General features: G+C 44.6%; 4 protein-coding genes across 13 annotated transcripts in view; 2 read left to right on the top strand and 2 right to left on the bottom strand.

Annotated features, from left to right (window-relative positions):
* LOC142768371 (uncharacterized) overlaps positions 1–11,065 on the top strand; it is a 12,208-nt gene extending 1,143 nt beyond the window's left edge. The window contains exons 2-5 of the mRNA XM_075870341.1: positions 5,378–5,652; positions 7,754–7,855; positions 9,311–9,412; positions 10,761–11,065. Coding sequence (XP_075726456.1) covers positions 5,378–5,652; positions 7,754–7,855; positions 9,311–9,412; positions 10,761–11,065 — 784 coding nt within the window. The remainder of the gene's footprint in view (positions 1–5,377; positions 5,653–7,753; positions 7,856–9,310; positions 9,413–10,760) is intronic.
* Positions 11,066–13,456: 2,391 nt separating this feature from the next.
* Positions 13,457–18,992, bottom strand: LOC142768744 (uncharacterized). The gene is made up of 3 exons (XM_075870745.1): positions 18,438–18,992; positions 16,908–17,115; positions 13,457–14,428 (listed from the first exon to the last, which is right to left on the bottom strand). Exons 1-3 carry the CDS (start codon positions 18,894–18,896, stop codon positions 14,028–14,030), a joined length of 1,068 nt encoding a protein of 355 aa, XP_075726860.1. The 5' UTR covers positions 18,897–18,992; the 3' UTR covers positions 13,457–14,027.
* Positions 18,993–33,359: 14,367 nt separating this feature from the next.
* Positions 33,360–95,222, top strand: LOC119164561 (17-beta-hydroxysteroid dehydrogenase 13). The gene is made up of 6 exons (XM_037416782.2): positions 33,360–33,763; positions 79,779–80,021; positions 84,744–84,850; positions 86,269–86,409; positions 89,313–89,438; positions 94,811–95,222. Exons 1-6 carry the CDS (start codon positions 33,536–33,538, stop codon positions 94,917–94,919), a joined length of 954 nt encoding a protein of 317 aa, XP_037272679.1. The 5' UTR covers positions 33,360–33,535; the 3' UTR covers positions 94,920–95,222.
* A 34,291-nt stretch (positions 95,223–129,513) lies between these two features.
* LOC119165484 (solute carrier family 26 member 6-like) overlaps positions 129,514–134,893 on the bottom strand; it is a 152,769-nt gene continuing 147,389 nt past the window's right edge. For all 10 annotated transcript variants that reach the window (XM_075872585.1, XM_075872591.1, XM_037417654.2 and 7 more), the window contains one exon: positions 129,514–129,751. In XM_075872585.1, coding sequence (XP_075728700.1) covers positions 129,600–129,751 — 152 coding nt within the window. In that variant the 3' untranslated portion in view covers positions 129,514–129,599. The remainder of the gene's footprint in view (positions 129,752–134,893) is intronic.

Genomic DNA, 134,893 nt, shown 5'->3' with positions numbered 1-134,893 from the left:
GTATCGGCGCACAAAATCAATTCACGATCTTAGGGCAGAGAGGAAGATGCAAAAGAAGATTCGGCGTCACATGGATAGACTAGTGTCAGAGCGATGGACAACGTTTTGCCAGTCACTAAACACGTGCAAGCCACACTCACACATTTGGAAAACGGTGCAAGGTCTGCGTCACCCTACGGAACAGCGTTTTCCATTCAAAGCGCTCACGCTCTTTCAAGAACGGCAAGACATAGATGTCGCAGAAGATTTCTTTGCGCAGATCGCCAACCAAGCCACTCGTTCAAATTCTCCAGTGAGAGGTGACGTCCCCCGTTCCCGTGACTACCACATGAACCTCCCTTTTACAATGGAGGAGCTCGAGGTGGCACTAGCTCTCTGCAGGCGTTCAACTTCTCCGCGTCCAGATGGCATTCCGTACCGAGCATTGTGCAACCTTGGGGAAGGTGCAAGAAGAGAACGGTTGAGCCTTTGCAACATCTCGTGGCAGGTTGGCAATGTTCCTGACGACTGGCAAGTAAGCCGCTTGGTACCCATCTTGAAGCAGGGCAAATCCCCACTCGATCTCACCTCATATACCACCCAATAGCACTGGCCAGCTTCGTAGGAAAGATATCGGAAAGTATGAAACTAGACCGCCTGGAGTGGTATCTTGAATACTACAAAACTTATCCGAATTTCATGGCTGGTTTCCAACGCGACCACTCTTCCATTGACAATGTCGTTGATCTATAGTTTCGTACGTTCAGCACGAAAGATCCCGTACGCTACTATCTACAGCTTTGTTTCTAGATGTAAAAGGCGCTTATGATAATGTACTACATGAAGCCATTTCGGGTGCTCTTACGGTGGCTGGCCTTGGTGGTCGAGCGTTTCGGTGGATTTCGAGTTAACTGGCTGCAAGATCATTCTTTGTGTTAACAAAAGATGGCCCTCCTAAGCGACGCTAAACTTTCACATGTGTTCCTCAAGGCGAAGTTCTTAGCCCGACGCTATTCAATCTAGCGCTAATTGGCCTTGCTGAATACTTGCCAAGTACCATTAGGATCTCAATAGACGCAGACGACATCTGTGTCTGGAATTCAGCAGTCACACGTCCTCAGACACGTTCTCGGCTTCAAAGAACAGCAACTATGATTGCCAACTACTTGTTAGAACAAGGTTTCAGCATATCACCAGAACAATGCGCGCTGGTGGGCTTCAATCGCAAAACAATAACCCCTAACGTCATCACAATCTGCGGGTGACTCATTTCTTACGCCAGGACTCACTGGTTTCTGTGCATCATTATTGATACGGAACTCTGTTGGAGTCCGCATGTGACGTATGTGAAGAAGCGCTTGACCGCTATTTCGCAATCGTTCAAGTTCTTGGTAGGAAAGACGTGGGAGATGTCATTAGGCGCAATGATGGAGCTTTACAGAGCCCTATGACTCCGTTTTCTGAGATATAGCTTGCCCCTGCTGAGCAATACCTGCAAGACCAATGTTCGTGTTCTATAGGCAATACTAGCCGAAGCACTGAGAGTGTGCCTTGGTCTGACCAGATTTATGTCAACAGAGGCAACAATAGCAATTGCTGGTGATTATTCGATACAAACTCACACTGCTGTAGCAGTCCTGAGAACGCATATCAGAAACTTTGCACGTATTCCCTGTCATCACTTTGCACTCTTGCCTTCAGAGAGGCGCCATGCATCGTTCGCTAAAATGACAGTGAAGTACGACGAGAAACTTCCGTCGGGCTTCACTCCTGCATCTCAACTATCGATACTCCGTTGGTGTCTTATTTGACCCAGAGTGCATCTTAGTGTACCAGAGATCCACAGGAAGTCTGAGCTTTCATCGCCCGCACTGAGACAACTGTCTCTTTTTTTGCAAGAGAAATATTCAGACAGTGTACTTATATATACCGATGGCTCCAGGAACCGCCACTGTTCGTCACGTGCAGTAGTTGTGCCAGCAAGTGGTGTTACCATCAGCTTTAGGAGTGACCTCTCCACGGCATCTACAGCAGCAGAAGTAGCTGCTTCACGCGCTGCCCTTTGTGTGGTCAATCTGTAACTTCAGCAACAATGGTCGACTTTCGGCGACTCAAGGGCTGCCCTACAGTTTATGCTCTCAGCACTATGTGACGGGCCATACTAACAGCTTGTTTTTGAAATTTGTTGCCCTCTCCACACTTCAAACGAGAAAGGGCATCATGTGATGTTTCAGTGGCGGCTGTTATGACCGTCGTCAGTAGGCGCCATGCTGTCGCTGAGAAGCGTAGCCGGGCAGAGTTTCCACGCCTGGAACCCCAGTTTTCTCGGAACCAGCGTCCAGAGCTGACGGGAGAGCGGCGCTCTTTTACTTTTAATCCTCAAACAAGTAGCCGACTGGCCGGCTGCCTATGCCCGCCAGGTATTGTCCCTGCTAGGGGGAGGATTAGACGTCGTGTCAACACGACGCCGTAAGCCGTTCCAGAGAGCACAACAAAGACAGCATTTTTTTTGGAAGAAACCGCGGCCGCCGCCACAAATTGCCCTGCTAATTGAGCGGACAAATCGGCGAACCGTTTGATGTCTACTGTCAGGAGCTTGGGACCCCTCGACCAGCGGCACACACACGACAAAGAAGAGCCCCTCTGGCGCCACCTTGTAGTGCAGTGATCACGACTCAATATTGGATGTTCACGTGGGCCGTGTATGCTCGTACCCCTCGCCTGTTGTGTGTGTGCGATTGGTGTTCCACTCAAGAAGGAGGAGCCCGACAGGGCTTATAACGATGCCGCAGAGTGCGGGACGTTGCTCTGAACTGTGTAACGGTTCAACCACCACGCTCGTCGTTTGTGAAAACTCTCAACCTTTCTATGCTCTAAATATTTGTAAATAGTGCCATAAACCTGTTTGTTTTTTCGTATCCCCATCTTGTAAGCGTTCGTTTCCTCAACACGAAGCTACACCACGCTACCACAAGAGACCGGGTAGACCCCGGTCCGCAACAACGGGTCCTCAGCGGTGGGATCCCCAACAACTGGTTGGCAGTGGTGGAATGCGACTCAGTACCGGGATCCACAACAACTGGTTGGCAGCAGTCGGATGCGAAGCTACAAGGGACAACAACAGTCGGCCCACGGCAAGCAGCTGGCTCGAGACATGGATCACGTATGGGTGAGTGCTTGGATTTTCCTTTGAGTGAACCAGGTTCTAAAAGAGGGTTAAATTTTAGAACTGGAAGTTAACTTTGCCGAAAGACTCAGTTTCGCCGTTTCGGGAAGTTTTTTGGAAGTAGCGAGCACTCAGTACGATCATGGACTTACGGGAGCTGCAGAAGCCGAACTTGTTGCTGTTGTGTGAGAAATTGGGGATCGATACAAAGGGTTTGGCACGAAAACCCATAATCATACAAGCAAATATTAATTTGGGGGCTGATGATGAGGAACTAAGCGAAGAATGGGACCTCATCATTGAAAGAAAGTTAAGAGCAGCTCAGATGGAAGGAAAGAGTTAAGACGAAAGAGAAGACCTCAAGATAAAGTTTTTCGAACAAGATTATGAGTTGAGTATAAGGTTGGGACCCCAGCAAAAAGTACTTCTCGAAAATGAGGCAGAGTTCAATATGTCTAGGTACATGCAGCCATATGAAGTATCATGGGATATGGGCCTGTATCTTAGACTGTTTGAACGAAAGTGTAGGCAACTGTCGTGTAGCGAGACACGGGGTCTCAGAAGCTACTGACGGTTCTGCCCTGCGAGCCAGTGGATGTTGTTGCGCGACTCAGTGAACAGCACGCGAACAACTACGAAGTTGGTAAAGCAGAGCTAATCAGGAGAATCGGAACTTCTGTTAGCAAAAAGAAAGAAAGACTCAGACGGGAGTTTGAAAGCGAAGTGCGTCACAAAGCGCCGGAAGTTAAGGTGCGTCATGAAGCGCTTGAAACAGAGATCGCGCCAGTAAAAGGCCTGCGTATTCTAGAATCCATCAAGGTAGAGTATGCTGAGAACGAGGCCTTGGTGGGTCTGGAGGTAGGGACGATGTCGAGAGACGCTTCTTGCGTGGATGAGGAAGGTGCCAGCAGCCCTAATGGGCCTAGTAAGAGGCTGGAAACCTTCTTCGTGCCTCAAGAGGACGTTTTGACATCGTCAAATGTAGGCATGGTTAGCGCAGTGGCTGATGAGAGCAAGAACGCCACGCTTCAGCAGTGCAGCGATAATACCGAGCTGGTTTGCAAACATAGCAGAAAAAGGAAGAAGCGGAGGCCTTCGGCACTGCGTGAGCCTAGGGCAGGTCCCACTCCTTCCCAACAAAGACGACAGGCTTGGCCGTTTCCGTTTCAGGAAACGTCAATGGTGGCGTTCAGAGAGGTAGAAGCGGTGAGCCAGGTGTAGAGGGGGAAAACGAGGCGCGTTACCCCAAAGAAAAGCGCGGTTGCATTCGACGACTTCGGAAAAGCAGCCTCGCCCGATGGCTTTTGTGTAAACTCTCGACCTTTCTATGCTGTAAATATTTGTAAATAGTGCCATAAACCTGTTTGTTTTTTCGTATCCCCATCTGGAACTATAGGCCTATTTCTATTCTGTCCATCTTTTCTAAGGGTTTAGAGAAGGTGATCTCAGCTAGAATCAATGACTTTTTTTAAAAAATAACATTCTGTCTGTCAGCACGGATTCCGCCCAGGCAGATCGACAGAGACGGCATTGTTATGTCAAAAGAGCTAATAATTGATAACATTGATGCAGGAAAACTAACTTTAGGTATATCTATAGACTATAGCAAGGAATCCGATCGCTTAAATCATAAAATTTTAATAAGAAAGCTTGACAGCTACGGTATTCGGGGCGTGGCAAACTTGTTGTATAAGAGGATTTTAGTCTGTCCGGCGCACCGCTATACGGAAAAAAGTTTGCGGATACCGGTTTACCGGGTCTGAACTGCGCATGCGCGTGCCTTACGGGTGTTTACCGGACACGCTCAAACGCCCAAACGCCCGAGATGCTTCCAAGGTTGCCATTACCGGCTTCCCTTTCCTTTGAGCCGAGTCAAGTCAAGCGTAACAGAAACGTAAAAGAACAAGATGGCTACTTCGAGGCCTGCTACCAGGATGGCGCCGCGTACACGCTACTCGCATGCAGATGATAAAATTATACTCGAAGAAGTTTTTGTACTAAACCCGTACGAAAATGCTTCTCGGTGGCACACGATCACCGAGAGAGTATCAATGCTGCTGCGGCGAACACTTAATTCGCGAAGTGTTAAAGAGCGCGTTGACCTTCTCCTGGCCCACTTCATACGGAATGACGCGAAAAACAGAAAAAAGTAAGTAGACCGCATATTTCACGTTATCTTCAAGCCACCACGTTGTGGCCAAACTTTGTAAACGTGATTGTTTACTTGACTAGATCGGGAACAGAAGAATACGCGGCAATCGACGTACTTCTGCAGCACGTGGCTGACCTCGCCGCCGAACATTCGTATCGGCCACCACGGTCGGCTGTTCGGAAGCACCGTGCGAAAAAGACTCCAGCTTCCGCATCAGAGACCGCGTCAGAGTCTGCGTCGGGGTCCACTGCTAAGCGGGTCAGACCTACCGCGCAGGCCAGTTGGGACGACCGCCACATCGCCGCGCTGGAGTGCTATGCTGCTGAATCAGCAGCGGAGACAAGCAGTCAATCTGGTAAGAACCTCGCTACAATCCCCCCACCCTTTTTTTTCTTTTTCTTGTTTCATAAGGCGTGGAGAAGGAAGCTCTGAAACATTGGCACTCATCTGCATCGTTCAATCAAATTAACTTGCGCAATTCTAGGCCAAATATACTCTGTATTGGTTGACCCATATGATACATTTATGTTAACATTATTATTCACACCTAAATCTGTCAATGTGTGACTTTCTGAAAGTTTTCATTTCCAGTTGATATGCACGACACAATTGCTATTTTCACCTGATAAAGTTTTTGGAGTGAATTCCACGATGACACTGTTATTGCGGTCGCTACGAATGCTCCTCAATTATCTGATAATCCGTCTTCCTAACTACCTCAAAGGGAACAACAACCTAATGTTATGGCACCTATTTTTTAGTACAATGAAAAGCTTAATAGTCAGAGTGTCTAATCACAGAATAGTAACAAGTAAAATGCTGTGAAACATTTGTAATAATTTGTTTTTATCTCCAGTGAATTTGCGGTTGGAGATGCACGTGACAACACATGCCTCAAACAGTGAGCGCAATAGTGGTTCGTGTCCGAGCAAGGCAGTACACTGTGCATGTGCACACTCTATGCGTTTACACAGCAGCTTAACAAGGTGCACTGGTTGCTCAAAAGGCAGCACCGCTTCTCACCATGCAACTCCTTTTACTTAGTAAATAAAACACAGAATAGAGCAGGCTTTGTTATACGTGCTGTAATTTTGATGATGGCATGCATGACAGCATGGGAATATGCAACTGCATACAGCAGCAATAGACTCAGGAATGTAGCTGCGAGGGGCTTCTTCTGGGCTGTAGGACATACCTGTTTTTGGTTGCTTTAAAAAAAATATTCAAAATATAAATCCTACTTACAATGCGAAAAGGCTGCTGTAATCTGTCACTATTTTCATGTTTGTTTTTTATTTCTGCTTGGATGTAGTCACATTTCTACTGGTTGTCGGTCCCATCAAGTAACTGCATTCACAAATTTGCAAATGATGTGCTGCAACAATGCTTTCTAGCGTTTAGGATCACTCGTGTTGTTCAGCCTGATTGAAAGCAAATATGCACCTATTTCAGGGTGAAATGTTAGAAAACTTGTGTAACTAACCTCACTAAAGAGGCACTGGTTTTTGATTTCATGTGTTTTAATATTTTCCATCTGTACAAGGTGACACAGTGACCCCAGCGGCTTCACTGCTGCGTAGCATGTATGCAGGGGAGAATGAAGGTACTGCAAATGATGTGGACGATCCAGACACCCGCTGCCATTTTGACTGGCCCTTATCAGCTGAGGCACAATGTATGTAAAAATATTCGAGTTTCAACATAATTCACTATAACAAATAATTGGTGAGGCACTTAAATACATTTTTGCCAGCATACTCTTGAAAACCTGTAAACGCCGTTGTTAGGTAAAACTGCCTTCACTTATTTTGCACAGCAGTGTTCCTGAGAATATCGACAGCGTGATCATCTGCCACATCTTCTGCATTGTTCTTATCATCTATATAGCTTACCGCATAACACTGTTTTGTATTCACTGTTGTTGATTGAGCATATGCAGCCATACCATCTCATAGCACTGAATGGATATTTTTAATGAATAAATGTCCTCGCTCTCTGTTGTGATAACTTCCCCAGACACCAGTGGCAACCACTAGAATGGTGAATATTTTTTCCTACGTTGTTTAATTAATACTTCAGCAATCCTACTGGTGCAAATGTTTTGTTCCTTCGTGTCACCCTGCTTAATGCAATGAGCCACTAAAGGTTTACTTGAAATTATGTCATTACTTTGAAGAATCACAGGTGCCCATAATGGGGTCAATTTTTCTAGCTCCCAACATGAGCGCAGCCAGCTGGCATGGCTGATGAGCGGACCCACATGCCAGCAACAACTGTTGATGGGCCCTCAACAGAAGTTCGTGGCAGCCGTACACCATCACCAGGTATATTATTATTGTTGTTTTCTTGTAATGTTTTTAATAGCAATTATTAGTGGGTTTTCATGTGCCACGTAAAATTTACCGTTTTTTTGGTTGTGAGCACAGCTGATAGCATGATGGGGTCAATTTTTTTAGAGCCTGAGCTAACACCTGGCACGGCCAATGAGGCAAGCCACACGCCAGCAACAAGTGTGGATGGGCCTTCCCAAGCCACTCATAACCGCACACCATTGCGAGGTACATCATTTTGTTAAATTTATATCCCTGTTTGTTATGTTTTCAATAGCTACAATTTGTGGGATTTCGCTTGCAAAACCCACAACATGAGTATGAGGTGTGTTGTAATGTATGTACTCGGCATTATTCTTTACGACTTTCAGTTCTTTTATGTGAACCTCAGTTAAGTACACGAACGCCATTGCATTTCGCACACACTGAAATGAAGCCACAGCGGCCGAGAATTCAACCTACAACCTTGGATTAGGCAGTTCAACAACTAAGCTTGTTTTATGTTTTGTTTGTTCTCTTATAAAGAAAACAGACAGTATTTGCAATGAGCATGCCACTGCTGCCAGTATGATTATCGGCATTTAATGATTCATAATACAATTCATGAAACATGACTGCCTGTTGACATATGGATACTTTTTGTCAGCTTGTGCAGAAATTATATTCGATGTGCCATAATGTGAGGCCATACAGAGACACAAATATTCGATGCCATTTGGACATATTTTACAGGAATCTTTTAGACACTTTCATTATTATCAGATGTCCAGTGATGGAAGTGCATTTTTACTTTTTGGAGCATACTTTGGTGCAGCCATACTTGTTTTCGGAGCAGAAAAAAATGGTAGTTCAGAGCAGCTATCGGTGTTTTAGAAGATATTAAATTTGCCATACATTACTACGAGTTCGGAGCATTGTCGAATAAGCTCGAAAGTATTATTTCTGATTAAACATATTTAACAGACAACAGTCCTTATAAATTAAATGTATCATAAAATAGCAGATTGTCCAAAATATGCTGTGCAATAAGCTGCAATTTAAAATACTACCATGTGTGGCAGATATGATATCGAACTGGAAAAGCTGAGCACCGCATTTTAGAAGTAACCACAGTCCCATATAACTGTTGCCGAATAAGCAGTAGATAATCGGCATCAGATAAAAGCAGTCCTGCTCATTTTCAAATTTCACCATAGGAGCCTGCATGTCTAGCTGAGAAAAAAAAACCTAGGAGCTGTATGCTTCATATGTCAATTCTTGTCGCACATGTGAGATCAGAGCCAATAATGCTGCACACTAGTAACACACTGGGATGGTAGTAGGCAGATTCTTTTTAGTTTCTTTAAGACTTGTGTGTCGGTCAAACAGTAAAAGTTCAGCATTCTCATACTCAGTGTCATCTCAGAGCAGGTTTGAAGCAATTAGTAACAAAGAATACACTTCGGAGCAGCATTTCTCTTTTGGAGCAGTTTGGAGCAATTGAAGCAGCACTTCCAACACTACGTGTCATCAAGCAAGCTGTGGTTTATGCAATGAGCAATACTGGACTCCCCAAACATAGGCTGGTTTAGTGGTTACAATTAAAATTCATCTGACAAATCAATTTCAGTTAGTGTCTGAAGTACACATTTTCAGCGGCAGTAGACATAAAGCAATAAACATGACAATCTTGTGCATTTTCAGAGCTTTCAACAAATGTGCCACAGCCACTGCCTAGAGGCAGTGCACGAGCACAACTGGCTGCATCAACAGCACAGACCCCTCGGCGACGCACACCACTAAGAGGTACATAACAAAGTTTTTGCTCTATCCAAATGAACCTAGAACTTAAAGGGCTTATTTGCCATGATTGCACCCAGTAAAGAATTCATTTCATCACAGCAAAGTAATATGTGCAATTGTGCAATCACAGCACCAACTTTGACTTTACTACAGTGTGGTTTTGAGCTCAAGTACAAATATGGATGCAACAGTCAGTCTTTGAAGTCCAGAGTAATATTTCATATCTTATGGGCATATTATTCAGCAGCATAAAGCGGCCTTAGCTTATTAAGTAGATCATGTATAACTTATTCACTATAGAAGTCGCAAGGCTGTCCAGAGAGTTAATGTTTGGTGCACTTTCTGTCGCATAGCTTGTTGCTGAGACATAAAGCCTTGCCACTTTCTAAGGGATTGTAGAGCTGGTTAAAGTTACGGAATTTCAATCTGCCACTGCCAGCATAGCAGAACACAAAAACGTATTGAACTGATTTCAGAAATATAATGAGAATTTCAGTAATAAAGCTCGTTCAGCTGAAATGTTTGCTATTCAGGTATGTTCAAACGAAACATTTTTGCACAAAACAGATAATCAACAAATGGGGTTTCCTAAAAGCATAGGTAATTCTTAGATGTTTGTAAAAATATTGTTTCTAAATCCGAGCGTTTACTGTATATGGTACTGAGACCCCAGCAAGAGTGCTCGTCTTCTTCAGCTGATGCTAGATTGTTGATGCTAGTCAGGGGGCTACTTGGTTTGCAAGCACTGTAACGAAAAAACAGTGCAACAAAACAGGGACACACTGGGCGCACAGATGAGCGCTGACTCACACCCGATCTTTATTTTTTATTTGCTGCAGTGCATAAATATATATACCATACACATGAAAATAAAAAGCTGTTCAACAACTCTTGCTTTCGTCCGCTCATAGTGAACACTTATTCACACAAACAATACAAATCTAGAAATTCCATTTTTTTCTTTAATGACACCATGCTAACACAAGCACCTTCCTTTTTTTTTCAATGTGTGTAGCTTCGATGATTAATGTAGTCACTTTGTCTGACAAGCAGCTAAGCACCGTCGTATCTTTCAAGTGAGGAATGCTCCACAATCTCAGCAATGCAACCAGGGTGTATGCAGAATTTTATTTCAGTATGTGTCTGTTGGGGGGCGGGGGTGAGTCTCCACCTAAATCTGAAGGGCTGACCAGGCAGGCAAAGTTTTTGCCAAATGAGGGTTGTATCAATTGATTTCAGGAGCCAATCTTTCTGTTTGCTTGAAAATTACAGTGGCAAAAATAATATTCAGTATCCCTTTAGATACTTCAGTATGTCAAGTCCAATGTTTCTTTTTTACATATTTTTGCAGCAGGGAGAAGCCAAAATGAGGCAACGCTGGCGTTTTTGGAGGCCAGGTATAATCAAGACTTGGAAATGCGCCTCCTCAGCTACCACATTGACAAAAGAAAGCTGGACCTCAAAATTCGCCAGCACGAAGACAAGATGAAGCTGCTACACCAGCAACATGCCGACGACGTCAGATTAAGGGAAGCTGAAGTGGAAATGAGAAGGATGGAAATGATGGCAGTGCTTGAAGAGAGGCGGGCTAACACAGCTTACCAAGCATCTCAACTTCAGTTGATCAAGGAACTCATTGAGGGAAAAAAAGAATAAACTATAATATCAATAGTTTGATTTCTAAAAACGAGTCAGTATGCATTTTTTTAAAGTTGCTATGTATTGAAGAAGTCCCTCCAACGACACTTCAAAAACATGCAACCAATAGAAGTCACTGTCAGGGACAGAAAGTGGTTACGACTACCTTATGTTAATATGATATGTGTGGTTTACCGTCCGAAAACCACCACAAGATTATGAGAGACGCTGTAGTGGAATGCTCTAAAAATTTCGATTACCTGCTGTTCTTTAAAGTGCACCCATATCTCGACACGGGCCTACAGCATTTTCCTCTCCATCGAAAGTGCAGCCCCCGCAGCCAGGATTCGATCCGCGACCTGCGGGGCAGCAGCCGAGTATCTTAGCCACTAGACCACCACGGCAGGGCACGACTACTTTATGTTTATTGTGCGTAATGTCTCCTATCTTTCTCTGAGCTCCAGAAATATAATACATTGTGCACTATAATTCATGAATTGTTGGTGCTGCTGTGTGTAATGGTATGTGTTCAAGCTATTTCATGTTGTCACAGGAATCGTCATTAGTAAAGTTGCAACGTGGGCCTCTGAAACTCTCTCTTTGGTAGCCATACAAACTAAAACAAACACAATAGCTCTAGGTCTGTTCAATTTACCTGCACCACTTGAAATTGGTTCACGGCTGTGCATGCAAAGTTCAGAAATTGTGCAGTGCGAGTTCAGCAGTGCTGGCACAGCGCAACACCGGAAACGACTGACGAGGTGCCGACAAGTTGCAGGCTTTATTTCTGCTTGCTGAATTCACATCGTTCAGCTAACACGGAACGATGGCGACCTGCACATGAGGACGTGCCTACACGATCCCTACAGGATGACTTCTAAAACATAACATTCTATTAATGAAAATAAAATGTTATACTTTTTGAACTGACACATAGAAAAAAAAGCCTCTCTGTAAGCTGGCTGTGCAATCTAACTTTATTGTGATAGTTAAAAAATGCACATATCTTGAAATGGTTGTACACGTTGGGAAGTATTTCACATATAAAAGGTTCTAAAAAAAAGGAGACTAAGTGTGAACCTTGAAAAGAGTGGAATTCAAAAGAACTGTTTTACTGACATCATCCCACACACACCCTCTATCCATGCGGCCAGTTTGGGCTTAACACCGATTACACCAGTTGTGAGTGCAGTGCCATAAGTGAACACATGCAACTGTGCTCTGAAAAAAAAAGTGTAATGTAAAAACTGTACTGAGGCTCAACATCAAGTTTCTTGTGAAACTTCCAAAATCTTCTATGAAAACATGTCGAATAGTAAGTGAGGATTATAGAGATGAAACGTTTCATGCATGTGTTTGAATGGTGCAAGTGGCTTTCAGGGGAAAGTAAGTGTGGAAGATGATGAACATTCTGTGGGCCTAAGGTCAGCGATTACAGATCCAAACATTTCCAATGTTTCCGGGTGATCTGTGGTGACCGGAGATTAAGTGTTTATGCAGTAGTTGCTACAAGAAAAGCTGTTCAATGCATTTTAAAGGAGCAGTGCCACCCAATGTCAAACTTGAGATGCGGCGTTCATTCGATTCTATTCCTATTTTGAGCGCAAAGAGCGTCCGAAGGCTCAATAGCGCAATCAAGGCCACGAGACATCGACAGTATTTTGTAGTGTTCAGCAAGCTCGTAGGCCATGCCTCAGACACTGAGCAACTTCGAGCGAGCAGCGATGACATCATGCCTGGCAACGGCTTCACGCGCTTTGTTTTGCTCTGTCCACAGCGCGTTCGTGTGAGTTCTGCGTTTTTGTGATGATGCTTCGGGTGATTTATCATGGAGCTGTGAGCGTCAACTTGGTAATTTCAAGCTACGATCTTTGCGAGGTAATAATCACGCAGCGTTCGTATGTCTTACCAGCCAGAGTAGCCCAAACATGCGTTGCCAGCTGCCTCATCACTGCTCAGTCCAGCGTTGTATGCAGAATTACAGCTCAGAAGAGGACAGAACTGAGAATGATTTGCCATGCCACGATTCCATATTCCTCAATTTTTCTATCGTTGCTAGTGAATGTTGATGATGGAGGTGAGAACAATGAGGGTTTCGTTGTAGTAAAATAAAAAAAATTATAGCTGATCTGACCTAGTAGAACAAAGAAATGTTTATTTTCAATATTTAAAAAAATGCCCGCTGCTTCCTATTTTTTCCCAGCAGCGACACGACATGTTTTTCACCCATGTATAGCGAGGCCATAGTCAAAAGCACACTGAAACAACACCTGAAATCCCCTTAGTGAACGAACCAAACAGTTGCATTAACTCATTAACACCAGCAGCTGTCCGTCATCAAAAGTATCCGACAACGCTGAGATAGAGGCAGGGTATCGTGGAGCGGCGCCTTTTGCAGCTTCAGCTTCGGATTGTCTGGAGCTCAAAAGCAAACCAGTTGCAAAAGCAGGGCTAGAGTGTACTATCAGGGCAGTCTCATTACCACCGCTATCGAGCAATGGCGGCGCCCATGCTTGCTGAACAGCCGCGGTCCTTGTGGTGCCAACATGTGTTTTAGACTTCGTTGACGCATTTTCAGGTTCTGAATATGCATCGAAATGTTAAAGATTGGGTTTACTGATTAGCAATAAGTATCTGAGCCTCGAATTGCATCGTAAAATTTCGTTGAAGCGGTACGATCAAAGAAAAAGTGGTTGTAGTGGCGACAATATTTATGCCTTGACTCCTATGGACTGCTGACGGGGAATAGTGAATTTTTCGTTGAAGCGACGTTCGTTCTAGCGGAGTTTGACTGTACAAGATATTGTCATGATAATAGAATGAAAGTCAATTAAGTTCCAGTTATCAACAAGCCAGTTAAAATAGAGCCGAACGTCTTGGTTCTCTTCTACTAGCTGCAAAAAACAAAACTCGGCTACGCACAAATAGCAAACTGCCTTTCACAACACACAAGGATCCATTGTATGCTCATGCCAGTATGCTATGCTGGCATCTCAAATGGCACAAGGTATTCTCTGAGGGTGGGCGGAGTAACATCAAAATATGTAGACACTTGGCTGCCATACATGCAAGTACGGCAGTTTAAGAACAATGTTGGAACTTTGTACGTCCGACCCACCCTCTGCCGAGTCATCTTCTGGCTTTTATAAAAATCAACGAAGGCAAAGTCTGCAACGACTCTGCCGAAGCCCCACTCAATGGCCTGCCGCACTGAGCTCATGCGCTTATTGAAGTTAACCTCATGGGGACGCAAAGAAGCACCTCCAGAAGGCTTGTAGAGCAGTGGCCGAAGTGGGTAGGCGGGGTCTCCATATATTACATATGTGCGGCCTTGAGTAACTGTCTCCAAGTTGCGGTAGAGGGCAGTCTCCTTTAGGATACCTGCAGAAAAAAAAATCTGCTTAACAATACTGAACATTATATGGGATAATCAGTCATGGTATCCTGCTACAGAAACAGTAGGCTTGAGCTTGCAGAGAAGAATGAGTGGTTCAACAGTGTTATTAAACTAGTCCCACCAAATTTAGTGAAGTAAAGAGAACTTGCTGAACTGCCAGTTTCAGATTTACTCCCCTAGCTGTGGAGCTATCTTTGGACTGTACCAGCTGCTTGACCGCAAACTTGTGCTCCATCATGGCAATGTGTCCAGTTAACGCTTACAGACACAGGACATTGAAGAGCATGGCAAGGTGAAAAAGAAAAAACTGTGACCATGAGACAAAGAGGGAAGCAGCATATATCCTGCTGTGTTCTCAAGATATGACTGAATATGTGAAATTGAAAAGGGTAGAGGGCTGTTGACCTCTAAGTGATTTTTCATGGCGGTTTGACGTTACTGGAAGACAGCAACTAGTCACTTGCTAGCAGCAGATCCGTATTTTTAAAAAAATAAATGTATATAAGGAGAGGTTGATGCCAATGCGTGGCGCCGGCTACTCCTCTTGCACAAAAGTCGACATCGCACATTTAGTAGCAAACACAAGGCTATACAGATAGCCTTGTGCTAAGGCTATACATATAGCCATAGCACAACTTACACGATGAGTGCACATTTTTCAACACTGAGTGTCCACACCACACAGAAATGTGTCTACACTACATAGAAATGTGTCCGCACCACATTGAGTTTGTAAAAACACAAGTAATCACGCCAATTTAGGTGTTCACACAAAAAGTGAAAGTTCAGCAAGGTTTTTCCAAAAATATCGTAGTAAAACACAAAAATACTGTTTGGAGCATATCGCGGTTAGCAGTGAAGTAAATTTATTTTTTTTAGTACTTTTGAACTATTTCTGATTCCTCCAGAAAGTAAATGACTGCACGCGCTGCAGTGGCTTGAAGCTTTCCTTTTGGCCATCATTTGCTTGTAATGCACATTAGCAACAATAAGACAGAAATCTTCCCGTGACCTTGACAATGATTTGGGCAATTTAGTGTCACTCAGAACGTAAAGTTCAGTAACTGCGTTGACTAGTTGGCATGATGTTCATTGCAGTGAGGCACGCTAATGCTCTGTGATAGAAACTTTCAAATCAAAAAAACTATTTTGGATGTGTTCGCTTACTCAAGTGTGTGGAGAGCATTAAATACACTGCATACTGATGAAAGCAAAAATGTCTCAAAACATGTTAGTACACTTTTATGCCGCATCCCTAGAAATCAAAAAATGTCACTTGCAGGACATCCAAAATTGTGTAACTGCTCCTTTAAGACACCTTGTCAAATGTCAAGGGCAAGAAGTGGTTGGAGCAGAATAAGCCAATAAAAGATGGAAAATTTTGACAGCTTTAAGCCTAGTGAGGAAATTACATTTCTAGTTGAACGTTTGTCTTTGCAAGGTTGGTAATAACTAGGGGCGTGCATAGTGAAATGTAGAATTGAACAAATACACATTGGATAGTGATGATACCTAATTCATGCCTAATTGAATAGAGTACTATTCAAATAGCAGTTGAACAGAAAGGCACTTATTTCGAAGACAATTGTAGAGTGCCACAACACATAATTCCAAGCAAATATCCACACTTTGATGAATTAACATCGTCATAATATTTGACCACTAAAATATACTATTACGTGAACTGAGTGTTTACACAAAGCAGTATACAGCCTTTGAAGTATTTTTTTATTTGTATGATGAACATAGAAGTTACATAAATATTAAAGGAGGTACTTTGCCACCAGCTCTTGAATAACATTCCTTATGATGAATCTTATGGTAATGAATTGAGGTTACACTTTCTTCAGCAACGCTGGAGTTCAAAGCAAAAATTTGTTATTGCGGTGATGACGGAAGTCTTTGTAGTCCCGTAAAAGTGTGAAATTAATGTATCTTCCCAATTCAATCATTTAAATAAGAGTTTTGGTCTTTTGCTCTTCTAAAGATTTGTTGCTTTGACATTTTGCCATTGGTTATGTGCAATTATTGTAGTTTGAATAAACTCCAAATATTCATTCAATTAAAACACCAAATCAAACAAAACACTGTTTAGTTCTTCATTTAGAATTTTTAAATAGTCAAACACCCTTATAATAAAAAATAGGAGCAGACACAAATGGACAAACGGGTACATATGTGCCTTCTGAAGTAAAGGTGTCTGTTGGAGCTGGTACATCATAATTTCATGATGAATTGACTTGCCAAAACAGAAGGGTTAAGCATCAAGTGGGTACAATTATATGAAGTAGCATGCTTTTGAAATTAGCCTACATGAATTTTCTATCATAGAGGTGCATGCTACCTTGCCAGGACATGCCAATGTGTTTGAAGCGAAATGTTTCATTAACAACATAGCATTCCGTAGGGCATTTCAGTTAGTCTGGTACCTTTGCAGGAGAAACTAGAGGAAAGTTCACATACCAGCGTCATGACGACGGCCTGGAAATGGGCCATCCAACTGACAGGTTATGCCGTTTGCGCACATCAATGCCTGAAACTTCAAAGCATGATAGCGTTTGTGCCCAGAAAAACAGTCTTCTTGTCTAGCTGACGGTCGACAAATTCGTCTAGCTGTTCCATCAATAAATCCCCAGCAATTCTTCAATGGAGCACCTTTCCTGTGCACAGCCTGAAAAAAGAAATGGCAGCTGCAGAAAGCAACACATAGCACGAAGTTCCAAGACCAAAAATAGCACGACTTTCCAAGATCTAAATAAGTATAAGCTAAACTTTTCGCAGTAAACGAAGCTGCTCAAGGTGTAGTAGCTCTACCTGACAGGACGTGTGTTTGGCACTAACTCGATGTTTAGCATCACTGCAACAGGAATTCAGATCTCTCTCCCACAGAAGAAACATTCAATTACACATACATGAATTTCGCTTTTCACATTTTGAATGATAAGTGGTTCATGTGAATCTGTCATAATTATTCATTGATAATATTTACTAACACCTTTTATGCTGGTAGTTGGCATCAGGTACTGCGTCTGTTGAAGTAATGGAGTAAACTGCATGCAAAAGTAGGTTGCTGACACAGAACAGCCATTTATATAGAGCACTGGTGCTAACCTTGGAAGGCAGGCTGCTCATCAACACAACACTGATATTTTTTTTAGTTTGAATGGAACTCGTTTTTCTGTGAACACTGATTAAAAAAAGCTGCAAATAAAATTTGAAATTGTCTCGTTGGGCAGGAAAGTCTGAGAAATATGTCAAATGGCATTCGTACAGCAAGAAAGAAAACTGATCTATAAGGCATTGTTACAGTACAGTTGTTGTGACACTGACTACATCATAAGGTTTTTCTTGGGGCAGTAATGATAATGAGGAGGCAAAATAATGAAGGAGTAGGTGTCTGGTTCACAGAAATAACTGCTTTACAGTGTTGGGAATAAAGGGGATGTCTCCTGTGCTTTTTTTTTTGAAGCACGCTAGAAAATATTAATGGAATATCGACAACAAATTCACGTGTTAAATTGATGCGGCAAATTATTACTTAGAAGATGATGTTGCTACGACATTGGTGGGGTTGAGGGGCGATTTAATGTGCCTGGTGTGCTATGAATATAGAAAGCCAGAGCCTTATTTTCCCTTCATAATGATGAATTAGATTTGATTGATTTAACGTCCCAAAACCACCATATGATTATGAGAGACGCCGTAGTGGAGGGCTCCGGAAATTTCGACCACCTGGGGTTCTTTAACGTGCACCCAAATCTGAGCACACGGGCCTACAACATTTCCGCCTCCATCGGAAATGCAGCCGCCGCAGCCGGGATTCGATCCCGTGACCTGCGTGCGGGTCAGCAGCTTAGTACCTTAGCCACTAGACCACCACGGCGGGGCACGAATTACATTTAATGACCTCTACCGAAACACAGAGATGTCGTGCAGCGAAGCATAAACATAGCGCTAAAGGCAGTCATGCAGTGCAACAGCACGCCTTCTTACCTGAGAAAACAGCTGCAGTGATTGCAGATTGAGCCACTTGTGCACTGTAAGGTCCGCAAGGAGGTGCGCGAAGTAGTAATCTATGTGGGCTAACACTTTAGACACCACACTTGATATTACCGAGCTGTGGCGCCTAAAGAAGAGCTCCAGCTCACAGAGACGATTGGGGTAGGCTAGACGCCGCAACGTCATGCACAGCGCCTCACGACCAGACACTCGAACCCGTTGAGCGCTCACGACCTCTTCGGGAATCAGCAAGGCTTCCATCAAATCTTCCAGGTCTCCTTTTTGGAACCTGAACGAGCGGTAGAATGTAGTAAAGTCCATTCCGTCCAAATCAAGAAGTCCGTTTATCTGGAGGTCACGGCGCGGTGCATTTCGGAGCGAATACATATTTTCGATTTCGTTCCATCGCAAAGTTCGCAGGAGCAGTCGGTCGTGAAATACGCTGTACGGCATCGTTGATGCAGACACGACAACAGCAAATCACCGACACTTCAACGGGATCAATGGATCGCTGCGACCGATGCCACAAAGGAGCACACGAAAAGTAGGCATGAGTCGCATGACGCTTGTGTCAGCAACTCATGATGCCGATTCTGATGCCGATCACCGTGATGCTGATGTTTTCTTCATAGTTAGGTTTAAATCGTTGCGCAATTGAAGAAAACAAACATCAAGTCCCGTTTTGTAACGAAAAAGTTTATTGGCATTGTCCAATGTTTTTTTTTTATTTTCAAACTTAGTCAGTAATTGTGAAGACTTTCTACTTTGCGCATACGCACATGCGGCGGCCACAGCCGCGAAGGCGTCGGGGGCATTTTTTGGACGTATTTTGGGCGGCACGGGCTAAAAGTGCAAAAGGCTCGTTTCAACGCTATCCGGCTTTACGCCCTCCGGCAACCCGGTATACGCAAAAACGTACCGGAGTGCCGGACAGACTAAAATCCTCATATCTCTCCGGGCGGACTCAGTGCGTTGCTATTGAAAACTTCTGCTCTTCATATCGCGAAATTAAATCGGGAGTACCGCAGGGTAGCGTATTGGGACCGACCTTATTTAATGTCTATGTAAATGACATTGCTGAAATTGTTAGTGACGCATTCATTGTGCTGTACGCTGACGATACAAATTTGTTTGTCTCTGGCCATGAACTTGAGGATCTGTCGCAAAAATCTCGCAATATTCTTTCTAATCTCTCGGCGTGGTCTCGTAATAATGCTCTAACAATTAACAGCTCAAAATCGAAAGCCATGTTGTTCAGGGGAAAGGCAGCCAGTCTTGTTCCAATCAAAAATTATTCTTAGACGGTGCTCCCATTGAAATTTTGAAGAAATACAAAGTGTTAGGCGTTGCGTTTTCAGAACACATGAATTGGACCGATCACGTTGAACTAATATCAAGATCGTTGTCATCTGCCGCTAGTGTGCTGTCTCGCTGTCGGCATTTGTTTCCTGAGAAGGTGAAGTTGCAAATATATTACGCCTTGTTTGAATCGCATCTTCACTATTGTGCGCTTGTATGGGCCACCACCACGAAAGCTAATATTCGTACACTTCTTCAACTTCAAAAACGCGCGCTTCGACAAATAGCCAATGTACCCTATTTTCATCCTAGCGCTCAACTTTTTCAAAAACATAATATAGTACGTGCAACAAATCTTTAGGAATACCTGCTTTTATATTCATTTTGTTTCGACTCCAACAATATCAAATCCTTCCTAAAACATACGTCACGACTCGAATACAAAAAAGTGGCTCGCGTACTCGTAGCCAAGACAGGTGGTTAGTACCATTCAGACGCACAAATTATCTTATGCAGTCACTACGACATAGCCTGCCTTCGTTGGTAAATAAATTGCAAAGGGAAACATTTAATCCGATTACTTTGACTCGCAAACAAGTTAGACAATACTTTTGTAAATCGGAATGAACATATAAAGGACATCGTATTTTCGCATTTCTGTTATGTTATCTACTTCGCGCTCAGTGCTTCAATATACAAAGTATCATCATATTGTGCATCATAGTCAAATTTATAGCAGTGATTTTCTTAGTGTTGAGAATACTATTGTTTCTTAAGTATCACAATGTACTGTCACATCTCTTCTCACATATGTATTACATTTCTATGTTATTTTTAAGTACCATGTGTTCGTGGGTTGTCACTAGTGTTATTCAACATGTTGCAAGTTCCTAGTTTCAATTAAAATGGTGTATTATATTTGGACATATGCTAAACATCTGTATTAATGTTGGGTTTAGTGTTACTGCTGCCATATGAGGGCCTTCAGGCACATTCAAGCTGTACTATGCAGCTTTTCGCCTGAATGACCCCCAACAATTTCGTTGGAAAATAAAAGCATTTCTGATTCTTCTGATTTCTGGGTGAAAGTCGAAATCGCAGAGTGGCTAAATACCGTGTAGGCAAGACCACAAAAGAAAAATGGCGCAGGTTTCACCTCTGCTTCTGGCATCCCTTTCAAAGTCCTGAGGGGAACAGGCCGAAGTGGAAAATGAGGTGTCACGGCAGTGCACTGCTTAGAGTTAGTGCATTTTGTAGCCTCTGGCGTGTTCGAAAAACGCCGGGACCATGACCCTATCGTGTGCGATTCAGGCGAATCAAGTGTAGAAAAGGAGGCACGGTCAGTTTGAGTAATTGTTGCACGTGCGTACTAAATATGGTTATTTTGTGCAACATTGGAGATTCATATTTGAGTCGTTTTTTTTTGTATAGGTTACAAGATTTGATGTAAAGCTTACCGAAGGAAACCCGCTGAACTAGAAGTGCTTGAATCATTAGTACGAAAATTCGTTATTTTTCAACTGTTTCATAGATTTAGTGCAATGTCGTATGCCTTCACTATCATGTTGATGTGACGTGAATGAGCATTTCAGGAAGATGTTCACCTAGACCCAATGGTTACGGGAACTGATGTAAGTTTGGCGCGACACTGTGGAGCTGTCGTTGCGCGCAATGAGAATTGAGAACCATTGGTGCATGGTTTTAGCATAAAACCTATGCAATTGTTGTGAGGTGCTTTTGATGAGTATTGCACCTAGAACTAGTTGTGTTGTACACGGAGTGTTGAAACGTAACGTAAGGATAAATAATTAGACCAACTGTGAAGGCTTTAGCGTTTGGTTAGTAGGGCCGTGCATTTTGCAGCGCTGTAGGAATTGGATTAGTTGAAAACGATCCGAAGAACTCAGTGTTTTTTTTTAATCAAAGACGTTAGCAAAGGCTGGTAACTTTCACCGAACAAACCTTCTAGAAGGCAGTGCTTGTTACTTTTTTGTTGTTGCCTTCTTTGAAGAAGGATTGATCGAGTGACCATGAGAAGATCATCAAGCTTTCCCTAACCGTTGAGGTAGACCATTAGGTCACAGCTTAGGTTAAGCTTTCGAGAGGCTGGTGAGCTTATTGTCTCAATAGTATACGGTTATGGGTACACGTAAACAAAAACGGACGTTAGGACAATCTTAGCGCTCGCTGAATCCGGAACCGAACCGATGCTCTCAGTGGGACAGAACCAATGAAAGCAGTCAGCGATGAAAAGAGGGAGACAGCCATTCTATGTCAGGACGACAGTGGCAACGAGTATGATGCGTTCAACTTGAGTCAGAATTTGGGCTCTGGTGAGATAACGTACTGCGCTTCAGGAAATGAATGCGCTTGCTTTGTGTAGGCCATTCATCAGTTGCAGTGTTATCTCAGAGGTGCTAAATTTAAAGTAGGGACAGACCATTTTCCCCTTATTTGGCTGCAAACCGTGACATAAAAGAACAGTCGCCTTGTGAGGCAGAGCTTGATTCTTCGAAAATATAATTTTGGCATTAGGTAAAGGGCAAATTGAATGGAAACGTTGATGAGCTCAGCCGCTCTTTCTAAGCCATCCTGGGGTGCTCTTTATGTATCAAAATTGATATTTTAGTTTTTTTTTTGTCGTGCACCTTATTATGAGAAGGTTTAAGGTAGCACGTTTGGTTTCTCAGCACAAGTGAGTCCTGATAGTTTTGAGTGTGAGCTTTTTGTTAAAGCTAGTAAAGAAAATTGGTTTGCCATCCCTATTTTGGCTTGGTTTGCTCGAAGGGGGCCGAGTGCTTGCTTCTGCATGAGGTCGAGTTTCAGAAACAGTGTCGAAGATTCGAAAATTACCCAGACCAGGCCACAAGCGGGGGCCAGAGCCTGGCATTCACCTACGGACCCTTTCGTCGTCACTGCGAGCAGCAGCAGTGACTGCTGCCCTCCGTGACCTATCTGGCGAGGAGGAAGCTGTTATGACCGTCGTCAGTAGGCGCCATGCTGTCGCTGAGAAGCGTAGCCGGGCAGCGTTCCCACGCCTGGAACCCCAGTTCTCTCGGAACTAGCGTCCAGAGCTGACGGGGGAGCGGCGCTCTTTTAATCCTCAAACAAGTAGCCGACTGGCCGGCTGCCTATGCCCGCCAGGTATTGTCCCTGCTAGCAGGAGGATGAGACGTCGTGTCACCACAATGCAGTAAGCCGTTCCAGAGAGGACAACAAAGACAGCATCTTCCTTGGAAGAAACCGCGGCCGCCGCCACAAATTGCCCTGCTAATTGAGCGGACAAATCGGCGGACCGTTTGATGTCTGCTGTCAGGAGCTTGGGACCCCTCGACCAGCGGCACACACACGACGAAGAAGAGCCCCTCTGGCGCCACCTTGTACTGCAGTGATCACGACTCAATATTGGATGTTCACGTGGGCCGTGTATACTCGTACCCCTCGCCTGTTGTGTGTGTGCGATTGGTGTTCCACTCAAGAAGGAGGAGCCCGACAGGGCTTATAACGACGCCGCAGAGTGCGGGACGTTGCTGTGAACTGTGTAATGGTTCAACCACCACGTTCGTGGTTTGTGAAAACTCTCAACCTTTCTATGCTGTAAATATTTGTAAATAGTGCCATAAACCTGTTTGTTTTTTTTCGTATCCCTATCTTGTAAGCGTTCGTTTCCCCAACCGGAAGCTACACCACGCTACCACAAGAGGCCGGGTAGACCCCGGTCTGCAGGAACGGGTCCTCAGCGGTGGGATCCGCAACAACTGGTTGGCAGTGGTGGGATACGACTCATTACCGGGATCCGCAACACGGCCAAGTCACTGCGGCGTCATAGGGAACGAACATGCCGATACTGCCGCGCGTGCAGCTCTTGAAGAAACACGAGAAAAAGCCATACCACTTTCGCGAACCGATGCTGCCAGTAATCTTCGACGACTTGCGCGTGAAATCACGTTTTCACTATGTTGCCCACCAACCAACGAGACAAATCGTCAACACCACCTGTCCTCTTTGATGGCTCTCCGCATGCCCACTGGGCTCGACCGAAGAGAAGCCACCCTTCTTCATTGCTTATGGCTAGGAGTGGCATTTACAAAATCTTATTCATTTGTTATAGGAATGGCCAACAACGCTCTCTGCGATGCCTGTCGTCGCGAAGACAGGCTACACCACATCCTGTGCGACTGTCCGTTGTATGACATCCAGAGACAGTCGCTGGCGTCCATTCTTGCGTGCATCGACAACATCCAAATGTCTGTGGACACTATTCTTTCAAGTACCCGAGAGAAGACATTGCAAGAGAAGGCGACAAAAGCTCTGTTGAAATTCACACGTGACACGGACTTGAAAAAGCGGCTGTAACAGCAATGTCATACACCGTGAAAGACAAGACTCGACTATGACGCATTGTGCGCGTGTGCGCTGCCAAATGAGCTATGTTTATCTTTCTTTCCTCTCTCCTCTCTATCTTTCAAGTCCCACATGACCTTCCCATGCGCAGGGTAGCAAACCGGCTGTCTATAGGCTGGTTCAGCTCCCTGCTGTTCTTTTCCTCCTATTTTCCTTCCTTCCTATGAATTTATTCAAGGAAAAGGCGTTTGAGCTGAGATTCGCATGTGACTTACCTTGCAACAATCATTTGCAGTTTGTGGACGTCCGTTTGTTTTTGAAAAGTGACCATGTTTGCTGGTGTTTCTCATCACGTTCCAGGAGGTCTCTGCTGCCTTATATATTCACTCATTTTAAAATATTAAGAATGCTATCGCAAAAGTTTCCTACATTCTGCCTGGAAAAATAATTGCAAGCACGATTAACAGCATAGCTTTCGACAGCAAGTTGATCGACTAAATATGATCTTGTGTCGGCCACTGAAAGATTGACCAAGACGTACAGATCCCTTCACGTGGTAACTGGTTAACTAAATGATCAGCCCAGGAGATATGCTGTGATGTCTAATGTGCACTGGCTGTCTCGTTGGTTTGAGAATACAATAAGAAGTTTTGACGTCAGTGTTCTCGTTTCTTCGATCGAGGCAATTGAACCTGTGGTGTGATTAAGAACATGGCTGGAGGAACATCAGCTGTGGGGGCACGGTTAAGCATTGAACACCCTTCACACTGTTTCCTGCACTGTTGATATGGTCTATAGATGCCCCTCTCCTGCGGCAAAGTGTCATAGGCCAGTCGGGTGAATAAATAAATGAAAGACTTCGACAGCACAATAGCACCTTAAAGAGAACGCTGACGTCCCACCTCGCGACATATTGTGGGGCGCGTGAATCTATAGGCCATTCTTCGATAACACTGTCATCACGCACAAACATTGAAATAGATGGGCGTGGGACCTCGCGGAAGCGTACTTTATTCAAGATGCAGGAGAAGATTGCATGTCTGAGGCGTCTGTGTCTTTTAAATTGTCTCAAGTTTCAGGTTTTAAGTTTATTTCGCTTTTTCTGTTTACAAGTTGAAAAAAAGAAAACGCAAGGGCAAGGAACAAAAGGCTGCATATATATATATATATATATATATATATATATATATATATATATATATATATATATATATATATATGTATATATATATATATATATATAATTATATATAAATATATATATATATATGTATATATATATATTGTTAAGGCATTTATTAGCCGGCAACAAGCGAGAATATACAATGGCGACAGTCACAGCCAAGCACGGTCTCTCAGCGTCAGCGGCGTCCTTGTTGGGTATTCCCACTAGGAGGTACTCAAGAGTTCGACCCATTTCAGAGTTCGGAGGCTTCGCTACAATTACCCCGAGGTCGAAGAGGGAGCCGCCTGGCGACCTAACAGCTTGTTACTATGAGCGGGTCATAATAAGCCTTCAGGCGCTCCACGTTGACGATGTCTCGCCCACGGCGGCGCATGTCCGAAGATTGTTCAACGGGTTCAATCAGATAGTTGACCGGTGAGGTGCGCTCGATGACACGGTAGGGGCCTTCGTATTTGGGACGTAGTTTGGAAGAGAGGCCAGCTACAGAGGTCGGGATCGAGAGCCTTACAAGCGCACCAGGAAGGAACGTGGGCTCAGAAGTGGTAGAGCCATCACGAATACTCTTCTGCCGCTCTTGCTCTTGCGTCGTAAAAGTCTTGGCAAGCTCGCCACACTCTTCAGAAAGCCTGGCTGTCTCGGAAATAGGTGTACACTCAGATGGATCAGGCGTGTACGGGAGTATCGTGTCCATGGTGTGCGACGGATGCCTTCCGTACAGCAAGTAGAAAGGTGAAAAACCAGTCGTGCTCTGAGGGGCGGTGTTGTAGGCGTAGGTGACGAAGGGCAGTATATTATCCCAATTAGTGTGGTTGGCTGCGACGTACATAGAAAGCATGTCGCCGAGGGTGCAGTTAAAGCGTTCGGTGAGGCCATTCGTCTGTGGGTGGTAAGCAGTAGTTTTGCGGTGGACAGAATGGCACTCCGTCAGAATGGCTTCGACGACTTCCGACAAGAAGACACGGCCTCGATCGCTGAGAAGCTCTTGGGGTGGTCCGTGGCGCAGTATGAATCGATGCAGCAGGAAGGACGCAACATCGCGTGCAGTAGCCGCAGGGAGAGCAGCGGTTTCGGCGTATCGCGTTAAATGGTCAATGGCAACGATGGCCCAGCGGTTACCAGCCGACGTCAGAGGGAGTGGTCCATACAAATCGATATCTAGGTGCCCAAAGGGACGGTCAGGGCAAGGTAACGGTTGCAGACTGGCGTGCGACATGTTGACTGACGATTTACAGCGTTGGCAAGTGAGGCAAGAGCGAACGAACTGCTGCACATAGCGGTACATCCCGTGCGAGAAGTAGCGTTGTCGAATGTGGTGGTAAGTTTTGAATACTCCAGAGTGCGCACATTGCGGATCAGAATGGAAAAATTCACATATCTCCAACCGCAGACTGCGGGGTATGACGAGTAACCACTGCCGGCCATCACAGTGGCAAATGCGTCGGTGTAGGAGGCCGTCACGGGTGGCGAAATGGTGAGCTCGACGATGCAAGGCACGCGTGGATGGTGTTGCGGACGGATCAGAGAGCAAGTCGATCAGCGGGGCGATCCAATTATCCTTTCGCTGTTCGGTAGCGAGGATGTCAACATTGACGGCAGATACAGCAATTGAGGTTACTGAGCAGGGCACGCCGTCTTGAGGTAGAGGGGAGCGTGAGAGGGCATCAGCGTCCGCATGCTGGCGTCCGTTGCGGTACAGCACACGGATGTCGTAGTCTTGTAAGCGAAGAGCCCAACGGGCGAGACAGCCTGAGGGATCCTTCAATGATGAAAGCCAGCATAGTGCATGATGGTCGGTGACGACATCGAATGGGCGACCGTACAAATAAGGTCGAAACTTTGTAAGAGCCCAGACGATCGCCAGGCACTCTTTCTCCGTGACGGTGTAGTTTGTCTCGGCTCTCGTGAGCGTAGGGCTTGCATATGCTACGACATACTCAGGGAATCCGGGTTTTCGCTGCGCCAGGACAGTGCCGAGGCCTACACCGTTGGCGTCCGTGTGCACCTCCGTTTGGGGCAGTAGGGTCGTAGTGGCGTAGAATAGGAGGCGACGTCAACAAATGGCGGAGCTTCGCGAAGGCGTCGTCGCACTCGGATGACCACGAATTGAGGGGCCCGTTACTTCCAAGGAGCTTCGTCAGCGGTGATATGATCGTGGCAAAGTTTCGTATGAAGCGTCGGAAGTAATAGCACAGGCCCACAAAACTACGCAGCTCTTTGACAGATGCAGGTTTGGGGAATTCGGCCACGGCCTGAAGCTTGGCAGGATAAGGAAGAATGCCGTCTTTGGACACGACGTACCCCGGTATGGTGAGTTCGCCTGCTGCAAAGCGGCACTTTTTCAGATTTAGTTGCAAGCCGGCATTGCCCACGCGTGCGAAAACTTCTTTCAAACGTTGGAGATGCGTGGAGAAATCCGGAGCAAAGACAATGACATCGTCGAGGTAACACAAGCACGTGTACCATTTCAAGTTGCGCAGAGCGGTGTCCATCATGCGCTCAAAGGTCGCAGGTGCATTACATAGACCAAACGGCATGACGTTAAACTTGTACAAGCCGTCTCGCGTGACGAAGGCGGTTTTTTGTCGAGCGTCGTCAGCCATGGGTACTTGCCAGTACCCCGAGCGCAGATCAAGAGAAGAAAAAAAATCGGCTCCATGAAGGCTGTCAATCGCGTCATCGATGCGTGGCAGTGGATAAACATCCTTGCGAGTGATCTTATTGAGCCGTCTGTAGTCCACACAAAACTGCACAGAACCGTCTTTCTTCGCAACAAGAACAACAGGAGACGCCCATGGACTGTCCGAGGGCCGAAAACGTCGCGTCGGAGCATATCGTCAACCTAATCATTAATTACTCGACGGTCAGCAGGCGACACGTGATATGGACGTTGCCGTAAAGGTGGATGGGGACCAGTGTCGATGCGATGCGTAACAACGGACGTGCGACCGAGAGAACTTCGTCCGACATCGAAAAAAGAACGATATTCTTGCAACAGGTTCAGAAGTTGCGAACGTTGTACGGCCGTAAGGTTGTCAGTGATGGAAGGGCCAAATACATCAGCAGATGACGAATCAGAAGTGGAAACAGTATTGATGGTACACGACCTGGGACCGCGCGTGTCATCGGGTACGTCCAGGACTTGTGCATCGTCGACTGGTTCCACTCTAACGAGACATTCCCCTCGAAGCAAGGTAACAGCGTACGGGGACGGGTTGGTTACAAAAATAGCAGCGTTTCCCTGGTTGACCTGCACGGTCGCGAAAGGTACTAGCAGCCCTTTTCTGCTGCAAGCGCGGTCAGATGGCGAAACAAGTGCAATGGTGTCGGAGAGACCGGCGCAGTAGACAGACACAGCCGTCGTCGAGTTTGGAGGCACTGTTGTATCGTCTTTCGCTAGAATCTTGCCCAATGTCGAGGGACTGTCTTCTGGCGTCAAATGGGAGAAGGGCGAGAGCTCAATTTCAGCGGCGGCACAATGGATGACGGCGTCATGGCGGGAGAGAAAGTCCCATCCGAGGATGACGTCATGAGAGCATGCCGGAATGATGATGAACTGAGCGACATACAGAACGTCCTGGATGACAACGCGAGCTGTGCACCCTGCTATAGGATGAATACGGTGCAAACTTGCAGTAGGGAGGGAGAACCCAGAAGGTGGCGTCGACACTTTTCGAAGTAAGCGGCAAAGTTTTTCGTCCATAACTGATACGGCAGCTCCAGCGTCAATAAGAGCCGACGCACAAACACCGTCCACAAGCACGTCAATGACATTCGAGGGGCTGCTCTGAGGGCTTTCACATTGCGATAGCGTCGCAGTCCTTGCCTCGGGGACTGCGACGACTAGTTTTCCCGCTCATGAGCAGCCGCACTTGGCCGCATGGGGGACAGGGAACGACGTCATGGAGACGGCGATCTTCGAGATGGCCCTGGGCGAGATCGAGGTGGCATAGACGGCGGTTCTTCGCGATAAGGACGGCTCAGTTGGCCAGCAACAGGTGAAGAAATTGGAGCCGGCTGTACGCGATGGCAATAACGGGCCACGTGACCGGCGTAACCGCAGGCAAAGCAGATGGGCCGGTTGTCGGGTGTGCGCCATCTGTTCACCGGGGTAGGTCTCACCCATGTCGCAAGGGCTGATGGACGGAACGGTGGCTGCATGGTGGACTGAAGCTGAGGCTGAGGGGTTACGTCAACATACGTAGCGGGCATACCCGCTGCAACGGACGGAGGTCGTGCAGCAGCTTCAGCGTAGGTCAGAGGGGCGGGTGCTTGAACGACTTGGGGTGGCCTGGCGACCACTTGCGCGTAACTCAGGGACGCAGCAGCCGGAGGCTGTTGGGGGTGGTAAGCAGGCATTACCTCCGCTATTTCCTGTTCAATCGCTCGACGGATGGGAGGGAGAAGGATAGTAGGCGATTGTTGAACAGTCGGTTGGTGGGCAAAGGGCAGGAGCGAGAACTGACGCGCGATTTCCTCACGGATGAAAGACTTTAGGTCTGCCATTAACGCCACTTGGTCACAACTGCCCTCCAAGCCAGCAAGCGTTGCAGCTCGTGGTAGGGAGCGTCGGGTAATCGAACGCTGCCGGCGGAGCTCCTCGTAGCTCTGGCACAGTGTGATGACCTCAGCCACTGTGCCGGGGTTTTCGGCGAGCAGCATCGTGAAGGCATCATCGTCAATGCCATTCATGATGTTTGGGATCTTGTCAGACTCAGACATGGTGGGATTAATTTGTTGCATAGGTCCAGGACGTCTTCAATATAGCTGGTGAATGACTCACCAGCCTCCTGAGCACGTTCACGTAAGCGCTGCTCGGCTTGCAGCTTGCAAACAGCAGGGCGGCCGAAGACGTTGATGACTGTGGTCTTAAAATCGGACCAGGTGGCAAAATCGGACGCGTGGTTGTTGTACCACAAACTGGCAACACCCGTAAGGTAGAATACCAAGTTCGTCAGCTTGCCGTCCTCGTCCCATTTGTTGGGGACGCTCACGCGCTCGTAAATGGCGAGCCATTCCTCCACGTCCGTGCCATCAGCGCAGTGAAGATGGGTGGATCGCGGATTCTGGGTACACCGGAACAAGGGGGTGGCATTGGAGGAGGCGCTTGCTGAGAAGCGTCGTGGTACATAGTAGATGGCAGGGTACGTGATCGTAGCTCCAAAGGCATAGACGGGGATCGCAGCACTTTCCACCAAATTGTTAGGGCGTTTATTAGCCGGCAACGAGCGAGAATATACAATGGCGACAGTCACAGCCAAGCACGGGCTCTCAGCGCGAGCGGCGTCCTTGTTGGGTAGCCCCACTAGGAGGTACTCAAAAGTTCGACCCATTTCAGAGTTCGGAGGCTCCGCTACAATATATATATATATATATATATATATATATATATATATATATATAGGGGAAAGAAGTGTATACCTAAGGGCTCGTTTTTTGTCACACTAATGAGATCTAACAGACAGTACTGCCAAGAAATGTATTGGGGAAGTTATTAGAACAAATGGAGTGTAAATAAGAAGAAAGAAAAGTGGGTGTGAAAAAATAACTAGCCGTGAGCAGGAATCCAACCTACGACCTTCGAATAACGCGTTCGATGCTCTCGAGCGCGCTAGCATCGAACGCATTATTCGAAGGTCGTAGGTTCGATTCCTAGTCAAGGCTGGTTATTTTTTCAGACACTTTTCTGTCTTCTTATTTACATTCCATTTGTTCCAATAACTTCCTTGGCATTACTGCCTGTTAGATCTCATTTACTATATATATATATATATATATATATATATATATATATCTTAACGCGTGTGTACTGAAAACTAGTGTGTTTACTGGCATACTAGTGGAATATATAAAAAGACGCCATTAGATAAACAGATGTTAAAAATGTGAGTAAGCATCTATACCACAAGGTCAAGCACATATTTGAACAGTCGAATTTGAAGTCCACTAATATCGCGTGATGTACTATTCTTCAACGACATAAACGTCTTGTATGCTTCCTCTGTCGTTACAGGTTCAAAAAACGCAGTGTGTCTGTTAGGGTTACCCAGACAATAAGTGGTATTTATATCATGCGTACTATAGTTTATAGACGTAAAGTGCTTGTTAAATGTGTTAGCTAACTACCTACGACGTTATTACCAATCGTCAGCTCTAGCTCCTGCTGCCTGTGACAATCGGGAAGAAGACTCTTTTCACTTCGCGTCATACGACATCAATTTTGGTTCCGGCTCTAATTAAGACGTTTTCAAAATGGCTATTTCTAGCATTTCTCAAAAACTTATTTAAGAAGTTTTGGTATTTTTTGAAAGACAAGAGGTCCGCGGGTTTCAGAGTTTTTACAAACTCCTGGTACAATCAGCTCTTTTTTCTACGATTGATTGATATGTGAGGTTTAACGTCCCAAAACCACCATATCATTACTAAAGAGGCTGTAGGGGAGGGCTCCGGAAATTTCGACCACCTGGGGTTCTTTAACGTGCACCGGAATCAGAGCACACGGGCCTACAGCATTTTCGCCTCCATCGAAAATACAGGTGCCGCATCCAGGATTCGATCTCACGACGTGTGAGTCAGCAGCCGAGAGTTTGTGAACTACGAAAGTTGTAGGAGTTCTTTGATTACAGGTAATTTCTGCGTATGCGCTTTGGTTTTCTAGGTTGTTGAAATTTCGTTCAGTGAACTTACGTTGTTAGGCAGCGCTTGTTTGTGTCCTTGGCTTTGTGCTCCGTCTCGTACGGGCTGAAAAGCTTTGCAGAGAAACCGCCATACCTACCCTCTTTTTATCTAGGCGTTCGCACATGCCAATCATACTCCTCTTTATGAGTGTACACTTTAAGTAGCACCTGCACAACGACGTCTTCATTTAAGTCTGAAGTGAATCTCCTTTCATGTAAGAAGTGGTTTAGTGATGAACTTTGTTCATTAATGGTGATTTCTAGTTTACGACGTGTTTATTCAGTAAATAAAATTGTATAAACTTTTATAAAATACCTGTGCAAACATTAGAAAACGTCAATATGTGCATTTAGGTTTTTCGCTTATTATTTGTTCATATTCTGTTTTAACTGTGCATAAATCGGCTACATGTATTCATTTATGTTTTTCGACACATAATCAATTAAACCTTGTGAAGCCAAATTGTAGCTTTTTGGCTGTTTCCCTGCCATTTGAATCTCGTATCGATATGAAGTTAAGTTTAATGTTGCAGTGCAGTTCTTAACAGACAAAATGGAGAGCTGGCCTGTCACAAAAGTATTCAGTTGTACTTTCCATGGTACTGCTTAGAAGAAGTATACTAATTTATGTAAATAACATAATGAAGGTATAAAGGTGAAGGAGATAGGACAGTGAACGAAACATCAGAGACGTCAACCAGATCCACTCGTCGCTCCAGACACTCGGCGTTTCGCGTCGTTGAGTGCACGCGCCTTTCAGCTGCGGCCACACATCGCCGACAAGGTCACGCACAGCATTTATCAGCCGGCAGAGGTTGCGCCCGCATTCGGCTGTTTCCTCATTTCTAAACTTAAACTTTCGTCGCGCGGCAGCTAGCGGGCCACCGCTTCAGAGACGGCGGAGGACAAAACGCGAAGGAACGTTTGTCGACCCGCGAGTAGCCCCCTTGCAGCCCACAGTATTGCCGCATCTGGACAGCGGCTTCCCGTTCGTGGACCCCTGCCGAAGCGTTGCATCGAAAGCGAAGCGAAAACGGACTACGTGCTCAGCCGTTCTTTTCCCGTTGCTCAAGGCGCCTCATGTTGCGCACGCCGTCAGACCGCTTTTGGTAGCAGATGAACTTCAACTCGCGAGGAAGGCCCGTGGACTCTTATTGAGAGGGCGAGATAGGCGCGCGTAAAAGCGTGTGTCCTCCTCGCAGGCACGTCACTTCCCGGAAGCATCGGCAGCGGCTTGGCGTTGGCTCGTAACGTGACGTCATGACCCCGATTCTTCTGCGGTTCTCTCCTCCGCTTCCTCGCAGGGCAAGGCTTGCGAGGAGGTCACCGCGCGGCGGCCGAGAGCGAGCCGGCATCGGCGAACGACATGGCTTCCCGGTTCGAGATGCGTCCGGCGCTTCGTCCGCAAAACATCGCCGTCGTCCGCGCTGAAGAGGAGAGCTCAGCTGCACTCGCTGCCGAATACACTCAGCGAATCTACTGCAGAGGGTAGCGGACGACACCCCTGGCGTGTCGATTCGGGAAGGCAGAAAGTACTTGAGCGGGCACTGTAGCAGACGACGCGAATCCTTGGAGGATCAAACAACGCCATGACGCTCGGCGAGTTCGTTCTCGTGTTGCTCGAATTCGTGCTCCTGAACGTGCAGTGCCTGTGGATCGCGCTGCGCGGGATGGTTCACTGGCCAGCGTCGGCGCCACCGAAGTCGGTTGCCGAAAAGGTCGTCTTGATTACGGGATCCGGGCATGGCGTTGGCCGAGAACTGGCGCTCCGCTTCGCCCGTCTGGGCGCCCGCGTCGTCCTCGTCGACATACACAAGGTGAGAAGTGTATTCGGCCCCACTGACCCGGTTCTTAAGATGCCAAGCACTGGTGCGAAGCAGGCGAGATGACGCGCATACGTCAGTGCGATACGCATAGTCGGCGTGCATGTTTCGTGCCTCATTATGCACGTTCGTCGTATCGGTGAGGCGTTCGCGCTGTTGTGGCCATGCTTGTTGACAAACTCCATTCAGCTAACAGGAGCAGCAGGTCTGCTCGCCTATTTCCGCAAAGAAGCGTCGTCGTGACATTTTCTGAATGTAGAATGCGCTTCAGTTCTGTGTTAATTACCAGCACCGTTGAGTTCAACTTCGTCGGGTGCGTTATGTGTGTACTAAGTTGTTATCACATCGTATAAACAGAAGTGCAAGAACGACGAAGACTGCATGAATTACTTTCGCAAGCCATACATACTTGAACAGCATGAAATACACATGCTTAATTGCCAACAATACTGGAATAGATCACCGATGTTGCTTACAAGGAACACATGGCACGAACGTCCTTGTTCGTGTTCGTATGCTGCATAAAAGGAATACTTCGGAGGCTGACAATTGGAATTTAGCGCCATCCCGCACATGGCTGTTGTTTATGCACCTAATAGTCGACCGTAAGGAAACCGAACCAAGCTTTGGTACCACAACTTTTATAAAGCCTAACACAATGGGTGCATGGGCCTCTCGCTTATTGTAATTTTTCATTAAGTGCTACTGATAAGGCGCAGCGGATAAGATGTTGCACTGCTGATTATTCAGTTGAGTTTTCATGCTCCGCATGCCGCGCTGACCGCACTGCAATGGAGTCAAAAAATGTGAAATCGTTCGTGTGTTTGAACTTCTGCTTACGTTGAGATACCGCTAGTGACAACTTTCCGCTGGGCGTTTTTTGAATGAGGTCGCACATTCGACTGAAAAACCCCCAGTATGCATATTTGAAAGGGACACTGAAGAGAAATTATTACTTATTTATAATAATAAAATGTACTCAGAGAACTCTAATATAGTCCATTTCTACGTCACTGATTTGTTAATGGACTGAAAAATTAAGGTAAAAATTATCATTTGTAAATTTCGAGGTAGTGTGACCATTGTTATTTTCCTTTGGTGATTTTTTTAGCCTATACCAAGAGTGTTCTCCCGACAAGCGTGGTGATTATGTAATTGTGAATTAGTAATTCATAGATTGGAGAAAAATTGTTTTTCTCTCTCGTGTCTTTTTTATTATCGGTCAAAAGTTATATGGTTTGCTCGCCGCACACTTTTATGCCTTATTTTCGTGCACAGGGAAACGAATTGAGGTAATATAGCTCCTGCAATATATAAAGATCGCATAATGTCTATTGCAATTGTGCCTTAAGATAAATAGACCATGGGCTATAGATCATTTAGCGATATATGTGAGGGTGTGCGGATTTCTGGGAAGAATGGTGAACTGATCGAGTTAGACGAAGTCCCTGTCTTCTTGTTGCACCATGTTAACGAAGTAGAGTTCAACACAGCACGCATGGCAGCTGCCACCATGCAATCTGTCCCATTGGTTTGTATATTACTCGAACGATACATGGCGTTCCTCATTTAAATGTAGAGCAGCTGTCGATGTTGACGCGTATAACGCGAGATCTCTTCGCATACGCAGTCATCAAAGAATGTTAATTGAACGACAGGTGTCACCGTCGCTACATTGTTACACTACACATAGCGTACTGCTGTTGTTGTGGCCTGAAAAGTGACCTAGTATTTTCATTTGCGTATTGATGTTGTTCAGTTTACCAAAATGTGCACTAACGAAGAACTCGTAAAGCGAACCTTACAAGTAAAAAGCAAAACCTTATGATGTATAACCGTACAGGGTTCTGAAGAGACATATTCTACTGAAAGCGGAGCAAGGAAATCACCATAAGAATGAATTTTTTCTATTCGTTCAACAAACACTAACATTCGTTCAGCAAACAGTAACAACGTAGCCTTCCGGACGCTTCAGTTCACTTACGTATGACAGTTGAAGCAGCCATAACATTACTGAATAAATGACGAGCTGAAATAAAGAATCGACTTCGGGTTAAAATGACGTTCTAAGGTGAAAGGAATGACAGAATAGAATAAATGGTCTATGGTCAGTTACATAAACGAACCCATAAGTCAGTTATGGAGAGTGCGTGACATTTTGCTCCTAGTTTTTCCGCCAGCGATGACTCTTTTCGTCGGTGTGACCAGTCTTTTTTTTTTCTTACTAATATACCTACCATGCGGTGGACACAACAGTTGATTTCAACGTACGGTATCTTTTTCACTGTCTGTAGGCTTTAGATGATTATAACCATAAAAATGTGAGCCACTAGTTCTCTATTCCTCTCTCATTGTAGTCGCGATGGTGTCATATCTCCTGTCAAGTAAAGAAGACAGACAAGGGTCGGTGACTCCTGCTTTTTGTGACTAAGTGATGTTTTTCGTTTGTTGCTGGTTACTAGTCGTCACTTATATCTAGGGCTTTGTGTTTTCAGAGTTTACTTTTCTTGAAATTCACAAAATGGGATCCAAATGTTAATTTTGCGGGCAAACGTTTGTGTTTGCGGGAGTTTCTCTCCCGTAAGTATTTAATACTCCAAAGTCCGGTTTCAGACATTGCTTCATGTGTTCTTGTGAGGTTGTATTAGTAACTATATTCACAATAAAAATGCGTTACATTGTTGTTCATAATCCTGTTTTTCAATTCGTTCACTTCTCGCTTCAAGTTCATTTACCTTTTTAATAATGCTGCTGATTTGCAGAGCTGTCAACTAACGAAACTGCGTTCTTGTGTGCGTGAGATGGGAGAGGAACTAGTAAGGTTGATTCTCAGCTTTTTCTTCCAGTTTTTGTTATTTTATTGGCGAAAACTGAAGAATTTATTGTTCTTACTCTCGAAACTTCGGACCCGCAGGGGCGCCTGCGCAAGTAGGCGTTTGGTGTGTAGCGACACCACGGACCCGAGCTAACGGGTGAGTTTCTACTCCCTCCCACGCCTAGCCGTGCGTGGCTTTGCCGTGTCCGGGGAAAAGGGGATCCTGGGGGTTGAGCTGACGCTGGGTGATTGGACCTTTAAGGCCCCCCGGCGAAGGCAACACACCCCTTTGGCCCCGGCTTCACGTAGACGGCACCCCTGGGCTGACCCACCCAGGGGAAATCGGCAGTCGCCTTTTCCTATCTCTCTCTCTCTCTACATCTTCGTCTTTATCTCTCACTATTTATCTGTCCTGTCTTCTACTCTCTTCCGTTTACTTCCAAACTTCCTGGCGGCTAGGGTTAACCCTGTGCAAATAGCCTACCTTGGTCTAGGCGCATTGGGTTATAGTGGCGTTGTACGGCTGGCATCTGCAGGTTTCAGCATCCGCAAACTTGTAGCGTCCCCTCGTTGGGCTCCGTGGTGGGTGGCCGCCAACGCTGCTGAACAAAAATAAGAAAGGCATGCATGGAGCATTCCCCCTAATGTCTGATCGTACCGGCTTAAAGCGGGTACGCACCGATGCTATAAATTTTTTCAACCAGCCAAAAGAAACATATCCTCACTTTCATGTTAACCACTGTGAAAAAACTGAAAAGCAAGCCAGGACCGTCTCTCCTTTCCTAGTTTCTAGATGTCTCACCGAAACTCTTGGCACAGGATACAAGGTAACCAAAATGGCTAGTGGAGACCTTCTCCTCGAAATCCGCGACAAAGAGCAATTTGAAAAGCTAGACCGTCTTTCAGATTTCGGTGGCATACCAATAACCATTACACCACATAGGTCAATGAACACAACTCGCGGAGTGGTATCTGACATGGACTTAATTGACTTGACTGAGACTGAAATTTTGGAGGGGTGGTAGAGCCAAAATGTCACTAATGTACAGAGAATCATCATCAGAAGAGATAATAAGGAAACACCGACAAAACACTTAATACTCACGTTTGCATCCAGTAAACTACCGGAATCTATTAAAACCGGGTACACGAAGACATCTATCAGGCCGTATACATACCAAACCCTCGTCGTTGCTTCCAATGCCAGAGGTATGGCCATGGCTCCAAAACCTGTCGTGGTCGCCAGACTTGTGCACAATGTGGAGTCCTAGGCCACGTGTCTGAGAACTGCAAACAATCGCCACACTGTGTAAACTGCGAAGGAAACCATGCCGCATATTCACGCTCCTGCACATACTGGAAAAAAGAGAAAAAGATATAATTACGTTGAAGGTGAAGGAGAATATTACATTTAAGGAAGCGCGGCGAAGAGTCGCTCCATTCTATGGACCTTCATACGCTGATGCGGCGCGTCAGGGGGCACCGCCGCACCAGCCCTCGCCACCCCTCCGGCCCGCGCATTCCGAGCCGGCGGTTGTGGCACCTGCCCCCAAGGCGGCTGTAGCCCAGGCTACACCGCCTACTCCCAAACAGAGACCGGAGACTCCAGAGTCTTCGGGTCTCAAGGCCTCCCCTCACCAGGCGAGGCCCAAAATTCGAACTAACAGCCCGCATGTGCGGGCATCCAGTGCCTCCGAGGAGGCAATGGATACATCGGCACCCTTGGTGCCGAAAGAGCGGCGTGGCTCCTTGGAGCGCGCCAAGAAAACAAAAAAGCAAATAACAGGGCCTGGTGATGGCCCTGTTAAGTGAACTCAAACTCCCCGTCTAAGCAGCCACTCGCTTTTCGTACACACAGCACTATTTCACATTCACCATGAACACTCAAATTATACAATGGAACGCCAGGGGCCTTCTCAGAAACTTTGACGACATCCAAGAACTCTTACATGAACACTCGCCAAAAGTGCTGTGTGTACAAGAAACACACCTTAATTTAAAACACACAAATTTTCTTCGTAAATATGTTATTTTCCGAAAAGACCGTGTTGATGCTATGACGTCATCCGGAGGTGTTGCCATCATAGTGAATCAAGGAATAGCATGCACACACTTACAACTCCAAACACCCCTTGAGGCAGTGGCTGTTCGAGCGGTTCTTTTTGATAAACTGATCACAATCTGCAGTATTTACATTCCTCCTAGCTATCAGCTCCAAAAACGCGATTTACACTCTCTAATTGATGAACTTCCGGAGCCTTATGTTCTCCTTGGAGACTTTAATGCGCATAGCAGGCTATGGGGAGACTCTCGGTATGACGCGCGAGGTCGACTGATCGAACAGTTCCTTATCTCGTCGAGCGCGTGTCTCCTAAATCGAAAAGAACCAACCTATTATAACCTCGCTAATAACACCTACTCCTCCATAGACCTGAGCACAGTATCTCCATCTCTTGTGCCTCTACTCCAGTGGAAAGTCGTCAGTAATCTGTACGGAAGTGACCACTTCCCCGTAGTTTTGAGCACAACGACAGTAACTGAGTGTCCACCACGTGTTCCCAAGTGGCTCATAAACAGAGCCGACTGGGAACAGTTTCATACTATCGCTTGTCTAGGTTGGAATGACATCTGTACTTTGAACATTGATGTTGCTGTGAACTACTTCACAACGTTTTTGATTGATGCTGCAACAAAATGCATCCCACAAACAGATGGACACCTTGGAAAACGATGTGTGCCATGGTGGAATTCTGAATGCCGAAACGCGCGCAAACAGCAAAACAGAGCTTGGAGGCTGCTTCGGAACTCACCGACAGCCGAAAATCTTGAAACCTTCAAGAAAATAAAGTCTCAAGGCAGGAGAACGCGTCGGCAGGCCAGAAGAGAAAGCTGGCAGAAGTTTTTATCAGGGGTTAATTCATACACACAGGAGGCTAAAGTCTGGAACATTGTCGGTAGGATAGCAGGAAAACAAGTATACACACTTCCACTCGTAAACACTCAGGGTGATACCTTGGAAGATCAGGCAAACTTCCTCGGTGCACACTTCGAACAGGTATCCAGCTCGTCCCACTATACTGACACTTTCCAAAAATACAGAACAAGAATAGAAAAGCAGAAACTCGAACACAAATCCACTAGATACGAGGCATATAACCAAGCTTTCAATCTAGCTGAGCTCCAAACATCTCTAAACTCCTGCAGTACTTCTGCCCCAGGTTCTGACCGTGTGATGTATGAAATGTTAAAAAACCTACGAAACGAAACCCGAAAAACCTTACTTTGTACAATGCTATTTGGTCTTCTGGCACTATTCCTACCTCCTGGAAAGAGGCTATTGTTATTCCCATTTTGAAAGAGGGCAAGGACCCTTCTTTACCCTCGAGTTATAGGCCTATAGCACTTACAAGCTGCTTGTGCAAAGTCTTCGAAAAAATGATAAACTGCCGACTTGTACATTTTCTTGAAACAAATAATTTGCTCGACCCATTTCAGTGCGGGTTTCGAGAAAGTAGATCCACCACAGACCACCTTATTCGTATCGAGGCACAGATCAGAGACGCGTTCGTCCATGAACAATATTTCCTCTCTGTGTTCCTCGATATCGAAAAGGCTTATGATACTACATGGCGTTACGGAATTCTAAGAGACCTGTCCCACCTTGGTGTGCGCGGAAGAATGTTTCATATAATCGAAAGTTACCTGTCAAACCGGACATTCCGTGTCCGTCTGGGCAGTGTGCTCTCCCAAACATTTCTCCAGGAAACAGGCGTGCCACAAGGTGGTGTGCTTAGTTGCACACTTTTTATTATTAAAATGAATTCTTTGCACTTGTCCATTCCCCGCAATATGTTCTATTGTACACAAGTCGACGACGTTCAGCTTGCTTCAAGTCATGCAACTTGGCCATGTGTGAGCGGCAGGTTCAGCTGGGCTTAAACAAGGTCTCCAAATGGGCAGATGAAAACGGATTTCGACTTAACCCACAAAAAAGCACGTGTGTCTTGTTCTCTCGAAAGAGAGGCATGCACTCTGAACCTGACATTCGACTGAACGGCCAACGTCTGTCCGTCAAAGCCGAACATAAATTCTTAGGCTTAATCTTGGACAACAAGCTGACCTTCGTTCCGCACATCAAGAATTTAAAAACAAAATGTTTAAAAGCCATGAATGTTATAAAAGTGCTGTCACGTACTACTTGGGGTAGTGATAGGCAATGCCTCATAAATCTGTATCGAAGCCTCATTCGCACCCGCTTAAATTATGGGGCCGTTGTTTATCAGTCTGCAACTCAAAGTTCTTTAAAGATGCTGGACCCCGTGCACCATTTGGGCATCCGCCTTTCTACGGGTGCTTTTCGCACCAGCCCCGTAGAAAGCCTTTATGTTGAGTCAAATGAGTGGTCGCTTCATCTGCAGAGAACTTATATGTCTTTTGTTTATTTCCTTAAGGTGAAAGCAGATAAAAAGCACCCCTCATACTCTACTATTAATGATTTGTCGAGCTCATTTCTGTTTCAAAACAGGCCTTCGATGAGGCAGCCCTTCCCAGTTCGCCTGAAAAGTCTAGCCGAGGAAACTGTAGTCTCACTAGAACACAGTTTAATGGCTCCTGTAGCATATCCGCCACCGTGGCAATGGCAGACCATAGACTGCGATGTGTCCTTTCTAGAAGTTACAAAACATGCACCTATTGCCCATATCCGAACATACTTCCTGGAACTTCAACACAAATACACACGTCCTGAGTTCTTTACAGATGCTTCCAAGTCCAACTCCTCTGTGTCCTACGCTGCTGTCGGCCCATCCTTTTCGGATGCTGGCCCTCTACATCCAAGCACAAGTATCTTCACAGCAGAAGCTTACGCGATACTTGTGGCAGCTAAATACATCAAACAACTACAAATACAAAAAGCAGTAATATATACAGACTCCCTCAGTGTGGTAACGGCTCTGCACAGACCTAAAAAACAAAAAAAAAACCCGGTCCTTGTCTCACTTTACTCCATTTTGTGCACACTCTACACACTAAAACAACATGTTGTAGTGTGCTGGGTGCCAGGGCACCGTGAGATCCAAGGCAATGTGAGGGCGGATCAGCTTGCTGCATCCGTCCACAATATCACTGGCCCTACACCCATATTAATCCCGGCCCTTGATCTTAAGCCGTCTCTCAAACGAAACATCAGGAACTACTGGCAGAGCAAGTGGGATACACACACACAAAACAAACTACACATTATTAAGCCACACCTTGGTCATTGGCTGCCGGTATCAAAATCGCGTCATACAGAGGTTATACTAACGAGACTCAGGATAGGACACATATACACGATACACACATATCTTTTGTCTGGTGGCGATCCACCATTGTGTGACAGATGTGGTGAACCATTAACCGTCCTTCACGTGTTAATCCAGTGTAAACACTTAGAAACTATAAGAAAACAGCATTTTCCATTACCCTACCGACAACATATACCTTTACACCCTGCAATGTTCGTTGGTAGGGAACCGCTTTTTAGTCATAAATCATTGTTAGCGTTTTTAAAAGAAATTCGCAATTTTCATATTATATATCCGGGCATCCCGTAGCACGACCTCTCCAGGGAGGTTTCTGCTGCGGTGGCTACACAGGAAAGCACTTGCCTCACGGCCCTTGCACGCAAGGGTATGAACCGGTGAGGCACTTGTGCTAATGCCATACATATACACCATCGTTTTTTATTATCACCAACTTTTGTTATCTGTTCATACCACACACACCTTTCACGGCATGGTCATGATTTTATTACTTGTATATTTTTACCCGCCTTACCGCGAGGAATTTTATGGCCCTTATACAGCCGCTAATCACGATCATTGTCCACATGTCTTGTCGCATGAACTGGCGCTCTTTGGCCATCAAATGGCCCTTGCGCCAAAAACACCATATATCATCATCATCGAAACTTCGGAACCTTAGATGAAATGATACGCGAACGCGAAAAAATTCGAACACAAGAAGTATCGCCTAAATGTCTGGAAGGTTTGAACACAAAACCACATATAGATAAAGCTGAAATGATTGAATACAAAACAGCTACGGTTGTGCGTATACTAGTTAAAACCTCGTTGCAATAGGCTTTCGATTGGTAATGCTCTGTTCTGCAAATGCCCTTAAATTTATAAATATTTCCTTTAAAAATTGAAGATAGAGGGATAAATCCGAATCGCCATAAATTTTACCGGCGAGTGTTTATCAGACTCTTTCAGATTCACTTGAAAACACAAAGCCGTATACTTCTAATGTGCCGAGAAACGTGCTTGTTTCTTTTCTGTCTCTACGTAGAAATTATACAAAAAATATGCGTGTCACGCTGAGATGAAAAGACCAGATGCTTGCAGTCAGTGTAACGTTTATTATGAGAAGAAAAAGAGTGTTGAAAATAATTTACGCATTTAATAATATTATTTATTTTTCAGACACCATTGAGAGAAATAATGTAGGATGGATCGGCTGAACCATTCAAAAAGATTTTCTGCTTAGTAAGGAGAGGCATTCTCCAGCGAGACCTTGATCTCGAATTGGTTGCAGTGTTATGAACAGCATTGGAGAGGTGCGCTTCTTTGAAATATTCCTCCACCCTCATGCCAGTTAATCAAATCATAGGATTTAGGCATTTTTACGAGAAAGAATTGAGCGCTCCCTTTCTTGGCAAACAGCGTGCCTACAGATTCGCGTTTTACTATTTCGTGGCTCGATTCTACACGTAGAGTTAGATGAGAACTTCATCCGTATTCCTCCGCTACACGTTTCTAGGAGTGTGCTCAGCGCAGAGAAGTCTATCTCCGCTATCAACGGAGTTTGAAGCAGTACTTGCATCAATTTGATACACAAACCAACGCATGCGGGTACCTGTGAAAAAAGCAGTATATTTACTTCGTCCTTACAGTGTAGTTAAATAATGAGAGCGAATGAGCTCCCTGGAGTAACGCAAGAAACAGGAAGAGCGTTCATAAGTGCTCTTATGCAAATGACTATCTCCCTCTCTCTATTGCTCCATCATCTACTTGTTATATATATATATATATATATATATATATATATATATATATATATATATCCGTTAGCAGTATAGGACTATAGGGCTTGGTGCATTACCTTTTCTGTATAAGTACACCTTCGCTTATGTGCTCTTGAGCTACACCGATCAGATAGGTTTATGCTCGAGTGAGCGATGAGCAATGGTCTACGTGCCCCAGATACTACGTACATGTGTGAATGGTCTGTAATTGAGGCTTGCTCGTTATCACGAGAAGTGCGGGGGCATCGAAGCGCGCATCGTTGAAATACAAAGACTGTCGGTTTGTCCCTCCTTCCACTTGTAGATAAGGAGCCGACGACGCCTGGAATGACGAAAAGTGAGGAGAGTGCCACTCACGACACTGTTGGCTCAAGTTTATTTTTTGCATAATTGTCTTGATATTAGTCGAGCTTCGGTGTAAGAACGACAGTCTCCTGCATGCTCAGGCAGTGTGCGCTTGCGAATAAAAAAACGAGAAGCCGGAAAAACTTGCCTTACCGTATTAATTATTGGTGAAACGTGTGATTGGGGAGCGCCGGGTGGCTCAGGGAACAGGAAGAAATGTGATGGTGGGTGGAGAGAAAGCGATGTCATGTCCCACCTAATCTCGCACTGTTCGCATTTCACTACCACGGGATAGTGGAAAATGTTCGGCCTGAGAACATCATAATGTAAATGCTACGGTGACGTGCCAGCGCTGTTTCCACGGAAGACTAATACAACCTCCAGGATGTACAGTATGCACACAGCTCAGCTATCCAGCTCTCTAGCGATGCGAAAGTATCGATGGCGCAGAAAAGCATGCATGAAAGCCTGTCAAAAAGGAAAAGATGTATGAGAAAGGTAGGCGTTGCATTAATAAGAAGCGTGGGTGGATCGTGTGTGATCTTGAAAAGAACAAATATAGCTTTTAACGTGACAGCGTTAAAAACCTAATTTCGCAGTCATTCCAGCGTAAATGAGCAAAAGAACACCGTGTTGTTCGTGACCGAACAATCGCAGTGTCTGTGGGGGGGTCGAACCCAGGTCGTTCCTGTGGCAAGCGGGCGTTCTACCACAAATCCACGCATATGCTCCTAAATTTAGCAAAAATATCTCCCTCTGCTTGGAAAGTAGCTTCGGAAACATGTGCGTCCTGTGTACATGCTTCACAATACAACATGAAATATTCCGCAATAATGCGTGGTACAAGCGGACATTGTCATCAGGCTTCAGAACATGTGATTATCATAAGGGCTTCATGGTTTAAAGACGGTCGCCTACTACAAAATCACACGCGTTACTATGTCTCTTCGCTTAAAGCCACGTAGTGGGCGCATAGCGAGTTTGAAAATACTTCATTCATTAAGTGTTTGAAGTGTGAACTACGGACACGATAACGCTATCGCGTTCAACGTTGAAAGAGGAAGCTTAAAAATATCCCAATTTTCTTTTCTTTTGTGTCAGCTACGCCCGGCTTGCACGGTGTGGTGTGCCGTGGAAGCTGGATGTGGGTCGCGTACACAGCATGGACAATGCACCATCGTTGCTGAGTAACAGCTGTGTTATCACTGCTGATGGAACGGAAAATGCGGAGGATACGCTCGGTCAGCGATGTGAGGGCCACGATGGTTTACGTAGTGGAAGCCTTAGAGTCGGGCAACCTGGCGGTGTTGGGCGATGACTGTAGATTCGAAAGAGAATGCACGCTTCGCAAAATTATACCCTAGCATGCACCCTTGACTTGGTATGTCTTGTAACTTTAATGAAGTATTCATTTGTGTGATGTCACTTCCAAGTGATAGTTTCGAGGTGGTATGTATGGGTGAGCGAAATTTTAGGTGCTAGTAATTGTGCGATATTTCATATTAACTTTGGGCGAATGTTCAGGAAAATATTTCTTCAGTTTTTTATTATAATCTAACGTTTGGTTTAAAATGTGGGTGTTAAATAAACATTTTTATTTGTTTAGAACATAAGACGTTATTTACCTAATTATTCACACTTCAGAGTACTTACAGGACCATATTGTTTTGTTATTGTAAACTCGGGTTATTTTAGGCAGAAACTAAACTTGAGTCGGGAACAATATCCGAGAAGTGCTGTTTTGTGCAGAGCAAGCAGTCGTTGAATCATACTATGGCTGTTGAATTGTTCTAGATGGTTACACTTTTGTGCTTCGGAATGCTGAGAGATAACATGTTTCTTCTCGAGGAGTATTCACTGCGCTTATAAATAACCACAAGATCGCTTTAAATTAGGAATAGCATTCTGGAAGCTTGCGCCAGCACTTCATGACATGATCACGTGGCATTCAATATTGAAGAACTTTCGTATAATGGCATCAGAATAAGACTCTTTAACGTCCAACCATAGTATACGAGTCTTGACGTTCATCATTTGGCATCCATTGAAATGCGGTTAGGCCGCAAATGAAATCGGCGTTCTCACTCTCAGCAGCGTGACGCTATAGCAATATCTGCAGTAACCTGACATGGATAATCACATCCCCCCGTCACCACTTAAATCTTTTTTTTTCGCCGTCGCATACAGATTGAACAATGACGTTGTAAATGAGGTGCCCCTCCTAAAATAAACAGTCCCCCCAGAGAAATTTCTGGCTACGCCCCTGTTGCCAGCAGTGGCTATTTAGTGTTCGGAGGGGCAGCGCGTGATCTACCAGCACAGAACCATCTGTGTCTCTGATTCTTACGATAGTACAGTGATGTGAGGGAGGATAGCGCTAGGGCACGTGCTTCTGTTATCGCCAAAGCCAACGGACGCACTAAGGGTGCCCGTAGTGTTGCCGCTATTGTCAGACGAAACGTGGACTTTCTGAAAAACAGAGCTGAAAAAAACAGAGTAGGGGTTCCCTTGTTGACCGTGCAAATCGCTCTCGGCGAGTCGACTTTTGGAGTTGTGGACGGAGATGATGGCAGTCAGTGGCAGAGACACTACGATTTTGTCGAAAGTAATCACGGAATGCTTCGTCGGGGAAGCCGACAGTTAAGCTTTGTTGCATATGACACTGTGTCAGAACAGATTGAGCTCGTGCGCCGAGGGGCATGCAGGAATGTAGGTTAACTAAACCGGCCGCTTTTATCTCCTTCTGTTTCTTCCAAATGTCCTTCTGAAATGAGTATACGTTCTGTGACTCGTCTGGCTGCCTTGTAATTTTTGAACAAAGAAAAATAAGCGGTACCTAAACTAGAGTCTCAAATAATTTCTTTATGTATTGCATGCCCATTCTTAATGAAACTGGCAATGAAAACTCATCTATGTCTCGTTTCAAATGCAAGTGAAACTAGTTTTCATGTTTCTTTCGAACATATAGCAGCTTTCCATGATGCCTCATAAAAGGCTGATAAATATTTTGCGCTTTGTGTTGGACGTGCTTCATGACCAAATATTGTCACATGCATTGTTACAATATTTATAAACAAGTCTCCCAATATTCATGTTCAGTTTTTGTTTTATTTTAATTCGTCCTTCAAAACTGTGAAAAGAGTAGTGTGATTATTTCTTTATATATTTTGTATCACATGATTTAATTAGTCTCGCTCCTGCTGTCAGACGTCAGGTCCTGAGTGAAAGTCTCTTCAGGAGACATACAAGCCTCCTTTCGCCTTACTTGTGGACATATTTCACAGTGTGTATGTATATTTTAAATAAATACTTTCATTTCATCTGGTTGATGGGGACTAGAGACTAGCTAAACGATTTCATGTTTTGCCTACTTCTGACGCTCACGTTTTATCGATGCAGTTTTTTGAACGTCGACGCACTTGTGATTGCGTCATCCTCCTGCATAATATATACTTTATGCCGTTTCGAGAGCTGTAGCACCGATGTCTTTCGTTGCATCTCGTGCACGCCTTAATTCGACAAATTCACATCCATAACTTTACTCCCTTCAGATTTACTCTTAAAGGGACACTGAAGTCAAATAACAATTCACGGAAGCTCAATGCATGACAACTTCTAAAACGACAGTATTATCGACAACAGTGCTCTACTTACCGAGAAATTAAGGCAAATGCACAATAATACATGCGCCACAATAGTACGTTCTCAAAATGATACCGATGACATCAGACGGACCTCCTACAATTGATCACTAGTATGATCTAGCTGCACTAAATAGAGAACCTTTCATGCATCAAGAAACGCAATCAAAATCTACTTGTTCGTTTGTGTTCGATTCACAGAAAAAAGAACCGCCAAACGTTACTATGGGGAACAATGCGAGTGGCTCGAAAATTCAGTTTTCACGTAGTTACGGTCGACAGGTGGTGTCATATAATGGGGCGCAGTTGAACAAGAAAAAAAAAAGTCTGCGATCTCGGAGCCCATTGCGGGAAACGGATCAATGGCTGCTGTTGCTGCTGTGGCTCCCGCTGCTTTCGGTCTGCTGCTACTAGCGCAGTAAAGCCAGGCAACGTTGTGCACGACAACAGTGACGTGAGTCGGTCTAGTTGGTCCGCTTCTTGAGGGGGCTCGTTCGAAGTGCGCTAACCTAATGCGGACCACTGAAAGGTGATTTTATTTCAAAATAGGTCCTTTCTTAGCTCAAAAGTAACACTACGAGGTTTCTGGACCGCTATTTTAACAATCCACGTCGATGTAATATTTGCTTTTAGTGTTCTTCTTATTGGTTTAGTATTTTCTTTTTTTTTGCATAGCACAGATTTATGGAATGAGATTGGTGGGTCTCAGCGCATACTTGGTGCTGGTCAGTTCGAAAAAGAAGTGCCTAATTGTGTATTTGGCTAAATTGTATATTTTTTACTGTTGGGCATTTGTAGCAACTCCTACTATGTCTCAAAATCTGAGAAAGCAGTATCTGCAAATTAATACAGGAAAGTATGGGTATAGAAACAGGTGCAGTTTTAGCGGCAACAAGATCATCTACGGACAATACTATTGATTATTGGAGCTCCATACTATTGAGTATGAAGTAATATAGCTTTTGAGTATCTGGAGCTAGTAGATCTCACCTTCGTATTCACAGGCTGAAATCACGCCTACGATACGAATTTCCTGCAAGTTCTCGCTCAGTCTGGCGTTCGAAATTTCAATTAGTGGAACAAGCGGGACATCTACAACAGCAGTACATTTCCGAAACTAAATATATATATATATATATATATATATATATATATATATATATATATATATATATATATATATATATATATATATATATATATATATACAAATGGCATTAAACGCCGATGTAGATATCAAATGTCACAGCTGGGGCAGAGCGCAGCTGACCTATACGCACTCATGTTCGCATGCGATGGTGTTGCAAGCTGTCTTATGCAGCTCTGCGTCATCTGGAACGGAACAAATATTTGCCTTTATTTCAGCCCGGCGCGTTTTTAAATGACTATTCGTGGCACGAATCACGTAGAATACGTTTCAATTAAGTCGTGCAGCGACATTTGTATAGCTTGCACTTAGGAAATCACCTGTATTGCACCGCTACTTGGAAGAAATGCATGGCACCTTGGCACTAGAGCGTCCAAGCCTATAAGAAATGTGAAGCTCGGATGGCGTTTTTGACGCTCTCTATTTTGCTTTCTTTTTCGTACTCTGTTTATTGTATGTTTTTTGTAGCGATTGCCTTATATTTTTCACTCTATTTCTTTCTCTTTCTTACTGTTTCCGTCTTTCTCTCTATTTGATCGCTTATTTCTCTATCGCTTTCTTTTCTAATTCTCTCTTTGTTGCAGTCTCGCTCTGCTTTTCATCTCTATTTTGTGTTGGTTATTGTATCTTTCTTTTATGTATCAATTTTTTATTATCACTTTTATTTCTCTCTCTTATTTTTCGCGTGTTTCACGTGCTCCAATTCACCGTGAAGGGTTTTCGTTTCTGCTCGCACCACGGAAAAAAAAGGTGTTCTTGCCTCGTGGCTCACACGTACTCGCTAGTGAGGCTTGCCCACGGCGCATACACACCTGAGGAGTTTCGCAGTATCGAGCGCAAGTTATAGATAGCCTAAAGACCTTCGCTGTTCAAAGTATTAGAGAAAAGGCACTCGGGATATGTGTGTTTCTCTTACATCATATTCTTGGCGCTCCGATTGCCTTGTAGATGTCACGTATCTTTACTTTTCGTAGCTATTTTTGCCTTACTAAGAACGGGGAACTTAAAGGGAATGTGCATAGAAAAAGACGGAAAAAGAGCTGGCTAAACACAGGAGTGGAGCTCAGTTACAGTCCTATTCACCACAGAATGAATGTTGCGTGAAGATGTGAAGATTAATAATTCGATCGCTAACTAATCTACTTCATTTCTACATCAGAGCTTTCGCGAGGAAATGTTGGCGCCCGACATATGCGCAATAACGTAACGTTGATGCGACTTCCCCGGGTTCAGTTGGCTATACTAATTATCGATTTGTTTACTATGCCCGAAACACAGCAGTTGGTCCTCGAATCTTGTAGGCATGCAGACATGTGAAACAATACTTCGTAAACGAATGTTTCAATTCAGTATGACGAGTGTGCGCGTCCATCCGCTACGCACAGGTCGATGTGCATCGTCTGTCTAATCAAGAGCTATACTTTCAAGTAATAATAAATGTGATTTATTCTAACCGGTATGGACGAATGAAAAACAAATGTTGCTTAAAAAGCTGACAAGTACACCGGAAAATAATGAAAGGATGTAACCGGTCTATCGTAAAGAGATGGCAACGTGGCAGTGTGTAGTATAGATGAATACAGAGATAATTGGCATTAGTTTTGGTTGTGAGGTGGAGTACGACAAGAAGAGAAAAAGTGGCCGCGTATCTGGATGTTGCACTGAAATTTACGTGGAAGGACAGTAGTTTTCTGTCTGGAGACGTGGCGTGAGATATGTACGCCATCTGGTGGTAATGCAAAAAACCAAAGTTTTTTCTGTAAGACAGAGCAACTGCTGGTGAAGGAACGACTGCGTTTTAGCGAAGCGTAGGCAACACCCCCTTTTTCTTTTTTTTCATAGCCCTGCATTGTCAGCGCAGCGTAATAAACACTGCGTATTTATGCTTTTTCTCAATAAAAACACACACTGCCTAATATTCACGCAGTGATGTAGCTCGTCACGTATGCATCATATTGTTTTTTAATTTACGATGTTCACAAGAATATACCCAACCGTGACGTCGATATTGGTGTGCGTTGAGCAAGGAGTTAGAATTTGTTTGGGTGGCTGAATTCATTGTCAGGCAGACAAGCAGTAAATTAGACACATAGAGCGAAATTTCTGCGTTCGAGTACCCCAAGAAAGACTATCGTCTTCAAGACAAACTCTTCGTGTACGTGAAGCAAACTAAAGTGTGCCAATGCCTACGTCGCTGACCAAACAAAAATAAACAGTGAAGCGAGATGTTTGCATTCCTCAGGCACCTTGCAGACACACAAAGTCATGGTGATAAAGATTTTTACTTCCGTAGGTGACTGCCCCCTAAGGAAAGCTGATCTTCCTATAAGGCCGCAGGCTGCGTGCTCGTAACTGATGCTGACAATGAAGAAAAGTGATCACCTTTATGTGGTGTACTCCTAGCTATTACCTACATAAAAGTGAGTACTTCGTGTACGGCACCTCTTGCTCTCTTGAGCTATAAAGCTCTTAGAAGTAGTGATCCACTAAAAACGACTCTAGAAATTCATATCAAAAAGAATATCACTTAGATGACAAATATCACGTAATACTGTGTGGCAGGGTAGTTGAACCGCAATAGTAACCCAAGCGAGTCGCTCTACATCTGTTCCTTACGTCTGTCGCCATGTGCTTTTATCGGATGACGGTGACTAAAAAAAGTAGCCAATGTGTTCTCGCTTGTGAAATCGCCGTTATCAAATTGAGTTGCACAATGAGACATCGTTGTGGATCTTAAGAAACCTGAATTGTTTTTGGCCATTGTATCTCAGCAATCTCGGCATCCGCTACAGCAATAAATATGTTTGTTCTTCCTACTGGCTGCACGCCCAGTTTAGTTCCGATTTTACGGCTATTTTTGGTACGTTGCACGCTAATGGCGCACGTTGCGTTACCATTTCGGCATTGTGCCAAGGCCAGTGGCAAAAAGCACCATCAGCTGCTGCGAGCGTGACCTCGTCCGTTATCGAACTTCCTCGTACTGGTGTATCGGCAGAATAGAATGAGTCTTCCTTTATTATGCTCCACGTTGTCGCAGGTAAATAAAGTACATTTTGATTAACTGTTGAAAATATCGAAGGTACACAATAAAAATAACAATTCAAATTTGATCAAGTTAATTTTTAGCAGCATGAGTAACAGTTGCCCCAAGGGTGACGAACATCTCATAAACAGTAGGAATTTCTTGCAGCTCACACACCATCCTATGAGCACTTGATGAATGATTGCGGTGTTTCGGGTAATCAACTAGCAGTGTAAAATGTTACGATGTATTCGAATGTTTCATTACCTATGTCATTACCATACTAAAACTTTAACTGCTAATAAACTGTTAGACGCAAGCATAAGTCATCTATATTGAGCGAAATCTCGGCGGCAGCTTCAACAAATTCCATTGTATTTTAAACCGTGGATTTTTCAAAAACACAAGTGTAGCTTAATTGAAATAAAGTATCTAGCCGCGAAGTGAAAGAAACGGTATTCAGGTTTGAAGGGATGACACGGGGAAGATATTTGCACGGTTGAGCGGTTTCGCGTGGCTTATCGAAAGCCGTGTTGCGCATTCTCGAGGCGGTAGTTTAGTTCTTAGGCAGCGTGTTTGTTCTTTGTGCAGAGTGTTGGTGGCAAAGGAGTGATCTTTTTTATTTGACCATGCAATGCCTGACTTTGAACTATACTAATAAGCGTGCACCATGGGCATGAGAAAAGGCAGCGTTTGATATTTCTTTTTTTTAACGCATGCTTGAGAGCTCAAACGTAGAAACAATGTTTCGGTTATTATTATCAACTAGTTGTCGTAATCATACAGAGCTTCAGTCTTGCGGTTGTAACGGCAAATGCGACACTTTTTCCTCTCTTTTGTGACGAGGACTTTTGCTGTTTTAGTTGACGTATGTTGTTCCTGGACCGGCCTGCCTACAAAGTGTCGCGACGTTGTTCTGCTTTTAACATCGAGCACCACTCAGACTGTCGACCGATGAGCTCTTTAGGCAGTGAAGCTTCATGAATTTCCAGCGCTTCAGAGGAATACAAGAGAGGAATAAGTTCCGACTAGTCGTGTAAATCTTGAGAAGCAGTAAAGCTGACTGGTCTTAGAACCCTAACGTGGCCTCCTTGGCTTATGCTAGGCTTTTCCTTGGTGTAGACAGAGTATAGTCGAATGACAGCCTGTCACAGACCATGCAAAACGTCTAAAGGTACAAAACTGGCTGTGCCACTCCCAGTAGTACCGCGGGCCTTTCGTCTCTCGCACTCGGCTTAAGCAGTGAGCAAACTCGGTGCCGGCGGCTCTTCAAACTGCCTCCATCAGTGGGCGCGACCGCCAAGCAACGGCGCAAAGGGCTTTTTGCGGACACGCAAAAATCATTGGAAAAACCAGAGACGACATCGTGTCGTCTTTGGCTTTTTCCTTTCCCTGCAGTGCATCATAAGCATTAAGGCTTACCAACTAGCCCCATTGCCGTCCTATTATTGCGATAGCAATTATATGAACACTCTCGGCTAGATTTCGCCGCCAGCGTCAGCGTCGACGTAGGCATCATTCACCGTATATGTATACGTATCTATATATATGAAAATGCAAGAAAGAAGAAAAACCAGAAAAATACTCCAGCGTGCGGAATCGAACTTGTGTTATCTCAATCGAGAGTGCGAGGCGTTAACCACTGAGTCACCGAGGAACACCTCCTTCGCCGTTCAAACGGCAAGCTATTTATATTGTTACGGGGAAGATTTATTCACCGACAGCTGGCCTTGCTAACGGCTTAAAGAGCGCACAATCATGCATGCCAACGGGCGAAGCTCGAGAGTCCAACTCACAACAACCACGTTGTCGTCTTCTTCTTTTTGGGTGCCAATTCAGCTGTGTCGGGGCGACAGTTCCATACACGTATCATCACCCCGGCCCGTAAGGCACCGTCCCGTTGCCTGTTAAATGAGCGAGTCGGCGTTGTAGGGCTTGAGACGAGAAACGTGGACTACTTCCGTTCTGGGTGCAGCAGCTGATGAGTTTGTGGTAGCCGCAATCTTGTAGGTCACAGGTGTGACCTGACGAAGGAGTCGGTAGGGCCCAGCGTATCGCGATAGCAGTTTCTCGCAGAGGCCGACACGTCGAGATGGGAGCCACAGGAGAACAAGAGATCCCGCAGAAAAAAACGGCATCTCTATGTCGACGGTCATAAAGGGACTCCTGTGCTGTCTGCGACGACGATAACCGAGCGCGGGCTACCGTGCGTCCCATGAGGGCACGGGTGAACGCATCATGAGCGTACGAAGTGGAGGATGGGTGGTCCGATGAAAGTAGTGTGTTGAAGGGCAGTAAGGGGTGACGTCCGAAGAGTAGATAAAAAAGAATAAATCTTCCCCGTTACAATACTGACCACTTACCACTGCTCACGGGCATTTAGGAGGGAATTATCGTGTTTTCAGTATTACCAGCAATATGGCGCAATGAGCGCGCGTCGCCACCTCGCGCGGCGGCGTGGCGCGCGCTCTGATCAGCCACGCGTACTTTGCCCTGCCCAGAGGAGAGGAGGGAGCGGCGCTCCCTCACGTGCCCCCATCTCTAGGTGGGGAGAAGGGGAGGATCGTATGTCTTGGCTGGCCTCGGGCTTTACCTGGGACAATTCTGTTGTAGTTATCGGGTGCGCAAAGGTCACTGCAGTCAATACAGTCTCCGTTTGCGAAATGCAAGTGCTTTTCAGACTGAACGAAGTAACAACTGAGACGCTAATTCACGTGCATCTGTACCTGTGAGTACATTTCGTGCGTCATTTGTGCGTGGGAAACGTGGGGCATGTTACGATCTGCTTGTCATTCTGCGCGTGACCTTCAAATTTGTTGCTTTCGCGTTCATTTCTGTAACTTTTTAGTTTTTCGCGGACACCCGACGTTTTGCCTAATGCTTCCATAGCTTCACTCTTTCAAAAGAACAGACAGTAAGGGAAAGATGAAATAACATGTGTCTGCACGTTCTGTCTTCTTGCGTATCGTTGCTTTCTTTCTATGACTGGGTGCTTTTTTTCCAGATGTCTTTACAAGGATTGATTGATTGATATGTGGGGTTTAACGTCCCAATACCACTATATGATTATGAGAGACGCCGTAGTGGAGGGCTCCGGAAATTTCGACCACCTGGGGTTCTTTAACGTGCACCCAAATCTGAGCACACGGGCCTACAACATTTCCGCCTTCATCGGAAATGCAGCCGCCGCAGCCGGGATTTGAACCCGCGACCTGCGGGTCAGCAGCCGAGTACCTTAGCCACTAGACCACCGCGGTGGGGTCTTTACAAGGATTGGTTATACGCCAGACTTCTTTTCATTTTTTTCATCAGACATTTTTTCAAGGAGCTTAGCGAACTGCTTAATATATAGTGCACTGGGCACGTTCAACCCGGAAGAGATAACGGGCAGACCCAAGGAGGCATACGGCTAAAGCCGATAACTACAGCAAGGTTGCATCAAACCTCTCCTAAGAGCACTTCATGCAAACTTCGGCAAAACGACAGAATGGACAGCAACGAAGATATCACCTGTCGTCCATATAAGACCAAAACTTAACGAGTTGGTTTGTTCATCGTTTGTGAGGCAGTCTGAAGCACGTACTATATCGCGTGTTTCAAGAATTGTGCCCAAAATCTTAAACGATTAAGGAAATGAGGCATTTGGTGGCTGCTTTCACCATTGGTTTTTCTGTGATAGCAGGCATCTTAAAATAGTTAGGCATAATTTGGCAAAATCATGAAAAAAGTGAAATTACATTTTTGGTGGGGATTATGTCGAATAGGAGAATTGAAGCTCTCCACGTGAAAAACTCATCGCTGGTTTGAGGTACTGGCATCTTCGGCCTGCGGAACTAGTTTTCTGTGTGCTCGTGTGATGCTGTGTGTTCGTCCGGGTACCACGCGTGCGGAGCCGCAAGTTTGGTCCTTCCCCTACACAGGTAATCGTCACAGTAGAGATTGACGGTGGAGCGTGGTGTGATTTCGTCGTTTAGCGTACGCTGGCAGACGATGGGGCGACGTCTCAACAGCTCAGGTGCAATTTACTGTGGCTGAGAACACGGCCAGACTGGATTGAAAAGGCGCCTGAGCTGTATATTGTCTGACAGCGCACACACAAGGCTAGTTTCGCTCCTGGCATTTCACGAGACTGCTAAGGCGATGCTAAAATTTCTAACATTTGTCGAGCTTGCGCAAAACTCATGCTGCACAAGCGCCTGTAAAAGAGGCGAGGGCACATGCACGAAGAGCGTCTTGTTTTCTGTCGTCTTGTTTCCTTGTTTTCTGTCGTTCGCGGTCGTTGGAAATTGTCGTTAGCTGAATCTTGACTGCTGTCCGTCTTCTGCAGACGGCTTTGCTGTTGCAAATCTAAATTTGGTCGCTCACGCGTTCGAATGGCCCGAAGCGGGGCCTACAATTCGGGTAGTGTTTACGCAACACCCTTCGTACCATAGAAACTCAGCCGGAGATGCCAGTAGGAAAAAAAACAACCTCTTGTTATAACTGTCCCATCAAAAATATAACCATATTCAAAGAAAAAAAACAAATACTGAAGCATCGATGAGTGCAACAGGCAGACGACCATAATGACACCACTGTTGAAGACAAAAATTGCGAAGGTGTAGCTCTTTGACATTGGTTGACACAAAAGCAACATCCAGGCTTGTTATAAGTACAAACATAGCCCACACACCCACTCAACGAGTCCGGTTGGTGGTTGATGTATCGACACTCATTCATTCGCAGAAGAACCCTCCATGGAGCTCTTGTAGTTATGGTGCTCTAGTGCTGACCCGCAGGTCGCGGGATCGATTCCTGGTCGCAATTTAGGTGGAGGCCAACGTGTGTGAGTTCTCTGAGCTTAGATTTAGGTGAATGTTAAAGATCCCCTGGTGGTCAAAATTTCTGGCGTCCTCCATTACGACGTCTCATATATTCAAAAGGTGGTTTTCGGATATTAAACCTCAACAGTTATTATTAGTATTCTCGAACGAATATGGCGGTTGCGCTCTTCCGTGTTTGAATGTCGGTTTCGCCGATGAATTGGGGGGAATTTCATTACTTTGGAATTACAAGTACATGTTCCTTTCAGAAATCTAAATTCTGCGTGTGCCTATATTTAGGTGCACGGCAAAGAAGCCCAAGGGGTCGACATTCTTGGTGCCCTCCATTATTTGGGTCTCTGATAACAAAATTGTGCTTTTCGTGCTGTAAATTGCAGCCTTTAATATAAATGTGTAGAAAATAATCGTGTTATAATATTGTTATTATAACGACGTTGTTAATGATATTGTTATGATTATTAAGAATAATAATTTTATGCTATCTAAACACTACAATGAGTTTTGAAGTAAAGAACTTCGGTGGTCTAGTTCAACATAACCACTTCAATCCACTATATAAATACTAAATTATATTAGCTTTTTGAATTACTGTATCATACAGTGTTTTAGCCATATATTTAGCCATGTTTTAACAATGTTTTTAGCCTACTGTTTTCAGCCAATTAGGGTGACATAGAACTAGTGTCACGTTTGTCTCATTACTGAGAATTTCGGATGCATACTTTTAACTTAATATAATCATGACAGCTAGTGAGACAGAGAATGCATCATAAAAAGTGCCATTACGAAATTTAGTAGGTAGTAGATAGAAGAGCCCTCAAGCACAAAACTTCTTTTCAGTATTCAAGGTGCAATTGGAGAGAACACAGCTCGCAACAAGACGGGATTATGGAAGAGCAACGCCCACACAGTGGTGGCTTTACTACACTTTATTTCTCGAAAAGGAAGGATGGACACTTATACATTCGCCATTGACGTTTGCGACAATGAGATAAAAAACTACAACATATTTTACCGCTTAATTTGAGGTTCCTATTCGCCTTATATGAGTGAAGGCACCAAACTTTATAATTTAACACGTATATCTTAAGAAAGGTCGTTCATAATCTAGCGGTATTATAGCAGCAGGGGCAAACTTGGCAGGAACATACGCCGTCGTCATCTTGAATAATTTGTGAACACTCTGCTTGTCCACCCAGGTAACTCCGGCTTGTCTACCCAGGTAACTGGTTTTGTCTTTTTTGCATATCATTAGGTAATAATTATAAATGAGACATATTGAGTTTAGTGGAGTTGAGTCTTTATTTCAGATATTTCAGATTTAAAAACATAGGTTCGAGTAGTAAAAAAAAGAGGCGCTCAGTTGTGACTCAAAGAAAATCCCTTTCCCCCGTAGACATCGGTACAGCGATATACACGGAGCAGAAATATCAGAGACAGCAAAACCTTTAAAAAGTAGAGAAAAAGAAAAACTACGAAGAATACGGTGTGCACTAAAATGAACAATAATACAGCTGCTCTATCTTTCTGGGCACATTCAAAGAAAGTTGAAATAAAAGAAAGAATTTAAAATAATGCCTAATTGAACGAGTAACTAAACAGGTTTGAAGAGATTGGAAAGAAACTTCGCCTATCGAGGTGTGAGACACATGAGTCTGATTTCTTATCAAAGGCAGATTTGTACAGTGTGTGGAACGATTCGCCTAGGCATGTTGATTGACTGATGTGGGGGGTTTAACGTCCCAAAACCACTATATGATTATGAGAGACGCCGTAGTGGAGGGCTCCGGAAATTTAGACCACCTGGGGTTCTTTAACGTGCACCCAAATCTGAGCACACGGGCCTACAACATTTCCGCCTCCATCGGAAATGCAGCCGCCGCAGCCGGGATTCGAACCCGCGCCCTGCGGGTCAGCAGCCGAGTACCTTAGCCACTAGACCACCGCGGCGGGGCGCCTAGGCATGTTAAACCCCAACAATTTTTATTATTATTCTCAGAAGAACACGATCAACTAACGCCTCAGGAAATGCGAGTTATTCGTGTTTTGCTATGGTGTAATGTGGCAAATTCCTCAGTTTCGCACGAATAACTAGCACGAGTTTTAAAGCCTGCATGCTGCGTATTACGCCCATACAAGCAGCTGATAAGCTCATCCTATTGCAAATTCACTGTCACATGTTACTATTTATTACACGTCGGAATGAAGTACTGATAAAGCATTCGTGTTACGCATTAAATTTCGGCAAACAACCAAGTGCAATAGTGACGCGAACAAGTCGATCTTATTGCCAAGTGGCCATCGTTCTTCGGAGTGTTTACGTAGAGGAAAATCAGATTGCGACATACGGCCGCGCACAATGTTTATTGAAACACGCATGTGATGCAACCGAAAGACCACCGCAGACCGTCGGTTTTTGGCGGAAGCGCCCGCGAAGAATTATACAAGGGCAGAGGCGGCCGCATTCAAGGTCGATGGATCGGCGACGAGGCTGCATTCATCACACGAGGCGACATTGTAAGCACGCATTCTTTGATATGAACACCAGGCAACGTTCTTTGTTTCTCTGTTAGTGAATTTTTGTAACAGGTAAAATGTATTGCGTTGAATTGAATTTAGTTTATTTTGCAACGATGTTGCGAGGAGACCAGATGAAAAATCTGCATTGAGCAGCTTGAGAGGAACCTGGTTAACACATAAACTGAACAGTTACAGTAGTTGACAGAAGCATGCTATATAAATTATGCATTGACTAACAAAACAGTCAAAATTGGAGACAACCACGGTGAGAATTAAGCAGCAAAGTAATTGTGGAAACGTTTGAAAAAAAAAAAAACAGGCGTAGTGAGGAAGAGAGTGATGTCATTGCCATAGTGACATTAAAAAGCTTTTCCGTGTACGCGTTTGGCAGCGTCTTATTTCTAAGCATTCTCAGGGAACCTTGGTACCAATATTCTGCCTCGCCCAGCAAGATTGCCGGTTCGCTGTAAAAAGAGAGATAAAAAAATCCGTGTGTCGCTCTCATTGCTGCGTTTATAAGTGTGTGCAGAGATCTACGGGGGAGGGGGGTATTCAAGTGTCACCGCGGCATTCCCTTCCCCTCATTGGTCGAGCCCCTAAAGTAAGCTATCTCCGCAATGAATGCAGAAATAATAATGAAGAAATGACGTAGTTGTCAAGAAGTCCTGTCATCAGTCCCCAGTTTCTCTCGGTGAATGTGGTAGGTAAACAATTCTTTGAATCCAGCATCATCTGTGCTTGGTCGCATTTATCGCTAAAAACTTCAGGGAAATGTAAGAAAACCTTCTTGTCGGACCTAAAACTTCTCATGAGTGCAATATTTTCAAAGCTCGGATAAAATTTTTGCTTGAGACGGAACTCGACCAGATACTGTTGATAGCTTTTGTACTTTCAAGGTTAGACTTCATCGCCACCTTCTTTCTCCTCATAATCAGCACCGTCTTTCTCTCCTCTCTTTTCCATACCACCCTCGTTTTCTAACGCTGGGTAGCAGGTTAGAGAATTAATTGAGTCTGATCCCCAAGCTTTTTCTGTCATGATAAATCTCTCTCGCCCCTCTCTCAGGCAGCTTCGCACTATGGTGGTGCCAAGGGTGTTTATGCAGGCTAGTTGGTATTTCAATACAGAATGTTCGGGCGTAAAAGCGCGTACAAACTTTTTTCTTCCAATTTTGTACGTGCCACTACACCGGAAAATTCTCCAGTGATGCCTAGTCTGAATGAAGAGTGATTGATTTGATATATATGGGGGGTTCAACGTCCCATAATCACCATATGATTATGAGAGACGCCGTAGTGAAGGTCTCAAGGTCTCCGGAAATTTCGACCACGTTGGGCACTTTAACGTGCACCCACATTGAGCACACGGGCCTCCAGCACTTTCACCTCCATCGAAAATGCAGCCACCGCAGCCTAGATTTGATCCTTCCTGCGAATTTTGGTCGCATGCTTATTTGTCAGTGTATGATCGCCTAACTCGTAAACTGTGTTAGTTTGCTCGTTTCTCAGAAAATTTTTGCAATTTGTAATTCATAAATAGCATCCCCTCTCCAGTTAAACTGTTGTTCAATATTTTTTCTCTTGTTTGTCAAGTACTTCAGTCTTCTCAACATTCCCTTTACATCAGCGATACAAGGTTTTATTTATTAAGCAACGAACACAGCGATGACTGACTGCTGAAAACTCTGCATGTATATGCTTTCGAGCGTCGTTGAATTTCGTTTATTTTTATTCAATAATCGCACGTTCCTCTGAGGCAGCGTCATAATGATGCGCAAGTCGGGGATCACGCGTCTGACGGAAAGATGATCGCACCACTGTTACGAAGCGAACGTGTGCGCCACAGTTGCCGGGCGTGCATTTATTATTACTCTAACCCGAAAAAGAGCGTCATAACTCCCGACTGTTCTCGCATTTTGACGTCACGGATAATCACAGCAGCGTGATCAGTTTCCTTCAATACCAATATATGCTCACGGTATTGATATAATGGTCCAATGCTAGTTTCCTTCATGGTGCCCTAGCGATTTCAAGCACAAATATCTCGGGCTGCCACGTCGGTGTCTGAAGTTGAATGAATATGGGCAGCATGCCACAAAACAACTATAGCGTAAAGAACTCAAACGAAGTATTAGAGAAAAACGAAATAATAGTGAACATGCAATGAAGTGCGAACTGTGACCTGCGAGAAGTAAAGGCATGGGAAAGATACCACGACAAAAACAGAGAGGTAGTCGCGTGTTCGTTGACGTGTTACGTCACGTGACTGAAAAATTCAGTGTGAGCGAAGTGGTGAGACCCTTTCGGCAAGCTCTGCGCGTGCTACCGCAACTAAACAAGAACAAACGACTCTTTAAATTAAGAATAATTTTTGAATTAAGCGAACAAAACTGTGCAAAAACGAAAATTGCAGACAAGAAATAGAAGGTGGCCATAGAAGTATGCATAGGGAAGGAATGATGTCGACTTTTTTTTTTTTACAGTTCTAACAGCGGAGGTGTTTAGGCTAGGAGAACGTCCACTACTCAGACACAAAAACTATCATCAGCACGTGCGCAATAACCTGACATACACGCGCTGTTTGTATTCCTAATGTTGTGGTTCGCTCTATCAAAAGGTGTCCCCATTTGTCCGGCGTGGCACCCCATAACACGGTTGCCTGAGAGAATGAATACAGAGAGGAAGAACAAAGGAAGCAGATAGAAAGAGGGAACATATTGGAAGGAAAGGAAGGCAGAAATTGATAGAACAATAAGGCAGGAAATGGGAAAAGATGCAGGAAAAATGAAACACTAAACAGAGATAAAACCAGCACGCTTCCACTGCGCCACTCTGCTGCACGAGATAAAACCAAATAGAGCTAAAAAGAAAGAATAAAAAAGTCAAAAGAAATATACTTAGGTACAGAAAGAAAGAGAAGACTAGAAAGAAACTGGTAGCTCCAAATGGAGAGAGAGAAAGAAAAGAAAGACGAATAAAGAAACACATAGTGAGAAAAAGAGATGCATAGTTACATGCAGTGACAAAAGATGGAAAAAAGAAGTGAGGCAGAGAGAAGCCATAAGAAAGACATCAAAGAAAAAGAAAACAAGGCAGGCCGCCCAACTTCACCCTTCCTTGAGTCATGGCGCCAAAAGGGGGAAGCTAGTCTTAATTTTTTCTTCAAAAAATTATTACGTAACAACTACCCCACTTGTCGTTTTGATACTTTGGTTAAGTGCATTGTTTATGCTCCAGTAAACATACAAAAATTCATACACTGAGTTCACATTGAGTAAAAACTAATCTACAGCGCAAGATGAGATGCTTTTTGCGATCACATTACGACAAATAGTTCCACTGAGTTCAATTTTACAATCGTAAACTCGCACGTTGCTGCTCTATCACTCATGCCTTTTGTGTATGTGAAACTTCTTTTTACGATTGTAAGTTGCACTCCTTTGTGTCAGGTTTCGCATAGCCCTGAATCTACAAAAGAAGAACCACGTCACACACCGTATAGCATCGTGGCTTTTCATAAGCAATTTGACTGAATATTGTCAGGTGTGATAAACTTCGTGACACACGTACTATTTATGACGTGGAATTCGCAAGCTAATGCTCACCGCTATTCGGATAGTACTTGTCGTTGATTATGCATTCGCTTTGTTCTAATGCAAGTATTCATCTTGTCTAAGCACTACGTTGTCGAATACACTCGTGGTTATATTTGTAGGGGAGCAACGAGGAGCGACCTCTGTTTGCGCACTGAAAAGTGTGCTTTGGATAAGTACTAGAGCAAACCAATGATTACTTGGCCATTGTTTAAATAACGGCGCCACCATGCGAGAACCAATCTAGTGTACTTAACGGATACCCAGCAAAGTCCGCTATGTCCCCTGCCGTAGCATAGTAGGCGGTTAAACCACGTCTGCTGAGATATATTCAAGAAAGATTGCGATAAATGTAGCCATGTGAGACGGGATCCGTACCCACGTGCTTCCAATTCTCAGTAGTCTCGTGGCACCGACCGTTCCGAAATTTCGATGGGCAAAGCAGGCCTGCGTTGAAACATCACAGCGGAATGCAGTGCCACAAGAATGCCACGTTGATTAAATTGATCATAAAGTATTTTGGTCAAATGAATCCCATAGGTGCATTTAGTTTTGCTAGTTTATCACAGATTGGGAAAGTAAAAAAAAGAATAAAATAGGCGAAGTACCTTTTACTATTCGCACAATCAGAAAAAAGTGTTAGCAATGCTCTCTTGGCTCAAAAGAAAAAAAGTATTTATACACCTTGAGTGAAACACGTTATTTATTATCCTATTCAGGCACCTACACTGCAACAGATGGCAGCATTACTGCCAATGGAGCCTTCAGCTACCATTGCCACGTGTTATTAGTTAGCGAAGCAACGTCATACGGGCAAAAAAGCTTATTTCTTGCCCCGCTGACGTCCGACGTCGTTTCGAAAATAGGGTGGCCCCAGTTAAAGCCTTTTATAATCGATTGAGTGTAAAAGAAAAAAATGAACACAGCTGTAATAAACATCCACAATTTATTACATTCGGCAACTTTTGAAAACATATGAATTCGGAAGATCGAATTTCACTATACAGCCAGTGCCAAAAATTCGTGAACAGGGGCTGTGTCGAGCTTACGTTGCGACCAGTGAACGTGTCTTTCTAAAGGCTATAACAGAACTAGGTGGGAATACCAGCAGCATAAAATAAAGCAGAAGAAACCAATAGAACAAGAACAGACAGGAACCCTGTCTTTTTTTCTTGTCTCGGTTTCTCCTACTTTATTTGGTGCTGCTGGTATTCCCACCACGTTCTGTTCTAGACAAGTCCTCTGGTCGCAACGTCGCCTCGACACAACTCCTGCTTACAATTTTTTTTCATCGCGAGCTTTCATCTTGCCCTGCCTGCCGTTATTTGGACTATACAACCAAGCGCGTTGACCATACTTGAAATGCCGATAAATTTATTCTTTAGCATACAAAGGCTTTGTGGTGATCAACTGAAAGTTTCAAGTTTTCACTTTTACGAGTGTCGAATGCAGTTGTACCGGCTCCTGGGAGAGTTCGCAAGCCATCTTCGAGCGGTGGTACACACGGGGTTGTCGAGGAAACGCGCATCTCACTCTGTCCGTGTTTCTTCGTGCGGCGTCACCTTCCTTGGCGTGCATCCTCTCTTGGAAATATATTTTTAGAACCTCATTGCAATGTACCACAGCGCATGGATCTGTGAGTTCGTTGGGTGCTAATTTCTAATAACGGATGTGAGCACGTTTGAAATAAAAGCTTACGAACCGTAGGTTACTTCTGTGTATGCCTCATGCCGGGAATGATGCACATTTGTCATGGCGACTTCTCACTGCGCAAGAACTGTTTATATCTCTTTCGTCGTCAGAACGCCCACTCAGTGCTTGGCAGTCGCACTTCATTTGAGCTGGTGGGACCGTTTAGGCATGTGTGCTGAAAAGTTCAAAAAATATTAAGAAGCATTAAAACATTACAAATTATCATAATCATAAAATATTATTAAAAACACCCCAACATTACATTACAATAATAATCTGACTTGTGCATTGCGTAGACAGTGCAGGAAATGAGTGCTTGCGTGAGATGCAAATAAGCATACCTAGAAAAGAATGGTGTTTACTTGTGGCTAAAGCATTAATGCGACTGCTTCGCACATACTGCAACAGAAACATTGTATCTGCTCTTTTTTTCTTGAATCTTATGCAGCAAGTTCATCACATACATCTGCAGCACCTACAGATGCAACGAACGAAACTGTTCAATAGTGGCACTGTAGTGTTGCAACAATAAGGCGGACGCGTTGACTACTCTTCTTGCATAAGAAAAAAATACTGCGTGCCATTTTTCTTTTTAGTTTTTTTGCGTGTGGTGAAACAATAGTTTCATAAACATGACCACACTGCTAATGGAGTATCATTTTATTTCATCTACCACTACTCCAAATCCTGTCTCCGGGTTTTCCCGTCCAGTTCAAGACTACATGTTTCAGATTGCTAGACGCGAGTGGTTATGCCGTTAGGACTGATCCGGTTGTTCTGGCTAAGCCATAGGAGATGGTGAATCCTATCTATCTATCTATCTATCTATCTATCTATCTATCTATCTATCTATCTATCTATCTATCTATCTATCTATCTATCTATCTATCTATCTATCTATCTATCTATCTATCTATCTATCTATCTATCTATCTATCTTTTTCATTCTTTTTTCTTTCATTGTTTCTCTCTTTCTGTTGTTTTTTTTCCGTATTTTTTTTGCCATGAGCGCATAGCCTATATATTTTATGCATGTCTTCGCTCAAAAAAGAAAAAAATTACGCCACTCGAAGGAATAGAAGCCAAGTTGACTGCACTCTAACAGCTGTCACCTGAATAAAATGCTCAAAACGTTTTGACGAATTTCTGAGATGTAGAATTCACAGAACTAGTAGGACTATCAACAATTCTAGTGTAACGATTCGTTCTAGTCGATGAACGGCCATACAAATTCCACCAATGACTAAGATAGGCGTAATAAACGTATAGGTATACAATTCACGAAGCCAGATTCCTAATGGGGCATCATTTTATTGCACCTATCACTGCTCCAAATCTTGTCTCTCAGGGTTTTATTTAGAGATTTATTTATTACTTATTTAAGAATACTGTAGGCCTTTTTGGTCGAAGCAGAAGAAATAGAACGTAATATGGTTGCAGTGTTAGAAGCGACGAACACATTCCAAACAGTTCCATACTGAATGACGTGTTAAGAATAATTTCAAAACAGGTGGTTTGATCCATTCGAGTACATGTGAACTGAATACAAAAATGTACGAGAATTACAAAACTTCAGTACACTATGTATGAGAAAATATATATTATTTTTAGCAAGACATTCTACCGTTTATAAGTTCACCACAGATGATGGTGCCGTATTTATGTAGGCTACTGATCATGGTAAAAAAAACTCTTAATGTTGTTATGACTTTTCGACAGCCATATTGTCCTGTTGGGCTTAGTTTCTGAAGAGTGATTGAAGAGTTCAGGAAAATTTTCTGTTCTCGTTAATTTTTTTAATGCTCGTGATTGAAGTGATACAAAAATATGAGCTCGTAATTTATTTTACGTTGTTGAGGGCAACACGATTCTCCTTTTTTCGACAGAGATATAACACTGGTATGCATGAAATAACTGAAAAACACAAGTGGGACTGCTAAATATTGGGTTCGCTCAATTTTGCGATGAAAAACGTTTGATGGGGACTCCAAATTATGTCGGCATATTCTAGTGCTTGTCTTATAAGTGCCTTATACGCGGTTAGCTTAACCTCAGGTGGGCCAGTTCGCAGCTTTTGTATGACAAATTGGAGCTTCATATGCGCTTTCGAACAAATACCCGCTATTTATGATTCCCGACCTAACGGTTGGCCGGTATTACGATTCTCAAGTGTTTTACGTGATTTTTTTTGATGGTCTCTGACTGCCCCGATCTCCAAGGGAAGTCAGGCAGCTTTTTTTTTTTTTCATTTGTAAAACTAATCGCAACAGTTTTCTTTGTGTTTAGCGTCAGTGAACGTCATTCCGCATTGAGGGCCCCTTGCTCGAATTTTGTGCAGCGTGTGCATAAGTGTAATTTGGTCGTTAGCTTAACTTACCGTCATGTATATGACGCAGTCATCGGCAAGAAAGCGTATTTACATGGGTGATCGACGCTAAAAGAAATGCCAATATTATAAGTAAAAATACATTTGACCTTAATACGAATCGTTGTGTTATATCTGACAGGACTATCTGACAGGCTATATCTGACAGGCTGCTTGAGATAATTGTTGTTCACAGAAGCAAACTGTTTACTATATTTTAAAGTAAGACATTACCCATTTAATTACGTTATGTTCAAAACAGATCATTTCCATTTCTATAATAGGATCCAGGTGTGAAACAAGATCAAACGCTTTTGCGAACTCAATAAAACAGCATCTGTTATTCCTCTTTGGCTGAGCACATTTGCAATACCGTCGTCCATCTCGGCTAAGAGGACGACTGTTTGCAAGCCAGATCTCAATCCCTGTTGCCGAGGGTAGAGTGGGTTGTTAGTTTCTATGTAGGCTATAATGCTTTCAAAATTACATGTTCTAATAAATTGCTGTGGTGCTTCCTAAAGAGACCGAACGGGAAATGTTAGCTAACACTTAGATCCGAATTTATGTATCGTTGATATACTTGTTTTATCCACTGTGTATCATCAAATTGTAACAATAATTTGGCGCGCTAGTCGCGTTCGCCGCAGGACACCAGAAGGCGTTCCATTCTCGAATATTTCACACTCTATTTTGATATTTTCAGTAATACAGTTATTCCAGCACATTCCTCAAGAAATAGGAAATGATTTGAAATCGATACCAATTATTTTTATTGACGGTGTTCATACGCTTGATGGCTCACTGGACTGTCATGCACTAACTTCAAGCACACTTTGGCTAATCGGTTTTACATTGTATTGATGCGTACAGCATGAACAAAACTTGACAAAAAGAGCGGCCAAATGTTCGTAATTGCATCCGTGATTTCGTATTTGTTTGCACTATACGGAAGTTGGCCTTTTTGAAATATGAAGCAATGGCAACTTATGCAGACATTTTGAAAGGTCAAGAATATTCCTGCCTGTGTGGCTGTCAACACATCTCTTGTGTTCCTGTCTTGAAGGCCGAGTTCCTCGACTTTCCCAGATTGTCAGTGGAGGACAAGTCTCTTTGAGCTCGCCACCAGTGCCTGTACAAGCTGACAGTCTCACTTTTCTAGCAGGAAGCCCGCTTTGTAAAAAAAAATACAGGTGGCGTGTGGTTTAGTTTCGTGGTATAAACCAGAGGACGATAAGAATTGCGCTCCTTTCACTCTTCAAGAAACACGCTTTTTGCCTTCTGCGTATCCAATGAAAAGGTGAAAGAGCTAAGCCTTGCCTACAGAGGACGATTCAGACCGTTAACCCGGCGAAATGGAGTGGCCCGCGTGTTCAGGAAGTGAGCGGTTTACAACTTCGTGCGTAGCCGGTGGAGCCTCAAGCGCGGCAGCAGGGAGTAGGCCGTGGCCTCTGGCGCGTGTGGCAACGACGGAAGGCAAGCACGGAGAGGGCGGGAGAGGAGGGTGAACGTGACAGCAGAGAAACGGTGCCACGAGGCCACGGACGAAGCGCGCACACTTTCACTGGCGTGGGTTTCGCCGTGCCTGCACCGACGGCGAGGTTCGTTGAACTGGTCTCGCGTTGCGTTGCGGTGGCCTCCGGCGCATCCAAAGAGTGCACGGTGCGCCCTTGGCCGCGGTCGGACCTTGACAGTGAGTAACCGGCTGCGCCGCCCGCTGCGATCTGCTTCGTCACGCGTAGCGCTACGCTGCGTGCGATGACGGCGGCTGCGGTTGACGTTTAAAGCAGAAGCCTACTGCGTACGAGACAAATGGCCGTGACTAGTAAGGCCACTCGCACGTTACCGTACGTTGCCCTCATTTTTACGCTATCTGGTAAGCATCAAAAAGAAATAGAAAATAATTAACAGTGCGCAAGAAACAAGGCCGTGGCTGGTCTACGTAAGAATGCAGCTGCTACTGAGCGTCTATCCAAGAAAATGTTTCTACGCGCATGATACGCACCTTATGCGAATAAGATGAGACAGAACATCCACACCCAAAAATACGTGGTGTCACTGGCCCTTGTCGACTAGCCACATGACGGAATTGAAGAGTTTTTAAACTGGTGCATTTACGCACATAAAGGGGTGCCAGGACTAATTTATCATGTACTGCGGACATTTTCGCCGGTATATAGCTGCCTTACTGTTCATGCGAGGTATTCCTTGCCTGGTACCGGGCTTTTAGCTGTAGGCTCCTTTCAGCCTCGTTTTGTACCTACTTAACGTAAAAAAATTCCACTTCCACTCGTGCAACAGAACCGTGGTCCCACTGCAGTTATATGAATTCCTAGGTTTTAAGCACAAAACCGTGCACGGTGTGTCCACGAGGCACGCCGTAGTGTAGGAATACAGAATTTCGACAACCTGGGGTCCTTGCAGGTGCGCCTAAACCAATGTACTAGGACCTCTAGCTTTTTACCTCCACCGGAGATGCGTTCACCACGGCTGTGATCGAACCCTCGTTTTTAGGGTCAGCAGCCCAGCATAGTATCTACCGTGCCAGATCGCAAGCTAAGCTCTCTGGCACAGAAGCGTGATGTCTTGAACGCTATACGGCAAAATACACGCTATGAGCGCTCATACGGCCAACCTAAAAAAAGTTATACACTTGAAGTCGTAAAGAAGCGTCTTGGGAGCTTATTTTTTTGCGGTGAGAATTCGAAAAGCCTGCTTTATAATGAAGAAGCGGACAAAATGAACCATACTTTCTGCAGCACTTCTTTTTTTTTTTTGCTTTTGTAGTGAGAGCTACAAGGATAGTATTTTCACCATTTCGCTGTGGCCGGTGGCCACACCGTGAGCTGAGCCGTAGCCTAGCAACTACCGTTGCTGGAAGTGCCGCTCTCCCCGTAATCTGGCCTGAGGCCTGAGAAGTCGTCGCAGATATGGAAGAAAGATTCGCCGCAGATATGGAGTGAGTTGAAGAGACTGCAAGAAGTCAGGCTTTGTCGTCGGATCGAAACCAAGAGGGAGCAGTGAGCCGATTAGGCGGTTAAGGATCGGCCTCATGCCTCTAAAAGCGAAACAGTACAAAGAACCGAGATAATGAAAATAACCATACTTCTTGATACGCGCACTAGCAGCAGTCTGGTTCAAGCTCACCTGTTTTTTCTCTTCTTTCTATCTCTCTTTTTTCATCCCTCAATCTCCTTCCCCCAGTGTAGGATAGCAAACCGGACACTCACCTGGTTGACCTTTCTGCCATTCCTTCCCCTACCTCCTTTTCGGGCGTAACTGAGTTAAGCAGCAGGCAACTAGTTAGGAGCGCAGCTGCTTAGGCCGGCACACCGTCATCGGTTGAAGCACCAAAGACAATGACACGATCCATGAATGACAAACCCCTGCGCCTGCGGCAGACAAGCGCGCCGGGTGTGCGCTCCCACCGCTTCCCCACCTGCTTTGCTCCCCTTTTTTCTTAATCTCTACCCCCTCCCCTCAAACCAGTGAACATGCGGAACTATCGCTTCGCCTTGTCGTCCACCCAGTGGTTGGTCCGTAGACTGAGCTGAGAGAGAGGGGGAGCGGGTTTAATGAAAAGCAACATTGTTGATCCCTCTTTCTTAGGAATCAGTATAACATGAAAGTAAAACGTCTCTTTACAGAAGTACTTTACTGTTGACTGTACATTGATATAAGAGAGCTTATACAATGTCTTGTGCAATGATTTCAGTTGAAACGGCGGCGATGGCGTAGTGGTTAGAGCATCCGCCTCGCATGCAAAACGTCGTGGCTCAAATCCCGATGCCGCGCAGTTCCCAACCGGATTAAAAAAATCCGCGTATTTATGGAACTGCATTAAGAGGCCTGGGGTGCGGCCTCACCGGTAACCACCGCCGGGAATGCACTCCCTCACCAGAGAAGCAATGGCCACCCTGGTGCAATATCTGGCCACTACCTCCCACATACATACGTCAAATAACTCATGGCCCTCAGTCCCCAGCAGCTCCGAAGCAACTGACCATGGCGGCGGTCAGATCTGCAACGCAGCAGAGGGTGCTAAAAATCTCTGGATCCGGACAGGCCGCGATTGGAACCTGAACTTGGCAACGTTTAACGCTAGAACCTTATCTAGTGAGGAAAGTCTAGCTGTGCTATTCGAGGAGCTAGAGGGTGTTAAATGGGATATAATAGGGCTCAGCGAGCTTAGGAGGACAGATGAGGCCTATACGGTGCTACAGAATGGGCACGTCCTTTGCAACCGGGGCCTTGCTGACGGAAGAGAACTGGGTGTGGGGTTCCTACTTCACAGAAACATAGCTGGCAACACAGAGGAATACTATAGCATTAATGAAAGGGTGGTAGGTATCGTAAATAAACTGAATAAAAGATACAAGATGAAGGTAGTACAGGCTTACGCGCCTACATCCAGCCATGATGACGCTTCAGTTGAAAGCTTCTATGAAGACGTGGAATCAGCAATGAGTAAGGCAAAAACACAGTATACTATACTGATGGGAGACTTTAATGCAAAGGTAGGGAAGAAGCAGGCTGGAGACCAGGCAGTAGGAGATTATGGCATCGGCACTATAGAAACGCCAGAGGAGAGCTACTAGTAGAATTTGCAGAACGCAATAATTTACGGATTTTGAATACCTTCTACCGAAAACGAGGAAACCGCAAGTGGACATGGAGGAGCCCTTATGGCGAAAATAAGAACGCAATAGACTTTATAATGAGTGGACACCCAGGCACCGTGCAGGATGTTGAAGTGGTTGGCAAGGTACGATGCAGTGACCATAGAATGGTACGGTCTCGGATTCGCCTAGGCTTGAAGAAGGAACGACAAAAACTGGTACGCAAGAAGCCAATCAATAACCTAACACTGAGAGAGAAAGTACAGGAATTCAGAGTCTCGCTTCAGAACAGGTACTCGTCTCTTAGTGAGGAACCCAACCTTAGCGTAAATACAATGAATAATAATCTGACGAGTATCATTACGGAGTGTGCAGTGGAAGTTGCAGGCAGGGTAGCTAGACAGAACACTGGCAAGCTTTCCCAGGAAACAAAGAATCTCATTAAAAAGCGTCAAGTCATGAAAGTCTCAAGTACAACAGACAAAATAGAACTGGCAGAGCTTTCGAAGTTGAATAATAAGCGTAAGGTATGCGATGTTAGAAGGTGTAACATGGAGAGAATCGAACACACTCTGAAAAATGAAGGAAGCGTCAAAGCAGTGAAGAGGAAACTTGGGATAGGCAAAAATCGGATGTATGTACTAAGGGATAAAGAAGGCAAAATAACTACCAATGTGGACAGGATAGTTGAAATAGCGGAGGAGTTTTACAGAGATCTGTACAGTAGCCGGGAAAACCACTAGATTATTACTGTAAGAACTAGCAGTAACCCAGATGACACCCCACCAGTAATGATAGAAGTCAGAAAAGCTTTGGAGAGCATGCAAAGAGGCAAAGCTGCTGGTGAGGATCAGGTAACATCAGATCTGCTGAAAGATGGAGGACAAAATGTGTTAGAAAAACTAGGCACCCTGTTTACGAGGTGTCGCCTGACGGGAAGAGTACCAGAGTCTTGGAAGAACGCTAACATCATCTTAATACATAAGAAAGGAGATGACAAGGACTTGAAGAATTACAGGCCGATCAGCTTGCTCTCTGTAGTATACAAGTTATTTACAAAGGTAATTGCTAACACAGTAAAGAAAACATTAGAATTCAATCAAGCAAAGGAACAAGCAGGATTTCGAACAGGCTACTCAACAATCGAGCACATTCATACTATCAATCATGTAATAGAGAAATGCTCAGAATATATCCAACCACAATACATTGCCTTCATAGATTACGAGGAGGCGTTTGATTCAGTAGAAATATCAGCCGTCATGCAGACACTGCGGAATCAGGGCGTCGATGAATTATTTATAAACATCCTTGAAGAAATCTACAGGGGATCAACTGCTACCATAGTGCTTCATAAAGAAAGCAACAGAATACCAATCAAAAAGGGTGTAAGGCAGGGGGACACAATCTCTCCAATGCTATTTACCGCATGCTTACAGGAGGTTTTCAAAAGCCTAGAATGGGTACAGTTAGGGATAAGAGTTAATGGAGAGTACCTTAGTAACTTATGCTTTGCCGATGACATTCCATTGCTGAGTAACTCAGGGGACGAATTGCAACTCATGATTACGGAGTCAGACAAGGAGAGTATAAAGGGGGGTCTTAAAATTAATGTGCAGGAAACGAAAGTAATGTACAACAACCTGGGAAGAAAGCAGCGCTTCAAGATAGATAATAGTGCACTTCAAGTTGTAAATAAACTATGTCTACTTAGGGCAGGTAATAACCGCGGAGCCGAACCACGAGATTAAAGTAACTAGAAGAATAAGAATAGGGTGGAACTCATTTGGCAAGCACTCTCAAATTATGACAGGTAGATTGCCACTATCCATCAAGAGGAACGTATATAACAGCTGTATCTTGCCGGTACTTAACTATGAAGCAGAAACCTGGGGATTTACTAAGAGGGTTTAGCTTAATTTGAGGACGACGCAGCGAGAAATGGAAAGAAAAATGGTAGGTGTAACCTTAAGAGACAAAAAGAGAGCAGATTGGATTAGGGAACAAACGGCGATTAAGGATATCATTGTTGAAATCAAGAAGAGGAAATGGACATGGGCCGGGCATGTAGCGCGTAGACAGGATAACCGCTGGTCGTTAAGGGTATTTAACTGGATTCCCAGAGAAGGCAAGCGGGTTAGGGGGAGGCAGAAGGTTAGGTGGGCAGATGAGATTAAGAAGTTTGCGGGTATAAATTGGCAGCAGCAAGCACAGGACTGGTTTAACTGGCGGAACATGGGAGAGGCCTTGGTCCTGCAGTGGACGTAGTCATGCTGCTGCTGCTGCTGATGATGATGATGATAATAATACAATGTCTTTTGGTGTTTGACAGCTAAATCAAAGCACCGTTTTTTTGTAAATTCATCCACATTCACGTTCAGTGATATATGTCCATACAGGCGACTGCATGATTAATGATTGATTAATGATTAAACAAGCCTTTGTGGTCATGGATGTCTGTGGTAGCTCTTGTAGTTAACGGTGACAGGAAAATCACAGACAGCTGTGTGACAGGCAGAAAAATGTGACTGTTTTCTTGACAAAGTTGTGCCAAGGTTCCGTACTCGGAGCATGTTAGAGTTATTGAACGCCACTGCCCGATTCGCGTGGCAAGCGTTAGCACAGAACGCAGTGTTACATCCAGGCAAGCGCATTGCTCTATGTGATGCAGAAGTGGGGTGGAGTCTGCTTCTCCTGCACCATCCCTACCTCTCAAGGAAGGAAAATAGGAGGAAAAGAATGACAGGGTGGTTAACGAGCCTATAGACAGCCGGTTTGCTACCCTGCGCATGGGAGAGGGATTGGGACAAATTTCACTTGGCTCTGCCCTGTTCATTTTTGTATCTAATGCATTCTAATTCTAATGCTGATGCATTGCCACAATTTACCAAAAGTGCCGTGAGAGGGAAGTGGCATATATAAAGTCTGTGTTTTTAAAGCCCACAAAGCACGGGGCTGTGGCGCAGTGGGTAGCGTGCCCGGCGGCTGTTGTCGCTGGCTGAGAGGTCATTCATTCGACTCCCGTTGATGAAACTTTTGTTCATGAAAGTTAATGTTAGACGTCACTGCCGTGACGTCTTCCCTCACGGAAATCTTGGTGGACCTTTGGCATAGAACACTTCTGTGTTAAAAGAACGGCACTGCCCTCGCCACAGACGCTCTCTCCACCCTCTGACACACTACCACCTTCGTGGAAGTCGGCAGCTAAATAAGGTGCATAGTTGTTTGCATTTCACTTCTAAGGAGCTCCGCTCACAGATTGTATTCGTACTCGAAACAACCGCTTGTTTTTATTGCTGCGGGAGTTTCGAATTCACCAGTCAAGGCCCGCGACTTTTTTTATCTTCCGTTCGTGTATTCACTTGAAACGCTCGAAAGGGTTAAACGTAGGGGACACTTTTAGACTCGGGTTTTTCAAATGCTGATGGAAGACGTCAGTTGTGCTCTAATCAAATGCGGGGACACATAAGTGTAGATTGTGGAACGATTAATGAACGATGATGCTGCAGATTTTCAATGTCATCGTAAAACTTTGAGGGCACTTGAGCTTTGCCTCAGAGAGCAGATCGCGGCAGTGTAATCGGGTGTCGTGCAAATTTCTTTCTGAATTGCTAGGTTGCTTCGGTTCTCGGGGCATGTCTCAAACACGCCGTAAGAAAACAAACGATTCAGCGCGTAACGCTGGTCACTTCTAAGTATCGTTGAATATCTACTGCAAGCGTAGTTGTTAGGGGCACACTACGCCATAATTATCCCTTTTACGAATCAGCAAATTTCAGTGCTTTTTATGGTTTGGTTTTTAAACCACTCGCTCGTTACTCGATTCACGTGTTTTGACGCTTGGCGCAGTTTTACGCTTTTGCCACGCAATATCACATGCACTTAGGAGACGTCTTCCACCGCATGATATTCATATATTGTTTAGCTTTTTTTTCAAACCCAGTTTGAACAAATGTTGTGATTCTCTGGTAGAACACTTGATTGCAACCCGGAAGCTTTCTGCTCTATCCTCACTCAGACCCGAAATATATACATATTTTTTATTTTGTGGGCAGCTTTCTAGATTTGTGGGTCACGAACAAGATGATTAACACTTTTAGCTCAGAACCAACGAAGCCCACGCCGGAATGTCTGCGAAACGAGTTCTTTAATGCCAAAGAGAATTTGGATATTTGCAGGATTTTTCTCGTAAACTTCAAATAAAAAAGCTTGCGTGAATTTCTAGCAGCAATAAAGATCGACGATAGCACTTTTCCTGCAGTGTAACTTGACCTTGACCTAGGAACAATATTAGCTCTGTACTACTCGCTGAGCTCATGCTAGTAACCTCAGGCGAAGCGCCCGTATAGCGGCAGCGTCGTCTGGTACCACGTCAGTCGTTCGCAGACAGATAAACACGTCTCAACCCTTCTTTCATCTCACCGACGGGCCAACGTACGCCGGTAACTATTTTCAGTCTCTCGACCCGAGGCCATTCACTTTCACGGAGTCGCAAACGCTCCTGTCGTGCCGGCGTACGAGCACGCGCAGACGCGTTCACTTCTGCGCTCTCGCGGGCTGCACGAGCGTCGAGAGATCGAAGTGGGTCACGACGATCACCGGGAGGTAACGACTCAGTGAGAGTGCTTCCTCTTTCCTCCTGGAGGCCCTTGTCCGCGTTTCACGGCCGCGTATCGCTGCCGCTTCGTGAATCGCCCCCTTCGAAGCACTACCGCGTTCCTTCTACGAGCGCTGACAAGAATCAACCGTAAAGCACGTTTCTCCTGTACGCCCACGTGTGCTATTGCCCTTCTATCTCTGTGTGATACGAAGCCTGATACATTTGTCCTATAGGTAACGTAACGCCACGTCTCTCTATATTTAAGGCAGGTCTTCTATAAAGCCTGGTGTGGTTGTCGGTTTATCACATTTCTGTTTTTTATAAAACTTTGTAACAGTTGTTATTGGTCTAGTTGGTTATTCATACCTCACGTATAACAGGATAAACAGAAGAAGAAATCAACAGAGGGCAGAGTGCTGACTTTTCGACTTCATATATTATTTGATATTTCACTCTACTGTGTGCGTCGACAGGCAGGTCATTTTTGTGTTTCGTAGATAACATAACACAGTATTTGTTATGAGGTTAGCCCCACTTCCGTACTTTCACTTCCACCCGCGTTTCACTCTATCAGATCCCTTTCTACAGTTAATAAGAGTGACAACTTATGAGGTGTTAAGTGTGAGGACTAAAATATCATAACGTGTTGCGCCGTACCTGAAGACGCCTACGCAAACTATATCATTTGGTGTTTCTTAACCCGCTAGAACATGCAAGTACACGAGTGTCCTCGTATTTTCGCCCGAACGGAGGACGGTTCGAACAGGGTGAGGCGCACGACCGCTTATCGGCTAAGAACGTTTCTACGAGTATTTCATGTCATGAAGAACTGCACTGCTATCTATAACTATGTAAAGCTTCTATAGAAGTGCTATTGATAAACTGCATTCACGCGGTTGAAGGTCGGTCTACCGGCCGCTACTCCAGCAAACGAATTGTTTTGCTTTGTTTGTTAAACGATGATTGTGACTGCGCGGAAATTTCATCCATGATCGACAACGCTCGAATGCTCATACGCCGAAGCCACCTAAAGCCATACCAGCGTGTCGCGAACGGATCATTCCTTCCGCGTGGTTGTGAGCTGCGTCGTCGTTCGCTGTTGTGTAAACTAAGAGGCTTTGTGCGTGAACGTTTACACCGTCAACGGCCGGTTGACAGTTCGTTGTGCGCAGCGTGTGACTATACCGTGAAATGCTTGAGAATCTTAAATGTACACTATCTCGCATTTGCTACGGTAGGAATCAAGGAATGTATTTTCCCGGAATTTATGTACGTGCACTTCTGCGATTACCTCTTTCCGAGACGTAGTGTTTCGTGATGCGGCCAGGCCTGCCGAGCTTTACTGACTTTCGTGTACCAAAAGGAGCTGACCACCCGTTCATGGACGTTTTATTTTTTTCTGTTACATTATTTTCACTGGTCTTCGTCGTTTTTCTTTTTACTTTTTTATCTCTTTTCTTCTTTCTCTGCCCTGTCTCCCTTCCCTCTATTGATCGCCCCTCCCGAAAGAGGGCATCTTGTCTCTCGTCGTTTCTGTATATGTTTATGTATTTATTTATGCAAATTAAATAATATTATTATTATTACTGATGATAATTTGTTTGCATTCTGCTCATGCTTGTTTCTTACAAGATATACTTCAATCACAGAGACAATATTGGACAAAAATGATATGTGCCTTACTAGCTGGTGCGGCCAGTGCCTGCAGGATAATATACACAAATATGCTACTCCGCGGTTCAACTGATGGCTTTCATACCCCAACTGAGGTTAATGGCGTGTGTTTCAGATTTGGCTTATGAGTGAATTACCTTCCATTTTTTTAACCGTAGCAGGCATTGCGAAAACTGTGAGTCCAGCAATTGTTACGACTTTTGAAAAATAGGCCTTTGCTGAATTGAGGTATTAAAAAATTTCCAGCTCATAAATACGTTCGTTCGATTCTAATGTGACTACCAGTTGTGACATCAATGGTGAAGAACTGATAGCATATTACAGAGCACATCGAAGAACGTTCGCTATCCTGATTACCGTTAAGCTACAGGTAAAAATTAGGTCTCTTTGCAATATTTTACCTGAAATCAAAGCATAAACGCTATGTGCAAAAATTAATGGTTTAGTTTTACGAAATATTCCGTATCCGGTTCTTCGCTTTTGTCAAAAGATAATGTAACTAGCCTCCGAAGCACAGAGCTCGTGCGGGAAGTACCATAAGCGCTTGCAGCTGTGATACTTCCCCGTACTACAACACATACACGCTCACGCACGCATGCGCACACACACGCGTAAGCTCGTCCACATGTCTTGAAGAACGCCTGCAAGAATACTGACACATGCTGTCCCTCCAGAACACTTACAAAAATGACGTCGTAAGCACATCAATGAAGCGCTGCGCACCATGGAAGCAAACATCGTTCCAGTTGCGTTTTCAAGAAAAAAACGCAGTGAAATCCGCCAAATATAACGAATACCACACTGCACCAACTGAACCCTTCATTGCAACTTCGGCTTTCATCCGACCATCATAGATGTGAAGCTGCATTTCCCTATCGCCTTGGGTTGGGAGTGGTGTTCACGAAGGCATATATATGCGACGTTACCGGTATCATTCACACTGCGGCATGCAAAGTTAGCGATACCAGAGAAGACATCGGCCATTTGCTGTGTCGCTGTCCTCGATTCGCCTTCGAGAGACAAGCATAATTTTCAGTGCACTGCGATGACTGGATGACTGTCCACTTCGCGTGCAGGTGCTACAGCACCTTCCGTGTCTCTCGACTGCCCACGAAGCTGTGACGGCAATATTGTGCTTTTTCAAGACGACGCTCTTCTGCGAACTCCTCTGATTTGAAATGTAATACCGCGTGTGCAGGGAATTCACTGCTTCTTAGTATTTTTTTCCTCTTTGATTCCCTCCACTTTCTGTCTTATCTTTCGATTTCTCTTTAATCTATCGTTGTAGGGTAACCAACAGGAAGCTTAGCTCTTAAGCTTATTATTACTTTTATGTGTCAGAGCAGTCAAGTTTGACTGCATGAATCAATTATGCATCTTCAATCGTACATATCAAGTGTGGAAATGTTGACATCGTCTAGTCTCTTAGGAAACCATTCTACTTTTTAAAGTTCCTTATGAGATAGCAAGGTGTTTGTCTAGCACTCTAGCATTCACCACTGCACGAAATTTTTTGTGCAATAAACTACTGACTTTGTAATTTAATACGAACATAATAATAACTTTCATTCCCGTCATTACAGTGTTCATGGAGGGTATGTGAAAAAAAAAAGCGACTAGCCACTTGACTGAGTTCTCGACCACCAGTTACATCAGGCAGACGTATTCGTGGTGACAGAACACAAAATAGAACAGCAGAAATGGCTGGCCTTTACACACCGTACAGGAACCTGCATAAACTGGAGTAAATTTAAATGGAGGCAGTAAAGTTTATATACAGCATTCAAATAGCAAGAGTCATCAGCTGCCTTGCATACGAGCGCTGTGCAAAAATATTGAAAAAGAAAACAATGACAAAAAGGAGAGGTAAAAAGAACACGGCCACGCCTTAGTTTATTCTTATACGAGGACAAGAATAATGACATATTCTTAGCTGTTTGCAGAGTTATTGAAATATTTCCGCAGCTGAGCAAGTGTAAAATCTTTGTCTTGAATGTCCGGTAAAACTTGCCGAAACACTTCTGGAATATGCCGCACATTCGCTGTTTAAGACAAACAATCAGTTGTGCCCAACATATAACCCACTCGCAGGAGAACAACCAGTCGGTAGCGGACGAGATCAAGCTGGAGGTGGGCGTGTCGGCGCACGCCTACCAGTGTGACGTCTCCGACGAAAGCCAGGTGCGTGAGCTTGCGCGCCGGGTGACCCAAGAGGTGGGGCCCGTCTCCATCTTGGTGAACAATGCCGCCGTCACTCAGTGCCAACCGCTGCTCACGCTCAGGCCCGAGCAGATACGCCGCACACTCGACGTCAACCTGCTCTCGCACTTCTGGGTAAGGTGTTCAATCCACTTGAATCTTCTCTCATACTTTGAAGTGCGACAACCAATTCAATGTGCTTTCCAGGAAAGTAAATCGGCTGAACATAAATGCGAACGTGTGCATGTTCCCACCTATTTGGTCGACCGGGCGCCTCGGCCATTCGTCAATACTTGTACGACGCAAACTGGGAAGTGCTCCAACATGAGAATACCACAGCACTATAGGCTCTTTGGGGATATACTTCAAGCAGTTTCTTGCATATATTTGAGTACTTAGCTGTCTTGCTTCTTTCATGGCGCTTCAGTCAAGCCTATTTTTTCTTGTGCATGGTTTGCGCAACGGGCTGGTATGTTCAGGTCATTATAATTAACAGATGATTCTAAGGAAGGTGGCAATGCTGCTTGCTACCATTACAGCAGTGATAAAACCATAGAACACATTTTGTGTCTCTGCCCTTGCTAAAGTGCGCACAGACTGCCGCTATCTGCAGCGTTAGCCCACCTCGACAACAGACCTTCGTCAAAACAGTCAGTGCTCGGAAACCTAAGCGTTCGGTCTTCGGCTAGAAAATCACTGAAGGTGATATTGAGCTTCTTGCGTGGTATTGTCCCATAGAATAGACTACAGAATCCCAGCTTTCTTTTTCGTAGTGATTATCGCTTGTATTAACACAAGCAAAACTTGTGTCATCGCATAGCCCTGCTAAGTAGCGCATCCAGCCAAATGCACTGCTCGTTTTCACGTGGAACCTAAGGGAGCACTGCTGTAAGGCACACGGGCGTGCATGTCACTTGTTTTGTTTTCTTTTTTTTGTAGTTCGTGGGCGTGTGTAGTAAGCCGAAAGCACTAACACTCAATAGACAGAAAGTTACAAGCCGTCTAGTTTGATATTCCGCTAACTAATACTCTACTTTCTGACTGAATTTTTTATCCTAACCTAGTTCATTGCTTAAAAACATATTTGAATAAACATTTCAAATTAGGTCATTAAGAATAAAACAATTACTGCGACAAAATGCAGGTAATATTCAGCAACATGCTTTTTGTTGCGTTGTCATAGAGTGCGTCTCTACATTCTTGAACTGAGGCTAGTTAGCTGGGGCACCGTGTATACATGAACATGCACCATGATTACGTTGACCTGCTGTGCAATAAGAAACAAGACAGCCTTCTACGAAGGATGCGTTGAGTGCCATGGAGGTTGAATATTGACCCCCTGAAAGACGTGATGTAAAACCCACATTAAATATTGTAGGGTAAAAAATCAAATTCAGATATTTGATGTCAACTTACGTTTTGGCTCACGGTATGCGCGTGAAATGGCGACGTGGACGAGCGCAAGAAAGGAGACGATTGACGTGATGCTGATGCAGCCCGTATACATGGTTGGTTGAGGACAAGGTACACTGGCCAAGTAAAAAAAGATAACAGAACGAGAGACTCGCTGCTTCGGGATCAATACGGGTGCCTTATTCACAAGGAATGAATGGATTGCGGTCTTCACTATATACGTGTTGAAAGACCCAATACATTTGCGTATGCCTCAGGGAGAGGACCCCGTGTTCCACTTAGATTGTTTGCAGAAATATTCGATGAGCAGACGCGATGATAATAGTCTCTTTTTCGAAGATTAACGTAGATTGCCAGTCAGGACAGAGTTCAGTTTTTTCATGATGCTCTGCCAAGGTCGTCAAAACCACGTGTCCCGTGTATGCATCGTTACGGGGCTGTATAAGTATAGCCTTCACTTAACGTTTCCCTTCTCGCCTATATAGCATGCTTGACAGTCTTGGCACGGACATATGTGAGCGACCCCATGGTAACTTTCCTTTCCAAGGTGGTCTTTTACTCGGACCAAATGTTACAGCGTTTTAACTTCCAGCGAGGGATACAATGCACGATAAAAGTACGCATGCTTATCAGTTAGGCAATCACCAAAGGAGATTGCACTAGGATGGTTCGTAGGCAATACATAAAATAAATATCGCTATGTATGAGTAGATGGCGTGCCGCCTGGAGAATCCCAACACAGATCGTCATTTCGCGTGCGTTTCTGGCACAGCGTATAGAGGTTCCACCTTCCTCAGGACTTGGCACGTCCGGCAAAGTAACTCATTAGATATATGTAAGTTAGTTGTAAGTTAGATATATTATGTAATTGTATATTGTAAGTTAGATATAGTTAGTTGTAATTAGATATATGTAAGTTAGATATGTGTAAGTTAGTGTAGACAAAAGTTGCTGTCTTTAAAAAGACTGAGTGCTTCGTCTCGTGAGAAGACCGTGGTCATTCTAGAAGCATTTGGTGCGATTTGGTTTGCCTCACCTTGGTTGGAGTGAAGTTGAGCTATTCGTTTTTTTTTGTTCTATTCGGCATTCCTGAATATTTCTGCGTGCGTTGTCGCAATCTTCAATCAATCGATTGATGAATGAATCAATCAATCAATCTACTTTTATTTTTGCCATAACCAATACACTAAGTAACAGTGAAAAGTAGGACCCATCTTTTGAACCTGGGCCCGCAGCTCTGGTCCGTCGTTTGATTAAACAAAATCTGAGCGTACATGACACAGCATAATAAGACACTTTAACCTGGATAACCGTGAGTAAGTAAAGTACAATAAAAAATAAGTTATTTATCGTTGTACATACTCTTGGTTTAATATAAAAGTAGTGCGTATTTTCTGGGGGAAATATATTCATTGATTGGGCCTGCGCAAATCGTTAAAATTATTCAAAGTGTTCTTCCTCTACATCAATACACTTACAGAGACATGTCTGCCACTCCTGGAAGGCACCCTGAAAGTTTTAGGCGGGAATGTCTCTTAGAAGCGTTGTACGTGCTTTAAGGTGTTTTGCGCACTCTCTGAATGTTTTTACTTTCAGTTAGCAGTTATCATAAAAAAAGAAAAAATTTCCACGGAGCTAAGTAGGTATTGTAAGTTGAATATGGAACCTACGGGGCGTTGCTCCGTGCCACAAAGCTAGTAAAGATGAAGGACCTATGGCAGGGGCGCTGTTATGATGTAGCATCTTTGATTTTGGTCCTCGCATGCGCAGACCCTTTCACTGTTTACAAAAACAGACCCTTGCTGACATCCGGTATCGTCCACCGATGTGCCTTAATAGCATTCGTTGTTAAGAAGAGCTTTAGAAAAGAGCCCGCTAATTTTCTACATTTTCCTTCCTTTATATGGCGAAATATATTCTAATAAATGTTCTTTTTAGCTACATAAAGTAATAAAAAAGTTATTTGATTTTTGCGCACGTTCCTTTTATCTGAAAATTAAAGAAAGACCTTCCTGGCCTTTGAAAACAAACTTGGAAACATGCTTTGAGTTTCGACATAAAGAGCTGGTAAGTGCGGTGACCGGAATTTTTCGGGGTACAATGCTTGCAATCTTGAAACCGTCTATAGTCTGCTGCGTTGAATTAGTCTGCCTTCCACTCACACTGTTCGGAGTGATCTAGCAACCAGCCGCGTTAGAAGGACAGGTACTCCCTGCCATTTCTCGACGAGTTTTACTCCACTGCATTGGACAGTCTCGTCACAATGAAATTGTGCGCGTTACTTTGACTGTCGACCCTTTACTTGCCACATTCCATCTTTCCATGTAAGTCATAAACTCATGCGCCGTGTTAGCGTCTCATTAGTGTCACGGGACGTCACAGAACCCTTTAAACTAACCATGCCACTTGGATCATACGCATTAGACAATGCAATTACATGTGGAACGAAATAAACTTTTTTTCTTCAAAATAGCTGTGCTGGGCCAGTTCCCGTTGGAATAGAGGAGGGCTGCATGCTGGGGAAGTTCTTGATAATAGCAATGGTAGCTACTAACTATTTCACGCACCATAAGAAAATCTTCTTCCGCATTAGGTAAACGCAGACGTGCTACGGTAATATCTTTAACAATGGTAAACTCAGTTTACATGCATAAAATGTATACGCGGCTTGTATGTTTTTTCAGAAGATATGTGCCCTGCAACAGAAAATTTTTCGTGGGTTATTTCTTGCCACCTGGCGAAAATCACAGCGCTTCACCGTAAGAGGCTAAGTAGATGACATGCTATGCAAACAAGAGTTCATGAAGCGAAGCTTTCCGGTTGTGTAAACAGCGCAATATCATTGCACCATTCCGTACAAGGTTCTCATGAGACGCAAGTCATTTTCACCGGTACACCGTAAAATTATAGCTTAGTCGCGTGGTAGCACAGTGGCGAGACCACTAGTAAGCGCAACTGTTTGGCGTCTGGGCCGTCGGTAGCGTATCGTTACGTCACTAGCGGCCCAGCAGGTCAAGATCTTGGTGACACGATGAATGAACATAGACATGGCGAGGCGTGTCTGAGTAGAGCGCTCGCTCTAAAGAAGACGTAGGCGTTATCCTCATACCCAGGTGTCACGCTTTTGGGGTGTGAGCTCAGCCACACAAAGCTATCACCGACTTCTACGCACTCATATAAGCCGGTCGGACAACGAATGCGTACCTGAGCAGGCAATGCATGCTATACACTTGCAAAATCAGAAAGTATAACCTCTTTATTGCATTTATTTGAACGATCAAAGAGAGTTCTCGTTTCTGCCAGCGCTTACATCTGCATTGACACAAATTGGACATCACGCGAAACCGAACGCAGTTAGATTATGGCACCCTTAGCCTAACCTACTTTTGTGCTTTGGAAGTGCATGCAATAAATTGATAATACATTCCCCCCTAAACGTCACAGATGATACAGGAGTTCCTGCCTGGCATGCTAGTACAGAAGGAAGGACACATTGTCGCCATGTCCTCCATAGCCGGCTACGTGGGCACTGGCTACCTCACAGATTACTGGTAAGGATTCGGGTAAAGATGAGTTATTTGCTCCGTTTTGTGCTACATACTGCCTCGTGTTTTAAAATGATTGCAGGACATCTCTTATTGTTTCTTTATATTTTATTAAAAAAACCGAGTGTATTTGTACAATGATCTTGTGTACACATTTTAGATATTTTTTCTGCAGACGCTGTTCAGTATAAAATCTAAGGTGCTTGGGCATATCGTCCACAGCGCAACGTTGTAGAAGTAATATGTAAACAAATACTGTCACGGCGATGCCTGACTTATTTTGCCATTGGGGCCTTCATAATGGTCAAATAGAAAATGGAATTATTTTGTAATAAGCGGCCTGGTTGTGGCACACAAACTGATAGGCACTGCCAGTTGTAGGAAAAATCGACTCTTGAAAGCGAATGCAGCAGTTTTGTAGAAATGTCAGTCGCTATTCCAGGCCTTTGGAATGGTGCTACTCAAAATTTGTCTTTTTGTCTGTAGAGAAAATTACTTAAATATCTCCAAACAGATCGCGTATGCAGCATGCATGCGAATACGTTGAGGTAGCTCCTTTTACTCCTTGTTGCTGCCTATGCTTTGTCTCATTTTTTTCTATTTTGGTCGTGTTGACGCTCGTGGCGTTACATCACAAATATTTCATAGGTTTCAACGATTTATGCGCCCAGTGTGAAATAAATTACTTGTACAACAAGCTGCTTCCCTCATCCTCAATCATCCGCTGTCTTTCTTTCGCGCTACACTCGAACTCGAGAGAGCCAAAGTTGGGTGAAAGTGGGACGGTTCATTATAAAAATAGCGCGATGACTGTTTGGATGGTATGGCAGTATTTTGAGGTGCGAGATAGCGTAGCTGAAGCGAGAGTAGTTCGTTGTTACTCAGCACTGACAATGCTTTAGTGACGTAAGGCCTTATTTGACATCTCCGCGTTATCTACGAATGCGGTAACATGACCTAAGAAAACGGAATCATAACGAGCACCGTTACGTAAACAGAACAGCCGCGTAATGGGAAATATAGATTAACAAAATAGCATGATGATCATAACGAGCTCAGACCTCCTGTGTGCGAATCCACTCAGGCTGATAGTACCACGTGCATTTGCGCATGCGAAGAAAAACTACCTCTGTTTTAGCCAAAAACTGCACTGAATAGAAAATCTGGTGTTTACATGAACTTGCCAAGATTTATTGAATATCGGCAAATATTTCACGCAAATCCCAATTATTAATGGAAGTAAATTGATCTCGAACGTTGAACTGAATGTGCATGAGAATGTGGCACGTTTAGCTGAAACAGGGAAGTAAGACGTTTAATTATGTCCCTGATGATATATTGTTTCCAATTGTACTCGCTATACTCATGTATAGCGAGTAAAATGTTTGAGAAAAATCCATGACTCACTAAACCTCTGTTTGCAGCGCATCAAAGTTTGCGGTTCGGGGTCTGATGTGTGCTCTGGACGAAGAACTCTACCAGCTGGGCCTGCTTGACAAGATCAAGCTGACAACAGTCTGTCCCATGGCCATCAATACCGGCATGTTCAAGGAGCCGAAATCAAGGTAAAAGTAATGAAATAGGCTGGTTGTCACTGTTTCATTAGAAAAATGGTGTATAGTGGTTCCGCAGTTTCTCCCAGTTTCAGCCACACTCCGCCACGTCTCTGCCCCACGCCCATGCTCCTCGAGTCAGGCACTTGGTAGATCAAAGAATCAATTCTTGATCACTGTCCTTGATGGACCACATGCCAGAGTGGCCTAGGTGAAATACCGCAAGCTGTAAGGACTCTCATTGGTGCCCATTACATAAAGACGACGACGTTATTAGTACGCACGATCCTTGTGAATGGAAGCGGCGTATATCGCATCATTAAGCAATGGCATGATAAGATACGGGGTCACCACTGGCGCTGCTAACTTTCACCCATGCAGTGCGCACGGAAAGTGTTTCGGTAGTTTAAGTACAATAGAGTAATTATTGTCGTACAACCTTGCAGTGTGGTTTACCAACTGCGAAGGTTCTTGTGCCCTTCGACGCACTGCCGCTTAAAAAACAGAAAGAAAAAACCAATTTACAAAGAAAAAAAAAAAAGGAAGCAATGAAACTAGAAACTGACTGTGCCTTCCCACTTCAAATTTCTAGTTAGTACAGCTAGAGCACCGACGCTGCCCTTATCGTCGTACTTGAGGACCACTTTAAGGACACTTCACTGTGGCGCAATGTTTCTTGAGTACAGGAGTAGACCTCAACGGCAGCTGAGAGGAGCAGTGAAACCCTGTCGCGCTTTCTTCTTCGATGTGTAGTTATTGACCCGTAGAAACGATTCGCTGGTGCAACGGAGGGATGGATAAATGTCTCTAATATTGATTATCTGGATTATTATTGAACGTGACGCAAAACGGGTGCGAAGCCCGCCGATTCGTAGCGGTGGCAGCGCCGCCGCATGGCCATTTTCTGCGATCACGCCTCATCTAATCACGTTTTGGTGATGGTCGCGCGAGTTCCAACTGCCCTTTTCTCTACAAGGTGTGCACGTGTAGTCGTCCCCAACATCGTCGTCGCCGCTGTCAACATTATCTCTAGGAGCGAAGGAAGCATATAGAAAGGGAGAAGGCGGGGAGGTTGACCAGGAAGGCTTCGGGATATCTACATTACAAAGGGAGGTTTGGGAAGCGGTGTAGAAAGATGAGAAAGAGGGAGGATCAAAGGCAAGAAAAAGAAAAAAAAGAAAGAGACAGACTTTAAATTTCCTCCAGTTTGCAGAACTGCACCGTAAGTCAAAGGCGCTCACACAAGCTCGTCGTCCAAAAAAGGAAAAAAAAAAGTGGCCCGAATCTACAAGTTACACTGTAAATGTCGTCGAAATACGATAGTCTAGCGTCTGGAGAGAATGAACAAAACGTTTATTTGATGTTCTGCGCAAGAAAATCGCTGAATGGTATTCTGAAGGCGCTGCGTTAGAGTGCCTCGAGCGTGTAACGGAGGCGAACAAGCGAATCTAGGCACGTTAGACACAAGCGCCATCTGGCAGTTATCTTCGAAAACGAAGGCATGCGTGACCGCGGAGGAAGATGCGCGCCCATCTCGGAGGTGATAAGATGTAGAATGCAAAGCGATGGGCAGCTGCCACCACCGTGCTGTGGTAGCAAAGCGTTGGAAACACCTTCTTTAGCATCGCGTTTCAGTGTCAGTGCAGCGCGTTATACGCTACATCTCTTATAGTTAATTGTGTGTGCCTCATCTGGTATAAAGGCAGACATACAAAACATAAACATGTTGTTATGGCCCTTCTTATATGCGCAATATTTGCATTTTTAATTGACAATTGCACAACTATGAACGCTAAACCTTGAGCAATATTAGTGCGCGCTGCGGATGGGGTTGGCCGTTTGGTGACATTCAAAGTATCGTTAGGGTGGACAAACAGACAACTGTACACACAGACAGACAGACAGACAGACAGACAGACAGACTGACAGACCAAAATTTTTTTGTCGAAGGTCCCCTAGAAAGACTATCGTCTTTAAAAAAACACGAGGGCTTCTACTGCGTTGTGGGTCGTCGAAGGATGCGAACGATGCTGTAATAACAGCTGCACAGAAAGTTGCCAATAATTCAGTTTGTGCAATGCGTTGGCAAGTACTTGTCTCTCTGAGCCACATTGAGGCCAGTAGGACAACAGGTGTTCTATATTTCCGTTGAATACATAATCATTTTAATCGTAGGAATCATTTTATATATTTTTGGATGTTTCTTTCATTTTATACGCAAGAGTATTGAACACTCCACCTTAGTATATTTCCTGGAAACGCTGATGTCAGATTTAGGGGCATGTTAGAACCCAAGTTCGTCGAAGTTTCCGGAGCCCTCCACTACGGCGTCTCTTATATGATAGTGTTGAGACGTTAAACTCCTCCTCTTCTTCTTCTTCTTCTTCTTCTTCTTCTTCTTCTTCTTCTTCTTATTATTATTATTATTATTATTATTTTTATTATTATTACTAATATTACATCTCATCAGCTACAGTGACACCAGTCCCTAATGAGATCACTGGGAAGCGCCAAAAGTATTGAGCAGATATTTTGTGGCTGCTCAACATGCGAACACAAAGGACATCAATTGATATCCTCTGATTGCATGATAGACATCTAACTGGTGAGGCTGTGTTGGGGTCCTTGGCACAATGCCAACAGTGCAACAATGGCCATAGGAGCGATCATTGCTTTTCCGGAAGCCACTGAACTGGAAGCACTGTTCCAAACTGACGCAACTGTGCATACTCCCCTCCTTACTTTGTCATCGTCATTCATTACATTTTTTTTCGTTCGCTTCCCCCAGTGCAGAGTGGCAGGCCAGAGCACACTATCACTCACAAGAATACAACCATGGGTTTGCATTCGGCAAAGCGTGAAAGACAAACAACACATTGTGTTGCCAAATTCTCATTGCTTCCTGGACTTTGCAGATTTCCGTGGTTGGCTCCCATCCTGGAGACAAAGGTCGTCGCTGACCGGACATTGGACGCTATTCTTCGAGAAGAGCTCGAAGTGGTCATCCCGCACAGGATTCTCATTATGCACCGGCTCATGTTGTGAGTGAAAGTGGCCTCGTTCGCGTTTCGATGCGTTTCCTGCCTTTCCTTTTGTTCCTGCCCCTTCTTTCTGTCCTTCCAGGTATGACACGGCCTGAAAAAAAACAAGAAAGGACAGAAGATGCTGCGCAAACTAAGAACTAAAATATTTTGAGCAAGGGCCCATCTATGTATTATAAATAGAGGAGGAACACGAAAATGGGAAGGTTCAGTTATAGAAATGGTCGACGAAAAACAGCAAACATTATCACTGGCACGTGTCATGACTTGTGGATGTGGTGACATGGTTTTTCTGAAAAAGTTCATTTCTTCATGAAAGCAGCCAGTAGTTGGCCGACGGCCCCAGCGGGTCCTTATCCGCTAGTCTCTCAAGACCTCATTTACGTTGTCTGTCTGTCTGTCTGTCTGCCTGTCTGTGTTTTGTTGAGAGAAGGCTCTCAAGTAAGTGCTAATTCACCCTTCGCAGATATGCATATGAACTGCTTTGTTGATAGCCTTGTTTGTTTGATCGAAAAATCACGCCATACTTTTGTGCCATGAAATATCACCGTGTACTCGTCATGGTCACATTGTTTGATACCCTTTATTGCTTCCTTTATTGTTTTTATTTTTGTCTACCGTTTTTATCCCTTAATTTTTTCCGCCTTCGTGTTTCTTCTTTTTTTCTTGCAGATAAGTCTGTCCGTTCTCGATCTCTAAGTTCCTGCATCACAACATGTTTGTTCTCATTTTAGGTCCATTTTGTACCTACCAGTGCCTTGACACATGAACATGTACTAAAGAGCTGCTAATGCAACCTTATCTGCACACTAACTTATTAGTTCAACATGAACTTCATGCTTTTTCGAAGCGTGATCTCCAAGAAAACTCTTTTGTGATGTTCATTGTGGGTGCCATGACTCATGATGACGTTAGAGTGCCGACTTGAGTTCACTGACTTTGTGAACCTGAAACCAGCCTTGCCGCGTTGGTCTGGTGGTTAAGGCACTCGGTTTTTGACCCGCAGGTTGCGGGATCAAATCTAGGCTACGGTGACTGCATTTTCGATGGAGGCGAAAGTACTGTAGGCCCGTGTGCTCAGATTGGAGTGCACGTTGAAGAACTCCCGGTGGTCGAAATTTCCGGAGCCCTTCACTACGGCGTCTCTCATATCTTATGGTGGTTTTGGGACTTTAAACACATGTCAATATCAACTTGAAACCTCAGCTTTATTGGAGCACAGGCTGTTGTGACACTACAAAGTAAAAAAAATATTTTGTTTTATTTATATTGGAAATAAATATTGGCTTTAACAAAATATACTGGGTTATCTACGAGCAACAGAACGCTCTAGCATTTTGAACATGCTTGGGCGAATGTGTTGACTCGGAAGTCACAGTTTTGATGAGTGAAAAAAGTGTATTAAAAATGGTCGATTGAATTAATTGTGGAAACATAGCTAATCTTGCTCTCAGCAGCTGAACCTACTTTCCACGTATCGTAGTTTTTAGGATTAAGTCTACTTAGCTGCTTCGCTCATCTGGCTGTGCTTTTCGGACAAGAGGAAAATTTTAAAAACAAAAGAGCGCTGTAACTTGTCGATCAAGGCAGGATAATATTGTACTTATCAAGAAGCGTTGCTCTTATTCCTTGCTGACTTGTCATATGTGCAAATGACGCAGGCAGGTATTTGTTTCGGTGGGGCACGCCCTTTATTTGAAGTGGCTGCTCGGCAGGATAGTGTGACGTAGAGTTATTTGAGCTCTTCACCATGGCGCAAAAGAATCGAATTGCTTGGTGTGCCATCCCTTGGCTCATGAACAATTGTTGCACACTGATGTGTGCATTAACCCACTCATTTTAGTTCGTGAGCTACTGTCAAACATAGCTCTTGTGTTCGCCTTATCCTCACACTAACTTTTCTAAGGCCTCATCTTGTCATATCCACAAACACTGAGGCCAAGAAAGACATTAGGTACGTAGTTTGTGGCTTTAATTTGCGGTACAGTTATTATGACACAAATAGACAGCAAATTGAGGGGAAGACAAACCAACTTCCCTACAACAGGCTTCGTACCTACAATGAGTTCCTCTTTGTGAGACTTGTGTTGTGGTGCTCGAAAGACATGCACAAAGAAAGTCAAAAGGAAGACTACTGGCGGGGTTCGAACTTGTGATTTTGGAATATACCTGCGACTTTCGAATCGGACACGTTGTTCGAGAGTCACAGATTAGGTCTCTATCAGTGGCAACTTATTGTTTTGATCAGTTTATATGATATTTACTATAGGTTCCACCCCTAGGTATTTCGTAGATTTTTGCATGTTTGTTCCATTTATTGTCGTGTCCAACAAACATCAGCGCTCGAAGTCGCCGTTCTTTAGCTGATGTTTATCTAGAACTTCCAAATGCTTTATCAGTGACTGCATTGTTAATACATGTAGTTCACGCTCTAGGATCTTTTTGCCCACTCTGGACAGAGGTTTGAAATAGATTTATATTTTTCATGCTTTGCGTACTATAAAACACTGTACATCTTTCTAAAAGTTCCACCTTGTACAAAAAAATCCAGCCATCTTCACTTCCAAACATTTTTGGAAACAGCTAAGCTTATGAGCGTGTTTCGTCAGGCTATATTACACTTCTGTATTTTTTTTTCGTCTTCCGTTCTTGGCGTTTTAGCTTCCGCCTCTCTTCCGCGAATATCGTGGATGGCTCGGTGACAACATGGTTGTTCTCGTGCCTAAATCTCGGGCAGCTTCTTCATAGAAAGAATGGGAAACGTTTGCAAGCGTGAAAGCACGAACTCTCGAACACTGCGAGTGACATGCATACTGCATACTCTACCGTCACCCCATCTTGGCTCGTTTCTGGAAGGTTCGCCCGTCGACATCCTCCACCTTCGTCTTGGATTCTCGCAGCATACGTAGCCCTCTCATTCCCAATTACTCCGTCCGGACTATCTGGCCTTGAAACAACGTTGCTTTGCCGACTGTGGCTTGGTGTCGCTTTCACCAAAGCTTTCGCCTTACGAGTTGGCATGGAAGACAGTGCTGGTTGCGACCATTACAACAGCGATGAAATGATAGAGCACGTTCTCCGTCACTGCCCTCGTTACAGCGTGCAAAGACAGCAGCTAGCTGCTGCATTAGCTCGTCTTGACGAGAGACCCTTGTCAGAACAGTCAGTGCTTGAAAAGCGACACAATATATGTTCGCACAGGAAATCAGTAAAGGCCTTATTGAACTTTTGGCATAGTAGTGGCCTATTTATTAGGCTATAGCACCCCAGCTATTTTTTTTTGTTCTCTCTTTCGCCTGTCTACTTGTTTCTTCGCTTTCTTCCCCATCTTTATTCCCCATTCTACATCTCTTTTGCAGAGTAGCGAACAGGATGCTCCGATATCTGATTAATCACCCTGCCTTCCCCTCATTGTATTCTCTCTTTTTCTAGCGGGTGATAGCACTACCTCAATACAATAACAAATGAGCCACAAACAGTTAGCCCATACTGAATACTAAACATGGTTTTTCAGCTTCTGTTGCGAACCTAAAAATTTCATCTTTTCTGCTAATAATTCAGACACGGTAGTTAAGTTTCCCTAAACTGCTGGAGTCCAGCTGCATGTTTTTTGAAAGAGTTTACTCCCAATCATAAAGCAGCTCTTATAGCAGCAAGCTCTGATATCTTGTTCAAGAACGTCCAGGAAAATGGGTCATATTCTGTGATTCGAAGGCAGCGCTTCAGAGTTTGCAGTCTGCCATGCGTAGGAGGAGTCATGACCAATTCGTACAAGAAATAAGACATTGTCATCATGAAGCTCTAGCACGAGGGCATGATATTATATATCAATGGCTGCCTGGACATATCGGTATTACCGGAAATCAATTAGCCGATGATGCAGCCCGCTCAGCTCATGAAGGAACCCGTGTAGTCCCGATTCCTCTATCAAGGATTGATGCAGCAAGACAACTTTACGTGCTGGCTCGAGATCTCACACGCACGTTCTCGTCGTCTACCAGCTTTCAAAGGTGTCAATTTTATGAACTGGATCCTTCGCTCGAGCTAAAGCTACCATCACAACTTTCCCGCTCCAATGCGAGACTGTTATGCCGCCTTTGGTTGGGTGTTGCATTTACAAAGGTGTACGCCTTTCGCATTGGTATGGCAGACACTCCTACATGCGACTACTGCGGAGCTGACGAGACCATCGAACACGTCCTGCGCAGCTGCGCTTGCTACGACACACAGCGATGCCAGCTCCGGATGGTTTTGAATCAACTTGACCCCGGACCATTTTGTGTGCAGAAGATACTAGGACCTTGGGCATCTGCCTCAGTTACGCAGAAAGCAACTAAAGCACTGCTACTTTACCTAAAGTCAACAAGCCTGAGCGACCGCCTGTAGACTGTGTGCTCCCCGAGTATGCTCGTGATTGTGTGTACCTTCTCATCTCTATGCAACCTCTTTTCTCCCCTTTATCCCTTCCCCAGTGCAGGGTAGCAAACCGGATGTGTGTCTGGTTAACCTCCCTGCCTTTCCTTGCATCTTTATCTCTCTCTCTCTCTCTACTCCCAATCAAATCGGTACCTTACCTAGTGGATCGTAACTCGGCGGGGGACATTTCATCGCGTCACAAAAAATGTAAAAACAGCGATTTTTGTATTCAGTTGTAGCGTCAGAGGTGACTTTAGGTAGTAAAGGTTTGGAAAAAAATTGGTGTTACATTCCAGTAAATAGGGCATTATTAATCGTATTGGGGATTGAACATCCCAGAGCAACAATATGATTATGAAGGACGCGGTAGTGGATGCCTTAGAAAATTTCGACCTCCAGGGATTCTTTAACGACTACCTAAAACCAAGCGCCCGCGCCTTAAGCATCTTCGCTTCTATATAAACATTGCGGCTGCCACGGCCAGACCCATTCAAATGGTTAAAATGGGTGTCTAGTAGTTAAATATTGTTATTGTGAACAATCTTCAACCTAGAAGATAAGAGATTCTTTTTAATGCTCTCTTGTTGACGGCCATCCTCTGGTTTCCCCTCCTTCCATTACTGAATTCTTAAACAAACTCCATACTCCTGCCTATTCGGGTCATTCGGTGGTTTTAAACACTAATCATTAACGCCACCCTGTCGACGGGACGAGTGCACTTAAGCTTTGTTGTTCTCTTTTCTTTTCTTACACTTTGCATATCTCTGAAGTTAGCAGTGTCCCTGAAATCATGTTCACATTTATGTCGCGTGAATGTTTCTTATTGAACTATCTGACTCTTAATACGTTCGTGTAAAGACCCTTCTAGGCTTAAAAGTATTACTAAATAAAGGAACAAATAATAAATAACGAATACTCTTCAAGATCGCACCTTAATTTTTACCTTTCCGGTGCAGTTTGTTCCCGGCAAAAGCGATGAAGCTGATGCAGCGGTTCATGGGTTGCACCGTTGAGCCACACGGGAGCGCTGCGTCAACCAATGTCGCGACGTCGGCATTCGGCTGAAGAGGCGTCTTCCGGCTCGTGCTGAGTGCGTGCAAGAGGAGAGAGACCGGCGTACCATTTCGTTCTTGTTGTTTGAAGTTTTGTGTTGTGTGTTCGCTCGCTCGCAGCGCTCACTTGATATGAACTCTCGATACGCTAGTCCAATGGCGTTCGTTCTAGGACTGCTTGGACGAGCGGCGTCAAAACGGGTCCTGCATGCAGGCAAGAACAAGGCAGTTGCGTTCCACGGAGTGTCTGAACTCTTGTCAGCTATGAAACGATCGGTGACTTTGCCAGAACCAATAAATTCCGGCTGTTTTATAAGTTGTCGTGTCGTTTTCTTGGTTGGTCCGGGCTTGCGCACATTTTGGTTGGAACAAACGCACAGAAACACAAAAACTATATCTAATACTAAAGCTGGGTAGAGATACTTGGAAAAGTATTCCAGACTCTACATATTAAAATACATCGGTGTGGAGCCTGAAATGAAGTTAGAAAAACACATTTTTTGTTGACGTATCGGGATATTTCGGAGAGCAATACAGATACTGGAATACTTTTTTTTTTGGGGGGGGGGAAGCCTTGCAGTTTACGACACGTGTGGGAATATAAAGACAGCTGTACAAAAACCAAACAATAGCAAAAACGCTACTAGGTGGGATAAGGGTTGCTAAAATCCGGCAAAATTATCCCATGGAAGTTTCAATGTCCGCAATATTGGCGGAAAATGACTATACTTATCACTATTCAGGCTCAAGGTAGATGAGGTCTTTTTCAAAGAGTGTTTGCCTGAAACATTTTGCGAGCACAGTGTCACACCGGTCCCGTTAATTAGGGAGGCAATCGCCGGGCTAATTCCAAGGGTCGAAGTATCGGCCCGCCGAACCGCACCACGAAAGCGTGGACAATTTAGAAGTGGTCCTTTTTGGCGCGCCAGCGGACGCCGGCTGTGGTCCAAAGAACAAGTCAGAGCCGAGAGTTGATAAACAAAACAAATATTATATTCTCAGAAATGGCAGATCGAAAACAATACACACGTATGCACACTCCACAATAGTTACATACAATACGTCACCAATCAAACAACGTACTACACAGTACAATCAGCCACACTCAAAACAACGGACATAGACAACGAACGATACGCTCTACAATGCAGTCGCATGCATTGAACAACCAAGACACTTAAAGACTAGAGAGATAGAAACGTATCCAGTCCAAAGTTCTTGGAACAAAAGTCTGGATGATACTCTTCCGAGAATCACTCACTCAAAGTCCAGCGTTGTTGTCGTTCCGCGCCCTCGAAGTTTCTCTTCCAGGAAACCTGGCGCCTTCAATTGGCCACTCTTCAAGCTTCAAACTTCTTCGCCCGAACACGTCGGCTTCACACACGCAGCTGTCGCCACGCGTCTTCGCTCGATAGCGGTACACACACGCTCTTGCCTGTAGCTCGAGCCTTCACCCCTCAGGTGGAAATCCTCTTGATCTCCTGCTTCGTCCCTACGGACAAAACCTTCGCCGGCTACACGGCGGGATCCCTACGCACTCTGGCGCTAAATTCCGTCTTCTCCTGATCTCTCATCTCCGCTGCTCGGTTAAATACATTCCGCGCGACATTCCAGAAAGTTCTCCTCATTTCGTCGCCGCGATGTGCAGCGGAGGCTAGGGAGGGGCGCGAGACTGTACGGGGGCGGTCCCCGACAGATGAATCAACTCGGCATACACGCCCCTTTCCTTCTGGAAATTTCTAGCGCTTGCCCGGCCGCCGCTGTGGGGTGAGGAGGTTCATCGGCGAAGCCACGCTTCCGAGAGGAGAGGCGTCGCGCGCCCGGGGAGCCTTAGATGCTTGTTTTCTCTTTTCTTTTTTTTTCGTTGACCTTGCCGCGTCTCTCTGGGCGCGTTATCGCAAGAATTTGGCGGCGCGCCCGTTTTTAGCGCTCGTTCTGTGACACACAGTAACTGCAATATTTTTTGACAGTCAAGTTCTCAAGAAATATGTGGATCCATGTTAACGCGACATTTCCGCGAAGCGTATATAAGCTGCTCCTAATATCACTAACTGTCTTCTTCATATCGCATGTTGGGCTGCATTCAAGGCAGGAGAAAAATGTGCTCATCTTTGTAAATGCAAGGTTGGCCTATCGAAAGCAAATGTTGTAAATAATAGATGACACCTCTTGTGGCGAATTTTCAAATTGCTGTGACTGACCTACCTGAATCTGTCAGTGGCGTTTCCTGCTGTACTGCGTCGGCATACACGGCTTTTTCAGTATATGTTAGATGACTGCTTTCACGAGCAGGCTATACACTCCCGTACTTCTTGCCACAGAAGATAAGTCCTTTGAAAGTTAAAAAAAAGACAAAACAAACAACACAGTGCAAGTCACATCACATACTATAATACTGTTCTCTACAAAAAACAAAAACCCTCTTGACAGAACGACGGAATTGACGAGATAAGCCATGTTCATTCAGAACACGTGCATTAGGTATCTTCGGTTATGCCTTTTTCATACTACGTGCGCCAAGTATTGATCATCGGTAAAGATCGTAAGCCTTGATGATTGATATGTGGGGTTTAACGTCCCAAAACCACTCTATGATTATGAGAGACGCCGTAGTGGAGGGCTCCGGAAATTTAGACCACCTGGGGTTCTTTAACGCGCACCCAAATCTGAGCACACGGGCCTACAACATTTCTGCCTCCATCGGAAATGCAACCGCCGCAGCCGGGATTCGAACCCGCGCCCTGCGGGTCAGCAGCCGAGTACCTTAGCCACTAGACCACCACGGCGGGGCGATCGTAAGCCTGACTCCAAACAACGTAATGAGCTTGTTCAGACGTTGCTGTTCTTACTGTACGATGCAACATGCAAACCGACGCTCGAGGCTAACCAAGTGACTCGGAGGCACGTTGACCGATTGAATCCCCGTACCCTTATTCGGCAACACCATATATACAGCGCATGACGCATGGTGCCCTCTAATCTTAGCATGAAGAACGTAATGCTAGCGACGTAACTGTTGCCGGGCTCGCGACTCTTTAAGACAAATAGTGACGCGACCACATCGTACTACCAATGGGCGAAACAGTTGCGGCTTCGCTTTTCGTTCACGTGGCTTCCGGCCTCTCCAAATTCCACGCCATCATGCGTGTCTTGAAAGCCACGCAGAAGTGCGTCTGTGCAGTTGGTTTTCGCTGGAATATATATATATATATATATATATATATATATATATATATATATATATATATATATATATATATATATATATATTTATATATATATGGGCTCCACTGGCTTTAGCGGCCCGCTGCGCCTGGTCGAGGAGCCCTAGTTGCACCCCCAGATACTCGCTGGTGAGAAAGTCTCCCACTGCTCCCTTGCGGAACTTTTGCCGGCTATCGGCTATTAGCGGCGAGTTAATTTCTGTTAGCCTGTTCTGACGATCCAACGTTACTTGGGCGAAAGTGGGCCTGCCTCCGCACCACTGACAACTATCGCGGTACATCGCGGGATGAATGGCATGCTTCAAGGAAAGATTTGGATATGTGTTTGTTTGTATATGGCTTCAATCATAAGAATTCGGGCCGGCTAAAACTGTGTGCGGTTCACTGTACCTTCGTCACTCAAGCCGTTGGTTTTCAAGGATATCTCGCGGTGAAAAGGGGCTGTCATCGGAGTAGTAGGCCGCTCGGTTGTTTAAAGCACGAGCTGCGCCGTCCGCTCTCTCACTGCCATCGAGTCCTGCGGGACCCGGGCACCAGATGATAGCATGGACCTGCATTTGGTCCGGTCCTAAGAGGCGGATGGTGTTGTGTGGTAGCCTTCCCGTGAGAAAGAGTCTATATGCTACCATGGAATCGGTGAAAACAAGGGACGATTGTACCAGAATATCCTTAGCTTTAATAGCAAGAGCGATAGCTTAAAGCCTAAGCGTTATTCGCGGACGCGGCTCGTGCCGTGGTGCAAGTCAGAAGGCCTTGACCCGAGGCCGCTCCTGCGACTGCGAGCGCGGAATTGCTTGTGCCGCATAGGGCGACATCTCTGTACACCGTGTCCGAATTGTTCCCGAATTGCCGCTATAACTTGTGAGCTCGCGCACTCCTACGACCTTTGTGAAATCGGGGACTCATATTTTTTGGGATAGGGGATACTAGAACCTTTTCACGTAACTGTTCAGCCAGGGACTCCAGTTCCTCTCCCGCATACAGAGGACGAGCTGGGTAACCTACACGGCGTAACAATTTTCTCCCAGTAGTGGTTAAGTTAAGCCTCTCCCGTTGAGAAATGAGCACCGCTGCGTGTAACTCCTCATAATGATTGTGTATGCCGAGGGCTTTGAGACGTTCTGTGGACGTTCCAAGTGGTAGGCTGAGAGCCGCCTTGTACGATGTTCGTATCTAGCCATCTAGGGCATTTAAATCGGTTTTATTGATTGCCTGGAAAGCAAGACTGTGTGTTTAGAAAAAAAATGTTTCATGATTTCGAGTACTTCGTACTCAACTATGGCAGAGCACTTAGCCGTCACTTTAAAAGCAACTAACTAAACTTGCAATTTAACTGGCCTATATTTGTGACTATATGTTAGCCGACTGAGGACAAAAGCCTGAACAAGCCGGAGCGTCTAAGCCTCCTTGAAATCTTTTCGATGATAGGTGACTCTATAAATCATACGGGAGATCTGCTTCACCGTTGTTCTGACAGTTTTTATTGTGTGGTACACTCGCTTGTTGCTTTATAGCCACAGTCCGAGGACTCGCATTTTCTGTACCTCTTTTATCTTGTAGTCTCCAAAGGAGAGGCTGACCGGCTCGTGAATGCGGCAGCCTCTGTCTCAGATTCCAATAAATTCACATTTACCGGGAGCGCAGCTCATTCCACTCTGACAAGCGAAGTCGTCAACAGCGGTCACTGCGTCTTGTAGTATTTGCTCTTTTAGTCCCAAAGAGCGACTGTTGGCCCATAGGGTAATATCATCCGCATAGAACGCGTACCCTAGTCTTCAAACGTCGTCTAGTCTTCTTGCTAAGCGTCTCATGTCGATGTTGAAAAGAAGAGGAGATAGTATCGCCCCTTGTGGTGTGCCTCTATATAGGGCATAGGAAACGGATCTGAGCGTGTATGGCCTAGGCCTATTGTAGCAGTGCAAGAGGTTAGAAAAGAGCGAACGTAGTCGTATATATTTTGCCCACAACCGATGTCATTTAGCTCAGATAAGATGAGCTCATGGGACATAGTGTCAAATGCGCTTTTGAAATCAAGAGCTATGACGAGATGTTTTGCACCAACCGTGGTATTGCAGAGTACCTTTTCCCGAAGTAGAAAGAACACGTTCTGCGCGTACAAATGTTGTGGAAATCCAAACATGCTTGTTGGAAAAAAGTTCCGATCTTCAATGTAAGTTGTGAGACGTGTGTGAATCACCTTTACGAATAATTTGCTAACACAGGATGTTAATGATATTGCTCTTAGATTTCGTAGGTCGGGTGTTTTTCCTGGTTTCGAAATAAAAATAATTTTGGCTTCCTTCCAATGTTGAGGAACCACGTCTTTCCCCCATACCTGTTCATTTAAATACCGAGTAAGCTGTTCCAGGTGTCCTTCGCTCATATTCCGAACCATCGCGTTTGTTAGGTGGTCAGGTCCAGGGGCAGTATTGCACTTTGCTGCTTGCGTGGTTGCGAATACTTTTGCCTTGGTGATCGGTGCGTCGAGCACTGCGTTTTCCTGGCCTTGGTATGCTGAAGTGCACGGGGGAGTGGTAAACGCGCTTATGTACTTCTTGTCTCGGAGCTTAGCGAAGAGGGCATCGCCTGTTCCTGGAAATTCCTCAGCGAGATTCTGAGGAGTTCGGTTTGCTGACGTTTTGGTTTTACCAGGTTCCAATTAACTGCGCAGTATTGCCCATGTCTTGGAGGTGTGTGAGGTTCCTCGGAGTGAGTCGTGAAAATTCGCCCAGCTCGCCATCTCCAACTGCTGCGCGTAAGCGTTTGCCCGCTCAGATATCTCATCAATTCTATGGCGCAATTTTCTTTTGAGTCGCTCTTGTTCCATCGCTTGGTCAACCCTCTCCTGGATTTCCACATGTGTATCAGACGGCCATCGACTACCGATGTTTCCGCTGTGAGCGCAACCCGCTTAGAAGTTGCTTTGTGGACTAGAGAGGAGACGATACCTGCGTTAATAAGAGCGCTCGTCGTGTCTAAATCTCAACCAGCCCATCCATGGCCAAATACACGAACGTTGTTGGGCTGCAACGATTGTAGTGAGGACGCAACGCGATTGGTGCGTCGTAAAAGGTGGCCCTGTATCCGCATGTTTCCCTGCAAATGACGTCGAAAGACAAATGTCTTGCGTCTGAAGGGAGTGAATAAAACGTTGATTTGATTTTCTGTGCAAGAAAATTGGCGAATGAGATTTTGGAGGTGTTGCGTGAGACATGAGTGCCGTCTGGCAGTAATCTTCAAAAAAGAAAGGATGGCCTTCACTACAGCGAGCGCATGGCGTGTGCGCACAATCTCAAAGGCCATGATTTGTAGAATACAAGGATACGGGTTGTTGCCACCGGTGCCTCTGGAATCCGTGCCGAACGGTTGTGCCCCCGCGATCTCCGATGACAGCGCAGCTCTGGCCGACCGGCTCGCCCTCTGCCATCTCATGACGCCATGAAGTTCTCGCTGAGTGGTACCTCGTCCTCGGACTCTTTTGACCGCGTCCCCATCTTTCTATCTTATTTTTACTTCTCACTCTATCCTTTTTAATGCCTCACTACCCTCATCCCTCGTGAGCTACTGTTTAGGTGTCCTACTCTAATGCAGACAGATACGGGCTCACTTTTATCTCATTTAAGAATCACTCCACACCCCACCGTATCGTCTTAGCAAAACGCAGGAAGCACCCACCTTATTATGCATAGCATTGCATTGTGAGCGCAGCGTAATAAACGCTGCGTTCCCGAAAAATATTTATGTATGCTTTTAAGAGTTGATGATTGATTGATTTGTGGGGTTTAACGTCCCAAAACCACGCTATGATTGTGAAAGACACCGTAGTAGAGGGCTCCGGAAATTTCGACCACCTGGGGTTCTTTAACGTGCACCCAAATCTGAGCACATGGGCCTACAAAATTTCCGCCTTCATCGGAAATGCAGCCGCCGCAGCCGGGATTCAAACCCGCGCCCTGCGGGTCAGCAGCCGAGTACCATAGCCGCTAGACCACCGCGGTGGGGCTGCTTTTAGGAGTATAAAAAAACATGCCACATATATTGACGTGTCGAGGTTGCGCCTCTGATACGTGCAATATTTCCTTTCAATTGACCCCACCCACAGTTATAAATGCCGAAACCAGATCAATATTGGCGGGCGCTGCGTATGTAGTTGGATTTTAACCCTTTTTTAAACGACACGCAGGCAATTCGACCAACAGACAAGACAAGAAATTTTTTTTTGCTTCGAAGTATTCCAAGAAAGACTTTCGTCTTTAACACATACCGTATCAAAAAGATGAGTGTGAGCGTACGTGGTCGCTAGCTACGCAAACGGATGATGCTGCTCTTACGCGAATTACCTGAGGGCGGAGACTCCCTATACCTACCATGTATTCGCACTCACATGCTAATACGCAGCGGCAGTGCAGCTTTTACCACTGGTGGTCGCCGGGCATCCTACTGGAAATTATTTACAAACAGAAAATTTATTTCATGACGTCATTGGTTAGGTCACCAAATAAAGGGAAAGAACTAAAAGTTGAGACGAGAAGGCTTGCCGCGAAAGCCATATTTTCCCACTTTGTATACAAGTGAAACACGCTCGTGCCTTCTTTCAGGCCCGTTGCCGCTCGGGCGATGCGCCCATTTGGAATATTTTAATTTATAATATTTTTTTGAATTTTAGTCGTGTGTTTTCAAAAGGCAAAAGTTAAGCGGAATCAGTATAAGATGACATTCAATCGGCACGAATAAAAAGAACATTTCACTGTATGTTTCGTATAAAAAAACATACATGTAGTGTAAAAGTGTCAATCTATAAAATCTGCGCTTTACCTTACAACTGACATGTGGATATAATGAGCGAACATTGGACACAGAATATCCGAAACAATGCGAAAATTGTCAACAATTGCGAGTAGGACACGTCATATTATCTCAATAACGTTTGTGATGACGGCGCACAGGGTTTTCTTACAAAACTTGGGTACCAAACTACACTAAAGTTCAGACACATGAAGAGGCTTGAATCAATCAGAAGTTTTTTGAGAAAGAACGTCGCTGGAAACAGTGTTTCGGCAAGTATACTTGTCTTTGTGAAGAGAACGGCATTGCCTTGACAAAGGAAAGTTAACTTGTCAAAACGTTGGCCCCACCGACATTCTCTGTAATATTATTTAGAAGCGTTTAGTCCATCACGTGTATTTGAGTAACAGTATTAAAAGTAAAGATTCACGAATTTTCAAAAAGCGGCTACTAGAATGTCATGAGCAGGAAGCAGCCTATGATTACTTGACGTCACATGAATTACACACCTGGCTGCATTTACGATGAAGGTGAAAATGCTGCTAGCCCATGTGCTTAGATTTAGGTGCCCGTTGAAGAACCCAACACTCTAAAAAAAATCTACATCATAAAAGGTGTAAAACTGGTGCACGCACAGAAAGCGCCCTTATGAACACCCTTTTACACTCCATCTTTAAAATTTGAGTGTTCGTGAACAAAACACCCTCGAAACACCCCATTTACACTCTTATATTTGGGGTGTTATGAACAAGGCTACAAATGATTGATTGATATGTGGGGTTTAACGTCCCAAAACCACCTTATGATTATGAGAGACGCTGTAGCCGAGGGCTCCGGAAATTTCGACGACCTGGGGTTCTTTAACGTGCACCCAAATCTGAGCACACGTGCCTACAAGGCTACAAATGCACGACATTTTCGTGCAGTTTCGCAGTTTTCATCGATAAAGCACGCAAACTACTATAAGACGGAAAATGCAATAGGAGCACCGCTTGTTCAATAGAGTAAGGGCCAGTTCTCATGTCCCTGTTTCTTTTGTCTGTGTCATCTGCGTGATTAGTCAACACTCACAAAGTGTACTAATTTGCCTGAACAAGGTAATGTTGTGCACATTGGTGTTGCCATACATAGAACACGCCCCCCTCCTCCCGTTCCCCATAAGATCGAAGTTTTTAACGCTGGAGATAAAACGTCCGCCGCCTGCAAAAAAACAACAACATACAGTTGTTCAGCCGTAACCAACACGTCAGTGGACACAGGTCCCTTAAAAACGAACATTGACGTCATGTATTTTTAGCAGGCACGTTTTGTTTACTTACTGTAGCGAATGTTCCTCTTCATGTGTCCTTAAAAGTGCGTCATGGAAATTAGGAAGAGCACACCGACCATAAAGAAAAAATGCAGAATAAGGACATTTTGGTGAACTTGACACAGCCTTGCTCACAATGACGGGAGCCTTGTTGACTAAATTGCGAACGAAGCTCTCCTCAGGGGATGCGAAATGCATTTTCTGGTTCTCTCACTCTCTCCCTTTTCTTGTGGATCCTCTTCTTTTAATTTATGTAACTTCCCCAGCAGACGTGCTTCGGTCAACGCCTTGACTTTGTAGGTAGTGTCAAAACAACATTGATGAAATATTTTCAGCCGCGGTCTTGTTACAAGGACTGCAAGCTAAGTACAAATGTATTGTCGAAACGTGAAGACAGAAGTAGTAATTACCAGGTTGAGAAAGTAGCAACAGGTCAGTATATATATTTACTGCGCGCCAGAGCGTTCCTCTTCTTTCTTGTTATTGCTTGCTGCATAAAAGCATGCAGATGCACGTATGCGCTGTCGTCTTCGTCTTCCCAGCAGTACGCACGAGGCAATATGTTCTCATCGAATAGTGTGACGGCCGATACATGCAATGTTGCAATGTCTTTACCGAAATGAAAGTGCTGATAAAATATCGCCTAAGTGACCCTGAATGTGCAGTCCCTAAAGACCCATAGAGCTAAGCAAAAAGCATCAGCTTAGCTTTTATACCAGTATTCGCTACATTAGGTCGGGGAAGGTGCGCTAAATATTGCTCCTGAATATTACTAATGAGCGTTCTGACTAGTAGCTCGTGCTGGCCGCTCTGCACCGTCACAATGTTCACTGCGATTCAGATGCGCTGTTAAAGAACGAGTATAACGCAACAAATAACTGCCGCAAAAAAAAAGCAGTGCCCGCGCTATCAGTAGAAGGCCGGACCTAGCGTTAAACCACATCTAGCCGGTCTGAGAGCGCACCGACGCCATGAAGTCTCGTCGCCTAGACAACTTTGGCTGCCCGGGATGGCTTCGCGCCCGGGCGCAGAGCGCAGCGCGCGGGAGAGGGAGCGGCATCATCTTACATGTCACTGCGTGTGCTGGCGAAAAACCCTCCCGTGTGTGTGCGTGTGGTGCGCGTGGCTTCTCGATCGGTAGAGTTTATTAGTCGGTGTTTAGTTTGAAATGTACCTGCGCTCTGTGCTCGACCTGTGTGTTCTGTCAGTGCTGATTATTGTAAAGGTGCACCATACTGAAGACTGGACCTGTGGATTCATATATTGGAGCACTCGAAAGGAAATAGTGAGTACCGCTCCCACGTTGTTCCGTTCAGCGCTTTGTTAACTGCGTGAGCACGAGAATAACGCCTTCAAACAATTCTGTTTTCAACTAGTTGATGACAAATCAGCATTCGTTTACTTAGCGAGAATATTTGTCCGCACTGTTTCACGGGGATGATGGTGAAGTGTGATGGTGGGCAGGTTTTTTGTTTGTTTGTTTAGATTGTTTGGAGTACAAAGCAGAGTGAGCGTGCGCCGCTGAGGTTCAGCGAAGAAATTGAACAGATTTTTGCGGTGCCGTTTGTGTGCAGCATTGTCTAACGGGGCCCGCTCGTGCATCAACCTAAGCTCTAAGCATCAACCGTATCTAAGACGCATATGCTTGGGCATGTTGGTCGTTCATTTACTCTCTTTTCGTCTTATTGCACAAAAAGTCCGACAACGGAAAACAAGGGCGTGCTGTCCATGTAGTTGTTTTCGGCTCTTTTTCGTTTTGTGCGGTAACACCACAGTGATAAGTCGGGTTGATGCATCGGGTAACAACAAATCATATCGCTTCGCGTTAGGTGCGCCTTGCGAAGTTTGCCTACTTGCTAATAGATTCAATTTCGTTAAATTCGTCATCACCGGTATTTTCGTTCACCTGCAACGTAGTGTGAAACTGCCGACAGCCGTACGTGTGTAGCGGATTGAGCACTGAAGCTGAACTTTTGTTTGAACAGATCTTTTGTCAGTGTGTGGTCGAATTGCCTACTTGAACAGTGCAAACACTTGTTTGAACATAACTGCTAACGTTCGAGCATATTTTATTCAGATTGTTTCCATCATCTCTAACTTTCAAAATATTCTTGTTATTCAAAGTTTTAATGCCATAGCCTCGCTTTCGCGTTTAACTTCGCTAAGTACTTCAGATGTTAATGGTATTTTCGCTATATGAAGCGTATTATTAGTTTTTTTGTTGCACAAAACACTTTGATGTTTTACATACTGCACGGTATCTGAGCATTTGTTGCAGCCAAAATGTAAGACCGGGCAGCATATTTATCTAGGAACACAACACGCACAGCCACTGAACAGCCTACGCTGCGTCGGGAAGGATTTATGCTTTCTCAGCCTGCCAGCATGATTGCAACAATTGGCCTTAGGTTAGCAGTATGCAATGGTAATTGAGTGAAAGTAACAGGGTCACTTCATTCCTAATTTCCCAGCCAATTGTGCGGCTATGGCAAATGTGTTTGAAAAAAAATCGTGCTGATTTAATGCACTGAAAACAGTGAACTACTTGAATATTTCGGAGAGAAAAAATTTATGGTCACGTGGTTGCCTTTAAACTTTCTAGATTGTTGTTTGAGTGTTGTTTGTGGAAAAAAATATTTTACAAGTACCGCTCCTTTTTTATACTAAGTTTGGTACAAGTTAAGTAAAGGGGTTATGTAAGGTGTTTGAAACTGAGTAATGTTATTACAATTTTTCGGCCACATACGTCTGCAAGAATTTAACCAAAATATCTTATGTTTGCATTTTCTCATTGCGATACTGGACTTTGTATGAATATCTGACCTGTGACTACTTACTTCACAGAAAATATATTTCGATGAAAATTATTTTTAGACATCTTAAGCTGTTAACCTTTACGAGAAAAGATTACTCATTCCAAAGAATTGTCATTTTTGTCCATATTGAGACACAGTTTGCACCATGCGGTGGTTAAATTAAAAATCACCTTTTACCTACATTGAAAGCAAATAAACAGTTCTTTGTATGTGACAAGTTTCATCATTAATTTTCTCTTCAAGGAATAAAACAATTTTGAATTTTCTCATCAATGGCAATGAGGAACTTCGAGGCATCGGCTGCCGTATGACCAAATCACGAATAGGGAACTTGGAACTTCAAAAATCATTTAGTGGTCTTGAGGCCATGGGTCGTTCCCTCCTCTCGTATTAGTATTATGTAGCCACTTTATGAGTTGCACAATAGATAGCGCTTATGGTTTTCACAGCATATACACGGACAAAATGATGATTCGTGGGGCGAATCGTTCGTCCGTACATTTGTGCTTTCGTCTGTTTGTCTGTGCATCCATCTGTCCGGGCTTTCGTGTTTTGGCCTGTCCGTGAGTCCGTCCATCTTTCTGTCCGTCCATACTTGCGTCAGGCTGTCTGTCCATCCGTTTGTGCGTCAGGACGGACGAACGCTACGCCCCGCTCAGCATTATTCACTCCGTGAATACGCTGTGATCTTTTTCTCAAAGCATGAATTGCTATGGTGAAATTTGGCACATGGAAAGAACTGTTTATTTGCTTTCGGTTTAGGTACAAAGTCTATTTTAAGTCAACCACCACATGGTGCAAGTTGCGTCTCATTACAGACAAAACAACTATTTTGTGAAATTCACGTTTTTTTTCTCGTAAAGTTTGACAGCTTAAGAGGTCTAAAATATTTTTACTCCAAGTATACCTTTTGGGAAACAAATATTCACTCTTCAGATATTCATTCAAAGTGCAGTATTGATATAGAAAAATGCAGATCTAACACATTTCGGCTAAATTATTTATTGGGTATGTGGTCGAAAAGTGCTAATAATATTACTGAGCTTCAAACTCTTTACGCAAGCCCTTCACTTAACTTGCAGACCAAATTTGGCACGGCAGAAGAACAGGTACTTATGAAATAATTTTTTAACGAATATCCAGACAAGATTCCGGGAAGTTAAGGAGGCAGCCACGTGACCAAAAAATTTTTGTTGTCTGAGAAATATTCTAGCAGTTACCTTCTTTAATGCAGTACAATCAGCGCAATTTTTTTCGAATACATTTGAGATGGTCGCCAAAATGCCCGGGACGTCTGATGTGGAATGACCCAATAGCCAATTCTTCCATATTATAATCGTGTCATTGTGAGCCAGTTAAAGAACACTCGTATCATTCACATTTTAATACGTAACTGTACAGTACCTAATTTTACAAGTTACCTGCACTGAATAATTTCTCAATGAGCATACCGTCATGTATGCTCAGTGGCATTGTGCTTTTTTGCAATACAGATAAAATATGTATATGTTGCTGTGCGTCGTACTGGATTCCTTTCAATAAACTAATTGAATGAGTACCATGGTATATCTGCAGAAATACACATGCAGCTGTGTTGATGCATACTTAAGCATGGAACTTGACATTCAATTAGATTGGTCGATGCAAGCAGCTAATGGAACATTATCGAATTGGAGCAGCACCTTTTTGTTTGCCTGTGCGAGCAAGCTGAATTCTGCCACAGTGCGCTTTTCATGGCGTTTATTGCGCAGCATACCTTTTCTAGCATTTCTCACCGCAGTGGAGGACAAAAAAAACGAAAAGGTATGCTATGCAATTCTCAATTCTAGCATTTCTCACTGCAGTGGAAGACGATGGCAAAGTGTCTATTTCATAGAACGCTTGTACCCTTGTCTCAAATTTTCTATTTGTTTTACCGCAAATTTTGGGAACTACCGCTCCCTCCTTGCGAGAATGGATGAAGAAGCCTCTCAGGATTTTCGAGGTGGACAACCGCTACGTCTGGCAGCGGCTAGGAAACGTGGGACCACATCAAGTGGCACAGACAGCGAGGCAACGGAGCTACTCTGACGGATTCGAGTCATCGGATGGCGACTACACAGTCGTCATGAGCCGCAATGTAAAAAGGAGACTGCTACGAACATCGTCAACGGCGAGTCTATCCACGGTGCAGGCTACCGCGCAGCGTTGGCCACACACTATACTCTTCATGGCTATGCACCCTTCAGCCAACCTACGGTGGCTTAACAGGCAAGTCCTCTCTGCATACTTCGAAGGACTCGCTCCAAATGAGATTAAAGACGTCAGGATCAACTCACGGAAGAATGCTCTGGCAGTTGACGTTCTACACCGTAGTGCGCTGCAAAGCCTACAGAATGTCTCGGAAATTGACAGAGTCACAGTTAAATCAGTGATCCCCACTGACTGTAAGGGCAGTGTTGGCGTCATTTATGACGTGGACATTTCCATTCCCGCTGACGATTTTCCAATCTTGATAAAGCCTACTACAGACGACATCCTCATCAAGCACATCGCAAGGCTTGGTCAGTCACGTTGCCTGAAGATCGTTTTTGAGGAAGGCAGTCTTCCCTCACACGTCAAAGTTGACCACGTTCGCCACCAGGTCCGTCCATACATACCGAAGCCCCTACAATGCTTCAGATGTTTTAAGATGGGACATGTAAAAGGAGTATGTATTAGCCATGTCGTGTGCCCGCGGTGTTCCGAACCTCATTCAGAAGACACCTGCCAGCAAACTGCGTTCAAATGCTTCAACTGCCACGACACTCATAAAGCGTCGTCTAAAGGTTGCCCACAAGTGCGAAATAAACGGGCGGTGCTGAAACGCATGGTGCGCGACATTTCAACGCACAGAGAAGCCGCTGCTACTGTCAGTCGACGTCGGCGTCACCACAGAAGATCATTACGAAACGTGACATCTGCCGATAGAGACACGTCATCTCAAGCAAGAAGAACTGGCCCCCCATCATTAAGCTCTGCGAAGACAGATACACCGAAAACAGAATCAGGGTGAAGACTCCCACCTCGTGAAGAGTGGCCATCACTTCCACGAACACAGCCTGTTTCAGAGGTGCATCGAACTCCGCCAACCTCAATGCCATCAAGAACCACTGATGAAAAGACAACTGAGGACCGCCGGGTCATTAACATGTTGCAGACCCTTATGAGCGCAATGCGCGTGCTCCTAAGCAACTTGAACACCCTGTCAGCGCAGAGCGCACTCCTGGCGCTGGACACTGAGTCCGATGCTTGCAGCTCTAGGTTAAAACGATAGCCCGCAACATTTTATCCTTTCGAGAGGAGGTCAAGAACGCATCTGTACTTCAGTGGAATGCCAGAGGACTTAAGACGCGTATGTCCGAGTTCCGGCAATATGTATTCACGAACCAATTCTTCATAATTGCAATTTGTGAACCGAACCTGTCAGCTCACATGAGACTGTCTGAATATGAGTGCTTTATGACTTCTACCCACGGAGAGCGCAGCAAGGTCGTTGTGTTCATACGGCGCGACTTAACTTATGTTCATCACCCTGTACCCCCTGACGAAGAAAACCAGTACGTTTGCCTAACAGTAAAAAACAAGAAGACCACATTCACTATCATCGGAGCCTACTTACCTCCATCAAGTCGCCTAGACCGTGAGCGCTTGCGCGGAATTTTGAATTCAACTCTCCAGCCATGGGTGATAACTGGTGACATCAATGCCCACCACTACTTATGGGGCAGCTCCAGGGTCAACACTAGAGGTAGACAGTGTCTTTCGTTTCTGAATGTGAACTTATCCTCTTGAATGACGGCAGCCCTACTTACCTACTTATCTGCGCGGAACGGCCTATAGCAGTTGCCTGGACCTCACTTTCGTCTCACGCTCATTCGCCAGCAGAGAGCATTGGTTTTCAGACTTGGAAAAGGGGTAGTGACCACATCCCAACATACCTGAGGATTGACGGATTTCCAAGTCTCAAGTCCTCCAGAGCCGTCCAGTGCACCGATTGGCAAAAATACAAGTTAATCATGGAAGACTATTCTGGCGCCTCACCCTTCAACCTAGAGGACGCAATAGAGAGTGCCTTACAATCAACCATGCGTTCGCTTACGACGAGCTAATCTCGCACTGATATGGATATTGATTTCGAGAAACTCCAAGCGATTCGTCGTCATGCAGAACGACGTTATAAACGCACGAAGTCACTTGATGATCTGAGAGTGGCCAGACGTACACAAAAAAATACAGCGTCATATGGACAAGTTGTACAAGCAACGATGGGTATCTTTTTGCGAGTCTTGAGATCCCAGAAAGCTTCTGTCACTAATCTGGAGAACTGTCTGGGGTCTTCGTACAACAATTACTCAGCGCTACCTATTAAAATCTCTGGCACTTTACTTACGCTGCGAAGAGATTGATGTCGCCGATTCTTTCTGTCGAAGAACTGCCTGCGGGGAAAGTTCAAATGGGACGAAGACGCCCGACTTTCCTGTATCCTCACGTGATCCTCGAATGGAGATTTTGTTTGCAATGGACGAACTAAAGGCTGCACTTGCTTTGTGTAGACGTTCTTCAGTGCCAGGACCTGACGGCATCACTTACCGCACTCTATGTCACCTAAAAGATCAAGCTCGGAAGGCACTCTTGCTGCTGTACAACGACTCCTGGCAAACTGGCATGGTTCCACAGGAATGGAAGTCAAGTTGCCTGATTCCACATCTCAAAGCCGGCAGGTCAGCTTTGGACATTTCCTCTTACCACCCGATTGCCCTCGCGAGCTGTGTGGGAAAAATTATGGAAAGGATGATTTTAACGTGTCTGGAATGTTACTTAGAGTTTTACGAAATATATCCAGATGCTATGTCCGGGTTCAGACGAGGCCGCTCATCAATTGACAATGTAGTTGACTTAGTGACATATGCTTGCTATATGCTTGCTATGCTTGCTATGCACTTAATTTATGCTTACAAATGAGAAAGCAGTTAGTTATGCAGTGTGCATACTCTATGTTTCACTCTGTGAAATTTCCGTCATTGTTCCTTGTGTATTTATTTTAGGTTTCCAGTATTAAATTTCCTGTACAGAAAGAACAGCCTCGCCCCACTTATCTCAAAGGCACTAGTCATCTCAGCAGCTGAAGATGATTATGCAAGCAGCAGTGACGAGCTGTGGTTTTGCAGTTAAAAGTATACCAACACTGGCATTACAATAATACAACCCCACTTACACTGCCTTGTCAAATGTTGTCATTTTTAATGTCGATATTTATACTGCAAGATATAATTGATTGTAAATGTGACTCCAGAAACTCGCTCACTCTTTCTACGTGTTTTTTGTAATGTATAGGTGTCAATCAACGCCATACCTCTCAGTCATTTGCCCGACTAGCGCAAAAGTTTTTGAAAGTTGTGGGGATTTATTGTATTGAAAACAATGGATTTCTAGTATAGAGAGAAAAAAACTTGGTCACGGGAGATATTTCAAAATTTTGCAGAATGCCATCAGAGTCCTGTTTGTCAAACTTGCAGTTTTTCTATAATAAAGGGAGATGTGAACATATGGGCTTAATTGTTTTTTGCTTCAGCGTTATGTTCGGTTGAACCTTACGCTACAGGTTACTGCTTGCACTACTGTGGTGTGGTGCGTTTGTGTGTGGGTGCGTGTGTAAGTGCCTGCCGCGTCTTACTTTGTCGTTTTTGGTCCAGTCTACCTACACATAATATAATATTGGTCTTACGCAGCTCATTCAAGACCACGGCACCTTATTTTATCAGCTGCATGCATGCAGGTATAAGTGCAGTGCGTGAGACCAGTATCTTCCTTCTTCCCTGTCGTCCACAGAGAAGGTTCATACATGCTTCTCCCTGAGAATAATTGAGGCTTGGGCCAGTTGGTGATGCATATTTGATGGAATCAAGTGCTATGAACGGCTCTCCTAAACACAAAAAACTAAGCGTCACCTCCTGTGTCTCTGCTTTTGTTGTCCAGTTCATTGCGCTTCATTTGATAAAGTATTTTTTCCATATAACTGCCATCGTTTCAAGGGGGTTTTAGTGTTACACACCACTCGAATGGGTGTAGCTTCATCCAACACCCATAGCTCAGGGGCGTTCATAAAGACCTATTCAGGTAGGATGTAACGTTTCTTTACACTCTACGGTTTCAGGGTGTTTGTAAACACCTTATTGTTTAGTGTTCCTAGCCACGGTAAAAGGGTGTTGCCCATGGGAGAAAACAAATACACCCTTTTGGGTGTAAACATTTTTAGAATGCACGTAGTCGAAATTTCCGGAGCCCTCTACTACGGTGTCTCTCATATTCATATGGTGGTTTGGAACGTTAAACCCAACATGTCAATGAACGGCACGCCAAATTCTAACGAAGCTAAATCTATGTAGCCAAACCAACCCAAATTCAAGCCTTTCAATAAACGAATTTTCGTGACCGAAGGTTGGCTGCGGTCTTCATCAGTCAAACAAGTGACAGCGCACTTCTGTCATTCCAGTCAGGCTTGAAAAAAACAGGCTTTACTTAAGTACTAATGCAAAATCCATACCTGCTCAAATAATAGGCCAAAGTATTTGGGCTCGCTCGTTGTCTTTAGGAAATGCTGAGAAACCTTTGCGGAACTGGAAATCACTGGGTAAGCACACTTCACAGCCACGGAAAACATGTATTGCTGATTAAGCCATCTTTGACAAATGCGTGGTTCACTTGTTCGGCGTAGCTCACTGCAACTTCCGTTCTCTGCACGCCACCACTTGCTGTATTTTTCCCGTGGTTGGTATGCACGCAACCGAGCGAGATAACTGAGCGCGATCTAACTTTTAGTATTGCTCAGCGAGGGGCGAGGAGAAGAAGAAGCAAGCGCTATGAACTCAAGTCAGTCACTTGCCGCACTTCACTTGATTTAAAGTTAATAAAATAAGAAATAAGCAAACACGTACATGTAAACAAAAGAGAAAATTTTTACCGGAAATAATTTTTTATTTGTAAAACCTTGTGAAACCCGATTATTGCGAACATTCACATAGACCTCCCACTGTTCAAACTGATCTTAGAATGCCCGGCAACTGCTGCGAGTGTGCATGTTCCTTGAAAACGAAATTAGCACCGAGTTTCTGGGGCCTATGGGGCGAAAACTCCCTATACCTCCCATTAATTCGCTCTCGGCAGCGGCAGCGCCCCTTTTACCACTGGCGGTTGCCGGGCATTCTACTAGAAATAAATCACGAACAAAAAAAATTCACGTCTCCATCGGTGACGTTTCAAAATAGAGGGAAATGACGAAAATCGGGATGAGGAGAGTTGGCGCAAAAACCCTTTTTTTCCGAATTCGCATGCAAGCGGAATGTGTTCGTGCCTTTTTTCAGGTTCGCTGGCCGCTTGGGCGATGGGGCCTTTTGTGCAATTTTGTTAATCTTTTTTTAGTTTTGTTCGTGTTTTCTGAAGAGGCGAAAGTTACTTAAGTTGAGTGATTTCTCAGTGAGACAAAGTTTGATCGGCACAAGTAAAATGAACTTCTTTATAGTATGTTTTACATAAAAGGACAGACATGCACATAGTGTGAAGGTGTCAATCTGCAAAAGCAGTTTTAACTTACAACTGAAATACGGACATAATGAGCGAACGTTGAAACCCAAGAGAACATTATCGACAATCGCGAGTAGGACACGTTGTATTTGACTTAATCAGATTTTTTATGACGGCGCATATTATTCTTATAGAAGTTGAGTACCGAAGGAGACTGAAGGTCACAGGCAAGGAAAGGCTTGAAGGGAGCAGAAATTTCTTGAGAAATAACATCGCTGGAAACAGTGTGTTGGCAAGTTGACTTGTCTTTCTCAGGGCAACAGCGTAGTCTAGATGATGTTCACTTGTCAAATTGTTGACTCTTCTACATTCTCTGTAATCATTTTTGGAACTTATCACGTGAACTTGAGTGACACAATCAGAAGACTCACACATTTTCAAGCCGTGTTTACAAACATTTCATGAGCAGGAAGCATCCTATAATTAGTTGACATCGTTTGAACTACATGGCGAAAGTAAAATAAACTAAAATATGTAGCCAAGACAACCCCAATTCAAGCCTTTCATCACACGCATTTTTCCGACAGATGCTTGGCTGCACTTTTCAGCAATTAGTCAAGCGGCACTGTGATTCTGTCAGTCCGGTCAGGCTTGCAAAGAACTTGGTTTACCTATATGTCTCATGCGAAATCAATACCTGCTCTAATTAATGGCCCAAACTTTTATGCTCACCCGTCGCCCTTTGTGGTAAACGCTCAAAAAGCTTCGAGAAACTGGAAATCCCCAGGTGAGCACACCATGGAGCCGCGGAAAGGATTCGTTGCCCGATCAAGCCATCTTCGACGAATGCATGGTTTACTTGTTTGGCGTTGCTCGCTGCGGCTACAGTTCTCCGCCCGCTGCAACTTGCTGTCTTTATCTTTCCCATAGTTGGCATGCACGTGCACGCCAACCAAACGAGATAACCGAGGGCGATCTAACTTCTAATATCGCTGAGTGAGGGGCGAGAACGAGAGGAGGCAAGCGCTACGAACGTAAGTCAATCAGTTCAAGCGCTTCGCCTGATTTAAAATTATCAAAGAAAGAAATGAGAAAAGACGCATTAACAAAAGAGAAGTAATGATGGGGGTGTCGAACTTTGTGAAAAACTAGTAAAATATAACAAATGCCAACATTCACATCAACCTCACTCCGTCCAACCGGATCATGGGATGCCCGGAAAGCGCTACGAGTGGACATATTTCTTGAAACCGAAACTTGCGATGAGTTTTCGGGCCTGATACGACGATTGCGACAACAGTCCGAACGCGGCTTTAGGGTTTCAAGTAAAAATTAGAGAGCTTTACACAACAGCGACAGAAGAAAAGCAAAGTCAAGCGCGTACTACCATTGCGAAGTTTCTTGGGAAACAGCCGCTGAGATAAGCATTTCGAAAAATGAACCATCTCCCCGAAGGAAACCCTGATGGGATGCGAAGCAGTAGCGGTGCGCACGGCGTTGACCCGGTTGAAACGGGCGTTTACACAGGTGGTGCAACATGGAGTTTCCTAAATATACACTAGATGGAATGTCTATGGGTGCTACAACGCACAGGATAGCGCTTCAGCGAGCATGAAAATTATGGGTATGAAATGAATTTCCATAGTACTCTTACCTTGCGTTCGTTTTGGCTTCGCGTGGCTCGAAGCTGCTTTGCCACAAAAAAAATCAGTCATCAAACATTTGGCAGTTACGCTTTACCACCATAATCTTTTAGGCTTACCACTTCAGATCATGTCAAGAAGTGTAAAACAGTTGGCTTAGTTATTCGAAATAAAATCAAAACACAGCAATAAACGAAGCCTTAAGTGCGTTCACCACCCACAAGCACGAAGGCTAGTCAAATCCATATCGTACTCATAATTCCCATGGTCGCTGAACGATCGCAGCGCCAGTGTCCCCTCTGGTTTATTTTACGGAACTCTGTGTGCGGGAAGAACGGTTTGAAGCTAAACTTGGTGTAGCGTTTACTCGATAAACATTTGTTTGAAACGCAAGGAGACGGGAGGCAGGTTTGGTTTCTGGTAAGTTTCATCTCAGATAAACAAGCCGAAAGAGTATTTTGACTCAACGTGCGGTCGAGTGTTGCGGGTGGTGGAGAGGGTGAAGTGAAAAAGAAGTGTGTTGCGAGCGGGCGGAGAAGCCTTCAGCTGCTGCGGGTGAGGAAGAGAGTGACGTAAACACCCAGCTGCGACTTGACATACTTGTAACCATTGTGTTTCCTAATATTAACTAGAGGGGACTCCGGCACTGCGATTGTTCAGTGACCATAGGACTGATGGGTAGTACACCGATATGCTTGGTCTTCATGGCGAATCGCACCTGCGGCTTTGTTTATTAATAGTTTCAGTTTTCGAAAAAAAAATAAATAACGAGACCTTTTGAACTTCTTGACCTGATTTGAAACAGTAAGCTTATATAAATAAGGTGGTGAAACGCAACCAGGGAACCTTTGCTGATTTTCGTGTCGTGAGAAAACAGCTCCAAGCCACACGAACAAGCACGCGGCCAGAAGTACGAAAATTAGAAAAATCCGTGAACTACCCATCACTCGAAAAAAAATTAATTTGAGCGCTAACACACGACACATTGACACATTCACACTTACACACACTTTTGTAACGAACACGCACAGCGCTCTGCGTGCATCATGCCTGTGTGTGCGTGCGTGAAAGGGTTATGTATTTGCTCCCAAATAAATTTTTTGAAATGTTCTACCAACTAGCTAACAATAAGTTCTTTCACATTACTTCCCATCATTCCGATGGTCGCTGACGCTAAAGCGCCGTCTGTTGAATCTCCCATCGACACTAACGCCAGAGTTCCTTCTTGCGTATATTTAGGTGACTGTATGCTTGGCACCGTTCCAACACCTGCGGCGTGGGCAACGCGTTGCAGCTCCTTCGTACGAATTTACGTACGGCATTACACACGCCAGTCAAGGAAATGTTTCACATCTAAAACAGCCGAGCTTACTCAACAGTAATTGCTACTCTGTACCTTCGCTTGCATCTCCTAGCACAAAATGGTTCGCCAATGACTGCTGCAGCATGTGCCACTTTTCTACAACCGTAGCTCTGCACTTGACTGAGCAGTTCAGGCGTTACCAGCAGAATACTGGTGTTCTTGCACATTGTGTGCAGTTTGAATAATAACTCGTGCGAGTTCGTCTGACGTACTAGGGCTTCCAAGCTTAGCCTTGCATCTACTTGCGTGCTGCACCCAAAAACCATCTTGCCATTGGGATGGACTGCGCAAGCATGCTTGGAACATACAGTGCTCACCAATCAAAACGGGACAAGTTAAAGGGGTCGTGGAAAAGTCGCTTTTAAACAACAATGCAGCGCCATGGGTGGCCACACGCGCTAACTATACTCGGCGACAACTTTTCTCGGCACTGAAGGGAAAGCTATGCGAAGCCCTACGCGAAGCAATCGTAATTGCGGCTGGTCTCGTAATGCTGCAGAAAATGACGGGGGCTCACTATGAGCGTTTCATGTTGACACAGACAAAGCATAGCTTTTGAGGTACACGTAAAAAGGCGGGACTTCCTCGCGCGTTGAAAAACGCGATGCCAAATGAAGAAATGGAAAGAAATATTAATATCTTTATGGTGTTAGCTGCGTCCTGTCTCGAATAGTTCCATGTAGTAAACTAAAGAAGGAACTTTTATATTTCGTGTTGAAAATACGGGTGCTACAGTTAAACCACATTCATTGAGGGAAGGGTTGTCGTCGAGTATACGTAGCACCAGCCTGTGCATCAGCTCGAGTAGACGTGCATGGGCCCTTTGCCTATCGAGAAAATTGGAACTCCACGACATCTGCAAGCGCACGCGATCTCCACTGCAGTTTGCCTTACGTGATCCGCGTCCCACAACAGGGCTGCCTAATTGGATGTGAGGAGTTGGCACGCACTGCGAATTGCAAGAACGCACATGGGAGTTCCAATTGCACGCACGCGAAATGCCAAGTTCCGCGCTCCTCGATAGGCAAAGCGTCCATGTAGGTCTGGTATACTTAAGCTGACGTCACCAATTTAGTGCGTGTGAATGCTGGTGATTAAGCTTCATTCGTCGATGTTTTAGAAGAGACCTTTTCACGACCCCTTTAAAGCTAAGGAGTGACGATGCCTGTGTTTCGCCCATCTGGAGTTTGGGTTGTGCCCGTGTAATTTTGACTCGAACGCGTAGATAAAAGCCCACATTATTTTAAGTGACCAGATTCTACGTAAACCAACGTGATTATATTAAACAACCGTGCGTACAAATCATTACGCGAAATGTGATGTCGCATTTGAATCTGGTGTTGCTGTACGTAACAGCAGTGGTGGTTTTAACGCGATAGCGTTAGAAAGCTCGCGTCGCAGAAATTCCGCCATCAGTGTCAGCACCAATGGTTGTCAGTGAGAAATTGTCTGTGAGCGAAAAATCGAGAAGGAAGCAAAAAAATTAAAAAAAATAAATGTTCTGGTCCCATTAAGGAGCAAACCCAGGCCGTTCGCGTGACAAGCAGGTGTCCTAACACAAACCCACGTTGTTATTTGCAGCTTCCTTGAGAAAAAAAAAGGCTACACAAGTGCCACGTAGTAGAAGGAGTCTCCTTCACGCATTTTGTTCGATAGGTGTCACGACGAAAACGAGCCCATTCAATGATTTGTAGGCGCATTTGGCAGGCCTTTAAACTATGCCAAAAAAGGCCGGGATAGTGCAGCCATCGCCACTAAACACGCACAGGAGCTTTCAAACCTCTCTGAAAATAAACAACTATGTCCACCTAGCGGCAAACATATCATGCTTTTCCAGAGGCATTAATCAAGCAAACAAGCAAACGCTACAGAATGTGCGGCCATCTGTGAGGCATTGTGAGACTCTTTATGGCCTCAGAGATGGCGAACGCGTGGCGTGTATCTTGGAGGCCATCCGACTCTTGCTTTAGATCAAAAACCTCTATGTACCATTCACATGTGCCCGCGCGCGTGTGTGTTTGTGTGTCATCCATGAGACATTGTGGAAAATGTATCTCGACTACAGCACAGTGCCATTCTAGCAGAGGGCAGTGGCCGCACTGCACAGCCTTGCTCATCAATGAGTGCCTGCGGGAGGGACATTCGTGTCAAGTAGTGTCCCACAACTAACGAGCGAAAACGATGCTAGAGTTCAAGCCCGAGCAACTGGGAGCACTACACACTGCCTTATATGCGACATTTCATGCAGCATTTGTGTGAACTGGTGCTGGACTACGAGGGCGGCCACGCAAGACCGAGGTGCAAAAGACAGAGAGCAAAGCACGGCTTGCTGGGGCAATGCGACGGAAGCGGCAGGAGAACTCCCAATTGCTGGCTGAACGGAGCCAGAAAAAAACTTAGGGGTTGGAGGGCGCACTAGGGGCCGGATTTTTCTGTCGCGTTCAACTCTTAAAGGCGAAGCTTAAGGGTCCCCCAAATTTTGTGGCACTTGTAAGTACGAGAACATTCGGTAAACATACAAAATTTGACGACCACACTCAAATTCAGTGCTTTCATCAGGTCGAGTGCATTCATGTTGCATGGAAGAAATAAAACATTAGCGTACAATAGTATAGCATCTTACTAAAGGCTGAGTTTTGCATACTGAAAAGGGAGTTACGGAACCTGAGCGGCTCTACAAAGAAGCTGTGAAGTTTAGTTGCGTAAAATAAGCAGGCGAAAATTCCCCATTCCCACTGGCGCTACCAAACAAGATACATACGCTACGAAATGCAGAAAAAATAATTGCTTTATACTACCGCAGGATGATCTCGCAGTGAAAAATATTATGAGTTTAACTTCATCTCTATGTGAGCCCGATTCGAGAAGAACAGGGTACAGTCACGAATGTTTCTTAGGCCAACTTTCGATAGTCGAAAAATCTTACAAGCATGGTTTTTCATCATGAGTAGAAAACAACGAAAGTCGCTTCGCATTGGTACATTGTACACAAGGCATTTCATGTCTGCTTTGACAAGCCGTCTAGAGCGCCTGTGAATGGGCCATCAAGGTCGACTTGGCGGTTCCTATGTGAGACTAGCAGGGTAGCAGGGGTCTCCCATGTTTCTTCTCTGGACCTCAATAAAGTTTTCATCACCATCATTGTCATCATGGTTATCATCATCTCGAAGAGGGATTTTTGTGTGCATTAGGTTAACCGTAAGCAGCAATGTTTATGCATGTTTTATCTCGCTGGCTTGGGAGCATAACTTCAACGCATTACTCTATTTTCTTTTCACAAAATTCTGAAACCCCATCAGCTTGGGCACAGGAAAGTCCTACTGCCACGCCCAAAACTGACTAGACTTTCATCTTCAGCCCAGAGAATGTTAGAAACGGCGTCTTTCCCTTCGAGAGGAACGTTCAGTCGCTTTGTTCTGGACATCGATCCAAACAGCCCTGTGTGCCATGAGTATTGTTTGTCAGCTCAGATGTTGTGGAAAAATGCTTATTTTAACAAAACAAGAAGACTGGAAGGAAGCCCTCAGAAGCGGCGATCTACACAAAGAACTAAGGGTTGTACAAAAGACCTGCGAATGGGTGGAGGACCGTGCTCTTCAGCTTCCAACGTGAGCGCGGCCCACAACTACGACTGTGTAGTTCCTTAGGACCTAAATAAAGTTTGTTGTCTGACTGACAGACTCGCTGTAATGCCCCTCCTGCTTGAGCCGAAACACTGCCTTGCATTTTTACCGAAATAAATTGCCCGGTATCTGAATGCTTCGTTGCAGATGTCGAAAAACGATAGCCTTCTGCCGGCTGTTCTAAATTACTCCTAATTTCATCGGCGGCAGCCCGTGATGCTGCTTGCGTACCATTTCTATCCTGCCCTGATAAATGCAATATATCATCATGAATTTGGAGCATGTGAGATTTACTTTTGGAAAATACAAAAGAGAGCATTCCCGTTCACTTCTAATGCTTACTAATAAAATAAGCTCACTAGAACATCCCCGTAAACTTAGTCGCCTACAGTTCCTGCACAACATAATAAAAGGAAAAATTGGCCTTCAGAAGCCTCATCTTTAGCGCGCCCAAACACACGGTCGACAAGACACAGACACAGCTTTTCTCTCACGCCTATATTCGCCAAAACCAAATCTCACATGAACAGTTTTTTTCCGCGCACCATAAAAGAATGGAACTCTTTACGTGTTCATGTCATACAATCGGAAACCTTTACAAAAGAATTGGAAAACCACTTCTTCTAATATTTAGTGTTTAAACATTACTGGCAATTGTGCCGTGAATCCCATGCGTCTTGCATTGTACGTTTTTCTTCTTGCATTGTTAGTCTTTTTGTGAATGCCTCGTCATTGTATTATTGCATTTGCCCCTCCTGCATGGGCCAGCATATTGGCCTGCGGTATCGATAAATAAATAAATAAATAAATAAATAAATAAATAAATAAATAAATAAAATAATAAACTATGTTTGAATAGATTTCATTTTACTACATTTTCACTGCTGGCACTTGATGTATTCGTACCTACATGACATGCCTGCAATGTTTAGGTCGTGCGTAGTGATGTATAGCACATCATCATCATCATCATGATCAACATTATCATCAGCCTGACTACGTCCACTGCAGGACCAAGGCCTCTCCCATGTTCCGCCAGTTAAACCAGTCCTGTGCTTGCTGCTGCCAATTTACACCCGCAAACTTCTTAATCTCATCTGCCCACCTAACCTTCTGTCTCCCCCTAACCCACTTGCCTTCTCTGGGAATCCAGTCAGTTACCCTTAACGACCAGCGGTTATACTGTCTACGCGCTACATGCCCGGCCCATGTCGATTTTTTCTTCTTAATTTCAACTATGATATCCTTAATCCCCGTTTGTTCCCTAATCCAACCTGCTCTCTCCTTGTCTCTTAAGGTTACACCTACCATTTTTCTTTCCATTTCTCGCTGCGTCGTTCTCAAATTAAGCTATACCCTTTTAGTAAATCCCCAGGTTTCTGCTCCATAGTTAAGTACTGGCAAGATACAGCTGTTATATACGTTCCTCTTGATGGATAGTGGCAATCTACCTGTCATAATTTGAGAGTGCTTGCCAAACGAGTTCCACCTATTCTTATTCTTCTAGTTACTTTAATCTCGTGGTTGGGCTCCGCGGTTATTACCTGCCCTAAGTAGACATAGTTTTTTTACAACTTGAAGTGCACTATTACCTATCTTGAAGCGCTGCTCTCTTCCGAGGTTTTTGTACATTACTTTCGTTTTCTGCAGATTAATTTTAAGACCCCCCTTTACACTCTCCTTGTCCAACTCCGTAATCAAGAGTTGCAATGGGTCGCCTGAGTTACTGAGCGATGCAATGTCATCGGCGAAGCGCAGGTTACTAAGGCACTCCAATAACTCTTATCCCTAACTGTTACCATTCTAGGCTTCTGAAAAGCTCCTGTAAGCACGCTGTAAACAACATCAGGGAGATTGTGTCTTCCCTCCTTACACTCTTCTTGATTGGTATTCTGTTGCTTTCTTTATAAAGCCTTACGGTAGCAGTTGATCCTTCGTAGATTTCTTGCAGGGTTTTTATTTATACTTCATCGACGCCCTGATTCTGCAGTGTCTGCATGACGGCTGATATTTTTACTGAATCAAACGCCTTTCGTTATGTATGAAGGCTTTGTATAGTGGTTGTTTATATTCTGAGCATTTCTCTATTACCTGATTGATAGTATGAATGTGGTCGATTGTTGAGTAGCCTGTTCGAAATCCTGCTTGTTCCTTTGGTTGATTGAATTCCAATGTTTTCTTTACTCTGTTAGCAATTACCTTTGTAAATAGCTTGTATACTACAGAGAGCAACCTGATCGGCCTGTAATTCTTCAAGTCCTTGTAATATCATTTCTTATGTATAAATATGATGTTAGCATTCTTCCAAGACTGTGGTGCAATTCCCGCTAGGAGGCACCTCGTAAACAGGGTGGCTAGCTTTTCTAACACAATCTGTCCTCCATCTTTCAGCAGATGTGATGTCATCTTATCCTCACCAGCAGCTTTGCCTCTTTGCATGCTCTCCGAAGTTTTTCTGACTTCTTCTAACAGCGTTACTGGTGGGGTGTCATCTGTGTTACTGCTAGTTCTTGTAGTATTAAGGTCATGGTTGTCCCGGCTACTGCACAGATCTCTGTAAAACTCCTCCGCAATTTTAACAATCTTATCCATATTGGTAGTTATTTTGCCTTTTTTGTCCCTTAGTGCATACATCCGAGTTTTGGCTATCCCAAGTTTCCTATTCACTGCGTTGACGCTTCCTCCGTTTTTCAGAGCATGTTCAGTTATCTCCACGACATACCTTCTTATATGGCATACCTTACGCCTATTAATCAACTTTGAAAGCTCTGGCAGTTCTATTTTGTCTGTTGGGCTTGAGACTTTCATGATTTGACGCTTCTTAATAAGATTCTTCGTTTCCTAGTAAAGCCTGCCATTGTCCTGACTAACTACCCTGCTTCCAACTTCCACTGCACACTCCGTAATGATACTCGTCAGATTAGCATTTATTGTATCTACGCCAAGGTTGGTTTCCTCACTAAGAACCGAGTACCTCTTTTGAAGCAATTCCTGTACTTTCCCTCTCAGTGCTAGCTCATTGATTGCGTTCTTGCCTATCAGTTTCTGTCGTTCCTTTTTCAAGCCTAGGCGAATTCGCGACCTTACCATAGCACTGTCACTGCATCGTAACGTGCCAACCACTTCCACATCCTGCACCATACCTGGGTGGGCACTCATTATACAGTCTATTTTGTTCTTATTTTCTTCATTAGGGCTTCTCCATGTCCACTTGCGGTTTCCTTGTGTTCGGTAGAAGGTACTCAATATCCGCAAATTATTGCGTTTTGTGAACTCTACTAGTAGCTCTCCTCTGGCGTTTTTAAAACCGATGCCATAATCTCCTACTGCCTGGTCTCTAGCCTGCTTCTTCCCTACCTTTACATTAAAGTCTCCCATCAGTATAGTATACTGTGTTTTACCCTACTCTTTGCCGATTACACGTCTTCATAGAAGCTTTCAACTGAAGCGTCATCATGGCTGGATGTAGGCGCGAAAACCTGTATCACCTTCACCTTGTATATTTTATTCAGTTTAATTACGATACCTACCACTTTTTTATTATTGCTATAGTACTTCTCTATGTTGCCAGCTATGTTTCTATGAAATAGGAATCCCACTCCCAGTTCTCGTCTGTCAGCCAAACCCCAATGGCAAAGGACGTGCTCATTCTGGAGCACCGTATAGGCCTCATCTGTCCTCCTAACCTCACTGAGCCCCATTATATCCCATTTAACAACCTCTAGCTCCTCGAATAGTACAGCTAGACTTCCCTGACTAGGTAAGGTTCTAGCGTTAAACGTTGCCAAATTCAGGTTCCAATGGCAGCCTGTCTGAATCCAGAGATTTTGAGCACCCTCTGCTGCGTTGCAGATCTGACCGCCACCGTGGTCAGTTGCTTCGCAGCTGCTGGGGACTGAGGGCCGTGAGTTATTTGACGTATGCATGTGGGAGGTTATGGACACATACTGCACCAGGGTGGCCAATCCTTCTCTGATGAAGGAGTGCGTTCCCGGCTGTGGTTACCGGCGAGGCCGCATCCCGCGCTTCTTAATGCAGTTCCATCACTACGCGGATTTTTTTATCCGGTTGGGAACGGCATGGCGCCGGGATTTGAACCACGAACCTTTTTCATGCGAGGCGGATGCTCTAACCACTATGCCAACGTCATACCACAATCGTGTAGTCCATGGGCAGCTCCTGTCCTTCTAGTCAGGAAGAAGGACAATTCTTAGAGATTTTGCGCAGACTATCGCCTCATAAATGCCATTATAAAAAAGACGTCAACCCTTTGTCACGTATACATGAAGCCCTGGACTGCCTGCATTCCACCTCCTCTTTTTCTTCTGTTGATCGACTTGTCTTCTGGGTATTGGAAAATTACTATGCATCCCTCATACAAGGAGAAGACGGCCTTCGTTACACCTGACGGTGTCCTTGAGTTTAACGTTACGGCTTTCGGTTTGTGCAATGCCCTAGCGACATTCGAGAGATTTGTGGATACAGTACTCCGTGAACCTAAATGAGAAATTAGCATGTGCTATTTAGATCAGGTAATGTTTACCTTTGCCATGTCTCCTTGGACAATCTTGTAATTGTTTCTAATAAACTAAAAAACAAATAAAGACGACGTTGTTATCTACGGAAAGACTATTGAAGAGCACAACCACCGCTTGTCATTTGTGTTTGATTGCATACGCGAAGCTGGACTTGTTTCAAACTCAAAAAACGTGCCATTTTCGAAAATGTGACGCTTTCGTAATAGGCTTTCCCTTGGACCAAAAAGGCTTACGACCAGACCCACAGAAGATCGTAGTAGTTCACAACTTCGTAGTGGTTCACAAGGACCTGCGAAATTTTCTGGTTCTGTGCTCATATATCCGTCGATTTATCAAAAACTTCGCGCAATTTGCCTCCCCACTGACGTACCTTCTCCATAAAGACACAACGTACTTGTGGGATGATAAATTTGAGGCTACAATTCAACAGATGAAGTTTTCATTGACTTCAGGACCCATCCTGAGGCATTTTACCCTGACTCTTTCACTGAACTGCATACTGATGCTAGTGGGCTAGGTGTTGGTGCTGTGCTGGTTCAACTGTGGAACGGCCACCAGCACGTCGTAGCATATGACAATTCTACACTGACCAGAGCAAAGAATAACTACACTATCACCGAGCTCGAGTGCTTAGCAGTAGTTTTTGCCATTCAGAAGTTGCGAGTTCACGATAGTGACCGAACACTTCTGAATCTACCTTGACCGAACACTTCCGAACACTTCTGAAGCTAAGACATGGCTGCGAGTTCACGATAGTGACCGAACAACACTCACTATGCTGGCTTGTGGGACTGCGCGACCCGTCTAGCACGCTGGTTTGTTGGGCGTTGCGCCTCCAAGAGCACAGATTTTCTGTCACGTATAAGGGCAGACAATGTCACAGGGATACCGACAACTTATTCCGCTTTCAAGCAGTACACATCAATGCTGATTACAGTCACATTGATTTATCTTTATTTATTTATAGATACTGCGATCTTTCTTTAAGATCCTGGCAGCTTGGTACATGACTGGTGAACTCAACAAAATATAACAATGGAAAACGAACATATAATTATCTTTATAGAGGTACTTTCGAGAAAGGAAGAAAAAAGCCAGGACTTTACTATAATAAATTTCAAATTGAGCAAAGAATTTGTTTAGCACAAGTAAAAAAAAACAAAAAACACACAAAACATCTCAGCTAGACAAGAAAACGTATTACTATAGAAAGTGGGACTCAAATTGTGATAGTGAAACTTGTGTAACAGTTTTATCAGGCAGTTTGTTCCAATATACTATCGTTCTTGGAAAGAAAGAGTAAATGTAACAGTTGACACGTGTAGTGAATGGAGTAACGGCAAGTGACTGTGTGCGCCTAGTAGCTCAGCCCCTCGTATATGCAAGTTGCGACGTGTCTATCTGGTACCGACCTTTGATAAGCCGGAAAAAAGAATTTTAAACGACACACACAATTTCGATTACTTATAGCAGGAAGGCCACTAAGAGATACAAGGTTAGTGACTCAAGTACGGCCATACACACATATTGTAGATGAATCTAGTAGCTTTTTTGTGTAAGCTTTCTAATTTTGCTATGTCGGTCTTAGCTAACGAGTCCCATATAATGTCCTAGTAATGTAAAACAGGACGGACGAGTGTTTTATATGCCAACAAACGAACTGCTGGTGTGGACAATTTTATTGCACGCCTTAAGAAGAACAACTATACCTGCAATTTCCTAAAACTTTGTAAAGGTGTTTTGACCACGACAGATCACTTGTTACGTGGAAGCCTAAGTACTCATACTAAGTAGCTTCTGATAAAAGACGTTCTGGCATTTTATTGCTATAAAACACCAGTGCACTTCAGCACACACTCAGGAAAACGCATATTTCTTGCTACCGACAATATAGCTGATCCTGCTCAAACATTTGTTTTTGCCAGTACGTTCATATCTTCTGAATACCTCAAATCTATATTCTGGCTAAAATCTAACATAGCCTTGTATGGTAGGTATTCAAAAACAAAGTTTTTATTGGGCCCACATAGATTTAATTATTTAAATTTATCTTGAGAAAGCTCATTAAATAAGTCTGCAATCAATCGATTGTGTGGTAGTGATAAAATTAACATTCTCCTTGAGCTTTTATCATTGCCATATTGTCATGTTTCGTAGGATGGGTGTAATCTTGATCATTAAGACCTCAAGAGCGACTGGTCCTTCCTGGCAAAAGGGTCGCTATTATGGATTATCAGCAGTGGTTTTTTTTCTTGGCATCTATCGGAAGCTATCAAAAGTCATCCATCTCTTCTTTTTTCTTCTGAGATTGTTTTATGTCGTGTCCCCAAGGAGCACACCACTTCAAATGCCTCATTGTAGGCGAATTTCTTATATCAGAGCGTAGAGCTTGCTTATTCAGCTAAAAAAATTCAGACCACAGCTTCCCACGCTTCCATCGGAACTATTATGACAGGCGTTCCCCTTGACGAGTCAACGGACTACCCGAGATTAGCTCCGGCGTCATTTGTAGCTTCTCGTTTCATATATTGAGCGGGCATAATGCGGCGAACGTAATCGGCGATTGTATTCGGCGTGCATACTCCCAGCGTTGCGTAGATATTCTCCATTCCACATTCACACAAAAAGTTTGCTTGTTTCACCGAATATTGACAAGTCGGACAGGCTCACTGTGTTCAGGACAGTGGTGTAACGAAAAGGTGGCACACCGCCCCCTGGTCATTTTCAACTTATTCTTTTGCCTTGGCCAGTCTTGGCGTCAAGAGCGCGAATTGACAGGCGACGACATCTGTATGCTCGTCCCCCCCCCCCCCACCGAAAAATGGCTTAAGTCCGTGGTTCAGGATGTTCTCACACAATGCCGGTGCTCTATAAAAACAGGGTAGTAAATGACCAGTTAAGCCATAATCTACCAATCAACCATAATCAATCCACGGGACGCATATAGTACGAGCCCTACCGTTTTAGGAACAGGTACATTCATGTGTAAGCACACCTTCATTTCAATATCTCAGAAAGAGTTCGCATCTTTTAATCCTCTTTGATTTGTAATGCACATGCCCTGCGTCACATGCTTTGGCGTATATTTGCGACGCTTTCCTCCTAATAATAAAGCAGTTGATAATTGCGCTGTGTGCGTCCTGTCTCTTCGGGGAACGCGTGTTCAAAGCGTACCCACATCGTCGACCAGCTTAACAACCAGGAAGGTGAATACACAAAATGGCACCTTTGCGACGCATAGTAAGCGGCCTACAGACATTATCTGGCGCTCGGCTCCCACCGGTCTCTTCGATTTGGCAATGTAAAGCGTATTCTAAAAAATGGCCAGATGCTCAATCCTGCGGGTCAACTCAGGCTACAAACAACTACTACAGACAGTGCCTTCCTCAAACGACTTGGCTACCGGAGGCGTAGCTCGCATGACGTAGTCATAGCTCGCATGACGTAGCTGTTAGATATCTGAACAACATCGTGAGATGAAGGCCGTCAAAACCGTGTCGTGTTGTCTATTTGGCGTGCCAGGTGGTTTTGCGATTATTGTTCCTAGATACACTAGTGCATTTTGCATCTTAGGGTCATAAGATGGAGAAAATTTAAGGTTTTCTTTGTTGGAATAGGAAATGTGGATTATAATTCAACAAGGCAATATCAATGGGCTAGTAACATGCAGGCCCTAGTCAACTAATATGAATGAGTGCGTTTGAAAAAAAAAACTGCATAAAGCCTTGCGAAAGCTTTATAATATTGTAAGTTAAAGTGCAAAGTTTACGTAATACACATTATTGCAATTTATTATCAGTAACGAGTCTTTTCCTCGCCATCACGCAATATAATGAGGGTTGGTCTACAGTCACAGAGGTGATCGTAAGTGGCTTCCGAATAGTCTTGCAGGCATGTTGCTACAGGATAAAGCGATGGCATCTTGCATTGTAGGAGTGATGTAGTCAACACCAATTTTCTCCATCAGGCGTTGCTGTGTCCGGATGGTTCGTGAGGTGGAATCTACGTGGAATACAAGAAAATGCCGAGCACAGGATTGAGAAAGTGACTCGTCGAGTGGAAGAGCTGAAACATACGTACCCCTATCACAGCAAGTGCACCTCATGCTTAGCCTTGAATGTTGTCATAATTGTATTTCTGTGGTAATGCATACTTACGTTACTAAAAACTGCCGTAAGTAAGGAAGCGGCCACTAGGAAAAGATAGCTGAATGAACAAAACGTAACGAACAGATAATAGTCGCGTGGTGTAATAAAAATCACCGTTATATACCTGTATTAGTCCACTGCAGGATGAAGATCTCGCTGAAGGACCTTCAGTTTACCCGATTAAGTGCGAGTCAATTCGATTATATCCATATGAACTTCGTAATTTCGTTCCTCCACCAAACGTTTCCTCACTGTTTTCGAAGCATGACTAAGAAGTTTGTAATTCCTGTTGCTGGCCACCGGCTGTCTGTTTTACGCATTACGCGACCAGTACGTGTGGTGTACTTACTCGAGAACCCTATAAATTTTATTCAAAACTTACCAGCAAAACAAGGTTGCGTTTGCAACGGTGATAGAACAAACGCGAACAAATGAGCCCAAATATACGCCTAAGTCATAATCAACACAATGTTTTCTAAAATATACAAAATACATTGCATATATTTGAAATAACTGATGACAGAGTCAATACTATGTTAACGTTTCATGTAATTACAATGAAACAGCACTTTTTCTTGTTGACCAATTTTGTGAAACTGTCCAGAAATGCTAGCAATGACGTGTCCAAAGCACCTGTGAACGTATTCTATTAGTTTGGTTTGGGAAAACTATATTGTGAAAATCCGAAGGCGCGTGCCCTGGCAGACGGTGAGCTGCTTTCACGACGGGACAGTAAGGCCGAGGTCTAGCGCCACACCGTGAGTTGTCTGGACTAGAGTGGTGATGTTATGTCCGTACTCCGCTGAGCGGAGTCCTACTTTCTGGACGATGCTCTATCAGTGCTGCGTACCGAAGGGAACTCCCAGAGCATGTGATGTAAGATGGCTAAACTACCACATTTTTGCATGAGTTTGTTAAATACACCTTAAGGTAAAGCTTGTGGAAAAATGCAGGGTTAGGGTACGTTTCTGTTTGAAGTAATAGCAATGTAAGTGCCTGCACTCTATTCAGCTTTCTCGGTGGAGGTGAAAAGATTTTTTCTCCATAGTGACATGTTGGGCAATTTTATTGTATGTAGTTGGCGGATCCCTGTTTACAAAACCTCCAGTTCCAAAACCTCCAAAGGCCCTCCATGGCCATGGACAGGTAACCCTCACGCCCTCGAGTGAGCGAACTCATTTAGATTGCTAATCTCAATCTCTCCGTCCATGTTTCCCCTGTGGGCCGGGAACCATGTAAGATCCTGTGTTGTAAGCAACTTCTCACCGAGTATGTTTGGGGCCTCTTTCCACACAGCTCCAACACTGAAGGCACGAATAGTAGCTCTAGAGTCACTAAATATATGTTCATGACGCTGATCTAAAGAAGTCAACGCAATGGCAACCTGCTCAGCTGCATTGACAGTTTTGGCGCATTTCGACGCCGCGATAATTGTAACCCCTTTGTGGTTGATTGCGACTATCTTAAATCAGTCTCTCTGGTCATCATATTGCGCTACGTCTACGAAACAGGCTTCCCCGTCGAGATCCGTAACTTGGCGGAGAAGGGCACAAGCGCGTGCTTTCCTCCTTCCAACATTTCATTGGTAATGCATGTTCCGTGGAGCAGCCAAGAAAATGATGTTCTCCTTCTGATTCCTAGTCAACCCTTAGTACAGAACTTTAATCTGAGCTGGTGGAATACTCATATCCGTGAGAATTATCCTCCCCGCTTTTGAGGCAGACAGCCTATTTTCCTGCGTTCTTTCTGCCAGCCTAACGGTCGACAGCTCGTCTTCACCGGGTTAAAGAGGAGACGCTCAGACTTTTCCGGAAAGCAGGGAAGGCCTGTGTCCTCCAGAAAACTGTCGGTAATGTCGATGGCTTCTTGCAGGGCAGCCTCTACAGTGCCATCACTTCCTCCTCTACACTAAATGGTGATATCATCAGCATAAGTTGTGTGACGAACATCTGAAATTCCAGAAAGCTGATTTGAGAGACCAACCTCGCCGATGTTAAAAAGTAAAAGTAATAGAACAGATCCCTGTGGAGTGCTTCTATACCAGAGCACTTGCACATCAGATTCTAGATCGCCAACTTTAAGTATGGTTTTCGACTACTCAGGAAGGATCTGACAAACACATGAAATGAGGAACTTAGGTTGAGACTAGAGATCGCATCTAAAATAGAATCATGACGGGCATTATCAAACGCTTTTTTATATTCAAGTCTAGAATCGCACTGGTGTCTCTGGTATGATTATTTAAAATTCGAGTCTTAACAATTTTCATAGCATCCTGCGTAGATAGACCTGGCCTAAAGCCAATGTACTCCAGTGAAAATAGCATTAGGCTGGGCAAAATTGGGGCACGTGCATAATAATAAACAGCACAAATATAATTCAAAAAATAAGAACTACATAGGACAAGTGCTGCTCTTCTTTAATAAACAAGGCTGTGTTGAACTCTAGTGGTATGCGCTTTAAAATTTATCAGTGGATAGTGTTCAATTGTGCTCTCACATTATTAGAAAGCTGCATCTGGCCGGGACACTGTGGTGAAAAAAAAGTATTCGTCAATTTGCCTGGCCTATAATATTGTTACGTTTGAAAAAGACCCGTAGAGGTTGAAAGGGGCCGTTTATTACGTCGTGAGGGGCAGCTCAGAAGCGGCCTACTGGTTAGAGATCCTCCTTATCTTTTTCTTCCTTTTTCGCTCCGGGCGACAAGTGCGTCCACCGTATACGCTTCGTTGTCTTCGTGCATGTGCGCAACATTCCTCTCCGAGCAGACGAAGGCCGCCGGACGAGTCAGTCGAGTTGTCGTGGCGTGTACAGTTTCAGGCGGACAACATGAATCACTTGAGTTTTAGCAGCTCGTCGACCACTCGCCGTGAGACGAGCTATTACATAGTTGACCTCTGTAAGTCTGTTGACAATGACAAAAGGTCCATCATAAGTGGCCAATAACCCGCGCTTGCACATTGGAGTCCACAACCCCACCAGATCACCACGGCGATAAATCACTGGTTGATAGTGAATGTCATAGCGTGCTTTCGCTTTGTCCTGCGATGCCAATGTGCACAGTTGAGCTATGCGACGCGTCTTTTCGGCGAAGCAGATAGTCTCGGCGACAGTGACGTTGTCGTGATCACAGAAAGGTAAGATTGTGTCGATTGTATGGCGTGGCGAACGTGCATAATGCAAAAAGAAATGGCTATAACCTGTAATCTCATGCTTCGCGGTGTTGAACGCGTAAGCAATGAACGGAAGGACGTCATCCCAGTTCTTGGGGTTGCATAAAACATACATAGACAACATGTTCATAATGGTGTGGTTGGTACACTCTGTCAGCCCATCAGTTCGGGGGTGGTATGGTGTCAAGTGACGCAGGCGGGATTCACACAAACGGAGTAGCTCCTCCACGACATCCGCTGTGAATTGTCGTCCACGATTGCTGATATACAGGCGAGATGGGCCATGTCGGAGGATGACGTACTGTAGCAAAAACGACGAGACTTCACTGGCAGTTGCGGAGGGGACGGCCGCCGTCTCCCAGTAGCGTGTGTGGTAGTCGACGAAAACAATTATCCATCAGTTGCCCTTAGCCGATTTTGGAAAGGGCCCCAGAAAGTCAATCCCGACTTGTTCGCAAGGGACGCTTGGAGTTGGCATCGGCTGTAGAAGACCAGCTGAACCAGTTGATGAACGTTTGTGACGCTGAAATCGCATGCAGGTTGCCACATTACTCTTAACGAACTTCTGCATACCAGGTCAATAAAAACGCTTTTTAGTCCGGTGAAGCGTCCGCACCAAACCTAAATGTACAGATGTAGGGTCTTTGTGCATGACACTCATAAGAACTGTTCGCAGGCTCTCCGAGACCACTAGAAGGAAACGCGTGCCACTGCTGGAGAGGTTTATTTTGAACAACAGTCCATCACGCATACAGAAACAGCGTGCAGTAGCGAAAGCGGGTGCATCGGCGAATAGTGGTGCTAGTTTAGCGTCTTTCCGCTGTTCTGCTCTGAAGCTCGGGTACTCCAGGAATGTAGGAGACACAGACGCTACAAGCTGGTCAAGGTCATTAGATTCACAGTCCGCAGTGCTGTGTGGCATACGTGAAAGACAGTCCGCGTCAGCATGTCGACGACCACTCTTGTAAGCGACGGCAAAACTGTATTCTTGTAGCCGGAGTGCCCAGCGCGCAAGGCAGCCAGAAGGGTCACGAAGGTTGACAAGCCAACACAACGAGTGGTGGTCGGTTACGACTGTGAATGGGCTTCCGTACATGTAAGACCTAAACTGCTGAATTGCTAATATTACCGCCAGGCATTCTTGTTCCGTGGCAGTGTAGTTTCGTTCCGGCCTGCTTAGGGAGTGACCTGCGTGTGCGATGACGTGTTCGCGGTCACCGTAACGTTGTACTAGAACGGCTCCAATACCTATGCCGCTAGCATTCATATGAAGCTCTGTCGGAGCAGTAGGGCTGAAGTGCTGAAGGACGGGTCGTGACGTCAGCAAAAACTGCAATTGACGGAATAAAGAATCGCACTCCGGAGTCCACTCAAAGGAACTGTCCTTTTTTAAGAGGCATGGGAGAGGATACGCAACGTCGGCAAACTTCGGAATAAAGCGGTGGAAGTACGAACAAAGCCCCAGGAAACTACGAAGCTCCTTGACGGAACTGGGTGCATTGAACGCCTCAACTGCTGCTGTCTTCTGGGGGTCAGGACGGATGCCACCCTTGTCAACGAGATGCCCGAGCACAAGCGTCTGGCGGTCTCCGAAGTGGCATTTGTTCGAGTTTAACACAAGGCCAGCGTTTCTAATGCTGTTCAAAACAGTATCCAGACGAGAGTTGTGTTCACTGAACGTGCGGCAAAGATGACGACGTCATCGAGGTAGCAAATGCAGATGTTCTACTTCAAGCCACACAGAATGGTCTCCATAAACCTCTCGAACGTTGCCGGTGCTTTGCATAGTCCAAATGGCATGCCGTTGAATTCAGAGAGCCCATC

Source organism: Rhipicephalus microplus, chromosome 8 (assembly GCF_043290135.1).
Source record: "Rhipicephalus microplus isolate Deutch F79 chromosome 8, USDA_Rmic, whole genome shotgun sequence".
Lineage (NCBI taxonomy): Eukaryota > Metazoa > Arthropoda > Arachnida > Ixodida > Ixodidae > Rhipicephalus > Rhipicephalus microplus.
The sequence above is the reverse complement of the archived record's forward strand: the minus strand, read 5'-3'. Positions and strand labels throughout refer to the sequence as shown.

Excerpts from the sequence above, each read along its gene's own strand:
- LOC142768744 (XM_075870745.1), bottom strand. The coding sequence starts at position 18,896 with ATGCCGTACAGCGTATTTCACGACCGACTGCTCCTGCGAACTTTGCGA. Across the intron at positions 17,116-18,437 it reads CACTGCAGCTGTTTTCTCAG|GCTGTGCACAGGAAAGGTGC; the intron begins GTAAGAAGGCGT and ends TTCTTTTTTCAG. Across the intron at positions 14,429-16,907 it reads AGGCCGTCGTCATGACGCTG|GTATCCTAAAGGAGACTGCC; the intron begins GTATGTGAACTT and ends TTTTTTCTGCAG.
- LOC119164561 (XM_037416782.2), top strand. The coding sequence starts at position 33,536 with ATGACGCTCGGCGAGTTCGTTCTCGTGTTGCTCGAATTCGTGCTCCTG. Across the intron at positions 33,764-79,778 it reads TCCTCGTCGACATACACAAG|GAGAACAACCAGTCGGTAGC; the intron begins GTGAGAAGTGTA and ends ACCCACTCGCAG. Across the intron at positions 89,439-94,810 it reads ATTATGCACCGGCTCATGTT|TTTGTTCCCGGCAAAAGCGA; the intron begins GTGAGTGAAAGT and ends TTTCCGGTGCAG.